Consider the following 144179-nt stretch of genomic DNA (forward strand, 5'->3'; position numbering starts at 1 on the left):
CACCATCCGCGCAAAAGCTTTGCATGGTACCAGTTTAAGGTTAGAGAATCCTCACAAAATATTAGCTATGGAATGTCATGCAGCGTGTTTTTTTAAAATAATGTTTTAAATATTTCCCCCCAAAATGTTTAGATAATCCACAGAGTTTATCAAACAACAGGTACGAACACTTATAATCTGCCTGGAAGCGAAATGTGCCTTTGTCACCTTAATAAATCTTCCTACTTTGCTTTGCAAGAAACCTCAATAGAATATAAAAGGCAATTAAAATTAATGGAACTGTTTAAATTTTTAAAAGGGGTTTGGATGTTGAGTCTCATTTTAAAGACTGATTTGGGAAAGGGGGTCTGCAAAGTGCTGGTTTTATCGAGTACGTGAGTGCACAGCGAGTACTGCCACTGAGTGCTTGTTAATCTCTGCTGTCCTCTGATCTCTTGAGTGCAGCAGAGTTTGCCTCCTTCTGTCATTTATTTTAAGTTGTAATCTTTCCTTCCATTTAAGTTAGCCTTGCGATGACGTAAATCAATTTTTTCCGAATAAGGGGGGTTTTCGATTTGAACTGGTATTCTCTATTTTCATTAATCATGTCAGGAATGAAGATCTGGTTTTAATTAGAAAAAAAACCCAAATGTACAGATATCTTAGAATGCTATTGAACTTCCATGACTCACAAGCTATTTTGTTGAAGGAAGAAGTTCTGATTTCCATGCTAATAAATTAATTAAAATAATTTAATTCCACTGTGACAAATTTTGGCACCAATTGTGATTCAAAGTGAAACTGCTTTGGTTTTGAAACCTCTTTGGCTTCTGGGAAAATATTCATTATTTTTCCTTCTTGAGGCGATCCACTCAGATCGTTCATGTTTGACACATAATAAAAAATGTAAATGTTGCCACAGTCCCAGAGGACCATTGGCTGCTCTCCCCTGTGAGAGAGAGGGAGGGAGAGAGAGAGCTGACTGGTGGTGGTTTAACCTGAGGGTCACCACACCTCAGGCGAGGGGCAAAGTTGAGAAGGAGGGGCCTTCATGAATTAACTTGGTTGGTACTGGAATTGAACCCGCACTGTTGCCGTCGCTCCGCATCATGAAACCGTCATCCAGCCAACTGAGCTAACTAACCCCCTTTGACGCATAATTTTGGGTGGCACGGTGGCACAGTGGTTAGCACTGCTGCCTCACAGCTCCAGGATCCCGGGTTCAATTCCAGCCTCGGGTGAGTGTGCGCAGTTTGCACTTTCTCCCCGTGTCTGCCTGGGTGTCCTCTGGGTGCTCCGCTTTCCTCCCGCAGTTCAAAGATGTGCGCATTAGGTGGATTGACTGTGCTAAATTGCCCCTTAAGTGTCCAAAATGTTAGGTGGGGTTACTGGGTTGCGGGGATAGGATGGAGGCATGGGCTTAGGTGCTCTTTCCAAGGACTGGTGCAGACCCGATGGGCTGAATGGCCTCCTTCTGCTCTGTAAATTCTATGAATTCCTCCAGCTGCATTGCCTGTTGGGTAAACTCACTTAATGCTGCAGTTACCCAAGTTTCACTTATCAAAATTACTTTTAATGATGCCTTACACGTTTCAAATATCTAAAAGTGCTCCACCGACTTTGAAATGCAATAACCACTGTTGCAAGTGTGAACGTGGCAGCCATTTCATGCACAGCGTGACTAGTAACCGATAGGCGGATGAATGAAGAAGCCTTTCTGCTGACGATCAACAGCGTTGTATTCTGATCCATTCTGTTTCTAGCTGATTTGATCATTGGCCAATATTTAAAAAAAGAAATTAAGGTCGTCACGATTTGCAAGTTCGACTTGGTGTAGTATTTGACTTTAAGCAAAATAGTGTGGATGCTGAAATGCAAACAGAAAATGTTGGAGCCAGGCGGCAGATTTGGCAGCGCCTGTGGCGAATGGTTATGGTTGTGACTTTTTATCTGCATCCACAGTATTTTGCTTTTAGTTCATGTATTTGATCTTGATCGCATGAAATATGCTCTTCATAATTTGAAACGCTTGACTGAAGATATTTAAAATAACCTGAAAACAAAATGTGTTAAAAATGGTGAGGACTTTGAGCCGCGTTGAAGTTGAAGACGCACGAGTAAGTTCTTTTAAATGCATCCAATTCATCCCTTGAGTCAAATGACAACAGAAAGTGACATGGGCAAATGGAAAAATTCCAACACTGGGTGAAAGAGAATGATCTTAAAAACAGTTTGAAATGTTTGATGTGGCGGATGCAGATTCAATTGTGGCTTTCAATTGGGAATTGAATAAACACTTGAAGAAAATAATTTGCAAAGGCTATGAGGTAGAGGGAGAGGAGGTGGGACTAACAGAGTTGCTTTTGAAGAAAGTCAGCATAGACATGATGGATTCAGTCTCTCTGTGCTGTACGCAGTCTTGGATTCTATAATTTCCTCCAGCAATATTCTGACCCATTGAGAGACTGAGGAGCTCACAGCGTAATTTCAGTGTGTACTTTCTGAATTCATTGATTTAGAGTTAGGTTGGATTTGTCGTGTACTTGAACAATTGTCCTTTGCAGAAGGCAAGCAACCAAAATCAAAAATGAATTCAAGCACAGCAAGTCATCATTTAATTGCGCTGTTGAAGATCTTGGAGGGAATTTAATAAAAACGCTCCAATAAAAAACAAGGTATAATATGGAAACAAAATAGATTTGTTAATGAGAAAACTGCAGCCTCACGGCTGCACCCAGCTCCCTACATGCCTCCTGCCGAAGAGAGGACTCCACCCCCTGGGGTGATTACACTCTGAGTCCCAATTGATCCCCAAGTCAGGTGACCCTTACTCTGCTGTGTTGCCCTTAAAGGGATGATCATTACATCCCTCCCTCTTTATGAGATCTTCAATAATTACGTTACGCACTCCTAAATTCTAATGAAACATTATGTATCTGAGTTGGACAATTATAAGTCAAGTATTTGAGGGGGTTTCTGTTTTTTAAGGAGCAACATCATTTTGTGGTCTGGGATGTTTCCAGCGGATCGACAGTAACAGGAACTGCAATGACGGGTGCCCATTCTGGCACAGGCAGTTCATCACTACTTGCTTCCACAGAGACATCAGTTATGTCTATAACAGGTCGATAAGATACTTCAGTGCTTGTTCAAAAACATTTCTTGATGGTAACATTGACTGCTGGAGCATCTCTCTACCCCTGAAGTGGTCCATGTGTTTGCAAATGATCCATCCCTCCATGTCTACTTGGTATGGCAGGGGTCTAGTCTGAGACCATAATTATAAGGATTTAACTAGCTCCGCCACCAAAGTTTCATGTTATCTACTTAATCTGTTTTTTTTATGTTGCAGTGGTAATGGCTCTTTGATCAGATCTTGAGGCTTGTGTGTTTAAATATAAACACTTCTATTGGTCTGCTTTAACAATGTACAGTTCCGAATATGATCTTGCATGGAACTGTTCCGTGTAGGCTTGCTGTTGACTTGAGTTCTGTCCTTGACTGTTCTCTGACCATGTGACTGTATCCATCACTTTGTGGGCAATGCCACTTTCCAAGCCCAGGTTGACTCTTGTTCTGCCAAGCCCCTTACATTAAAATGCATGGAGGCACATATCATCCTAATACAACACAGTCTGGACAGTACTTTCACAATCCTGGTCATGGCCGTGGTACTCTGTTCCTGGTACTTTGGCCGTGTGGCCAATTTCTTCTCTTTCCAGCATTTCAATCGAGCATCTTTTTCATCGAACATTTTATCATATTGGTTCTTGTGCTTTTCTATTAGTGACCATTTCAGCAATCTTGTTCGTGCTCGCAATCTACGTTTCTGTCTCTGTCTCAATTGCGGAGTCCGCTGTCAATTTCAGTGCTTTTACCTCTTCAGTTAATTTCTCATTGTCGAGCTTCTCGTCTTCAAGCTCTTACTCCTTTGGCTTAATTCTTCATTGGACTTGTTGTTTTCTAGTTGCTTTTGAAGTCTTCAATGTTTGTGTTTCTTATGAGGGGAATCCATCATGTTCTGTTGCTCGTTCTGGGTGAGTGTGCGTTACACTCAATTTGGCTCTATTTCGTTCCTTAGCTATGGAGTCGCCAGGTATCGTTAAGATACTGCCACAAGTTTCAAGTTCAAGTTCCAATCAATAACTCCACACACCAGTTAGTAAGTTCAAACAAGACATGTTTATTATAATGCTGTTATCTACTAATCATGCATATAAAACTACAAGACTAGGCTAATCCTACCACTAATAGGCCAAATACTTATCTGGATAAGGGGACTGCCAGATCAGGGAACAACGGCCTCTAGCTTTGTCCTGGGTCTACAGGCTTCCAGTAGTTATGGACTAAAGGGGGTCAGGAGTGTCTACTCTCGTAGCGTGCGTTGTATGACACTTACGTGATGGCGGCTGCTGTCCAGGCCTCTCCTTCTCAAGGTTCTTCTGCTGCAATGGTGTTCTGCTGGGAGGGCTGGCTGGTCAAGGAGAGGCTGGCAGAGAGAGAGAGCTGGGGTAGCGGTCTCTGTCTTATACCTCTCCCAGGGTCTCGTGCCCACCTGGGCGGACCCTCTATACACTCACAGTCGATTGGGTCTCTTCCCAATCGGTTGATTTGAATTCCCCAATAACGGGGCAGTCCCTCGATCACTGTGCGGTTCTTGGGGCTTATTGTTTTGGACTTCTCTTGGCGCCGAGAAGTCTGGCCTTCTATTCACTGTAGCGATTTGCGTTAACTTGTTTCCATTGTACCTGGGAATCACCCGGTATCGCCTCATTAGTATGCTAACCTGTTTTCTTTCACAGTGCTGTCTGGTTTCTGCAGCAGTCAGAATACACAAGTGCTTTTGCAAGCTGCTTGCTTTTGCAACATGTCCATTTTCCCTGCATTCCTTGTAATCTTCCATTTTGTGTTGGGCAGTGGCCACCCCAGGTGGCTACAGTTCTTATTGGACATATAGCACTGGGGTGGGTGGGGGGTGGGAGTTGGTAATGCAGTGGGCTGCCTCCGCGACAGGACAGATCCAGCAGAGGTGGCGGCATTGTGGTATACAGCCAGGATGGAGTTCCCCTTGGTGTTCTCAGCATCGGCTCTGGACCCCATGGAGTCTCATGGCACCAGGTTAAACATGCACAAGGAAACATCCTGCTGATTGGCACGTACCATCCCCCCTCTGCTAATGATCAGTACCCCTCCATGTTGAACACCACTTGAAAAAAAGCACTGAAGGTGGCAAGGACGCAAAATATACTCTGGGTCAGGGACCTCTATGTCCATCACTCGTTAAAGTAAAGTAAAGTAATCTTTATTGTCACAAGTAGGCTTATATTGACACTGCAAAAAAGTTACTGTGAAAATCCCTGAGTCGCCACACTCTGGCCCCTGTCCGGGTACACAGAGGGAGAATTCAGAATGTCCAATTCACCTAACAAGCACGTCTTTCGGGACTTGTGGGAGGAAACCAGAGCACCCGGAGGAAACCCACACAGGCATGGGGAGAACGTGCAGACTCGGCACAGATGGTGACCCAAGCTGTGAATCGAATCAGGGGCCCTGGAGCTGTGAAGCAATAGTGCCCCACTGTGCCACATAGACTGAGCTACCAGGGTCCTAAGGACTTAGCTGCTACACTGGGACTGTGGTGGCGAGGGAACCAACAAGAGGGAAAACCATACTTGACCACATCCACAGCAACCTGGCACAGATGCATCTGCCCATGACAGTATCGGTCGGAGTGAGCACCGCTCTGTCCTTGTGGAGTTGAATTCCCATCTTCACATTGAAGGTACACTTCATCGTGTTGTGTGGCACTGTCCACCATCTACAGGGCACAAGTCAGAGTGTAATGCAATATTGTCCACTAGCCAGCCATCCTGAGAGTCAGCAGAGAATGCACCCTGTTGACTCTGACAGGCTTCTTGCCATTTTAGATTCAATTGAGCGTTGATTTGCAGCAGGAGGGATTTCTGTCCACCCTTAGATTGAAGCTCCACCTTGGAGAGCTGTCGGACAATCAGATTGGATGACAGCTGTCCAGTACCTCCAAGCACAGTGCTGCAGTGGCTGGAAGAGGTACTGCAGTGCTGAGCCTGAACCTAATTCCGGACTGCCCTTCCGGTAAGTACCAGGGCCCTGGCGATTTGAGGGTAGGGGATAACCTGGGCATCAGTAAGGAAGGCAATCTCGTCTTTGGGGAGGTGGGGGATTGCCTGGGGTGTGAGGACTGGCACTCTCAGTTTTCCGAGAGGACCGTGCCCCAAATCTAATGGTGCTTTTAGACTGAGATGGCCCCTCCCCAGCACCACCCTTCCTACCAGAGATTGAGAATGAAGACTTTTTATGTTTGGCACCCTGATCCAACTGGTGCCCGCCAAGCTAAATGTTCACACAGGACAGAAAAAGGCCCTTAATTAGGGCCTTAATAGGGACATGGATGGGCTTCCTGTCTGAGAAATTCTGTAATTATTGAGGGATTAACTCTGCTTTCAAAGAGTCAACATTGGCTGATGCATGGCCTCCTTCTGTGTTCTTTGATTTTATGATTGTGGAACGAGGAAGGTTGAGGGATATGAACTTGAAATGCCTGTCAGTGAAATTGTTGGGGCTGGTTTAGCTCAGTTGGCTGGACCACCGGTTCATGATGCAGAGTGAGGTCAATAGCATGCGTTCGATTACTGTACCAGCTGCGGTTATTCATGGTGGCCCCAACTTCTCAACCATGCCCCTCGTTTGAGATTTGGTGATCCTTGGGTTACATCACCACCAGTCAGCTCCCCCCCCCACCCCCCTGCCATGGGGAAAGTAGCCTATGGCCATCTGGGACTGTGGGGACTTTCCTTGTTAGTGAAAGCTAAGTAAGAGATCAATGTTCACGCCTGCCTAGAATGTTCTTCTGTGACCCTCGACACCCTTCTTCTTTTCATGTGGTCTGCTTTAAGAATATTAAGAAGGGGGAAGTTGAACCCCCATGAGGCCAGATGGAATCTTAGCAAGAAGTCCAACCGGCACCCGGCTTTCCTGGGTCCTACCATCGGAATGAATATTAGGGAATTTCCCAGGGGGAACCTGAGGAATTCGACTGGGACCAACAACAGAATGTGCCGCGAGAGCAGAAACTTTGTACGCCAGCATTGATGAGAATCAGAGGTCTCTGAGGATTTTTCAGTCTCCCTAGTAAACACACAGCTTAGATTTTCCGAGCACATTGGTTTAAAATGAATGGGTTAAGTCATACTGATTGAAACATTTAGAAGATTTGGGCGACCTTTGTTGGCACATTGACAAGGTAGGAAAGTGTGTGTGTGCTTATTGACCAGTACGTGTCATCAAATAACACTTCCACTTTATAGAATGTGCTTGTATCAAAGCCTGAGAGGATCCAATTAGTTAGCAGAGGATGGCTATGTGAACAAGTACCATTATTGCTGGACACTTATCCTGTGTGCTCTTTCATGGATTTCAAGTTACTCTGTGCTGGTTGCATGATTTTTTTCCCCCCTCAAATGTATCTTCATTTACAGGTTCCCTCCTGGAGTTACTTGGGCATTCCCTCCTGGAGTTACTTGATTAACGCCAAAGGCATTTAGCAGACCATAGGATGTCACAGCGCTTTTGTTCAAACCCCTGCAGAGGTCTGAAGGCAAATGATAAAACTGGTGTAAACTACATTCTATGATGCCTGCTAATGGAGCTTCATAGGATCAGTGAATCATCGAACACAAGAGGGGGCCATTCAGCCCATCATGTCTTTGAATCAAAGCCCTACCCAGTTAAGGACCAACATCTGCAATTTAGTTTCCTTTTTCAATATTAACCATTCAGTGACGACTGAATCTGCTTTCACTCTCCTTCCCAGTTCATTGTTTTAAAATTTCATTCCTGGAATTATGACGTTATGTAGAATGTCTAGATTATATTATGGCTGATGGAACATCATAATTGACCACTAGATGGAGCTAGATGCAGGACTATATAAAGCACTGACTTAGGCTTCTGGGAGGGGGCTGGAGAGAGTGCAGAGGAGAGGTCTAGAGAAGAGCGCAGGGTACAGTTATAGATAGAGTGTAGAGACTAGTGTTAGTAGAGTGTAGATTGTAGATCACTAGATTATTGCTTGCTGTAGAAGTAGGTGGTCGAGCTTCAATATGTAGTGTAATAAATGTTAGCTTTGTTATTGAATTTAGCTTCTGTGGTCTTTGTGAACACTACACCATCCATCCTGATAATGAAAATCACAAAGAACACCACAGGAATGTGGGGCTTGACTGGAGAGGCCAACATTTATTGCCCATCCCTAATTGTCCTTGAGGAGGAGGTGCTGAGCTGCCATCTTGAACCACTGCAGTCCATGTGGTGTAAGTACACCCACCGTGCTGTTAGGGACAGCATTCCAATGATTGTGAAGGAATGGTGTATTGTTACAGGTCTGGACATTGTGTAACTCGTGGGAGAACTTGCAGGTGGTAGTGTTCCCATGCTTGTTCTCCGAGATAGTAAAGGTCATGGATATGAGAAATACTGTCGAAAGAGGTTTGACAAGTTGCTACAATGCATCTTCTATTGGTAAACTCTGCTGCCACTGTGTGCCGGTGTTGGAGGGAGTGAATGTTTAAGGTGGTGGATGGGATGCCGATCATGTTCTTGAGTGTTGCTGGCATACACATCCAGATAAGGAGAGTCCATCCTATCACACACCTGACTCGTGCCTTGCAGAAGGTGGGCAGGCTTTGGGGAGTCAGGAGGTTACTTCCTTGCCGCAGAATTCCCAGCCTCTAACATGCTCTTGTTGCCACAGTATTTATACGGCGAGTCCAACTCTGGTCAATGGTAACCCCCAGGACGTCAATGATGGGGGATTAAGTGATGATGATGCTGCTGATCGTGCAAGATTGATGCTCACTATTGGAAATGGACATTACCTGGGTTAGTGATCTATGTTATGACAGTGCTAAAGAAAGGGCAGAGATAACTAATTGTTTGGATCTGGGGACAGATTCATTGAAGCCAATGAGTAGGTTGTGTTGCACAGGAACTTGAACTTCCCTTCACAAAAAAAATCTGAATCCAAATAGTGTACGATAAGGTACCACACAAAGGGCTACTCAATAAGGTAAGAGCCCATGGTGTTGGGAGTGGTATATTAGCATGGATAGAAGATTGGCTAACTGATAGAAGACAGAGAGTTGGGATGAAAGGGTGGCACTGCCAGGGTGCCTGGGTGGCAGTACCAAGGTGCCTGGCTGCCAGCGGGAGTACTTCTCTGCCCTGTCTCTGACCACCCAGCTGTCTCTAATGGCTAGGGAGACCCCCCCCTGGTCCACATTTGTGGACACCAGTGCTAAACGGCACCCTGGCAGGGTCTGCCAGGCACGGCCGTTATATCCCGGGCACCAGGTGAATCCGGCTAACACATATTTAAATGAACCTAATGGATCATTTAAATACGATGATCTGGATCCCGGCCACTAAGGGCGAGACCTTGGTCGCAAATCTTGCGAGAGGCCTCTCGCTAGGTTCAATGGCCTCATCGCGACAGCAAGTCAGATGCGTGGAGGCCAGTAAATCGCGACCCTCATCTTTGGTGTGATTTGTTTTTCTTTTGTTTATGAGGACAGAGTTTCTGCTTTGAGTGCAATAACAGCCTGGGTGTAATTTACACCAAAAATACTGTTTGTTTTCCAAATGGATTTTACGGCTCTGTGTTCCAATCAAACCTATTTGCAGAATTTAAAAAACTGATTATCTGACCATCTTTGTGGGATCTTCCTGTGTACAAATTGGCTATCTCATTTTCTGCATTACAAGTGTCCAGAAGTAGTGCATTGGCTGTGAAGCACTTTTGGACTTTCTGAAGTCTTGAAAGGCGCGATAGATTTTCTTTTGGACATTTTGCTCGAGCGTTTTGGTACTAGTCTGATCAGGTTTTGCTCGTGAATTTTAATGATTATTTTTGGTTCATGATGAGGTTCACTCCTTTACCCCAAAATGGTCCTCCCATAAAGCTGTTAGTATGGGATTAAATGGATCACAGTAAGACCAATGAAATAACAACTGTATCACTCAGGATGATCATAGATGCCCTAAAGGCCATAAGATAGAGAAGCAGAATTCGGTCATTCGGCCCATCAATCATGGCTGATATGTTCCTCATTCCCATTCTCCTACCTTCTCCCCATAACCCTTGATCCCTTTATTAATCAAAAAATCCCTTATTAATCAAAGCATCAGATTCGTGCTCGAGGTGCTGTTACCGACAGGGCTAGAGACCAAGAGCTGGAAGGTGGAATAAGACAGAATATTTATTTCTTCGAACATAAGAACTAGGAGCAGGAGTGGACAATTCAGCCTCTTGAGCCTGTTCCACAGTTCAATACGATTGATCTCATCATGGCCTCAACTGCACCGTCCTGCCTGTTCTCTGTAATCCTTCAACGCATTACTAATTAAAAATATGTCCAAATCCTCCTTAAATTTACCGTACTCTGGGGTAGCAAATTCCACAGATTCACAACCCTTTGGGAGAAGTAGTTTCTCCTCATCTCTGTTTTAAATTTGCTCCCTCTTATCCTGAGACTGTGTCCCACAAGAGGAAACATCCACTCCACGTCTACTTTATCAATACTTCTTCGCATCTTATATACCCCAATTTGATCTCCCCTCATTCTTATGAACTCTGAAGAGTATTGACCGAAACTGCTCAATCTCTCTTCATAACACAAGCCCCTCCTCTCTGGAATCAATCTAGTGAACCTCCCCTGAACTGCCTCCAATGCCACTACATCACTCCTCAAATAAGGGGACAAAAACTGTGCGCAATACTCCAGGTGCGGTCTTACCAACACCTTGTACAATTGAAAGAACACTTTCTTACCTTTATACTCTATTCTTTTAACAAAAATGCCAACATTTCAATCACTTTCTTTATTACCTGCTGTAACTGCATGCTCTTTTACTGCGACTCATGCATAAAGACATCCAGATCCCTCTGCACTGGAGCACCCCAAAGTCTCCCCCCATTTACATAATAAGTTGCCTCTCCATTTTTCTGACCAAAATAAATGACCACATTTATCCACATTAAACTCCCTGTGCCACATTTTGGCCCACTCTCCTATCTATATCCAGTTATACGGTTCTTATTTCATCATTGCAACTTACTGTCCCACCTATTTTAGTGTTGTCTGCAAATTTGACTGTAGAACCTTCTATCCCTGTATCCAAGTAGCTATTGCTTAACATGGACAGCGCGGTAGCATTGTGGGTAGCACAATGGCTTCACAGCTCCCAGGTTCGATTCCGGCTTGGGTCACTGTCTGTGCGGAGTCTGCACATCCTCCCCGTGTGTGCGTGGGTTTCCTCCGGGTGCTCCGGTTTCCTCCCACAGTCCAAAGATGTGCAGGTTAGATGGATTGGCCATGCTAAATTTCCCTTAGTGTCCAAAATTGCCCTTAGTGTTGGGTGGGGTTACTGGGTTATTGGGATAGTGTGGAGATGTTGACCTTGGATAGGGTGCTCTTTCCAAGAGCCGGTGCAGACTCGATGGGCCAAATGGCCTCCTTCTGCACTGTAAATTCTATGATAAACATAATAAAACATAATAACATAATAACATTGATATAAAACAGAATAAAATAACAAAAAGTTGTAGTTCAGCAGCATCTGTTAAACACAAGACATGCTCCAATTAGAAGCCTTAATTATTGTCCTTGTGATTGAATAAATGAATATAATGATAATCAATGAAACTCTAAATGGTATTGATAATTGAAGGCTGAATGAAAAGAGGAAATGACAAAGAGCAATTTGGAGTTGCATTCTCTTTAAAAAGAAGTTACGTTCCATGACTCGCCAATCAATGTTTTCATTTATTTTTTGTGCTCACTCCCAATCATCCCGCCCTTGCTGAAACCCTCGTCCGTGTTTTCCTCGATTCAGACCCAACCTTTGCGAAACCATGCTTATTAGCTTCTTCAACTTGACCCATCATGAACTGCAACTGATCCAGAATTCTGCAGCACATGTCCTATCCTGCACAAGGTCCTGTGAATCCATTAAAACTCTTAATGTTGACCTGCACTGTCTCCCATATACACTTATGAACAAAGGTATGGATAAAGAACATGGATAGACCACTTGGCCCCTCAACTTTGCTCCGCCATCCAACAAGGTCATGGCTAATGTGATGGTGGCCTCTACTTTCCTGCCTAACCTCTTAGTCTTAACCTCTCTTGATAGTCAGAGAGGTAAAACTAAGACCCCGAGATTATCCTGAAAAAGTTTGAGAACATTTGTCTCCCAGTAAAAGAAACAAATCCTTGATAGACATGCGTTCAATTCAATGAGCCAAAGAACAGATGAGTCAATACAATCATACATGGCCATCCTAAAAATATTGGCAAAGATATGTGGATTTGGAACTCTCACTGAAGACTTAATCAGGGTTCGAGTAGTTTGTGGAATATATAGTGACTTAATTTGCAAGCAGCTATACAAAAGGCGTAACGTTACAAGCAGCCATTAATATCAGTTATGCGAAATAGGTTCTGGGAAATAGACCCATATGCAGCACCCAGGCAGCTGTATATGATAGATGGCCATTCCCATGGGCAAGCACAGTTTACAGCACTTTCTTGGTATGACAAATTATCTCTCTCGTTCATTCCATGTATAGTGAGGTCACTGGACCTCTTGGTCAAAGTGTCCACTGGGATGTTGAATGGTGTTGGCAAGAGCACCACACAATGATCTTCAACACACTCAAACACTCGCAAGCCCACCGGTGCTACGGTACTGTGACGTTCAAGCACCTGTACTCATAACAGCAGGCACCTCCCAGCTCTGACTTTGCACAGTCTGCGACCAGAATGGCATCCAGACCCCTCACTGACGGTGAATCTCGTTACCCGCAAGTTGAAAAGGAACTCCCTGGCCGGGATTCTCCCCTACCTGGCGGGGCGGGGGGTCCCGGCCTGTCGGAGTGGCGTGAATCACTCTGGCGTCGGGCCCCCTCAAAGGTGCAGAATTCTCCGCACCTTTAGGGGCTAGGCCCGCGTCGGAGTGGTTTCCACTCCGCCGGCTGGCGTGAACGGCCTTTGGCGCCATGCCAGCCTGGGCCGAAAGGTATTGCCGGGCAGTGTAAGTCCAGGCCATGGCGGGGGCGGAAGAAAAAGAGTGTCCCCACGGCACAGGCCCGCCGGCCGATCGGTGGGACGCGATCACGGGCCAGGCCACCCTGGGGGCATCCCCCAGGGTCAGATCGCCCCTCCCCCAGGACACGGGAGCCCGCCCGCGCTGCCATTCTCGCTGGTACCAGACGTGGTTTAAACCACGCCGGCGGGAAAGGCATGTCAGCGGCGGGACTTCGGCACATCGCGGGCCGGAGAATCGCCGCGGGGGGCCCACCAAGCAGCGCGACGTGATTCCCTCCCCCACTGAATCTTGGGGGGCGGAGAATTCAGGACATGGCGGGGGCGGGATTGACGCCGGCCCCGGGCGATTCTCCGATGCCCCTGTTTTAGCTTTGCCTGTCAGTATTTTCATGACTTCTAAAATCATCCTGCGACTGGTGAAACAGATCATCAGCCCCTCATAAAAAAGAAGCCTGTCCACACTGTGTCTGCACAGCTGTAATGCATGATGCTAAAGCTGCAATCTCAGCATCGTCTACAAACGTGGCACCGAGCTGTAGTTAGCTGATGTGCGGTCCAGAGACTTCTTAACCATCATAGACCTGGCAGATTGTAAGAAAGACACAGAAATTATGGCAATAAAGATTCTGTCCTCACATCAAATTCAGGAACTCAAACAGGCCTTACAGGCAGACGTCACGTGCAGGCGACTGCACAACATCATCATGAGGGGCTGGCCTGAATCCTCAAGGGGGTTTCCCCACGACCTTGCACATTCTTCACCATTAGAGATGAACTGATCGTACAAGGTGGACAATTTATCACCTGCCCTGCCCGCCAGAGGTACTACACACAATAACTTCACCAGGGGTTAGAAGCAACCAGATACAGGGCCAAGGAAGCACTGCATTGGCGCCCCATGAGCGCAGACATGGAAGAGGAAACCTCCAGATGAGCACCATGCAATGCACTCAAGTCGCATCAAACAGAAGAACCCTCTGCATTTACATACGTTTCCGGACTTCCCATGGACATTCACAGCAGCTGCTGGCGTCTTTGAATGGAATGGTCAACAACATTTGCCCTCAGCTAATTTGTATCCTGGATGGTTTGACAAACATGACGAGTAAAACAGTCACCATGAAGCTTAAAAGACACTTCACCACACATGGGGCTGGATTCTCCGTCCCGCCAGCCGGCCAATGGGGTTTCCCATTGTGGGTAGCCCCACGCCGTCGGGAATTCCCCGGGCTGCGGGCGAAACGGAGAATCCTGACATCGGAGAATCCAGCCCATGGTAGCTCTCAGACGCTCAAGATAGACAACGCTCTCATAACTTTCAATACACGTTGGACTTTGGGCATATCGCGAGAAGCACCTAAATCATCTTGGCGGAATGGGCGGTTTGCTCAGCCAAGCATCTTCTACAGCAGTGTTTTTCAAACCTTTTTTTCCCCGGGACCCACTTTTACCAACCCGCCAATCTTCAGGCCCCATGCCAGCCGACCTTCACAACCCACCATTTTCACTTACCTTCCATGCAACAGGTGAGCCTGCTTGGTCCTCATGATCTCACTTGCTTTTTCATTTTTTTGAATAGTTAGAGTACCCAATTACTTTTTTCCCCCCAATTAAGGGGCAATTTACCGTGGCCAATCCACATACCCTGCACACCTTTGGGTTGTGGGGGTGAAATTCCCGCAGACATGAGGTGGTGTGTGCAAAATCCACACCGACAATGATCCTGGGCCGGGATCGAACCTGGATCCTCAGCACCGTAGGCAGCAGTGCTAACCGCCATGCCGCCCGCTTGCTTTGTCATTCAATGTTACATTTCTGCAAAGGACTACAGCTGGTGATTTAAGTTCTCACTGCATCCTTTGAAATAAAAGAGGTTTGTTCTCAAACTTGCCATGCCTAGTCTTTCATAGAATTTCAGTGCAGAAGGAGGCCATTTGGCCCATCAAGTCTGCACCGGACCTTGGAAAGAGAACACTACCAAAACCCACACCTCCACCTTATTCCTGTAACCCAGTGACCCCACCCCACCTTTTGGACAGTAAGGGCAATTTAGCATGGCCAATCTTTGGACTGTGGGAGGAAACTGGAGTACCCGGAGGAAACCCACGCAGATACGGGGAGAACGTGCGGACTCCACACAGACAGTAACCCAAGACGGGGATCGAACCTGGGACCGTGGAGTTGTGAAGGATCTGTGCTAACCACTGCACTACCGTGCTGCCGTCTTCAAATGCCGTTGAAGTTTTGAGGGTTTTAAACTTCCGTTTTCCACTATTTCCCTGCATATAACACACATGTTCGCCTGGCAACTGGAGAATTCTCCCCATGGACTTTGCATCCTGATTTGCATTGGCACAATTAACAAAGCCATACCTCAAGAAATCACCTTTACATTGTCTTGTTCTCGATTTCAGTTTTTTTTGGCTCCATCTTCAATTCTTCACAGTCCTGTTGCCTTGCTTGTTCACAGCTATAAAATGAAGGAATCCCTACGCCAAAAGCACGATCTACAGGGCGCGTGACCTGCTCTCTGCCGCCACCTCTGGTTGGAAGACTGCATCGTTCTATTTAAAAGCTGGTTTCGACTGGCATTCTTAATTTAAAATCCTGTCGCGGCCATTGGCCGCGTCTCCCTTGATCAGGAACACCATGGCCGATTGCTCCTCGACCCTCCAGACACCCGCCTGCGACCCATCCACAGGTCGCGACCCACAGCTTGAAAAACCCTCTTCCAGGGAAATATGCATGGGATCACACATTCAGTAGTGGGTACGGCTGGAACGGCAACCAGACCCATGGAGAATACAGATAAGTCAGCTCTTTCCTGGCAGAGAGAGGGGAATCATGTGTCCTAGTCCTAGGTGAAGGGGCTGGAGCTGTGTGTTTTGGAGTCCAGGTGGGGAGGCACAAACTGGGGGAGTGCCCTTTCATCAATTTTGGGGAAAATATGACTTTCCCACTCTTGCTTGCCTTCCACTGAATGGTATATCATGGCAGTGGAGGCACATAGAGGTCCTTAAGTGGTTATTAATTTGCCACTTAAGGGCCACAATAGCCTGAGGGTGGGCAAGCTAGTGGGCGCTTTACTCACCCCCTGTAAAATAGAGGCTGGGTCACGGGTGGGCTCCACATTATGTGCCTATCTGCTGAAAACGTGCCCAGGGTGGGCGCCATAAAGTCTAGTGAGTGGGATTTGAGCATAAAAATCTGTCCTGACCTTCCAGAGCAGTACTCAGGCAGCACTGCAGAGTTAGAGATGTTGTATTCGAGAGGAAGCGTTAAGTTAATATCTGTCCAGCAGCATGGTGGTGCAGTGGTTATCATTGCTGCCTCATGGCTCCGAGGTCCCAGGTTCGATCCCAGCTCTGGGTCACTGTCCGTGTGGAGTTTGCACATTCTCCCCGTGTTTATGTGGGTTTCGCCCCCACAAACCAAAACTGTGCAGGGTAGGTGGATTGGCCACACTAAATTGCCCCTTAATTGGAAAAAATGAATTGGGTACTCTAAATTTATAATAAGTAAATAAATACAAAAGTTAATGTCTGTCCTCTCAGGTGAGCCTGCAAGTTTCCATGGTAATATTTAAATAATAATATCAATCTTCATTGTCACAAGTAGGCTTACATTAATACTGCAGTGAAGTTACTGTGAAAAGCCCCTAGTCGCCACATTCCGGCGCCTGTTCTGGTACACAGAGGGAGAATTCAGAATGTCCAATTCACCTAACAAGCCGTCTTTCGGGACTTGTGGGAGGAGACTGGAGCACCCGGAGGAAACCCACAAAGACACGGGGAGAACGTGCAGACTCCGCCAGACAGTGACCCGGCCGGGAATCAAACCTGGGACCCTGGAGCTGTGATGCCATAGTGCTAACCACTGTGCTGCAGTGCTGCCCAAGAAGAAGAACAGGGGAACGTCCCTCAGTCCTGGCCAATATTTATCCTTTGACCAACATCATTAAAACAGGCTATCAGGTCGTAACACATTGGCGTCTGTGCGCGATCTTGCTGTGGGCAGATTGGTTCTCGCATTTCCTGTTATAATAGCGGCAATTCTTCAGAAGCACTTGGCTGTAAAGCACTTTTGGCTGTTGCGAGATGGTGAAGGGTGCTATGAAAATGCAGGGTTTTTTTCCCTCTTAGTTGCCGCACAGTGCCTACTGACCGCTTGCATTCTGATTTTCCAACAGCTGTGTGAGTGTATGCTGGTAGGTTATGCTACTCAAATATGGATTTAATATGCTAAATTGTCCCTGTGGATTTGCAGAAGTTTTGTGTGCACTTCTGTCGCCTGCTGCTTATTCATGATAAATTATCCTATAGGAAATATAAATGGAACTGGAGATGAAAGATGATCTTAAAATGGAATTTAATCTTCTCAATGTTGATTTTCTACTGTATATTGTTCTGTATTGAATACACTTCACTCAAATCTATTTGCAATTTAAAATAAGTAAACTCTGTGCTTATGATTCATTCTGCAGAGAGTATAGAGTGGAGTGCTGAAGTATAATTTTGATTTTGTTCATCAAACCTACTTTATTGAGAGAGTTGAGTGTTTTTGTTTATCAGGTTTCAAAAATTAATATGTAACGCCAATTAAAAAGAAGACCCTCAAAGAGGCGTAATAAAATACTAAATGTAATTGAGGTAAGCTCAGAATATTGTTTCAAATTAAATCAGGCAAAGAATAGGCAGGCAGTGAACATTTCAGTTCATGGAAACAACTTTCAAAATATATTGGAGGAACTTCTTTATTCAATTATAAAAACCCGGAATAATCTGCTGTGTCAGGTAACAATGGGACTGATATTCAAAATGACAGTGGAACTACGAGGAAAGTTTTTGCGTACGACAAATAAATAATGCTGAGTGGTTGAATGGTCCTTTTTCATCGTTGATTTACTTTTCAAATCATGAGCCTTGTTCCTCTATAGAATTGGTAATGAAGAGACTATTGCTCTCCCTCCGTCACCATATTCTGTGATTGGGTCCACCTTTAGCTCCAGGCATGGCCCGTGGCTCCTTAATCTAACACTTATTTATTAGAACTACTCCTGAACAGGTTACAGAGTTGGCATGTGGCACTTCGGCATAATTCCAACCTCTCTCTCTCTCTCCGTTTCTCAAGGGTCGAACACATGGCTGACTCGTGTGAGTGGTTTGCCATCATCTACATCATGCATTTAGCATATCCCATTGGTTAACCCATTATCCTACACCCTCACAATGGGGAGGGTTACCGCCCCACCAGAGCCCACTTGGCAGTGCTCATGTCAGTGCCCCCTGGCAGTAAACAGTTTCCCCTGGCAGTGCCTACTCCAGTGCCAAGATGGCACTGGCCCCTGGCAGGCTGCCAGCGCCAGGGAGTAATTTGAGGGCATTGAGGTTAAGGCGTGAGCAGAGTTTATGGTGTCAAGCTCGGTAAGTATAAGTTAAATATTATAATGAATGGAAATCAGGTTCACATCCTTTTTGAGATCTCACTCCCGCAAATCCTGCTGTGGCTTCCTCGCGAGACTTTGTGGTCATAATGGTCATATACGCCTGTGGTCAAAGGGCCAGCTAATTCTTGCCCTTTGTAATTTTTTCAGGTATTTCTGCTCTGGTTGTCAGACTTGGTCCTGTGACTGACTGTCGACAGACTCTGCTTAACACCGATTCATTAGTACTAGGATCTAAACAGGTTACAGAGTAGGCATGTCGCTCTTGGGCAAGATTCCAACCTTCTCTTGAGAGTCTAACACATGACTGACTATTGTCAGTGGTAGATCATTATCTACGTCACACATTCACATATCCCATCTGGTCACCCCTTAAACTATATACTGGGGACATCTATAAGTTTTCTCCTGCTTCTCAGCCATGAGCAGCACCCCTCTTGATACTTTAAGTGGACAGCGTGGTGGGAAAGGCGGCCATGTTTTGCAGCCCCATGGCTGCTACGTAGAGGCGGTAAGGTTGACAAGGGTCAGGCACCTGAGGGTGATTTAGAGATGTGGATCAGAAATTGGCTAGTTGAAAGAAGACAGAGAGTGGTGGTTGATGGGAAATGTTCAGAATGGAGTTCAGTTACGAGTGGCGTACCACAAGGATCTGTTCTGGGGCCGTTGCTGTTTGTCATTTTTATAAATGACCTAGAGGAGGGCGCAGAAGGATGGGTTAGTAAATTTGCAGACGACACTAAAGTCGGTGGAGTTGTAGACAGTGCGGAAGGATGTTGCAGGTTACAGAGGGACATAGATAAGCTGCAGAGCTGGGCTGAGAGGTGGCAAATGGAGTTTAATGTGGAGAAGTGTGAGGTGATTCACTTTGGAAAGAATAACAGAAATGCAGAATATTTGGCTAATGGTAAAATTCTTGGTAGTGTGGATGAGCAGAGGGATCTCGGTGTCCATGTACATAGATCCCTGAAAGTTGCCACCCAGGTTGATAGGGTTGTGAAGAAGGCCTATGGTGTGTTGGCCTTTATTGGTAGAGGGATTGAGTTCCGGAGCCATGAGGTCATGTTGCAGTTGTACAAAACTCTAGTACGGCCGCATTTGGAGTATTGCGTACAGTTCTGGTCGCCTCATTATAGGAAGGACATGGAAGCTTTGGAACGGGTGCAGAGGAGATTTACCAGGATGTTGCCTGGTATGGAGGGAAAATCTTATGAGGAAAGGCTGATGGACTTGAGGTTGTTTTCGTTAGAGAGAAGAAGGTTAAGAGGTGACTTAATAGAGGCATACAAATGATCAGAGGGTTAGATAGGGTGGACAGCGAGAGCCTTCTCCCGCGGATGGAGGTGGCTAGCATGAGGGGACATAGCCTTAAATTGAGGGGTAATAGATATAGGACAGAGGTCAGAGGTGGGTTTTTTACGCAAAGAGTGGTGAGGCCGTGGAATGCCCTACCTGCAACAGTAGTGAACACGCCAACATTGAGGGCATTAAAAAATTTATTGGATAAGCATATGGATGATAAGGGCATAGTGTAGGTTAGATGGCCTTTAGATTTTTTCCATGTCGGTGCAACATCGAGGGCCGAAGGGCCTGTACTGCGCTGTATCGTTCTATGTTCTATGTTCAATGATAGGAGGAGAAAGGAAGGAGCACACTTTGACAGCAGGTTCATATGTGACAGCAGCTCCCCCCCCCCCCCCAACCACCCCCTCCTCATTCTCCCCATTTCGCTGACATTAAAAGGAGCAGGTTCTGGGTTGGGAGCCCGGTTGGGAGAATTTCTACATCCCAATCCTACATGGCACTGGTTTGGTGGGCACAGGGCAGTTCATTTGAATGAAAGGACGGTTAATGGCCAGAAGTTCCAGAAGTTTCCCGAAGCTGGCAGGGTGCTCTTTGTCACTGAAAAGTTGGTAACCCGCTGAAGCAGGGAGGGAAGCGGGACTCTGCTGCAAGATGGCCGCAGTTGCTGGTCCGTAATGGTGGAGAGGCCTGAGGCCCATTGATTGGCTGAATTGGCTCCCCATGGCTTTTGGGTGTCTACGACCTGGCCTCTATCAAAATGGCATAGAAGATGCCAGTAAATCCACAAGCCATCCTCCCACGACGATTTTTCTGTTCACTGCTCCAGAGACACCCCCGTAGGGGTTTGAAAATCCAGCCCAATACCTCAGATGTCAACATCTCAGCAAGGAATGAGGCCTTCAGGGCGTCAAAGTGCTTTGAATAACCAGTTAATTGCTTGTTTTGAAGTGAATAGTAACTCTTGTTTTGCAGGTAAATGTAACAACACACAACAAGGTCCCACACAGCGTGATAATCACCTGATAATTTGTTTTGGAGATATTGATTGAGGGATAAATATTGGCCAGGACACAGAGACTTCTCTGCTCTTCTGTGAATTAGTGTTGAGGGAGATCTTTTTATATCCAGCTGAGTGGGAAGACTTTTAATGCCACAGCTAAAAGCTACACCACTGATTGTACAGCACTCCCTCAGTACTGCGCTGGAGTGTCAGTTGACTATTGTGCTTTTGTCCATTTTTATTTCTTCATTTACAGGATGTGGGCATCTCTGGTTAAGCCTGCAATTACTGCCCATCCCTCGTTCCCCTTCAACAGGTGGTGAAGGATAGGTGGATTGGCCATGATAAATTGGCCTTAGTGACCAAAAAGGTTAGGAGGGGTTATTGGGTTACGGGGATAGGGGGGAACTGAGGGCTTAAGTGGGTCGGTGCAGACTCGATGGGCCGAATGGCCTCCTTCTGCACTGTATGTTCCATGTTCTATGTTCTAGGGTGGTGATCTGCCTTCTTTAACAGCTGCAGTCCCTGAGGCTGTAGGTACACCCACAGCGCTGTTAGGGAGGGAGTTCCAGGACCTTTGACCCAGTGACAGTGAAGGACATGGCGATATATTTCCAAGTCAGGATGGTGAGTGGCTTGCAGGGGAACTTGTGATGTTACCAAGTATCTGCTCTTGCCCTTTCTAGATGGTAGCAGTCATGGGTTTGGGAGGTGCTGCCTTAGGAACTTTGGTGGGTTGCAGCAGTGCATCTTGTAGATGGTACACACGGCTGCCACTGTTTGTCAGTGGTGGAGGGATTGAATGTTTGTGGAAGGGGAAGCAATCAAGTGGACTGCTTTGTCCTGGATGGTATTGAGATTCTTGAGTGTTGCTGGAGACGCATTCACCCAGGCAAGTGGAGAATATTCCATCATACCCCTGACTTGCATCTTATAGATGGTAGACAACTCGCCACAGGATTCCTAGCCGCTGACTTGCTCTTGTAGTCACATTACCCTTATGGCAAGTCCCGCTCAGTTTCTGATCAATGGGAGCCCGAGGGATGTTGATAGTGGGGATTTATAGGATCACAGAATTTACAGTGCAGAAAGAGGCCATTTGGCCCATCGAGCCTACACCAGCTCTTGGAAAGAGCACCCGACTTAAGCCACACCTCCACCCCTATCCCCGTAACCCAGTAACCCCACAAAACCCTTTGGACACTAAGGGCAACACAGCATGGCCAATCCACCTAACCTGCACATCTTTCACTGTGGGAGCACCCGGAGGAAACCCACGCAGACACAGGGAGAGCGTGCAGACTCACCACAGACAGTGACCCAAGCCGGGAATCGAACTGGGACCATGGCGCTGTGAAGCAACTGTGTTAACCACTGTGGTACCGTGCCGCCCTATGATCCTATGATTCTCTGAACCCCAACCTTCCTTTGTGCCAAGTATGACGAATACCGGAGGGTGATGGGGCCTCACGGTAGCATGGTTGTTTAGCATCAATGCTTCACAGCTCCAGGGTCCCAGGTTCGATTCCCGGCTGGGTCCACTGTCTGTGTGGATGTCTGCACGTCCTCCCCGTGTGTGCGTGGGTTTCCTCCGGGTGCTCCGGTTTCCTCCACAGTCCAAAGATGTGCGGGTTAGGTGGATTGGCCATGCTAAATTGCCCGTAGTGTAAGGTTAATGGGGCTATTGTTGGGTTACGGGTATACGGGTTACGTGGGTTTACGTAGGGTGATCATTGCTCGGCACAACATCGAGGGCGAAGGGCCTGTTCTGTGCTGTACTGTTCTATGTTCTATGGTTTCCACCTGATTAACATTTGTGGGGTTCCTTGATGCTGTACTCGGTCAAATGCTGTCTTGAGGTCAAGGGCTGTCACTCTCCCCTCACGTCTGGAGTTTAGCTCTTTTTTTCCATGTTTGAACCAAGGCTGTAATGAGGTCTGCAACTGTGACCCTGGCAGAGCCCATGTAGAGTGTTGGAGCAGGTTATTGCTGAGAAAGGCTGCTTTTTAAAAAATTTAGTGAAAACCAATTAATTTTTTCCAATTAAGGGGCAATTTAGCGTGGCCAATCCACCTACCCTGCCACATCTTTGGGCTGTGGGGGCGAAACCCACGCAAACACGGGGAGAATGTGCAAACACCACACGGTCAGTGACCCCGAGCTGGAATTGAACCTGGGGCCTATGAGCCATGAGGACAGCGATGCTAACCACCTGTGCCACCGTGCTGCCCAACAAGTGCTGCTTGATAGTATTGTAGATGATCCTGTTCATAACAATACTGATGATTGAGAGGAAACCGATGAAGCGGTAATTGGCTGGGTTTGGATAGTCCTGTTTCTTGTGTACAGGGCATACCTGGATAACCTTCCACATTGCCAGGGTCGATGCCAGTGTTTGCAGCGTACCGGAATAGCTTGGCTAGGAATGCGGCAAGTTCTGGAATATTGTCAGGGTCCATAAACCTTTCTCTATCCAGTGTCTCCAGCCATTTCTTGACACCAAATTGGATGAAGGACTGACTTTTGTGATGCTGGGGACCTCCGGAGGAGGACAAGGTGCATCATTCACTCAGCACTTTAGGCTGAAGATTGTTGCGAATGCTTCAGCCTTGTCGTTTGCACAGATGTACTGGGCTTCTCCATCACTGTGGATGGGCATATTTGTGGAACCTCCTTCTCCAGTAAGTTGTTCAATTGTCCGTCACCAGTCACAGCTGGATGTGGCAGGACTGCAGAGCTCAGATCTGGTCCGTTTGTTGTTGAATCGCTGAGCTCTGTCTATTGCTTGCTGCTTATGCTGTATGGCACGCATACTGTGTTGAACTGGGTTGACACCTCATTGTTCGGTATGCCTGATGTTGCTCCTGGCATGCATTCCTGCATTCTTCATTGAACCAAGGTTGATCCCCTGGCTTGGTGATAATGGTAGAGTGGGGGATATGCCCAGGCCATGAGGTTACAGACTGTTGTTAAGTAAAATTCAGCTGCTGCTGATGATCCACAGCACATCATCGATGATAAAACTTGAGTTGCTAGATCTGTTTGAAGTCTATCCCATTTAGCACGGTGATTGTGCCACACAACACGATGGAGGGTATCCTCAGTGTGAAGACAGGACTTTGTTTCTGGAATGACAGTGTCATAGCCACTGCTACCAATACTGTCATGGACAGATGCATCTGCGACAGACAGGCTGATGAGGATGAGGGCAAGTATGTTTTTTCCCTCTGGTTGGTCCCCTCACCATCTGACTGCAGTCCCAGTTTAGCAGCTATGTCCTTTAGGGCCGGCCAGCTTGCTCTGTGGTTGTACCACCGAGCCATCTTGGTGAGGACATTGAAGTCACCCAGAGTACACTCTGTGCCCTCACCACCCTCAGTGTTTCCCTCCAAGTGGTGTTCAACATTGAGGAGTGCTGATCATCAGCTGAGGGGGCAACGGTACGTGATAATCAGCAGGGGGGTTTCCTCGCCATATTTGACCTGATGCCATGAGACTTCATGGGGGTCCAGATTTGGTGTTTGAAGGACTCCCAGTGTAACTCCCTCGTGACTGCCAGTGGGACAGGACATACCCCGGGATGGTGCTGGGCTGGTTTAGCACAGCTGGGCTAAACAGCTGTCTTGTAATGCAGAACAATGCCAGCAGCGCAGGTTCAATTCCGTACCGGCCTCCCCGAACAGGCACCGGAATGTGGTGACTAGGGGCTTTTCACAGTAACTTCATTGAAGCCTAATTGTGACAATAAGCGGATTATTATATTATTATGGTAGTGTGTGGGAGATATCTCTAATGTATGATTCACTGTTTGTGACTATAATCAGGAAGTTGTTGGCCAGTCTGTCAAACAATTCCCTGCAATTTTGTCACAAGGTCGCAGATGTCAGTAAGGAGGACTTTGCAGTGGTCGAAGGCCAAAAAACCCTAACTAGCTGATCCAGATGTAGGGGTGGGAGCTTCTGACCCATGGCCGCGTCCCCAATACATTGTTAGCTTTCTCCTTGCTGGACCTTCATTCCATCCCTTACATGGTACCCTGGAAACTGGTCGACACTGAGAAGGTATGAACCCAGACTTCCTTCATTTCTTTGGGTCACCCCTCACCTGCAATTGTTATCTGTGGAAAGCAGTAAAATACTGTGAAGTTTGGTAGCCGAGGTGCCCAGAGGAGCTGTTTGCAGACAACTAAGTGATGGTGACTCTAAACCTGGAGCCCAGGTCCTGAGCGAACTGTGATATCTTACACCAGGTGAGTGACAATGTAGCACATGTGCATGCCTTAACTACGGGTACAAGGATTATGGTCCATTGAATACTGCAATGTGTTGCATGAGGATGGTGGAGGCATGTTCAATTGTGGCTTTCAAACGTTTGGGATAATTACCTGAAGGCAAAGAAATGCAGGACTATTGGGAAGAGGCAGGAGAGTGGGATTAGCCAAGTTGGTTTTGCAGAGAACCAGCGCAGTTAGAGTGGGCCGAATGGCCTTCGTCTATCCTGTAACCAATCTGGCGCCTTTGATTCTCTGATAATAGAATTACACAGCACTTATAATTACAAACTGTAATGCAATAAATTGAAATGCAGCTATGCAGAACTAAGTTACCCACGCATCCAGTAAATTAATTTAAAACAAAAATGACCTCACATTACAACATAAATATTGTACACTAAATTATCCTATAACTGCACACTAAATTGCAATGGAAGTACAATACATAAAATTTCAGCACTGAGACGATTCAAACAAATATAAAGTACATTGAATTAATTTAAAATAAATTATTTGCATTAGAAGTACAGCACTATGAATTATTATTGTATTTCAGAAATAATACAAATAAGGCACCGTAAATTATAACACATAGATACTGTACATTATGTGAAACTGCCAATATAGCACAATAAAGTGGAATACAAAATATAGAACATTTAATTATAATTCAAGTGTAAATTAAAATGCAAATACAGCATAATGAATTACAATACAAGTATGATTCAATTATAAATCACAATTCAGTAAAGTTAATGCCGCATAATGGAATTAGACACAAACACAAATATTAACATGTAATACAATATATATATTACAAATACAATAAATTAAATAGCGACGATTATAAGTTGTTATTTAGCCAGAGGTTTGCTATGTGAGCTCTAAGTCCACATTACCACTTGTCATATTTCCTGCTTGTTTTGGGCCTCAGCCTTTTAACCTTCTCACAACCTCTTACAACTGGCTATGGTCCTGTGAACTGTAGCTGGTGAGGACGTGGGGAGGGGAGAGCGAGGTACGCTGAAGAATTGGAAGATGAATAGCAAGCCCGAGGGCGGGATATTCTGCCCCTCCCTCTGCGATGTGTTGGCCGGCATCAGAGGCGAGTCATCATTGGCGTCCTGCATCGGGCAACCCACCGTGGGGGGGGGGGGGGGGGGGGGGGGGTGGGGGGGGGGGGGGGGGGGCTGTGGCAGTGCGGTGGGGGGGGGGGTGCAGGGACGTGGAGGGGGGGGGAGAAAAGATTACCTTGATCACACTTGCAGGAAGGGCTGGAAATGCCGACCTGAGAATAGAAAGCCAGAAGGAGTGCCTGAGATGATAAGGTGGAGGTTTACTTCTATCCATCAGTAATAGGTGCATTGGCCATGATAAATTGCCCTTAGTGGTTAGGAGGGGTTATTGCGTTATGGGGATAGGGTGGAAGTGAGGGCTTAAGTGGGCCGGTACAAACTCGATGGGCCAAATGGCCTCCTTCTGCATTGTATGTTCTATGATCTATGATAATACCATGGGAAGTTAACTGGTAAAAATATACAGGGCCGAACCCCATTGACCAACTGGCGAAACGGAGAATCCCAACCATAGTTCCTACTAGTTGCATCGAATTTAAGACCGTCTGTTTCCACCACCGTAACATTGCCCAACTTTCTTTGTCTCAATCCATCTGCTGCTGAAACCCTCATTCCTACTTTTGATGCCTGTAGACTTGACTGTGCCCCCTGCTCTGCTGTGCGGCTCTCACATTCAACACTCCATTTACCTGAGTTCATCGAAAATTCTGCTGCCCACATCGGTTCCTGTTCACCCATCACCCATATCCTTGCTGACCGATATCAGCTCCCTGTCAAACAGCATCTTGATTTTAAAATTCACATCCTCATTTGCAAATCCCTCCATAGCCTTGACCCTCCCTATCTCTGTAAACGTCCCCAGTCCCCGCACCCTCTGAGCTATCTGCGCCCCCCTAATCAGGCCTCTTGTGGATCTCCGATTTTAATCGCTCCATCTTCGGTGGCTGTTCCCTCCCTCCACCTCTCGTTTCTATATCACTTCCTCCTCTTTTAAGACACTTATAAAAACCTACCTCGTTGACAAGCTTTAGGTCATCTGATCTAATATGTATCTTAGTGTTTCGGTGTCATATTTTGTTTTACGATGCTTCCCGAGGCATCTTGTCACGGTTTATTATCTTAAAAGTGCCACAGAAATAAAATTGCCGTTATTATTCTGGTTGTGAAACAGATCTCTCCTTGGTTAATAAATGGGAATTCAATTTTAAACTTAAATTTTCCCAAGCACTAATTGCTGGTGACATATTTTAAACTATTTTATACTTTGCTGTGAGAAGGTCATTTCAATGTTTTCTGTGAGGTCATTGTGTGTCATTCAGTAGTCCAGGAATGTGCACTGGGAGGCAGTAATCAGATGCTATCACAGACAAAGATAAATTACATTTCTGCCATCTTCTTCTCGAAATCAATCGCTGCTCAAAACACCTGTCATCCTCAAAAGTGGCGCTTGCGAAATAACCATGAAGTGTAAGATCATTGCCCTGGGCGTCACGGTGGCGCAGCGGTTAGCACTGCTGCCTCATGGCGCCGATGACCCGGGTTCGATCCCGGCCTCGGTCACTGTCTGTGTGGGGTTTGCACATTCTCCCCGTGTCTGCCTGGGCCTCACCCCCATAACCCAGATATGTGCTTGGTGGGCGGATTGGCCACGCTAAATTGCCCCTTAATTGAAATTATTTTTTAAAAGTGTAAGATCATTGGTAAGCAATTAAGATTGGTTACAGAAGGAATGCAAGTATCATCAAATTGCCTCTTTACAAAGATGCTGTGAATTTTAAAAAATCAACCTAGATTAACCTGGGAAAATGAACAGGGATCTATCATTGTGGCATCATCTAAACCAGTGACACCACAATAACCTTGTGAGGTCACCAGATAATGGCACCTTGTTGACATCATTAAACTACAACAGGGGAGGCCAGTTAGCTCCATTGGCTGGACGGCTGGTTCGTGATGCAGAGTGATGGCAACAGTATGGTTCAGTTCCCGCACCAGCTGAAGTTACCCTGAAGGGCCCACCTTCTCAACCTTGCCCCTCACCTGAGGTGTGGTGACCCTCAAGTTAAACCACCAGCAGTCAGCTCTCCCTCAAAAGGGAGGGAGGCCTCTGGGACAATGCGACTTCCATTTCAGTGACCGATTAAACCAACGTCAATCAAGCAAGTAAAAAATAATTGTGGTATATTGTAAATTCGACATTTTTTAATCTTAAAAGATTCCTTGTTTCAGTTTTCTCCATTATTGTTCTGAAGATGGTGACAGATTAATTTTTGCACCAAACAATGGCTGCCTTCACGTACTTCACTTAAGCAGACATTCTTTGTGATGGCCTGAACATATGAGGGCGATTCTCCGAGCCCCGCGCCAGGCCGGAGAATCCCGGCAACCGCGCCACAACGCCCCTATGCCGGCACGTGATTCTCCGAGGTGCGGAGAAGCAGCGCCATTTGCACCGGCGCGTTTGGCACGGCGCCGGCCGCGGGCCGTTAGAATTGGCAGGGCCGCCGATTCTCCGGCCCGGATGGGCCCGAGCGGCCGCCACGGATACGACAGAGTCCCGCCGGCGGCGTTCACCCCTGGTTGCTTCCGGCCTGTGGGAGGGGGAGGGGGGCTCCGATGGGGTCTGGACCGCAGATCGAGGTCCACCGATCGGCGGGCTGGCCTCTCCGCTTCCCCCAGGCCTACTTTCCAGAAGGCCGGCCCCTGAACACCGACGCCATGTTGGTCGGGGCCGGCGCGCTAAAGAAGTCCCCGGTGCTGGTTTGGCGCGGCCCAACTGCGCATGCGCGGGTTGGCGCGGCGCCCATTTGGCACCGGGAAGGGAGGCTGGAGCGGTGTGAACCACTCCAGCACCGCGCTGGCCCCCTGTGGGGGCCGGAATCAGTCATCCCTGTGCCTGTTTCGCACCATCGTGAAACGCGACGGCATTCACGACGGCTGTGAACACTTGGGCTCGATATTATAGAATCGCCCCCTCATGAATAGCCAGGAAACCAAAAACCATACGATAATGGGAGACAACAAAGAACTAACAGATCCTTGTCCATCGAAACAAATCAATGTCCTAGAGGATTTCACTTTTCTGGGCAGTTCCATTAATATTCAGAGAACCATGGACATAGAGATCCGTGTGAGAATAGGTGAAGGATCATCAACCTCAGTGGCAAGGATGAGTAAGTTATTTGAGGGGGTGGGGGATAGGTGTGGGCGGTGCGCGGGTGGACCCTCGAACCATGTCCTCATGTTTTGGGCCTGTCCGGAACGCTTTGTTTGCCTCATGCGTCTCTAGACACAGGAGTTACTTATCCTAAGCAAAGTGAATACTCAGTAAATTTTTTCCCTTGCCATTCCATCCAATTTTACAAGACTCTTGGGTTGAGAAGAAGTAAATCAGGGAGGGAGCAATTGAACTCCCCAAACCACAACTGTGATTTTACGCCGGTAACAATGTATGTTCTATGGGTGGTTATGTTAAAATTCCGAGGGCATATTCTGAGGTGCTAAAGACAGTAAATGTGTATATTGTTAACAAGGTTACTTGAAATTGAACTATCACCGCCAGGCACAGTGATAGGGGTGGAAATGAAATGAATTGAAAATCGCTTATTGTCACAAGTAGGCTTCAAATGAAGTTACTGTGAAAAGCCCCTAGTCGCCACATTCCGGCGCCTGTTCGGGGAGGCTGATACGGGAATTGAACCGTGCTGCTGGCCTGCCTCGGCCTGCTTTAAAGCCAGCGATTTAGCCCAGTGTGCTAAACCAGCCCCTGATTTAAACCTAAACCAGGTTATATGAGCGGAAGGTAAAATTGTGACTAATGTAAGGAAGTTCTTCCTCACACGAGGAGTGATCAACACGTGGCACGAACTTGGTGGCTGAGACTAAAGTCCCAGGAAAAATTGAAGGAAGTTTGATTTTGTAATGGATACCAATCTGCTGAGATGGACTTTATTCGTAAGATTGAGGCACTGTGTTTCCAAGGGCGCAGTGCCATATTTTTAGCATGGAGCATATTAAAAATCTGCTTTTTTGCAAAGAAATTGTTATCACTTCACAGCAGTGGTGAGAAAAGCCTGTTATATAACTGCTGTAGCAGAGAGGGGTGGGAGGGGCAATAGGCAGGCAGTTTAGAACATAAGGCGTAAGAGATAGGAGCTGGTGTGGACCATGGGCCCTTTGAACCCGTTCTTCCATTCAACAAGTTTTTTGGCTTATTTTTCTACCTCCACTTCACCTCCCCACCCATTCCCCATATCCCATATTCCTTTTGGACCTAAAGGTCTACTGGCCTCAGTCTTGAGTATTCTCAACGACTGGGCATCCATCACTCTCTGAGATAGAAAATTCCAAAGATTCCACAGCCCCTGGAAAGAAGAAATTTCTCACCATCTCAGTCCCAAATAAGCCCAGTCCTTATTCTGAGAGTGTGCCCTGTGTTCTAGATTCCTCAACCAGGGGCACAATTTCTCAGTATCTACCATGTCAAGCCCTTAAGAATTCAAGTAGACTCTGGGTGCAGGCCGATCCTCATCAACCTGTCCCATAGGAGAGATCCCGCCATCTCATTTGAACCAGGAGGTAGATGGTATCAGATACAGATTGGTATGGTCTAATTGAATGATGGAATAGACTCAAAGCGCTGATATTGTCATTCCTGTTCTATGTTCTTTCATTTCTGTACCGGTTAAGTGTTTTGCGATTGAGAAGAGGCAAAGGATCATTATTTCAATGCATCCTGATTGGTGACTTTATTTTTGCTGCTGGTAGGGCAGCACAGTGGCCTAGTGGTTAGCACTGCAGCCTCATCGCGCCGAGGTCCTAGGTTCGATTCCGGCTCTGGGTCACTGTCCGTGTGGAGTTTGCACATTCTCCCCATGTTTGCATGGGTTTCGCCCCCACAACCCAAAGATGTGCAGGCTGGGTGGATTGGCTGCACTAAATTGCCCCATAATTGTAAAGAACGAATTGGGTACTTTAAATTTTTTAAAAAAGTGTTTTGCTGTTGGTGTGCTAACTTCTGCAGTTTTATCGATGGACAATCCAATCCAATTATACCCAGTTCAGCTTCAGCCACTGCATTGCTTAGCAGCATGATACAAACACGCACCACATATACAAACTCACACTCATATACAAACTCACACTCATATACAAACACACACTCATATACAAACAAACACTCATATACAAACACACACATACATATACAAACTCCACTATACAAACTCACACTCATACACAACTCACACTCATATACAAAACACACACTCATATACAAACAAACACTCATATACAAACACACACCCATACACACACTCACACTCCATACACACACTCACACTCCATACACACACTCACTCATATACAAAACACATTCATATACAAACGCAACCACAAATACACACACATGTACAAACACACACACAAATATACAACACACTCACAAATATACAAACACAAACACATATACAAATACACACACATGCAAATACCACACACAAATACAAACACACACATAAACAAATACACACACAAACACACACGCACATACAGATACAAACACACACATATACAAACATGCACAAATATACAAACACACATATACAACACGCACATCATATACAAACACACACACATATACAAACACCCATTTACAAACACACAACTCATATACAAACACATATAACACGCGCACACACAAATACACAGATACAAACTTATGCACACATGTACAAAACACATGCAAACTCACACAAACATATACAAACACTTCTGGATACAAACACACACATCAAACTCACGTAGATATATACAAACACACCAGATACCAACACATACATACACAAATATACATATACTAACCCATGCACACATATGTAAATGCATAAATATGAACACACGAGCACACATACAAACACAAACATATATAAACACACAGGCTGGGATTTCTAGCCCCGCCCGCTGGTGGGACCTCCTGGCCCTGCCCAGGTCAATGGGCTTTTGGCTGGTTTGCGCCATCCGCCCTTGAGAACTCACTGTGGCAGAGCTGGAAAATCCCTGCCACACAGGTACAAACTCTTACACATGTACAAACCACGCACATACACCGGGCAGCATTTGATGCCTTCCCTGGTGGTGCATTTGGAGGTGGACAGGTCTGCTAATCAGACAGTGGGGACCCCATTACCTTCCCACCTCTTCCTCGATTACGTCCATAGCGGGGAGGCCTCTGGACCGCACTCCTGCCCCACTGTCATCTGGGGCCCCCAAGTGGCCAATTACTGACAATATACAACACAACCCATTCGAACCGTAAAAACGCAGCATTCTCTAAATTATTTCAAATTGAACACCAAGAGAGGTGAGTTATCTTGGGATAAATGGTTTCACCATCGGCTGCTGTACAGAGACAATGCTACTTGTACTTTGGTCTGATCTGAACTTGATACACCCATTGCAAAGTGAACTCTTCAGCCCAGTGATCACCCATGCCACTATCAATCTAATAACTTTCTCAATTCAATACACATCCACTTTACATAAATAAGACATGGATCATGTTTGCTTGTACTCGGTAATCAATACACGGAAAGCTGAAGTTGGAAACACACAATACCAATTTTTCATCTCTCGTAACAGTTTTCCTTTTAGCCTTTTGAAAATTAACATTCAAGAAAGAATCCATTCTCGGAAATCAAATAGCAATGAGTTGCATTGCAGTTGCTAGGTAACCTGCCTTAAGGCCTTCCCCGTATCTCTAGCAAGGACATCTTGCCATTCATATTACATTTCCCTTTTATATTTCTATTGATTACTCTGGACAAATACTTTTTCTACCGTTGTAATAATGTTTATTTTATTGAGTTGTTCTTGCCTCAGCTCAGAGTCTTGCCGTTTTATGTAAGGAGTTCCTCCCTAAACTAACAAACTATCCAACCGGCGCATTATGCATTTTCACAGAATCACAGGCTTGCTGCAACACAGCCTGGCAGTGCCAAGGTGCCTGGGTGCCATGTTGGCATTGCCAAGAATTGGCCCCCAAGAAGGAGAATGAGAAGCAGGGTGGGGGGGGGGGGGGGGGAGGTTGGTGAAGTTCTGAAAGCTGGGGGGGGGGGGAGGATGGGGAGGGGGGGGGGATGTGAATGGGGGGGGGGAATCTAGAGATTGGGGTAGCCTTCCAATGTGGCTCCCTACCTGCGAGGAGATTGTGCTGCTGGTGTGATCAGCTCCCCAGTGCTGGACGGCTGCTGAAGTGTGACCTTGATGGTGAGAAGCTTCCAAGGCCAAAAAGAGAATGGAAAATGCCGTTCAATAGTGGGGTCATTCTTGACGCTGCAGGCACTGAGAAACACTCCATCAAACGCACCCGACAGTGGGCTTTAACTTTGTTCCACTGAATCGCGCCCCTTGGGCTGGATTCTCTATTTCAGCGGCTAAGCATCAGCTCGAGAATCCGCAGGAGGATTAGGTGAAAAAAAATCTCCGCCTGCCCCTCATCAATTGCCGGACCGGTGAGGGGCTAGCGAGCGATGGTGCCTGTCAAAACTCCCGCTCCCGCGCCAAAAAAGGCCAGAGAACGGCTGGGTCCTGGGACGCGCATGCGCACGGCTGACGACTTGCAGCGGTCATGCCGTACAAATGATGTGGCCGTGCGCCGACCTGACCCGTCATTCGCAATACCACAGCCCACGCCCTGTTCCACCCTATAAGCCAGCCCCCACCAGCTCCCCAGCCCTTGCGGACGCCCCCCCCCCTCCCCCCATTTTAAACAAAAATGTTTATTTGAACATTCAAAGTATTTTATTTAACTATCGCCTGAACTTTTAGGTGACAACCAATTGTTAGAACTGAGCTTGTACTATTGCTGATGCAAGAGTCAGTATATTGTGCACATGTTTCTTTCCTTTTCCTTTACTTTGGCTGAATACTGTTTCAGGAACATTCAGTGAACCGTTGATTTTTGTTTTGGATACCCGTATCTACTGCAGTCCATCGGTTACATCTTTTAAATTAATCACCCTTGTTTGACACAGGTCAAAAACTAGACTGAATAGCGTCTCTGTGCCTCTCGGACTCTGGTAGTTTTGGTACAGTGCTAATACTTTTTCCCTTGTCAGTCTCCCCGACAGAAAATCTTTGTCTGTAGATGCTATCAAGCTTTTCCAAACAAGAGTCTTCGAAAAGAGCAGTGTCTCATATCGAGTTGTTCTTAATGGTCAATGAAGCTGTTGGGTTTGCTTCATTGTCAGGTGTGAAAAGGGTTTGTCCGCGTTAAATTTAATGACAGCAGACATTTAACTTGTGTCTCACTGCGGTGTTCACATCCCTAACTACATTCACGGAAATTCTCTGAACAATAAAAGCTAATGGGCAAGATTTTACACCCAGCACCCCCCCCACCCCCACCGCGGTGTGTTTTGTGGAGTTGACCAGCCATTGGCCAGTGCAGGATCTATCATTCCCACCACAGCCAATGGGGTTTCACATTGTTCACATCCTCCGACACCAGGGAACCTGAGGCGGAGTGAGTCGCTGTCGGCAGGACTGGAACATTGCACCACGGGAACAACCGGCCAATATAACGGCTGTAGCCACGTTTTGTCCACATTATTAACTATCTGTTATCTGCTCTTCCAAAGCCTTCCATCCGGGATTTAAATTAACCTTTATAATTAATCTGGAACTGAGGGGCATGTATCGTTTTTCTGTCAGAAGTAAAGCAAACTGAACATGTAGCAAAAACAAGAATAAAGAAAGGAAATAGCAATTCCATTGGCCATTGTCATGCCCAGGGCAGGCATGAAGACATTACAAACTTTAAAGCTTTATTTAAAAATTGGACTCCAAACAAACTGTTTAAAAATGGCTATCGCATGTCATGTGACTTGGCAATATGCAGCTCAAACACATACTAATTACCTAATGGATAATCCACAGCCATTTATGAAATTCATACATCCCTGTGTTAAGGATGCATTGTTAACAGAAAGAGGCATGGACAATAGCAACAGGGTGCTCGGCAATATGAAAATGGACTCCATTGACCTTTCATTGGAATGTGATGGTTCCTCACCCCAAACACAAACACCTTGGCTGCCTGAGGGTCTATGGTGTGAAAATCACAACATTGGATGCTTAATGGTCTTATCTTGGAAACGGACTTGTCACCACGTTCACAGTGGGTAAGGCAGCCATGCATGCTACTTTGCAATGTTCTCTGCAGGCACGGATGGTGAAGGTCTTTGTGGTTGAAGTGCTCAGAGAACATAGGGCTTTGTAAATCAACAAAACTTTCTATGAATTGTGTCTAATCACTGAAGGGTTTCTATGATGTAAGATTGCAGTTGAATATTATAGCAAAATACAAATAACTATGGTTAACTCTTATTAATATCTATGGTCTCAGGAGCTGCTCAATATGCGTCTGTGCTTGTTCAGATTCTTTGGGCGCGATTCTCCGCCCCCCATGCCGGGTGGGAGAATAGCGGGAGGGCCTCCCGACATTTTTCACGCCCTCCCGCTATTCTCCCCCCCACGCCTGACCCACGCCACGAATCTCCGCTCGCCATTTTTTACGGCGAGCAGCAATTCTCCGAGGCCGATGGGCCGACCGGCCAGGCCGAGCGCCGTTTCAACACGGCAGCAAACACACCTGCTTGCTGCCGTCGTGAAACGGGTGCCAGATGCCCGTTTGGGGCATCTGGGGGCCCGATTGGCATGGCAGTACCACAGCCGTGCCAAGGAGGGCATAGGCCCATGATCGGTGCCCACCAATCGCGGGCCGTGCGTCCGTAACGGACGCACTCTTTTCCCTCCGCCGCTCCGCAAGATCAAGCTGCCATGTCTTGCGGGGCGGCTGAGGGAAAAGACGGCAACTGCGCATGCACGGGTTGGCGTTGTCCAACCTGCGCATGCGTGGTTGACGTCATCGGCCGCGTCAGCTGGCGTGACGCTTGCCGTGCGGCCTTGATGACCGTCATCAAGGCCGTGCCGCCGTGACGCACGGGGCCGCGCTCCTAGCCCCCCGGGGGGAGAATCGGCCCCGGAAGTGGGCGTGAAGTCTGCCGTGGGTCACGGCCTGTCCCACGGCAGCCTTTACGATTCTCCACATTTGCGGAGAATCTCGCCCTTTGTCTCTGTGCTGTGCAGGAGATTACCCCATATCTCCATGAGGCCTGTCTTCTAGTGACCTCCTCCTGTCACCACGTCACCTGTAGTCGGATGTTAGAATCTCAGGCTGTGCATACGGCACCTATCCCAACTTACAGTTTGGTTATTAAATTATAAATAAATGGTATTCTGCATATCATTGCACTATCTATTTTTAAAAATATAACAGCAGTGACTGATTTGTAGCAGATATAATCAGATACACCATCTAAGCCACCAAAACAAGCTGGCAAGACAATTCAGCAGCCAAGGTAATATACAGATATACCTTGAAAGTGGACAACGACTCTCAAACCAACTTTTTTAAAAAAATAAATAAATTTAGAGTACCCAATTCATTTTTTTCCAATTAAGGGGCAATTTAGCGCGGCCAATCCACCTAGCCTGCACATCTTTTGGGTTGTGGGGTGAAACCCACGCAGACACGGGGAGAATGTGCAAACTCCACACGGACAGTGACCCAGAGCCGGGATCGAACCTGGGACCTCGGCGCCGTGAGGCAGCAGGGCTAACCCACTGCTCCACCGTGCTGCCCTCGACTCTCAAACCAACTTGTTCCACCTTCAACTTCCCCCGCGAGCCAACCACATCAGCGATGGCTTCCTTTATCTGGCCTGAGTAATGGTCATCAGGACCTATTTGCGTCCATTAGCATCCCTCCCACTGGCGCGGGGTGTGATCCCCGATCACGCTAACCAGTGGGGCGGGCGGGGAATCCGGAGGTAGGGTTCACTTTGTCGCCCTGGCTGCGACTCTTGATTTGGCCGGATGTCCGAATCTCCGCTGACCGGGATCCGCACTGCCGGCGTCACGGGGCTGAGAAACCAGGCCGGGAAGGATTACATTTGTTACTTTCCACCGGCAGGACTGACACCGACCCTTTCATTGCGATGGAGGAAAATATATTTGACAAAATATCTCTGGATTCTTTGTTGATCTTGCAAAAGAAAGCAGTACTTGCATTTATTACATGTTTATCAATGACAAATAATTACTTTAGAATGCAATGTTCGTATTTAGGACAGCACAATAGACAATTTGCATAATTGGTATCTCTAAGCTGAATGACACAGATAACCATAGAGATAGAAGCAAACCATAGGGAGAGACATTTCGCTCATTATGTCGATGCAAACACATTACTCCAACAAGCTAATGTTAAAGCACTGCTTTCTCCCCATTTTCTTGCATAATAATAATAATTTTTATTATTGTCACAAGTAGGCTTACCTTAACACTGCAATAAAGTTACTGTGAAAAGCCCCTAGTCACCACACTCCGGCGCCTGTTCGGGTACACAGAGGGAGAATTCAGAACGTCCAATTCACCTAACAGCACTTTCGGGACTGTGGGAGGAAACCGGAGCACCCGGAGGAAACCCACGCAGACACGGGGAGAATGTGCAGACTCCGCGCAGACAGTGATCCAAGTTGGGAATTGAACCTGGGACCCTGGCACTATGAGGCAACAGTGCAAACCACCGTGCTACTGTGCACCCATTATCCCGTGGTATAAATGTTTACCTATTCCACCCCATCCATAGCTATATTCCTCCATTACATTTGCCAATGTCTCCGTCATATTTATAATCCTCGGTTTTTTTTTTCTTCATACCTCATCTAATCTCTTCAATCTTTTTGAAGATTTGCTTTATCCACAAGCTGTTTGGTTCCAAGCCTTTTTTTTAACCTTAACCATTTTTCTTCCCGTTTCAGGATTTCACAGCTTATTGAGCCAGTTGAAAGTTCAGACATCAAAGATTGACCTGACCAAGTCGTACATTCTATCACATCAATCATTGATGTGTTTCCATTGTGCTAAAAGCAAGAGACTCTGCCAACAAAGTGCTTGTCCGCGGCTCCGAGAGTTTTATGGTGTCTGCATGAGTAAACTTGTCTGTCGTGGAGAGTTGAACTTTGACTGTACCCTAGATCCTGGACAACACCAGGGGCTGGATTTTTAAAGTGGGGTCAGGAGCCCAGGACCCCGGACCAGGGCCAGGACCCCGATCCGGTGCTTCATCAGAACCACTCTCATGGTTCCGGATGACCTAATTGGCCAGGAGGCCAGGCTCCGAGAAAGGGTTTTATTCAACTCCAAACCTTGGGCGGGTTTCTCCGTCCCGCCGCACCAGATTCGCCGTTTCGCCGGCTGGTCAATGGGGGGCAGCCCCACGCAATCGGGAAACCCCCCAGGCTGCCGGCAAAAGGGAGAATTCGGACGGCGGAGAATCCAGCCCAAGTCTCTGCTTCTCTTTCCACAGGTGTGGCCAGACCTGCTGGCTGGCGGGCGCCACCTTTCCTGCTGGCAGAGAATCCCCGGCCACGGGTTTCCAGGCGGCGCGGGGGTGGCTTCAACGGGAAATACCATTGACAAGCGACGAGAATAGAGAATCGCGCCGCCAGCAAACGCTGCTCGGGCGTGAAGCACGCAGCTGGGTATCGGAAATCCAGCCCGCTGAGTTCCTCCAGCATTTCTGATTTTCATTTCAGACGTGCTGCAGCATCGGCCGGATTTTACTTTTATTTCACTGGCCAGCTGGTGAGCCTTGTGGCCTATTGGAGTCGCTGAGTGCCTCCTGGAGGCAGGAGCTGCATCAGGGGCAAATGCAGGTGACAGCCATGTGGTTGAGGAGAGGAAGCAGCTCCTTAGAGGTCCAGCAGCATTGTTGGGGATAGAAGGGACCAGACAGGAAACAAATGAGGGTCCAGTGCTTGCACCAGTGCATGGCTGTCAAAAATGTAGGAAAAATCACAAAAGACAAATAAACTTGAATTGGCCCCATGTTGAACCCAACAGTTGCTCACTAATGTGGAAAAATATATGGGCGATGCTGGCGTATTAGCAAGATCATTGGACCAGTAATCCTGAGACCCAGGCTAAAGACCCTCCTCCCCTTTCATTCTCCCTCCCCTTCTCACCTCCTCCCCTCCTACTCTCCTTCCCTTATCTCCCCCCTCCTCTTTACCCTTCTTACCCCCTTGTCCTCTCCCCTTCCCTTCTACCCTCCTCCTCTCACCCTTATCCCAGTCCCCCCCTCCTCTTCCCTTCCTTTCTCCTCCCCCTTCCCTTCTCTCCTCCTCTCCCCTCCCCTTCCCCCACTCTACCCGCCCCGTCCTCCTCCCCCTCTGCCTCTCCCCCTCCTCTTGACCTTCTCCCCCTTCATCTCCTCCTTCCGTCCCCTCTCCCTCTTCTCCCATCCCCTTCCGCCTCCCCTCCTCTTCCTCCCTCCTCTTCCCTTCTCTCTTCCTCTCCCCCTTCATTCCCCTTCTCTACCCCCCTCCTCTCTCTTTTCTTCTTCTCTTCCCTTCCCCTTCACCTCTATCTCCACTCCTCTTCCCCTCCTCTTCCCTTTCCCTCGCTCCTTCTCCTCCCCTTTCCCTCCTCTCTTCCCCTTCTCTTTCCATCACTCCACTCCTCCCCTTTCCCCTACCTAATTTGGACATTCAGAATTATCCCTCAGTCTACCTGAACAGGCGCCGGAATGTGGCGACTAGGGGCTTTTCAGAGTAACTTCATTGCAGTGTTAATGTAAGCCTACTTGTGACAATAAAGATTATTATTATTATTATTATTCGCTGATGACATAAGCCCAAATCCCACAATAGCAGCTGGTGGAATTTTAATTTGTTTAATAAATCTGGAATTGAAAGCAAGATTCAGTAACGGTCACCATGGCAGCCATCATCAATTGTTGCAAAATCCGATCCGGTTCACTAAGGTCCCATTGGGGAAAGAAGGAAATCTGCCATCCTTACTCCGCCTGGCCGACATGCCACTTCATACCCACCGCAATGTGGTTCACTCTCTACTGCCTTTTGATCAGGCCACTCGATTGAAGGGCAGTTAGGGTTGGGCAACATATAGAACATAGAACATAGAACAGTACAGCACAGAACAGGCCCTTCGGCCCTCGATGTTGTGCCGAGCAATGATCACCCTACTCAAACCCACGTATCCACCCTATACCCGTAACCCAACAACCCCCCCCATTAACCTTACTTTTTAGGACACTACGGGCAATTTAGCATGGCCAATCCACCTAACCCGCACATCTTTGGACTGTGGGAGGAAACCGGAGCACCCGGAGGAAACCCACGCACACACGGGGAGGACGTGCAGACTCCACACAGACAGTGACCCAGCCGGGAATCGAACCTGGGACCCTGGAGCTGTGAAGCATTTATGCTAACCACCATGCTACCGTGCTGCCCTCAACAAATGCTGACCATTGCCCTCGGTGACCACATCCCAAGAAAGAATGAAAAAAGCGCTGGTTTTTCTTTGGCAAAATGAAGTTTAAAAGTTTTATTCTGCAGTAGACAAGGCCCCAAACCCCCCCTCCCCCTGCCCAACCAATCTCATTCAGGAAGACATTCATTGGCAATGAGGAAATTTTTTGTTCCTGTTTGTTCCTGGGTCATAAATATCACTGTGCAGCTGTGGGACATTGTTGCGGGGGAGGGTGAACAGCCAGAGTTCATGGTTCAGGTGGGTACCAAGAACAAAGATCAAAGAAAAAAGAACAGTACAGCACAGGAACAGGCCCTTCGGCCCTCCAGGCCTGCGCCAACCATGGTACCTGCCTAAACTAAAACTGTCTGCACTTACGATGGCCGTATCCTTCCATTCCCACCATATTCATATCTTTGTCTAGATGCCCTTTAAATGCCGCTATCGTAGCTGCTCCCACCACCTCCCCAGGCAGCACGTTCCACATATTTACCACCCTCTGTGTAAGAAAGAAGATAGAGGTCCTGAAAGCAGCTTTTGGGGACCGAGGAAAAAGATTAAAAGCAGGTCTTCGAAGGGAACAATATCAAGATTACTCTCAGTGCCACATGCTAGTGAGTACAGGAAGAGGAAGATTGAGCAATGGCTGGAGAGGTTGTGCAGGGGGGGAAGCTTTTAGGTTTCTGAGGCAATGGGAGCAGTTGTGGGGCAGCTCGGACCTGTACAGGGAGAATGGGTTATATCCTAGCAGCACTGCGACCAATACCCTTGCAGGGAGGTTTGCTGATGCTGCTGGGAAGGGTTTAATCTTGACAGGGGGTTTGTGGACCAGGCAGAGAATTCAGTTAGGAGAAAAACAAAGCTGGTAATGACAGGAAGAAAGGGAGTAAACTAAATTAGGAGGCAATGGAAACAAAGTTTGTTGTCAAATGGGATCAAAATATGAAAAATGTTGAAGAAGCAAAATTATAGGCTCTATCTGAAAACTCTGTCTGAAAGAACAGTACGGTACATGACTTGATGGCACACACAGAAATAAAGGGGTATGATGTAATTACTATCATGAAGATGTGTCCGCAGGGTGACCAGAGTTGCAAACTGAATATTCAAGTCTATTCAACATTTTGTCACGGGAGTGTCGCTTTAAGAAAGGATTTTGTCTGATCACAGGGCTTCAGTGATGTCATTCGTGTGGGCGGAGCTGGGCTGTGGCTCTGTGAGTTCTTACTTTCGCTTTGAGTTTGGACTGGTTTTGAACTGCACAGATTGAAAGAGGTGTCTCTCTGTCTTCATTTTAAAAGCTGTTTCCAGACTGCTTGGTGACTTAAAAGAGACAATTGCTTTCTGAACGGAATTCAATTCTGCTGTTTGAAAAGGGGAACAGAGTATCAATAACAAGTCTTATACCAATCAGAGTGCCGTGTGCTGGGCCATGCCTTTGAATAGGGGCTTGTGGTTAAACTTGGATTTTATTATTGATTCGGAACAGTTAAAGGGGAATTCATTAAGGGTTATACATAGATTACTTTAGCTGTGTGGGGTCTTTATGTTTGTAATTGATAAAAAATTCTTGCTGTGTTTGTTTATACAAATGCTAACTAAATTCTTAGAATTAAGCTTGTTATTTTTTATTAAAAGCTCCTAAGAAGTCCGTTGACTAACACTTGAATGGCAGGCTCTTGTGCTCATCCCAGCCAAATACAACAAACAGTTATAGGTCAGGTGAACTCCATAATATACTTTGGAGTTTTCTGACCCCTGGCCCATATCAGAATTGGGGGCTCGTCTGGGATAAGAGTCTATCTTTTGTGATTGGGTTGGCTTAGTGAACTTATAGACAGTGAGGGGTGAGCATATTTGTGTTTGCTGTTCAGGCGTTGTATTCAAGTTTAAAGAGGGAGTGGGTTGTAGACACTGACTCTTTCAGAGGCTCAGAAGTTTTTGGGGGTGGAGAAGATCACGCGCAGTACCTTACAGACAGAGACTAAAAAAAGGAACAAAGCTGAGATTTGGGAACATTTTAGAATTCAGCAAAGGAGGACCAATAAACTGTTAAAGAGAGGGGAAGTAGAATAAGAAAGTACACTAGTGAGAAGCATAAATATGGATTGAAGTTTGTAGTTAATGTAAAAAGGAAAAGATTAGTAAAGACAAACGCTGCCCATTACAGGCAGAGAGCACAGAATAAGGAAATGGCAGAGAAACTAAACAAATACTTTACTTTGCGTATCTTTATGGAGGAAGATTCAAACACCTCCCAGAAACACTAGGAGCCAAGGGAATAGTGGGAACGAGCAACTAAAAGAAAATAGTATGTGTAAAACTATAGTACTGGAGAAATAATGGGACTGAAAGTTGATAAGTCCCCTGGGCTTTGATGACCTGATTCCCAGAGTGTTGAATGAGCGGGCTGTAGAGAAAGCGGATGCATTGGTGGTCATCTTCCATAATTTTAGAGATTCTGGAATGGGTCCTGCAGTTTGGAGGGTAGCAAATGTAACTCCAATGTTTAAGAAAGGAGAGTAAGAAGTCTTACAACACCGGGTTAAAGTGCAACAGGTTTGTTTCGAATCACTAGCTTTCGGAGCACTGCTCCTTCCTCAGGTGAATCAAAGAAAGGAGAGAAAGAGAAAACACAGGGAACCATGAAAGCCTAACATCAGCAATAGAGAAAATGATAGAATCTATTATAAAGGATACCATAGATTATTGAATTTACAGTGCAGAAGGAGGCCATCCAGCCCATCAAGTCTGCACCGGCCATTGGAAAGAGAACCCTACTCAAGCCCACACCGCCACCCGTAACCAAGTAACCCCACTTAGTCTTTTTTTTGGACACTAAGGGCAATTTAGCATGGCCAATCCACCTAAGCTGCAGATGTTTGGACTGTGGGAGGAAACCAGAGCACCCGGAGGAAACCCACACAGACACAGGGAGAACATGCAGACTCCGCACAGGCAGGACCCAAGCTGGGAATTGAACCCGGGACCCTGGAGTTGTGAAGCAACTGTGATAACCACTGTGCTACCATGCTGCCCAGATTTGATAAATACACACTTAGAAATTGATGGTAGGATTGTGTGTTTGAGTGTATTTGTGTGTATTTGTGTTGTGTGTACGCATATTTGCACGTGTCAGTGTGTGCGTGAATGTGAGTTTATTTGCATGTGTGCGTTGTATGTGCCTATATTTGCGTATGCCTGAATGTGAGTGTGTGCATGAGTGTGAGTATATCTGCATGTGTGTGCTTGTGTGAGTGTATGTATGGCTTTATTTGTGTGAGAGTATGTATGGCTTTATTTGTGTGAGAGTGTGTATGTGTGCGAAAGTATAAACATGATGTTGGACTCAGTTGTAGGTCCTTGCCACTGGTTGAAAAAAAGCCTCTCGAAATATTTAAAAACCTTTGTTTTGGCTCCGATGTCTACATTAATCTTTCCTTCAAGGTCAAAACAGAACCATGGAGGGCAAATGCATGCATGAAGAATAAAAACGCCTCGGTTCGATGCCCTCCAGGACAGTGACTGCTCTCCATTGCTCTGTGATATGGTAACGTGCAGAGGTCTGCCTTCGTCAGGAAGCAGCTCCTTCCTGAATTCATTCCAAATGTTTGCAGAGTAATCACTTTTTTTTTTAAATACTCTGCACAAATTGCCATCCTTTCCACTGATGAAGTCTCAGACATAGTTTTTATTGCTGATTGTGAAGTAATTAAAATGATGTAACATTCAATCCAGCTCCTTTGGCAACGGTCCAGTTTCATTGGCTCACTCCCTCATCACACCCCGCGTTTAATGACTGTCAACAAAGAACAGCCGCAAGAGGGGAAATAATGCCACTCACAGTCAATCCCTGACGATGGCACATTAAAAAAATCCCAGGCCCAGATCTCCGCACCTGGATCATGTGCACGGAGATGGGAGAATTTGCGGCTTCATGAACATTTGCAAAAGACATCCTGAACATCAGGGGTGGGATTCTCCTTTCCGGGGACTAAGTCCCCACACCGGCGCAAAAACCGGCGCCAACCACTCCGGCGTCAACAGTCCCCGAAAGTGAGGAATTCTCTGTACACCCGGGGGCTAGGTGGACGCCGGAGCGGTTGGCGCCGCGCCTGTTGGCATCGAAGAGACTGCGCGAGTTTACACATGCGCCAGAGGGCCAGAGCGATCTTGCGCATGCGCGGAACCACTGCCATGTTTTGGCGCATGCGCGGGCGTCCTCTTCTCCGCGCCGGCCATGGCGGAGCCCGACAGGGGCCGGCGCACAAGGAAGGAGTGCCCCCACGGCACAGTCCCGCCCGCAGATTGGTGGACCCCGATCGCGGGCCAGGCCACCCTGGGGGCTCTCCCCATGATCAGATACCCCCGCGCCCCCCCAAAGGACCACCCCCGTCGACTTACCTGCCAGGTCCCACCATGTGGGACCATGCCTAAACCACGCTGGCGTGACTGGCCAAACGGTGATGACATGTGACTTTGTGGCCTGACGCTCACCCCCAAAGGCCACATTAAATATTGCAAGGAGAACGGAGTACAAAATTCGGGAAGTCTTGCTGCATCTGTACAGGCATTGACCGCACCTGGAATACTGTACTGTGTACAGTTTTGATCTCCTTAATTAAGGAAGGATGCACTTGCATTGGCGGCAGCTCAATGAAGGTTGACAAAGGGAAGTGGTGGCACAGTGGGCTGGACTAGTAATCCAGAGACCCAAGGGTTCGAATTCCATGGCAGACGGTGAAATTTGAATTAATTAAAAATCTTGAATTAAAAGTTAATGATGGTTATGAAACAATTGACGTAAAACTCATCTGGTTCACTGATGCTCTTTAGGGAAGGAAATCTGCCCTCCGTACCTGGCCTGGCCTGCATGTGACTCCAGACCCACACAGCGATGTGGTTGACTTTTAATTACCCACCTCACTGAAGTGGCCTAGCAAGCCACTGAACTCGAGGGCAATTAGGGATGGGCAACAACTGCTGGCCCAGTCCATCGACGGCAACGTGCCAAGAACACATTTTTTAAAACTACACTGATTCTGGGGTGAAATGATTGTCTTCTGAGGAAAGTTGGAGCTGGTTCGGCCTGTACTCATTGGAATTTAGAAGAGTGAGAGATAATCTGTTGAAACATATAAGATCCTGAGGGGACTTGGCAAGATCGATGGTTGAGAGGATGTTTCCCCTTGTGAGGGATCTAATATTAGCGGGGCACAATTTCAAAATGAAGGGTAAGATGTGTAGTGATCTCTGTATATGTAAATACATGAATGGTTAATGTGCAGTCAGTACAGTCTGATGGTCACTAGAGGGCAACACTATTAGGGCGTATAAAGCAAGCTTGACCTGTTTTCCCGCTCTCTTCGGGTGTGTTGTGGCTAGAGAACATAAGTATAGTAAGCTCAGAGTGTAAAGTATAATAATCATAGCTAATCTAATTGTAACTGTTTAATTTGACTGCTAGTAAAAGTATTGAAGAATCAAACTCACAAGTAAATTGATTAGTTACTCAATAAATTATTTGTTATCACTGGACGCCTTTGAGTATTCACCATCATCAAAGTTAAGTTCAACTCGGCATAAATAAATGAGTAACATAGAACATAACAGTGCAGAAGGAGGCCATTCAGCTCATCGAGTCTGCACTAACCCACTTAAGCCCTCACTTCCACCCTATCCCAATAACCCCTCCTAACCTTTTTGGTCACTAAGGGCAATTTTTCATGGCCAATCTACATAACCTGCACGTCGTTGGACTGTGGGAGGAAACCGGAGCACCCGGAGGAAACCCACACAGACACGGGGAGAACGTGCAGACTCCGCAGACAGTGACCCAGTGGGGAATCGAACCTGGACCTTGGCGCTGTGATGCCACAGTGCTGTCCACTTGTGCTACCGTGCTGCCGTATATTACTCCAAGTTATAACACAAGACGGAGATGAGGAGGAATTTTCTCTCTCACAGAGCTGTTCGTCTTTGGCATTGTCTTCCACAGGAAGCAGTGGAGACTCAGCAAATGAATATGTTCAAGTCTGAGATGGACAGTACTTTGTAGGAAGGTGGAGTTGAAGCCACAATTAGATTAACCATGATCTTATTTAATGTTGGAACAAACACAATGGGCTAAATGGCCTTTCCTTGCTCCTATTTCAAATGATTGTAATATCTTACAAATCTAAAACACTATGGCCCCAAAACCTTTCCACCAGAGGCCTAACTGACTAACCAATACTTACTCCATCCCCACCATTCATGTTGAAATGTTTTTCTGTCCCTTATTGTTATGTTACCTTCGCAGTCTCTCTGAAAAATCTATATGGGGAGCGATTAAAAGTAGCATGTTTCTAAGCATGTCATTTATCTCTGGCCACGTTTATGGTCGTACAGTACAACCGTGGCCACATTTCAAAAGTACATTGTTCACTCAAATGCTTTTTGTGATGTTTGGTGGTGACGAAATGGGTTTTAATTGCAAGCCGAGACATTGTCAGAAGGGTACTGGGCCTTGGGTGTCACTACAACTGGTCTGAGTTGCTTCCTCTCTCTCTCTCTCTCTCTCTATCTATCTTTCTATCTATTTATTTTCTCTCCTTCTCTCTCTTTCTTGAAGCAAAGACTGGTGGCAAAAGCTGGCGAGCTCTCTGCTCTGAGTTCCGCTTTGTGCAATGTACTGACCAACTGAGCTGATTTATTCACTGACCGTATAAATGATATTCGCCAATCAGCAGGATGGTAAATTGTCCTGGACAATAGAGAACAGTACACGGGGAAAAGACGATTGTGCACAAGATGAACCCAGTACAAAACAGGCAACAGAAGGTGCAAAGCACATCAATAAGTATAGATTTGAACCGTATTGCATTTGATCATTAGATCCTGCAGACCTCAATGCTTAATATAAACATTAGAAAGTAACCCAGGATAAAGAATAAAATCTGATCAATTTTTTTAATAGTTGGATTGGTTTCAAATCACATGTTTTGGGGGAAATTCACCTTCACACTGGTCAGCCATTACAGGAATATGTGGGGCGTGATTGTCTCAGGCCATGCCGGGCCAGAGAATCGGCGGTCCGGGCGCGAATCGCGCGATGCCGCCCCAACGCCGGTCCGCCGATTCAGTGGTGAGTGGATTATCGTCGCCATTGGTGCCGGTGCGATCGGCATGGCACCAGCCGGGGGCCGCTGTACGTGGCACCCACCCCCGGCGATTCTCCGCCCGGGATGGGCCAAGCAGCCGCAAAAAAAATCAGAGTCCTGCCGGCGCCGGCCATGTGCGGTCTTACCTGGCGCGACCTCACCGTGCATCCTTTTGGGGGTGGCTTGGAGTGGGGGGGGGAGCGGGGTCCGACTCTGGGGGGGCCTCCGCTGAGGCCTGGCCCGCGATCGGGCCTTACCGATCAGCGGGCCGGTCTCTCGGGCTGGGGGCGTCTTTTGCTCTGCACTGGACCCTGTATCCCTACGCCATGTTGCGTCGGAGCCGGCGCATACAAGGAAGCCACCATGCATGCGTGCAAACGCGCCGGTCGCAGCGCGCATGCGCAGACCGGGGCGTCCATTTGAGGCTGGTGTCGGCAGCTGGAGTGGCGTGGGTCGCTCCAGTGCCGTGCTGGCCTCCTGTAGGGCTCGGAATAGCTGCACCTGGGGGCCTGTTGACGCCGTCGTAAATAACCGTGCCCCCTGAAGCTTTTAAAAACTAGTTTATTGATCGGTTTCTTTTTCAAAGTGTTTTTATTGAAGATTTTCATTTATATTTGTGACAGAAAAGAGGAAAGAAGAGAATAAATAAGCATTATTGGCAGTATAATCCAAATACACCCTTGTGATAAGCTTATCATAAAATATAAACAAACTACACCAGAAGTATGATCAAAGTACCTGAAACATAACACAGAAATAGCCATGGTAACATAAATAGATATTTTTCTTCCTCCGACTCCCTCTAACGACTGTGCAGTTAAGCTGTAGCTGTGCTGTATATTTTACCGGTGTAGTCTATGTTGGTGGATTGTGCCCGGCCTGTAGCTCTATGTTCTGGGGTCACAGTGTAGAGATGCCACTCTGTTGTCCCCTGTGGGGGGGGACGGGGGACGGAGAGTCCCAGCACACTTGGGCGAGGCCCACCGAGGCTGGTGAGGCCTTGTCCGGGGAACTTGCCCTTCTTTTGGTGGGGCATGCATCTGTAACACTGCTTGTGGGCTCCCGCACCCCCCGCTGTGGTGTAGATTTCCCCTATATTGTGGATGCTGCCTTCTCTCCGCCTGTTACCACCCCCCCACCCCCCCACCCCCCCCCCCCCCCCCCCCCCCCCCCCCTGCCCCCACCCACCCTAGCTGCTGGTCCCAAGCAGGTCACTGAAGAGGCTGGTGAATTGCCTCCATGTGCTGTGGAAGACATTTTCTGATCCTCTGATGGCGAATTTCATTTCTTCCAACTTGAGGAGACCTGCTAAGTCGGACAGCCAGTCCGCGGACTTGGGTGGAGCTGTTCATCTCCAGCTGAGCAGCGGATAATCAGGGAGGCAAAGGGTAGGGCGTCTGCCCCTCGCCCCACCAAGAGTTCTGGCTGTTCCGTCACCCTGAAGAGCTCCATTAAAGGGCATGGCTCTACTCTCACACCCCACAACCCTGGACATGGCCTCGGAAAAGATCAAATACCCGACAAGTCTGGGTAGGACGGACCATGTGGGTGTGGTTGGCCGGATCTCCCTGGCACCGTTCGCATTTGTCCTCCACCTCAGGGAAGAACCAACTTATGGCCAGGTGCGTCCTATGCAACACCTTTAGCTGTGTTAGGCTTAACCCTGCCCATGAGGGGGTGGAGGTCACCCAGTGCAGTGTTTCGATCCAGAGTCCTCCCCCTATCTCTATACCCAGCTCTCCCTCCCACCTTTTCCATCTCTCGTTTAACATTCGTCAGTACATGGAGGTGCTTCTACTGTCCCCTAGTTCGTCAGCCTCTAGCAGTCTGTCCGATAGGGTGTGTCTGGATGAACGTTGCGATCTCCATGAGGAGGAAGTCCCATAGTTGTAGGTATCGGACCTCATTCCCTTTCGGAACCTGGAGTTTCTCTGTTAGTTTCCCTCAGGTCGCTACTCTACCATCTATGTACAGGTCCCTTACTGTCAGTACCCCTTCGTCCTGTCTCCATGGTTTGAAGGTGGCGTCTATTTTTGCTGGGATGAATTTATGGTTTTTGCTGATGGGGACAACAGCAGGCATTTCCCCAAGTCTGAAATGGTGCCTGAGCTGGTTCCTGGCCACTACCACTGGGCACCTCGGCTGGGGGGAATGGGAGTGGGGCCGTGTCAGTGCTCGGAGGGATGGAGGTCTCCTCCATCTGCACCCATTCCGCCTCCGGCTCTCCCAGACACCCCTTCACCCTTTCTTTATTTGCTGCCCGGCGATAGAGTAGGAGGTTCGACAGCGCCAGGCCTCCCATGCTCCGCCTTCTCTTCAGATGATTTTGGGTTTCTGGGTTTTATTCCCGCCCACACAAACGCCATGATTAACTTATCGACGCTGGTGATGAAGGTTTTCGGGATGAAGATCGGAGGGATCTGAATAGAAACAGGAACCTTGGCAGCACGTTCATTTTTATTATCTGCACTCTCCTCGCCAGGGAGTGTGGGAGTGAGTCCCACCTCTGTAGGTCTCTCTTTACCTCCTCCATCATGCTGGACAGGTTCTACTTTCGGAGCTGTGTCCAGTCATGGGCTATCTGGATCCCCAGCTATCGGAACTTGGTTTGAACAGCGGCGCCCACAGCTCTAGTTCCACCCTGGGGGTTCACAGTGACGATTTTGCTCTTGCTCAGGTTTAGTTTGTACTCCGAGCAGGCTGCAAACTCACTTGGGAGTTCCATCACCTTTCTCATGCTGGCTGGGGTGGGGGTTTGAGACGTAGAGGAGCAGGTCATCCACATAGAGTGAGTTTCTGTGCTCTCTATCTCCCCTCTGGATGCCTCTTCACCCTTTTTCAGATCTGAGAGCGACAGCCAGTGGCCTGATTGCCAGGGCAAACAGCAGTGGGGACAATGGGCATCCCTGCTTGTGCCTCTAGAAATATTCAGAGCTGGTGGCATTTGTCCGCCTGCTCACCATGAGAGCGCTGTTAGCAGTTTACCCCCACGAGATGAACCCTGGCCCAAACCCAAACCCCTCCAGTACCCCCATTTGACTTTGTTGTAGGCCTTCTCAGCGTCCAGGGAGATGAGTGCTTCCTCTGTCTCCTCCCCGAGTGGGATCATAATCATGTTCAGCAGGAGTCTGATGTTTGCCGTTAGCTGTCTGCCCTTGACAGACCCGATCTGAACTTCCGCAATGACCTCTGGTAAGCAGATGTCCAGTCGCTTCGCCAGAGTATTCGCCACAACATTGGCGTCAGTGTCCAGGAGGAGATGGGTCTGCACGGCCCGCACTCCATCGGGTCCTTGTCTTTCCTCAGGATGAGTGATATAAAGGCCTGTGCCAGGATGGGGGGGCAGGACCCCCTTTGACAGTGAATCATTGAACACCTCCCGCGGGCACGGGGCCGGTGCTGCCGCGTATTTCTAATAAATATTCACGGGGAACCTGTCCGGTCCCGGTGCCTTCCCAGGCTGTATGGCGTTAATGCACTCCATGACTGTCCCCAGTCTCGGCGGTGCTTCCAGTCCCTGTTTCTTTCCCTCTCCCATCGCTTGTATGTTCATCCCATCGAGGAACAGCTTCATCTTCGCGGCCCCCTCCCGGGGCTCAAAGGTGTACAGTCCCCGGTAGAAAGTTGCAGAAAGTTGATCTTATTTGGCGCTCTGACAAGCCAGCCGTTCTCATTCCCATCTCTCTTGTGGCAGCCTGCTTTCTCAACTAGTGTGCCAGCTCTTCAGGTGTTGGAGGAACGAACCCTGGGATATGAGGTTAAATAGAATAGGAACTAAGTTAAGGTGAATTAACATCAGGGGGCATTGGGCTTGGATTTATGGAGATTGTAGAGAGGGGTGACAATTTGCTGGAGCTAAGGGGTGGAAAAATATGGGTCGTAAGAAGTTCCAAATCTTCCAGGCATGGCACATTGTCATTGTCCACTAGTCATCTCATCCTGGGCAAGATTCTGATTTCTCTCTTGACTTTTATGGTAACGGAAGTTAATAAATGACCCAATGTCATTTGAAGTACTTTTTTGTTGACTAAATGGATGTTCTTGATAGATATGCTTCAACATGGCAATGTAAAAGTAACTGGAGAATACACTGTTCTAGATTAATGGAACATAAAGTACAAAATGCAATAAATGTCTTAAACACAGCAGAGCCTGTATTGTGCGCCTTGATAAATCCTCACTTCATTTCAAATCCTATTGATCTGCAAAAGTGTGTCACCATCATTTATTATTTCAATCATTGCTTTGAGAAAATAACAAAGAATATTTGAGAATATTTAAGGACATTAGCAGTTGACTGGTGAATCATTAATTTGATGAACTCTACTGACTAACAACAAGAAAATGATATGTTAGGAACAACAGTTCGGGTTCAGAAGTAGGGACTTCTAAAAGTACCGGGCTGGTTCTGTAAACGTTGTTGAATTGGATTTCAACATTTGGCCAAATTTTAGCATTTTGTTATCTGCTGAACATTGTGAGAACAAAAATTAATTTTTGGTCTTTCTGCCTCCACGATATTATAATATCTTCAGGAGTCCCGAGAGGGTTTAACAACGAAGGTTTATTTAGGCAAACAGAAGTAAAGGCTGCAACGTGGCATCTAGCACATAAGTCGCAGCTGGGACTACCGATCCTGCCGGTCCTACTCGTGGCCGGTTTTTAAGGACCTAATTCACAAGCCCCAGCTGCTAGCCCTCCACCCCTTAGCGGGGGAGCTCGTCTTCCATAAACCTCATGGGGCGATCAATTGGGTCACCTCCCTGGGTCTCGTGACGGTTACAGATATCATTGGGAAATATCACAGTTCATGGCTGGGAAATCAATTCTCAGACATCCATTCTGACCTGAGCCACGAATAGTGATCCTACTGAATTTGGGAAAACATGTTCAAGGGCAGAAGTTTTGCACCTGCACTGTCACATTTGCTGAATAATTATTATCTAAGCTAGCAGCCTTCCATCATGCAAGGTGATGGTTTGTGTCGTGGAGGTCAGCTCCGTAGTGATATTATGTTTTGTTGTAATTCACCGACTGACCACTAGGAGTTCCATTAGTATATAAGAGAATGTTAAGAGTCAGGTGAGCTCAGACTGGCTAGGGAGCTGGGAGAGAGGTTGCTTGTGCTTGTTCATACTGTTATTCATCTGTTGCTTTGTATATAGTTGACCCACAGTTAATGTTAATAACCTGTTTATAGTTTTAGCTATAAGTGTTCTTGTAATATAAATCAGGCCATCCGACAAGAACATTACAAGCTCCATGTTAAGCATCACCTGGTGTGGCTCAGGTGCCCAACTCTGGCATGGAAATCTCTGCCACACTTGCTGCAGACGAAGAGTGTGGGCTGGGTATTGGCTGTTCCGATTCTCTGGTCTCCGTTTACTCTGAGCCCTCTTCTTGTCCAGCTGATCTTTTCCCTTCTTCTCACCTCTCCACAATGGCAGATGGGGGCGATGTGGAGGAAATGGTGGTGTAGTGGTAATGTCATGCGACTTGTAATCTGGAGGCCCAGGCTACTGGGGGGGGGGGGGGGGGGGGGGGGGAAGGAGGGGATAGGACATGAGTTCAAATCCCACCATGGAAGCTGATGGAATTTAAATACATCTCAATAAATCCGGCATTGAAAGCTTGTCTCAGTAATGGTGACCAAGAAACTATCATTCATTGTTATAAAAATTAATCTGGTTCACGAATGCCGTTTAGGAAGAAAATTTGCCATTTGGTCTACATGCTGCTCTAGACCCAGAGCAATGTGGTTGACTCTTAACCCTCAGAAGTCATGGGAAATTTGGGATGAGCAGAACAATGCTGGCCTTGCCAGCAATGCTCACACCCCATGAAAGAAATACAGAAAGAAGTTAGTTGCTGGAGGTCATGACTGTTAGTGATTGTCCCCTGGTTGTCCGTGCCAATGTCTGCTATCTTCATATCTGGCTTGACCTTGTAGTGGAAGTATGAACACCCAGCAGGCCCTGATCCAATGGCCAATTCACCGTAGATTGCTGACCTCCATCTGACGACTGTGGTTGAGCCAACGCAAACATCATTGGTTTAGCAATGAGTGCATGTTGATGGAATTATCACACACGGGGCTATCTGAATTCTTGACCTTGTGTGATGAATTTCAGAAATTGGTATATATATTATACTATATGTATCTGGTACAGTACTGGTTTAAAGGCCTGGGTTATGAGGCATATATATATATATATATATATATATATATGCTGTGCGATATTTTTTTAAAATCCTGGTTTAAAAGAAAAACAGGCTGTTTGGCCTCACAAGGCGCAATTAAGATGTCGTAAAAATGAGTTCATAATTATTTCAAACCATGCTAATGTTTACAAGGAGAGGCTTAATAGGTTTTTCTTATGATTTCTGCGGAACTTTATTAGAGACTTTGTATTTAAACTTAAGCAAGCAGTTAATGGAATGGAGATGATGTAATTGATGGGACACGCCAGGTCTGTACCAGGTATCTAGCAGGCAGGTTTGTTTCGTGTTGCTGGAAGCTGTGAGCTGAACAATAGTTTCTGCACATGGCTGTCATAAATTCAGCATTAGACAAAAAAGAGCTTCTCTCAGGGAGGACAAGATTGGGACCATCAAGGACACACCAACTTCAAGAAACACCATGGATTTGAAATCCTTCCTGGGTTAATCAATTATTGTGGGAATTTTCTCCCGAATTTAGCTGCCTAGCTGTCTCTGCCACACAAACTGCTGCGTAAGTACCAGAACTGATCTTGGGAGGCTCCACAGGTGGAGGCCTTCGCCAAAGTAATATGTCAGCTCTGTCGTCCAATTTATTGGCACATTGTGACCCCAAAAATGAAGTCATCCTAAAGTATGATGCTTCTCCATATGGGGTTGGGGCGGTACTCTCACACCCCTGTAAAGATGGGACAGAAAGATCCATCGTCTCTGCATCCATGAGTCTCTTGGACACTGAGCGGAGGCACCCTCAAATTGGGAAGGAGGGCTTGGCAGTTGTGTCTGGTGTAAAACTAATTTCACAAGTACGTCTATGACAGACGTTTTGTGATAGAGGCTGACGCACAAGCCTTTATCAGGACCTTTTAAGGATAAATCAATCCCCTTATTGCCACTGCCCAAATACAGTGGTGGACCCTGTTACTTGCAACTTATGAATATTTTCTAGAGCACCGCCCCAGAATGGGAATGGTTAACGCTGATGTCTTAAGTCACCTCCCGCTGCCCACCAGCCCGGCTGCCTTGCTGGCGTTAGCCGAGGTGACAATGACCCTGAATTTGTCAGAGAAATTACCAGTGTCGACAAAGCAAAACAGGCCTGGACACAAATGGATCCACCACTGTTAATATTGAAACATATGATGCTGAACAGTGTGCCCGAGGACAACGTCCAACAACATGAAACTACTTGACCAAGAAAGACGAGCTTAGTGGTGAGGATGGTACCATTCTCTGGGGGTCCCGGGTAGCCGTTCGCAGCCCTGGGCGATGCCCAAACCTACTGGAGCTACATACTGGCCACCCTGGGGTCTCTAAAATGGAAATGCTCACCAAGAGCTACGTCTGGTGACCCAGTCCCGACTCAGACACCATGGACTTGTTGGAGCAGTGCAATTCATGCTGGGAAAATCTCTTCCTTCGGCCTCACTACACCTATGGGAGTGGCCAGACAGGCCATGGGTGCAAGTCCACATGGACTTTGCCGGGCCTTTTCTGGGCTGAACATTTTTGATCCTGGTGGATATGGACTCCGAATGGTTGGAGCAACACCGGATGACCTCTCAAACTGCGATCGAGAAGCTACGGTAGAGTTTTGGCTGTACGGCATACCAGAAGTCCCGGTTTCTGACAATGGCACGCCGTTACCAGTTGGAAGTTCCAGACCTTCATGAAAGCAACGGAATGTGCAGACTTGTAAAATCGGCATGAAAAATTAACCGGCAGCATCCACAGAGACCAAATTGGCACGGACTTTATTCAATTATAGGACCATTCCTCACACTACGACAGGAGTCACCCCTGGCGGAACTGTTCACTGGACGGCGGTTTTCGCATGAGATTAAGCCGACGATTCCCAATCCTGGAGGGAAGAGTGGAGTCCCAATAAGAGATTCAGAAAATAAATTATGATGCTGTGAGGTCTGAAAGAATATTCAAGACAGGTGATCTAGTCTACTTGAGGAACTTCGGAGATAACTCCAGTTGGGTCCCTGGTGACATATTGGACAAAACGGGGCCTGTACCCTACAAGGTGAAGGTCCTGGGTAAGGTCTAGAGGAAACACCTGGACCACCCTTACCACTGGCCACAGAAGTAGTTGCCGCCAGTACCGGGCAACCGCCCGTAGAGAACCCTGTGCCCATCTCCCTTGATGATGAGGACTCAGATTCTGGGATGGAAGCAGAGGAATCAGGCATTCCACCGTTAGCAGACCCCAAGGAGGAATCGGCATCCGGTTCACACCTCCCGACCCCGTTCCATCCTCATTGGACCTCGGCCCGATTGTAAAGAGTTGGAAGAGACCTCCTCACTGCGGGAGCACTGATGGGAAAATGGACTTAAGGGGGGAGGGGGGGGATGTGGCGATGACCACGAAGGACATGGTAGATCAGCAATAGATCTCCTGTGGGCTTCGTGGAATGCAAATTCCCCGATTGAATGGGTGGAGGCTCGCCCAATAAGAGGTGCATGGTGGGAGTTTACAACCCACAGTTACAACCTGGATGGCCATCACCGTGGGTCCCCGGACTGGGACACAAGTGTTGTACGCAGTGGTAGCGGCCCTTTTTGTTACTTTAATAAAATAAGTTATTGATAGAATATGACCGTGGCGAAGTTATTACATTTGTAAAACATTTTTTAATGCAGTGAGTAACCACCAACCACTAGGCAGCACGGTAGCATTATGGCTAACACAATTGCTTCACAGCTCCAGGGTCCCAGGTTCGATTCCGGCTTGGGTCACTGTCTGTGCGGAGTCTGCACATCCTCCCTATGTGTGCATGGGTTTCCTCCGGGTGCTCCGGTTTCCTCCCACAGTCCAAATGTGTGCAGGTTAGGTGGATTGGCCAACATAAATTGCCCTTAGTGTCCAAAAATTGCCCTTAGTGTTGGGTGGGGTTACTGGGTTATGGGGATAAGGTGGAGGTGTTAACCTTGGGTAGGGTGCTCTTTCCAAGAGCCGGTGCAGACTCGATGGGCCGAATGGCCTCCTTCTGCACTGTAAGTTCTATGAAAATAAGGGATGGGGTAAGCATGGTCTGGGTTCATTTATTTAAACTAGTCACCTGGGAATATTTACACTAGGTAGAAAGCTTGAAGATCAATCAACTTGATCTTCAGGGCTGTGTGTCTGTGCTCTGCTCAAAGCCAGAAGTGAAACAAAGACTGGATTGCATGACACAATTCCCTTCTCATGACATCATGCTGTTATCCCTTAAAGGCATATTACATCACTGAACTCAATGCTGTATCGCAATGTTACATATAAGAATGTATCTATGATTGAGCGCAGAACATGGAGCCCAGACCTTTTTACTCCGCTCCATTCAGCATCTATGACTTTTCCAGACAGTCTGGAAGTGTGAGTACTACAGTTTATTCGCTGACAATAAACTTGCTTAAGGAGATAAGATTTCACCATGCGGCTTTTCAGAAGACGCAACAACTTTTTCCTCTCAAACAGCCATTCATTATACGTTACTCTGCTAGATTACTTACATAATGCCAACCTGATCTGAGAATTGTACCTGGAAAAGGGGCGACCTAAGTCTGAATTTAAAGCTGACTGTTCTTTAATTAATATAACTGAAAACAGAACTATTTCTAGTGGCTGAAAGTTTAAAGTGATTCACGAAGGGAAGCACAGGCAACATGAGTAAAACCTACCGTAGAACAGACACTTTGGAAATGTATTGTCTAACAGTGCGGTGAATACAGATTTAATAGTAGCTCTCAGCAGGGAATTGGATAACTACTTGAAGGAGAAAACCTTGCAGGAATATGCAGAAAGAGAGGGGGAGTTGGACTTACGGATTGCTCTCTGGTGGAGCCTTAATGGGTTTGGTTTTGCTGACTAACTAATGAAAATATTGTGGCATGTTTATAATCCTGTTACAGTTGACAGTTAATCCTATTAGCCATTTCTGAAGGTACAAAGTGAGGTTTCAAAAAAGTCTTAATTGGTTGTAAAGCGCCGTGAGAGGTCCTGCGATCACTGAAATTGCTATATAAATGCAAGTGTTCCATTTTTGTTAAGGAAGAAAAGAGGATGGGTTATTTATCCAACCTTCAAAATAAATCGAAAGGACATCTAATTGCCCCTAACCAACCCCAGTTGGTTTCTCATTTCTCGCTGCCCTTCAGTATTGGCGCTGGCAACATGTTGAAGAGAGTCAGCAGAGGTCCACGAGCTCGTGCTTTTACTCACGGTCGCATGATTCCTCCACGGTGCCAGGCACTTCCGATGACGCGTCTGGAAAACGTTGACCGCACACGAGGGTCAGGGTGCTCCGGCCCCTGCGTGGCTGTTTCCGCCCGTGGGAGATTCGGCTGCCGGAGACAATTCTGGTGGAGGGACGAGTGGTGGGATGGGTGGGGGGAGGGGGGGGGGGGGGGGGTAGGTCGCAGAATCTTGCCCCCCAGGTGTTTGGCAAAAGCCACTTCTTTTGGCTCCTTGAGTAAAATCTGACCATCTTGTGAATCCTGGTCCAAAAACTAAATCAAACGGTGAAAATACTCAACAGATCAGGCAGCATCTGCGGAGAGAAACGGAATGAACGTTTTGGGTCAATGACCTTTCATCGTTCCTTTTAATAATAATAATTATTATTATTATCGCTTATTGTCACAAGTAGGCTTCAATGCAAAGCTAAATCGCTGGCTTTGAAAGCAGACCAAGGCAGGCCAGCAGAACGGTTCGATTCCCGTAACAGCCTCCCCGAACAGGCGCCGGAATGTGGCGACTAGGGGCTTTTCACAGTAACTTCATTTGAAGCCTACTCGTGACAATAAGCGATTTTCATTTCATTTCATTTCATTTTCATTTCATTTCATTCATGACATGAAGTGACTGTGAAAAGCCCCCAGTCGCCACATTCCAGCACCTGTTCGGGGAGGCCGGTACGGGATATGTTTCTTTATAATGTTTCTTTATTCTTTCACGGGATATGTGCATTGCCCACACCTCATTGCCTTCAAACTGAATGGCCTGCTCAGCCATTTCAGAGGGCAGTTAAGAATCAACCATATTGGGTCTTGTTTCACATGTAGGACAGATTTGGTTTTCTTCCCTAAACGACATTAGTAAGCCAAGTGGATTTTTTCCAATCATCAATGATCATTTCATGGTCACCACTGGACTAGCTTTCAGTTCCACATTTCATTAGATGAATTTTGAATCCCATCAGATGCCATGGTGGCATTTGAGCCCATGTCGCCAGCCTGGGCCTCTTGTCTGCTGACATTACCATTACCCACCATCTGCCCCTATAATAAACCACCAAGTACCTTTAATTCAGATTCGACTATGATTCCGAGAATTTACAGGTTAATAATAGAGATTCATCTTATCACTGCTGCTTTCATGTGTGGGAAAGGTTTACATTGGATATCTCATTTGGAAATTCACTCAATGGCCTCCTGAGATGCCAAGTGAAGAAATGCGGTGTCTCCCACAACACGTCTGTCACGACCCCCTGGGCCAGTGCACGGTCATTTCCAGCCCCACTTGACCCAGAGTCACAACTGTCATGTGAGTGTCCCTGTAAGAAAGGTTTTTGTCTGATGACAGTGATGTCATTGTGTGGGTGGAGCTGGGCTGTGGCTCTGGGAGTTTTTTTGGGGGGTTTTACTTTCACATTGAGCTGCTGTGGACTCATACAGAGAACAGAAGTTGCATGCCTCTCTATCTTCATTTTAAAAGCTGTCCCAGAGTGCTTGGTAACTTAAAAGAAATAATTGTTTTCTGAAAGGAATTCAAATCTGCTGTTTGAAAAAGGGGAATAGAGTATCAGTAACCACAGTCTTATTCAAGTGAGAATGCCATGTCTTGGGCCACACCTTTGAAAAGGGGTTTCTGGCTTTACTTGGATTTTGTTATTGAATTGGAACAGTTAAGGGGGTAAATAGATTACAGTAGATGTGTGGGGTACTTATGTTTGTTATTGATAAAAGTTCTGTTGCTTCACAGCGCCAGGGTCCCAGGTTCGATTCCCGTCTTGGGTCACTGTCTGTGCGGAGTCTGCACGTTCTCCCCATGTCTGTGTGGGTTTCCTCCGGGTGCTCCGGTTTCCTCCCACAAGTCCTGAAAGATGTGCTTGTTGGGTGAATTGGACATTCTGAATTCTCCCTCTGTGTAGCCGAACAGGTGCCGGAGTGCGGCGACGAGGGGATTTTCACAGTAACTTCATTGCAGGGTTAATGTAAGCCCAAGTGTGACAATAAAGATTATAATATTATTATTATTATCTGTTCAGGAAGCTTAACTCTTGGCATTGCTGGATGTGTAGAGGGAACAGAAGAGGAGGTTTCTCGCATTGCATTTTGTGGAACCTTGCTGTGTTACTTAGGTTATTTGGACTGTTTATAGCGATTTCTTGGAGACATGACAAGATGGCATATAAATTCACGTCATGCTTAATATTAGAATGTAGGGACCCCTTTCCTGCAGAAAGTACAGGCTCCTTCAGAAGGTTGCAAGATCCCATGACATTCTTTTGAAGAGTAGCAGGAGAGTTATCCCCAATGTCCTGGAAATGAAATCACCCCCTAATCAACACAACGATCTCACTGTTGTTTGTGGGACCTTGCCGAACAGAAATAGGCGTCCAGTTTGCCCACGTTGCAACACTTCAAAAAATCCTACGTTTTTTGTGAGGAACTTTGCGCTATCCAGAGGCTTTGTTAAACATTATATAAATGTCAGGTTTTTTTTTCTCTTTCAGTGAAAGCTAATCTATGTTCAGGAACTATCATTCCTTTGCCCATGGATACTTGTAGTTATATTGTGGACAGCAGTGAGCGAAGCAACATGAATTGCCGCAGACCACATTGTTGATGTCCATTGCATTGGCCTTATTTTCCGCACCATGTTGCTTCTGGGTCAGCTCAAGGAAGCAACACTTATAGATACTAGTCCTGAAAAATAAATACATGCACAAATCTACCGCTTATGTATTTCTCAGTCTGCCGACCCGATTATTCTTCACCACAGTGGGTTACAACATATCAAAACATGACATGCTGTTGCAAAAGGTTCTATTCAACACAGTGAATAAAGAACATTAGCATGTTACTGAATAATGAAAAGAAAATCAATGCAAGACATTATAGAGCAAGACAAGCTCATCAATATGTATGACAAGGAATGAAGATCATTACTGCGTGCCACCCAGTGACATAATTCAAACCATCATATCAATATTGCCTAATGTGTGCTATTTATGCTGCTGATGTTTTAAACTTTTTAAGGTTCGATTGATAGATTTTTAATAGGATCTTGATACATATCCACGTTATTAACAATACATATCTCTGCCTTTATTGCCGGCTTTTCGAGAGGAGTGAACTGTCACTGAAAGGATTGTTTACCACAGGAAAATAATTTTTAACATGTATCCCAAACATTTAGGAATAAATGGGTGGCACAGTGGCACAATGGTTAGCACTGCTGCTTCACAGCGCCAGGGACCCGGGTTCGGTTCCCGGCTTGGGCCACTGTCTGTGTGGAGTCTGCACGTTCTCCCCGTGTCAGGCAGGACAGAGAAGGGGGGGGGGGGGGGGGGAGTGGGGAGCATTATTGTTAGGTGAACTGGATATTCTGAATTCTCCCTCCGTGTACCCGATCAGATTCCGGAGCGTGGCGACTAGGGGATTTTCACAATCACTTCTTTGCAGTGTTAATGTAAGCCTACTTGTGACACTAATAAAGATGATGGGTGGGATTCTCCGACCCCCCGCCCCCGCCGGCTGCCGAATTCTCCGGCGCAGGGGTTTTGGCGGGATCGGGAATCGCGCCGCGCCGGTTGGGGGTCCGTTGGCAGCGACCCCCCCCGGCGATTCTCCGGCCCGCGATGGGCCGAGTGGCCGCCCGTTTCCGGCCGGTCCCGCCGGCGTAAATCACAACAGGTCCTTACCGGTGGGACCTGGCTCCGGGGGGTGGGGGGTGCCCCCACGGTGGCCTGGCCCACGATCGGGGCCCACCGATCTGCGGGCGAGCCTGTGCCGTGGGGGCACTCTTTCCCTCCGCACCGGCCGCTGTCAACCTCCGCCATGGCCGGTGTGGAGAAGAAACCCCCCTGCGCAGGCGCTGGGATGATGCCAGCACACGCTAGCGCTCCCTCGCATGCGCCAACTCGTGCCGGCTGGATTCCTCCGCACCTTCGGGAGGGGTTTTACGCCGGAGAAGTTCACGCCTCTCCTCGGCGCTCGAGTGGCCCGCCCCGCCGGTTCACGGAGAATCCCGCACTATTATTATTACGTGTATGCAGCACAATGGTGAAATTATCTTATCAGAGTGACATTACCTTGTTGCAGCAAACAAATTGCAACTCTTCATGAGGATGGGCAGTGCCTCAAATGACCATAGAACAGGACTGGGACAAATGTCTTTCCAGGGAGATATGGTAGTGTTGTTCGGAGGGAGTTAGACTAGGTTGGCGGGGGTGGGGGGGGGGGGGGGGGGGGGGTGGGGTGGGGGGGGGGGGGGGGGGGGGTGGGGGGGGGGGTGGGTACCTGTGGGCAGATTCAGGAAGGACAAATTCAGAACAGGGAGTGGGAGACAGAAAATTAGCGAGTGACTCTGAAAATCAAGGACAGGTTGATACTGGAATTTGGCCATCTTAAAGGGTATTTATTAGCAACGAGCATCACAAACAAAGTCGCTGAGCTGAGGGCACAGATTGATACATGGCAGCTTGGTTTCATCGCTCTGACGAAAACAATTTTCTTACGAAAATTGATCTTACAGGGGCTGGTTTAGCACAGTGGGCTAAACAGCTGGGGTGTCGGAGAATCCCGCCCAGTGTTTTCAGGCAGGATAGAGGGGGGCTTAATGGTCGGGGTGTAGCATTATTGGTTAAAGAATCAATTACAGCAGTGAAGGAGGGATGATTTAATAAATGAGTTATCAAAAGAGGCTTTATGGCTTGAGCTCAGCATTAAAAATGGGGCAACCACACTTCTCGGAATGTAGGATAGACCCCCAAATAGTGAGGTACATACAGAAGAGCAAATATGTAAGCAGATTTCTGAGTGCAAAAACAAGAGGGCAGTAACAATTGGGGACTGCAACTACCCTCATATAATTTGGGAGACAATGGTATAAAGGACACAGCGGCACAAAAATCTTGAACTGTGTTCAAGAGAATCCTTTTAGCCATCACAAAACAAGCCCAACGCGAGGGGGGGGGGGGGGGGGGGGGCAATTCTAGATTTGTGTCTCAGGAACTGACCATTTTGGAGATAGCGACCGCCAGACAGATTTAGCAATATTATCGAAAACAATAAATATAGAATAGGAGTAAAAGTCCTAACTTGGGGAAATACAAATTGTACGGAGCTCAGAGGTGATCTAGCGAAGGTAGACTGGTTACAGCTAATTGAAGGGAAATCAGTGACAGACCAGTGGGAGGCTTTCAGAAGCAAGATTCTACAGGCACAGTGTCGACCTGTCCCCACTGACAAAAAGGGGCAGCGCAGCCAACACGAGAGCCCCCTGGTTATCCAGGAACACAGAGTATGATAAAGCAGAAAGATAAATCTTCTGACAGTCACAAAAAACTTAATGCTGTAGAAAGCCCAGAGGGATATAGAAAGTACAGGGGGGAGGTGTTAGAAAAGGAAATTAGGAAAGCAAAGAGATGATAGGAAAAAATATTGTCAGGTGTAATAAATGAAAACACAAGGACGGTTTTTTTCAATACGTTAAGAGCAAGAGGATAACTGAGGAAAGGACCTACCAGGGATACAAGTTAACTTCTGTGTGGAGCCAGAAGATGTGGACAGGGCTATTAATGAGTACTTTGTCTCTGTCTTTACAAAGGAGAGGGACAATGCAGACCCTCCAGTTAAAGAGCAGGATAGAAATTTGAAATATAAGAAGCATAGTGAGCGAGGCCGTACTGGAGGGACTGGCATCTTTGAACACACAAGAACCCAAGAGATATAAGCAGGAGTAGGCCACTAGGCCCTTCAAAACTTCCCCACCATTTTACACGATCCTGGCTGAGCTATGCGAACCTCAACTCCTTTCCTGTGCTATTTCCCTGCAGCTCTCTATTCCTCGATCTGTCCAATATTTCTCACCTCCACTTTAAAAAACTTTAATGATCCAGCTCCCACCCCACTCCGGGGAAGAGAATTCAAAAGATTCACACCCTTTGCGAGAAGATATTTCTACGCATCTCAGTTCAAATGACCGGCCCTTTATCTTGCAGCTAAGTCTCCTTTATTGAGACATTCCCACTGGTGGAAACATCTCACCATCTACTCTGTCAAGCCCCTCAGGGTCTTATATGTTTGACTAAGGTCACCCCTCACTCTTCCAAACTCCAAGGAATACAGACCCAGACTATTTAGTCTTTCTTAATGGGACAACCCTCTCATCCCAATAATTAGACTGGTCAATCTTGTAAGGGTCCTTCCTGTTGATTTCCTTAATCCCCATTTATTTTATTTTACTAATATCATTTTTGACCCATGCATGTTTAATGTGCATACACCTTTAAGTTGAGCAGAGGAAGCAAGGAACTCAAAGTTGTAAAATAGAATATTGTGCTAGCTTTTCAACAGCAGAACTCAGACTTTCTGGCACCCGAGAGAGATCGGAGGAATTTAGTTCGATTGGTTGGCTGGTGGCCAATGAATTGGCAAAAGGCCGTATTCTGCCTGGCAACAGGCGATGATGGGGTTCGACCCTGGTGGGATGGTTTTCTGCGAACCAAGGAAAGGACAATTGGATCCTGAACTCTCAGAGAAGACTCTGTGAGTGTCTCTCTCTCTTTCGCCAGAAAAGCTGCATAGCTGCTGTATTTCTGAACCTACAGAAAACCTGGATGAATCCACAGTGAAAACCATTACAGAGTGCAGGCAGATACCTGAAACTGAAATCCTAGACTAAAGGAAGGTGTGCTGGAAGACAACCATTGAAACAAAAACTCTTATCCTTTTATTTACATCATTATTTTTACACTCTTCCTTCCCCCTCTGTGTTTGTTTGTCTGTCGTGTGTGTGTGCATGTGTGTGTGTGTGCATGTGTGTGTGTATGTGTACATATGTGTGTGTGTAGAGAGTGGAGGTGAGTTAAAGGGGGGGGGGGGAGGAGGTTAGAAATTAGATAATAGATAGCCAGTTGTATATGCAGCACATTTAATTATAGTTCTTGCCATTAATAATCTTAGTTGAGTTTAAATTTACAAACCTGGTGACTGTAATTATTCAACAGCTAAGGGTCAAAGACTTTGGGTGTTCTCAGAATTATTTGGTAATTTCAATTATGTTGCGAATCAGTGTCAAGTGGGGCAGGAATTGACCATGCACTAGTCTGGGGGTCGTAACGATTTCCTTTGGACGGTCTCCAATGTTACTATATCCTTTTTTAGATAAAGGGATCAAAACTGTACGCAATATTCCAGGTGAGGCCTCACCGATGCCCTGTACATTTGCAACAAAACTTCCCTATTTTTAAAATTCAACCCGTTTGAAATAAAGACCAAAATGTTGTTTACCCTCTTAATTACTTGTTGGACCTGCTTGCTAGCTTTTTGTGATTTATGCATGAGAACACGTAAACCCCTCTGTACTTACTCACCTGCAGTATCGCTCCATTTAGAAAGTTACATTTTTGTACTCTGAGAAGGACCCATTTATTCCAACTCTCTTTTTTCCATGTGACAGCCAGTTTTCAATTCATGCTATGACATTTCGTTCAATTCCATGGGCTTTTACTTTACGCACCAGCCTCTTATGCAACACCTTGCCAAATGCCTTCTGGAAATCTAAATACATGACATCTACAGGTTACCCTCTATCCATTCTCCCTCTTACATCCTCAAAGAATTCAAGCAAATTTGTCAAACATGATTTATCATTCATAAAACCATGTTGACTAGATTTGATTGTATTCAGCTTTCCTAAATGGTTAGCTATTTCCTCTTTGATTATTGACTGCAGCAGAATGCCAATAATAGATGTTAAACTAACTGAGCTATAGTTTCCTGCCTGTATTTCTCCTGCTTTGAACAGGGGTGTCACATTAGCTGTTTTCAAATCTTCTGTTTCCCTGCTGGAATTCAGCAGGTTATGAAAAACTTCCAGCAATGGGTCCATTACCTCTGCAGCCATTTCCATTAGTTCATCGAGTCCTGTTGACTTGTCGACCTTTAGCCCCATGAGTTTCTCGAATACTCTATCCCTTGTGATTGGGATTTTTGAAAGTTCTGCCATGTTATTTGAAATCAGCCCATCTGATGTCTTCGGGATGTTTGCAATGTCTTCGACGTTGAAGACTGTCGCAAAAAATGTATTTAGCATATCTGCCATTTCTTTGTCAGAAATTCACCAGCCTCTTTCAGTAGACGACCCACATTTACCTTCGCTGGCCACTTCCTATTAATAAATCGATAGCAACTCTTACTGTTTGTTTTTACTGTTTGTTTTTGTGCAGGTTTTCTCTCAAAATTCATTTTCTCCCTTTTAGTCTTCTGCTGTTGGATAAACTTCCCAATCCTATTCATTTTTACTGGTTCCTTCAGGAAATTTTATATCCCATAGATTTACTCAGTCTTTGCAGCCTACCAACCTATCTACATTTCACTCATGTTACAGTGCTTCAGTTCCGCCATCTGTCATTGTTTAATATCCCTCCAACCACTCTTTGAATTGCCTCTAATGTCTTTGTGTTTTACCCACTCGATCCTGGATGTCAGATCAAGTCTGCATGTCCCAGGTACGGCTTGTTTGAGACCAAAATATTTCTTGCATGCCAACACTGTGATTTCACTTGCTCATAAAGACCATCTGTCAAGTGTTAATGTGCCACCAGTTTTTACTGCCACGGTATGTTTGGCCAGAACCTCAAAGTAGAGATGAATGATATAGAAATATAATCCGAAAAGCAACAGAGGCATATGGGAAAGAAATTTTTGAAAAAAAGTTACTGCAAAATTCTCACTGAATAAAAGCCAAACGAAAATGCTTGTTCTAGCTCTGACAGGAATGAATTAAAATCAGACAGCTCGATAGTTCCAGTAATAGATTCCTAAACAAAGGGCTCCAAGTTCAAAGACTTTCGGGCACAGTAGCATAGGGGCTATGTTAGTGACCTACTAATCCAAAGGTTCAAATCCCACCACCGTAACTGGTATACTTTAAATTTACTTAATGAAATACAACGTTTTGTTGCTAAAACCCATCTGGTTGACTAATGTCCTTTAGGGAAGAAAATTTGCCAACTTTACTCAGTCTGGCCTATGTGTAACTCCAAGCCCACAGCAATGAGGTTGACTCTTTGCTGAAATAGCCTGACAGGCCATTCAGTTGTACTCACAAAGGCAATTCACCACCTTCGCAAGGGTTATTAGCGATAAGCAGTAAACTAAAACAGAAAATGCTGGACAATCTCAGCTGGTCTGACAGCATTTGTGGAGAGAGAACGGAACTAATGCTTCAAGTCTGGATGGCTCTTTGTCAAAGCAATAAATGTTGGCCTTGTCAACAACATCCAGATCCTGTAAATTAAATAAAACAAGAATTCTTTTCTGATTCCCTGGTGGGGAGAGAGCAATGTCTGTCTTTTGGAGTAAAGCTCCTGCCAATTAATTGTCTCACTAGATTAGTTCCTAGTCCTGCTCTCTGAACTCCAAACTACTGCCTGGGTGCTGGCATTGAGTTCCATTCACCCACCACCCATCACGTGGGTGGCATGGTAGCACAATGGTTAGCACTGTTGTTTCACAGCTCCAGGGTCCCAGGTATGATTTCCGGCTTGGGTCACTGTCTGTGTAGAGTGTGCGCGTTCTCCCCATGTTTGTTCTCACTGGAACAACGGAGGTTGAGGGGTGATCTGATAGAGGTCTACAAAATTATGAGGGGCATAGACAGAGTGGATAGTCAGAGGCTTTTCCCCAGGGTAGAGGGGTCAATTACTAGGGGGCATAGGTTTCAGGTGCGAGGGGCAAGGTTTAGAGTAGATGTATGAGGCAAGTTTTTTTACACAGAGGGTAGTGGGTGCCTGGAACTCGCTGCTGGAGGATGTGGTGGAAGCAGGGACGATAGTGATGTTTAAGGGGCATCTTGACAAATACATGAATAGGATGGGAATAGAGGGATCCGGATCCCGGAAGTGCAGAAGATTTTAGATTAGACGGACAGCATTGGTCGGCGCAGGCTTGGAGGGCCGAAGGGCCTGTTCCTGGTGCTGTACCAGGAGGATTGCTTGAGATTGCGAAGAATGGAGGGATTAGAGGGAATCCCGAAAAGAGCCATGGGGAAAGAATTAAGTTAGCTGTCCGGTAGTATTTTATTTTACGGAGCACCATCGGCCCATGCCAGGAACTGCTGAGAACGTGGAGTTGCTGTGGTCTTTCACGAGGGAAAGTGCGAACCTTCTGAGAGAAAAGGACATGTCCAGTTGTGGCGAATGAGTTGCTGGTTGGCTGTGGCGATGATGGCAGGATTGAGATCTCACAGCTCGCGCTTCAGGGGCTGGTTTAGCACAGTGGGCTAAACAGCTGGCTTGTAATGCAGAACAAGGCCAGCAGCGCGGGTTCAATTCCTGTAGCGGAATCCCTGAACAGGCGCCGGAAGGTGGCGACTAGGGGCTTTTCACAGTAACTTCATTGAAGCCTACTCGTGACAATAAGCGATTATTATTATCATTGCCTGGAGTTAAAAGAAGCTATTTTTTTCCAGCTTTCCTGGAATTGGCTATTATTATATTTTCCCTCCTTTTGTGTGCCTTTCCCAGGAGACAGCAGTACTGGGGAGCATGGAAGGACATGTGAGATTGCCAGTGCTTATTAAGCATTTTCACCATTAACATGTGCATACAGTTTATAAACTTAGTGGCGATAACTTGCGTATTGATGTAACTGTTTCAACGGAACCAGGTATATTGAAATATCATGTTATTTATACAAATATTTTCACTTTCTACATCTTTGTAGGGGGAAAAAAAAACTTGCAGCAGGAATTACAGCTCCCCAGAACAGGTGGGTGTGAGAACAAAAGAACTGGGAGCAGGAGTTGGCCATCTGGCCCCTCGAGCCTGCTCCGCCATTCGATGAGATCATGGCTGATCTTTGTGGACTCAGCTCCACACTTACCCACCCACTCACCGTAACCCTTAATTCCTTGACAGTTCAAAAATCTATCTGTGTTTGCCTTAAAACATTCATTGAGGTAACCTCAACCGCTCACTGGGCAGGGAATTCCACAGATTCACAGCCCTTTGATTGGCCGAAATCTGCTCCACCTTATTTTGAGGCTATGTTGCCTAGTTCGAGTTTCACCCGCCAGTGGAAACAACCTCCCTGCTTCAATCTTATCTATTCCCTACAGAATTTTATGTTTCTATCAGAGCACCCCCCTGTCTTCTACAGGGGATGGAGAAATGTAAAAATGTTTGAGTTTTAGGATGGGAGTATAACCTGGTTCCAATGTGCCAATTTCTGGGTTTGCCAAAGTGTGTTTGGATACCACCCAGATGCTAAATTGCGAGACTCAGGGATTTCCTAATTGGGTGCGAGTGGATATTATTTGTGTAATTAATGTGCTTAGGAGACATTAATGAGATGTTTTTACATTGTTTTTTAGTCAGCTCCAGATTTTCCTTGAGTAAAATGGGTTTACTGGGGCTTGGGGAACTGACAAGGGAAATGGAGAGCAGTCTGGGAAACTGTTCAGGTGAGTATTTAAATGTGTCATTGTCCCATTGGAATCAAACATTACCCATTTCAGCTGTGGCCTCAGTTCCCCCTGGAAGATGTCTGGAAGAGGATGTCGCTTTCTTCAAACTTTGAGGGAGCCAAATTTGCAAGAACGGTATGGGGAGGCCCCTTGAAAGAGGTTGACAGAACATCAGAGGGGCAAGACATCTGCCACCCATAGAGGCGTCGGCTTGCGATGGTGTGATTTGCACATTCACAGGAGAGAGGGCCACGTGTGGAAGAAGACAAAGGGTGGTCGGATGCCAGCTAAGGAGGTTGGCAGTGTGGTAGGTGACAGCGTAGGTTGTGTGCCAATTGAGTAGGGTGGCGGGGAGAACCAGATGAGGAGAACATAGACAAGACAAGTGGAGGAGCAGGATGATGAAGATGGGGAACTCATTATCGGACCAGCCACTTACATTGTTGTCAGGCTTGGCCTTATAGTATGAAGGGACATCCACTATGATAAAAAAGACAATAAAAAGGATCTACTCCTGCCACCAATGCCAACATGGAGATCAGGCCACTTATCCAGCCCGGGTACAATGATTCCCTGGACAAATGTCAGAGAAGTTCCATGCCACATTGGCTGGTAATTCCTTATGTTGGGCTGCAGTTCCGTTTGCAAAAACACATGGCTTCATGTGCATGCTACATATGTGTGTCAATGACACACGCCTTTCTGTCATCAGCTCTTGCCTCTCCATCTCTGCCTGAGAGGAATGGCGGTCTGCCATCCTCTCCAGGGCATCTGTGTGAGCTGTACCATTGGTGCCAGCCCAACTCCAGTCCTCTGCCCCTCCATTGCATTAGCTTCACCTACAAGCAGTGGAAAAACAGACTTGCGCGTGGGTAATAGATGCTGTGTCTGCGATGTGGGCCACTATGAGACATATGTGTCGTGCTGCACCAGGATTGGGATGATTGATAATGGTGGATGAATAAATAGCGCAAAGGCCATGAAGGCTGGACGTTGGTGAATGCTGAATTGGTGCGCGGAGTTACAATGGTTCAGACTGCGGGTTGGTGGGGTGATGCTTAAAGCTCAGGATGCAATTAGATCCCCCATGGAATTTCACCCCCATCCTTGCATGGAAGCCGCCTTCAGCATCACTATCAGCCCGGTCATTTCTGTTTGCAAATGAAATAGATAAACTGCAGGGTGTGAGCCTGGCTGGTAAACTGCATCCAAATCTGTCATTTAATTCCACCACCAACCCTACTGACATTCAGTTGGGAGTTTTGGGCTGCTTGGGGTGGTTAGGCAAGAAGTACGACTGCCATGATCTCCTTCCAAGGTGGCTACGTCACAACATGAAACTAAAACATGGATTTTGGGGTTACTGGTGTGCACCCAGGTGGTCTCCACGGTACACAGGGAACGCCGACCCAACGGCAGCCCCTTGTACCTGTGGGCTCTGATTTCCAGGGCTATCGCCCCAGCCTTGACCCTGAACCTATCCATGTCACAAAGCTTCTAAAGAGTGGATCAAGGTTCCACCCCCCACAAGCTGATCGAACGTCTTGCCCCACAGCCAGGATCTGGTGCGCTGAAGTCTCTCCTGGGTTTGTGGTCATTCCGTGGATTTGGGCTGAAGCAAAGGCAAGCATGGGCCGATTGATTTAACCCAGTTAATTAGTCGTCGCAAGCATAAAGCCTGGGATACAGGGTACTGTGGCATTGTGGTAACGTAACCAGACTGACAATACTGAGGGCTGAGCTCAAATCCCACCACAACAACTGAGGAATTTAAATTCAATTAATTAAATAAAATGCAGAATAAAGGTTGAATAATGGACTGCATTGTTGTATGCACCAATTTTATTCATTAATGTCCTACAGGGAAGGTAATTTACTGTCCTTATTAGTTCTGCCTATATGTGACTTGAGACCAACAGCAATGTGACTCTGAACTACCTTCTGAAAAGGTCGTATTCAAAAAAGAGGCTCGCCCTAACCTTCCCAAGTCCAATTAGAGACGGGCAATTGATGCTGGCCTTAGCCATTGCTGCCCACCTCCTATAAATGAGAAAAACAAATAGAATGAGGGACACGTCCGGGACGGTGGTTAGCTCTGCTGCCTCACGGCGCAAGGGACCCGGGTTTAATTCCGGCCTCGGGTGACTGTCTGTGTGGAGTTTTCACTTTCTCTCCGTGTGTGCGTGGGTTTCCTCTGGGTGCTCCAGTCCAAAGATGTGCAGATATGGTGGGGTTATAGGATTACGTGGATGGGATGGGGGAGTGGGCCAGGTGTGGTACTCTTTCAGAGGGTTGGTGCAGATGGGCCGAATGTCCTCCTTCTGCACTGCAGGGATTCTATGGCTCTATGTTTGCAGTTGCTTGCACTGGTTCAGAGGACTGTCATAGAATTGATGACTATAGGTGGGTTTGAGGGGCCTAATTGTAATTTGTCACCTTTATCTTCATGAATTCATAGAAAGTCAACTCAAGTCTCAGGCATGAAAGTTACAAACTTTAACCCACTGTGCCAGCAGTCATCTAGTGCTCAGAGTTACAGAACGTAAAGCACAAACCCAGGCCATTCAGTCCAGCTGGTCCATGCTGGCCCATGAGCCACATGAACCTCCATGTGTCTCTCTTCAGCTAACACCATGTTGTCCAATGTAAAGAAGCCATTAATAATGGCAGATAGTCGGAGCGTGGACGTACCCTGGAGGGTGCGCTATGGGGGTCCCTTGGACTCCACAACACAAATTGTGTTTCAAATTCCAATTGGCAATTCACCTGCTCCCCGGGATCCTCCAGAAAGTTTCCAATTCTGAGTTAGAGCCAGAGACCTTGGAGGGTTCTAATATACTTACCTAAATAGTTATCCAGGAAATATTAAATCGCTAGCAACCACGTGCAACTATACAACTGACCCCCAACCCATTCCCTGCTGACCCCCATGTCTCCATTCCCTGGCTTTTCTCCTCCCCAAACCTCTGATTCCTCCTCACCCTCCAACTCCCCGGACTCTCCGTCTCCCCTGAACCTCCAACTCCCCCAACCCTCCAACTCCCTCCTGATGCTCCAACTTTCCCGACCCTCTGACTGTCCCACTATCTCTCTGAGCCCCCTGACCCTCCGACTCTCCCACAACCGGCCTAGGCCCTACCTCACTACCATACCCGACCTGTCGCCCATTCGTCCACCATGCTGCCACCCCACCACCCTACTCAGCCCGCACACAACCTACGCTGTCATCCACCTCCTTAGCTGGCATCCCACCACACTGCTAATTACCACCCTACCACAGTACCCAACCTGCCACCCTACCCACTTACCCATCGACCTTGCTCACACCCATTCACCAACATGCTGAAAAATGACTTTAATGTACCAAAGCTTTTCATTGTGTAGACTTACCAAAATACGACGGCTTGTGCCATGATCGAAGGGCATGGCTTGGCATCCCCTGACAAACCTGTGCAGTGAGGAAGGATTTCCTGAACAGGAAGGCTTCCCATTTCGGAAGAGGCCCAGTTTGGAAGACTGGGTCAGAAATATGAGGCTCCACTTTAGTGCAAACTGAAAAGGAGCGGAATGACATCCCGACAGTGATCGCTACTCCTCGTCAGCCCGATATCATAGAAATAAAGTAATGGGAATGAGCTTGACCTTTAACATTTTAGATATTATGGAATCGTGGAAGATAATTGTGGGGGCGAAAGTATTGCTCGCATGGTAGCACAGTGGTTAACGCTGTTGCTTCACAGCTCCAGGGTCCCAGGTTCCCGACTTGGGTCACTGTCTGTGTAGAGTCTGCACATTCTCCCCGTGTCTGCATGGGTTTCCTCCGGGTGCTCCGGTTTCCTCCCACAGTCCAAAGATGTGCAGGTTAGGTGGATTGACCATGATAAATTGCCCCTTAGTGACCGAAAAAGGTTGGGTGGGGTTACTGGGTTACGGGGAGGTGTGGGCTTAGGTAGGGTGCTCTTTCCAAGGGCTCGTGCAGTCTCGATGGGCCGAATGGCCTCCTTCTGCACAGTAAATTCTATAATTCGATGATTCTAGCCTTTTGTATTTTCAAAGTAATTTGTTCATGTAAAATTGCTTTGATTCCTTCTTTGATTTGACATCCATCAGGAACGGTAAATCTTGGGAAATCTCCGCTGTACTGGAAACAGCCTGCTCATGTTTGTATTCATCTTTAAAAAAAAACATTGCACATTTCTTTCCCAACCACTCACCAAAAACCACTGAGTGAAATTTATTCCAAAGGCCAGGATGTGCAAACACGAGATATTGTAGATTTGATTTAGGATGTGTACCTTATAAAATTTAATCTAGGCATACTGACTCAAACTGATGCAATGTTCAAAAGGCATTTGACTTTGGGAACAATAATAAAATGACATTTCGCACAATACAGTAGATCTTTAAAACGTTTAAGTACGTCAGATGTAACCATTTCACCTGGACCTAAACATAGCTAGGCTGGTTGAGTTAATTAATCATTAAACTGATCAGAGTTTGTAATAGATGGAAAATTAAATAATCCGTTGTTACCTTTATTTAACTCCAGTAAAGATAAAGGTAAAGTCGCCATCGTCCCAGATGACCATAGGCTGCTTTTCCCTTTGAGGGGGGAGAGCTGACTGCTGGTGATTTAACCTGAGGGTCACCACACCTCAGGCAAGAGACAAGGGGCGCGATTCTCCGACCCCCACGCCGGATGGGAGAATCGCGGGAGTGCCGGGCGATTCACGCCACGCCGCCCTGGCACCAGTACGCGATTCTCCCACCCCCCCCCCCCCCCCCCCCAAAACGGCATGTCGTGTTTTGCGACAGGTCGCTCAGACAATCGCGGCTCCGGTCGAGCGGCGATTCTCTGGCCCGGATGGGCCGAGCGGCCTACCCAATACGACCGGTTCACCCCAGCGCCAACCACACCTGGTTTCTGCCGGCGTGAACAGCGCGCGACCGCTACGTGTGGGGGGAGTGAGGGAAGATCGAGCACCAGGGGGGTACTCAGGAGGGGTCTGGCCCACGATCGGTGCCCACCGATTGTCGGGCCGGCGTCTCTGAAAGACGCACTCTTTACCCTCTGCCGCCCCGCAAGATCACTCCTCCATGTCTTGCGGGCGGCGGAGGGGAGGACGGCAACCGTCCATGCGCGGGTTGGCGCCGGCCAACCTGCGCATGAGTGGGTGACGTCATTTAGGCGCCGCCGGCCGCGTCATTTACGTGGCGCCGCTTTGACGCGAGAGTCAAGGCCTGGCGCGCGTAATTGATGCAACGCCGCTCCTGGCCCCCTAGGGGTGGGAGAATAGGGGGCGAGGAGCGGCCTCCGATGCCGGAGTGAAACACTCCGATTTTCACTCCGGCGTCGGCACTTTGTCTCCCTTTGGGAGAATCCCGCCCAAGGTTGATGAATAACCTCAGCCAGTATGGGAATTGAACCTGCACTGCTGGTCTTGCTCTGCATCATGAACCAGCTGTCTAGCCAACTGAGCGAAACACAAGACAGGTGTGCTATGGAATTCTCCACTGGATGAGTGCAGCTCCAACAACACTCAAGATGCTTGGCATAATTTTGGACAAAATGAAATTGATCAGCACCCTATCCACCACAAAGGTAAGAGTCCATGGGATCCAAGGAAATTTGGAAAATTGGATCCAGAATTGGCTGAGTGGCAGGAAGCAGAGGGTGATGATCTAGGGGTTTTTCTGACTGGAAGCCTGTGTCCAGTGGGGTCCTGTGGGGATCAGTGTTGGGGCCCTAACTGTTTGATGTTTATATAAATGATTTAGACATGAATGTAGGAGGGTTGATCAGTAAGTTTTAAAATAATATGGTAATTGGTGGGGTAGTAGATATGAAGGAAGATAACCTTAGATTGCAGGAGGATATGAACATAGAACATACAGTGCAGAAAGGGGCTATTCGGCCCATTGAGTCTGCACCGACCCACTTAAGCCCTCACTTCCACCCCATCCCCGTAACCCAATAACCCTCCTAACCTTTTTTGGTCACTAAGGGCAATTTAGCATGGCCACTCACCTAACCTGCACGTCTTTGGACTGTCGGAAGAAACCGGAGCATCCGGAAGAAACCCATGGTCAATGGAAGGGTCCTGGGGGAAATTGATGTACAGAGAGATCTGGGAGTTCAGGTCCATTGTACCCTGAAGGTGGCAACGCAGGTTGATAGAGTGGTCAAGAAGGCATGCAGCATGCTTGCCTTCATCGGACGGGGTATTGAGTACAAGAGTAGGCAGGTCATGTTGCAGTTATATAGGACTTTGGTTAGGCCACATTTGGAATACTGCGTGCAGTTCTGGTCGCCACATTACCAGGAGGATGTGGATGCTTTGGAGAGGGTGCAGAGGAGGTTCACCAGGATGTTGCCTGGTATGGAGGGTGCTCTAGCTATGAAGAAAGGTTGAGTAGATTAGGATTGTTTTCGTTGGAAAGACGGAGGTTGAGGGGGGACCTGATTAAGGTATACAAAATTATGAGAGGTATGGACAGGATGGATAGCAACAAGCATTTTCCAAGAGTGGGGGTGTCAGTTACAAGGGGTCACGATTTCAAGGTGAGAGGGGGAAAGTTTAAGGGAGATGTGCGTGGAAAGTTTTTTACGCAGAGGGTGGTGGGTGCCTGGAACGCTTTACCAGCGGAGGTGTTAGAGGCGGGCACGATAGCATCATTTAAGAGGCATCTAGACAGGTATATAAATGGGCAGCAACAGAGGGAAGTAGACCTTGGAAAATAGGAGACAGGTTTAGATAAAGGATCTGGATCGGCGCAGGCTGGGAGGGCCGAAGGGCCTGTTCCTGTGCTGTAATTTTCTTTGTTATTTGTTCTTTGTTCATGCAGACATGGGGAGAACGTGCAGACTCCGCACAGACAGTGACCCAGCGGGGAATTGAACCTGGGACCCTGGCGCTGTGAAGCCACAGTGCTAACCACTGTACTACCGTGCTGCCAGAATATAGGCGGTCAGATGGTCTGATCAGGTGGCAAATCTAATTCAATCTGGATAAGTGTGAGATGATGCATTTGAGCAGGACAAACACGGCAAGGGAATACATGATAAACGGCAGGACCCTGGGAAGCACCGAGGATCAGAGGGACCTTGCTGTGCATGTATACCGGTGATATAAGGTAGAAGGGCAGGTAGATACAGTGGTGAAGAAGTCAAACGGTATACTTGCCTTTATTGGCCAAGGCATAGAGTTTAAGAGCAGGGAGGTTATGCTGGAACTGTGCAAAACGGTGGTTATGCGATAGCTAGAGTATTGTGTGCATTTCTGGAATCCACATTATAGGAGGGATGTGATAGCACTGGAAAGGGTGGAGAGGAGATTTACCAGGATGTTGCCTAGAATGGAGAGTTTTAGTTATGGAGAGAGATTGGATAGAATGGGGTTGATTTCCTTGGAACAGAGGGACTGAGTGGTCATGATTAAGACATATGAAATTATGAGGGGCATAGATAGAGTAGACAGAAGGAAACTTTTCTTCTTGGTGGAGGGATCAATGACCAGGGGGAAAGGGTTTAAGGTAAGGGGGAGGACGTTTAGAGGGGATGCGAGGAAAAACATTTTCATTCAGAGTGTGGTGGGAGTCTGGAACTCACTGCCTGAAAGGGTGGTGGAGGCAGAGACCCTCATAACATTGAAGCAGCATTTTGATGTGTACTTGTGATACTGGGACAGACAAAGCTACGGGTCAATTGACGGAAAGTGGGATTAGAATAGTCCAGTGTTTCAATTCATCAAGCGATGACATAATTAGCAAAGGCTTTGTGAAGAACCGAAACGAGTTGTGAAGATCAGGAAGATTTGAGTGTGGCTGTTTTAATTGGTTACAACCAGGAAAACGGTGCAGGTGGGGGGGAGGTGGGGAGGGGGGGGGGGGGGGGGGGGGGGTACATTTGACATTGTGTCTCGGACCAATAGGAAATACATCGGATTTGTCATGCATCCAGTTACTATTTAATGACCCCTGGAGCCAGTGTCTGTGTAGCAAAATCAAACACGGTCTGTTGGAGAGATATTGGCAGCAGCCACTGAACCACAAGGCAACACAAACGCGAGGAGGGGAAGGGGGAAAAAAGGATCAATTTTCTGAAAGTATTTGAACAGTAATGGGCAAAATAAATTCCAGTGCGTGTTTACAGTTTGCACCACAACTGAAACAATGTGCAATTGTTAGAAACAAATAAACGAGTATTCACATTGATCCAAATTGACTGCAGTGGTTTAAAGCAGGGTGGAGGAATCAGGATATAAAGCTTTCGGCGCTGATGAGAAATTGAGTCAATAGAGGGTTCGTTACTAGGAAATATCCCATTGATCTGCCAGGCCTGGTTCCCTCTGCCTAGTTTGCTAACCAGTGGCTAATCTTTATCATTCAAAGTGCCAATTCCTGGACTTTAGTTGCGCATACAGCACTGATTACAAAGTGCATATAGAGGGGATCATTATAATGGATGTCCCTAGGGAAACAGTTAAACATTCACTCAAAATGCCACCTCCTACACAAGATAGTTTCAAAAGTACATTTAATTGTGCGGTGTTCAATTTTTCAGGGGCTTCTGCAAATTTCTACCGACCTTTTTTGCACATATCGAGGTAGAAGAACTCTGTGAATAGATCACAGATTCTGAAATGGAAGCTGTCGCTTGAGCAACCGTCGTATTAGACATGGAATAATCTTTCGTTTTCTCTTTTCAACCCAACTGCTTTTCCGCAAGTTGGAATTAACAGGGCTGGTGACAAACTAAATTTGACAATGCAAAAGAAGGTTGCAGGGTATTTTTCAATTACATTCTGCACTTTTATCAGGTTTGTTTGGCTAGTACTTTGTGAGACAGTTGAGGAAGAAAATTTAAAGATACATGCAGAACAAGGCCAATTCATCAGAGGCCCTGCTGTTGCTAAGCAACCCCTTTTTAAGCCCTCATTTTGCATAATTGTGTAATGGCTGTATCTAAATAAGTTGACTTCAGGAAGATAAGGAGCATGTAATGCTTTTTTTATAATGAATCCCATTTACATTGCATAAAAGGGAAACATAATTTCACGAAAACATTGATTTCCAGTTACAAAGAAAATGGATGTTAGTAATTATTTATTTATTAATGTTTTTACAGGATCCATATCGCTGGTACTAAATGGTGTAAATCCCTGCTGGGCCTCAAAAGGGCAAAAGTTAACTTAACCAAAGGTCGGATAGTAGCAGATCTTTGTAATAAGGTGCTTATGCAAAATAAAAGTTGAAGAAGAAAAATATTCAGACATGAATCGAAGGTTTAGATCACTGTAAGATCTTCTTATTTTTCTTCCAAAAATAAGGCACTCAGTCCAGTTGAAGAGGTGTCCAAAACACTCTTTATTTTTCAAGAACGTACTTAATACATGATATGGAGATGCCGGCGTTGGACTGGGATGAGCACAATAAGAAATCTTACGACACCAGGTTAAAGTCCAAAAGGTTTGTTTGGAATCACTAGCTTTCGGAGCACTGCTCCTTCCTCAGGTGACTCAGTATTTTTTTAAGAATAATTTTATTCTCCAATAGAGGTTTAGTTGATTTCCTAAGGACCCCTTAAATAATTAGTAAATTCAATAAGTGGCGCAATGGATAACGTGTCTGACTATGAATCAGGAGATTCCAGGTTCGACTCCTGGTTCCTAGATTCGACATCCTCTTTAGTTTAAGGGGCTGGTTTAGCTCACCAGGCTAAATCGCTGGCTTTTAAAGCAGACCAAGCAGGCCAGCAGCACGGTTCGATTCCCGTACCAGCCTCCCCGGACAGGCGCCGGAATGTGGCGACTAGGGGCTTTTCACAGTAACTTCATTGAAGCCTACTCGTGACAATAAGCGATTTTCATTTTCATAAGCACTAAATGTTGGATTTTGGTCTAATAATTGAGGAGAAGGGCCGGATGGGGACAAGATGAACATTGTACTGAGTACCTGTACAACAGGATGAATCGTGAGCTGAAACAACTGTATTTTCACCATAGAAGAAGGTCCTTCAACTCATTGCATTGACTGAATGCGAATTATCTTTCCTCACCCTCAGAGGTATATTTTTCTGAATGAAAAGACAGTTCTTGCCATTATAAATTAATGACTGTTCAGTGAAATAAGTTCTCTTTGACTTAACAGTGACTAACTTGGATCCATCTATCATTTGAGAATGATACAATCACGGCCATCCTATAGTGAAGCTAGAGCAGCAGAAAGAATGGACAATTTGCCCCGTCAATTCCGTCACTTGCACTATCACCAATTCTACCCAGACCGTTAGATTTCCGATAGAAAATTTCTTCCCCCTTTGCGATTCACAGGCAAATCAGTTAAAAGTCATAGACTCTATGTGTAGTCATAGAGTCATCCAGTTCAAGATGGAGTTGATAGAGGCACGGTCTATTGATATTGACTGAAACATGATTTCAGATGACTACACATGATTAAAAAAATCACAAGTGGATGAATTGGGAGCATCAGTAGATTGATTCAGTATGCCTGCCTCTGAGCAAGGAGGTTGTGAGTTCAGGTTCCATTCCAAGGGTTGAGCACCAAACTCGATGCTGACACTCCAGTGCACTGCTGAGAGTGTCCACCACTGTCAAGGGTGCTGCCTTTTGGATAGGTTGTTAAACTGAGGCCTCTCAGATGGATGTAAAAGATCTCGTGGAACCGTTTCGAAGATGTTATCCCTGGTGTCTGTGGTGATATGCCTGCGGATAATATTACATGTACTCAGCAGGGCAACCTCCCACCAGCAGGTGGCGTCAGACATCGGTCAGGTGACATCCGGCTGAAAGGCGTACACGAGGACCGTCGCACATAAGGGTAATTCCAGGAGAGTCTAATGTAACTCTATAACTTGGTCTGTATAGCAATTCTGATTGTTACTTTACCACGAGTACTTCAATAAAAACATCATTCTGGTTAAGTCACCAGCACTTCTGTAAAGTACTTGCAAAGACAAGATCATGAGCACAACAGTGTCCTGGCTAATATTTATCTTTCAATCATCATTTCAAAAGCAGCTTATCTGGCATTATCACATGGTTGTGGGAGCTTGCTGTGCACAGATCAACTGCTGTGTTTCCTACACTTAAGCAAGTAATTTATTGGGTTTAAAGTGCTTTGAAATATCCAGTGGTCGCGAAAGATGCTTTATAAATAAAACATTAAAACCTTTCCCATGTTCTCTCGTCAGAACTGTTCTTTTTTGTAATTTTATGGTTTAGGGAGGTGAACTTGGTTGATTTGTGCGCCTGTTGGAGAGGGAGAGGGCTGACTTCACCAGGATCTCTAATGTTTACCTCACTGAGCAGGAAAATTGTTGGCTCTTCATATAAGTTACATCTGTCAACCAGCAACTTGCTGTTTGAGGCAGGCAGCTTAAAGGGCTGGTCAATTTAACCACAGAATCTCTACAGTGCAGAAGGAGGCCATTCAGCCCATCGTGTCTGCACGGGCCCTCTGAAAGAGCACCCAACCTCGGCCCACTCCCCCGTAACCCCCATCTCACCTTTCGGACACACAGGGCCAATTTGGCGTGGCCAATCCACCTAAGCTGCACATCTTTGGACTGTTGGGGGGGGGGGGTAACGGGAGCACCCGGAGGAAACCCACGCAGACACGGGGCGAATGTGAAAACTCCACACGGACAGTCACCCGAGGCCGGTATCAATCCCGGGTCCCTGTCTCCGTGAGGCAGTAGTGCTAACCACCGTGCCACCCCAAATGGAGCTGCTACCGAGCACCCCCAGAAAATCGAGGCCGGAGTGATTTAGACCGTTATGTACACCATGCAACCCACAGAGAAAGTTGCCAAAAAAAGATGAACAGTGAAGGCTGATAGCTTCAGCCCCCATTAAAATCAGTGATGAGAACAAGTTTGCTGAATTAATACCACTGTCGTTAGCACATTAGGCCATTGCAGCGAAATGTTGGGAAGCTCAGATTTAGTTAAGTATTCAATTACTCTGCGGATTGCCTGAGGGAACAAACGTTACTGAATTATCTCAAAAAACTTCACTGAAATCTTAAACCTCAATTGAGAACTAAAACGAAACTGCTGATTATCGGGCGTGTGCTGATTTTATCCCAACAGATGGTATTTTTACATTGAGCTTGGGTGTTAAGTATGTGTGAAGTGGGGGCCAGATTGTTTTGACAGGTTTTCTCACTCTGCGTGTTCATGGGCAGCTCATGCCCATTGATGCTGGCTGCCCTACTGCCAATGACCATTCTGCAGTGCCAGCCCCACCCATCCCATCGTTAAATTACAAACAAATAAGGTGGGTGGCAGGGCAGTGCAAATGCCCATAAACCCACCGGCAATTCTGCCTATGGAAAGGGATTGTAAACAGTCTGGGAGAATATATGTGGATAAGTGATGATTTTTACAATATTTTCACTCTGTCGGCGTTATCTCAATTTAAACCTGACTTGCTCGTCCTGTCCAGATGGAGTGTGACAAATTCCACATATCGCTGTTCCTAAAAGTAGTTACCGACTTACATTTAGATAATAAGATGACCTTAAGACGGAAAGAGCATTATCAATAAAAAAAAGTTACAGCATCAGGCCGCAGGAGGGATTATCAGGACAAATGACCAAACCATTAATGTAAGAGGTAAGGTTCAAAGAGCATCTTAAAGGAGTGGAGAGATACAGGGCTGGATTCTCCCAGTTGCAGACTAAGTGCTGACGCCGGCGTGGGAACAGTGGCTATTTACACCAGAAAGAAATGGTGCGAAAGCTGCACCGATCCTCTGTCCGGTGGGGGGGGGGGGGGGGGGGGGGGAGCAGCCGCACAGCGTAAAGCCCGCGGCTTTACCTGCGGACACGGCTGGAGAACTGCCGGGTCCTTGGCGGAGGCCGCGCCGTGCCACATGGCGCTAGCAACGCGTGGACACGGCTTGCCAAAAACTGCCCCACTCTACCCAGTCTTGCCACCCCCGGACCACCCCCCACCAGTCCCCCAGCCCCCGACGAAGCCCCGCTGCCAGAAGAACGCCCCCCCCCCCCCCCCCCCCCCCCCCCCCGACTGTGTGACTCAGTCCCCAGCCGCCACACGGGCTCCACAAAAGAAAACCCAGAAATGTTCCACGCTGTGCGGAACTTGACCCATGATATCAAGAGACAACTGAAGGTACTGAATACTGCAAAAGCTTTGGACCCTGACAGTATTCCGACAGCAGTACTGAGGACATGTGCTCCAGAACGTACCGCACCCCTAGCCAAGCTGTTCCAGTACAGCTCCAACACTGGCATCTACCTGGCAATGTGGAAAATTTCCCAGGTGTGTCCTGTACACAAAAAACAGGGAAAATCCAACCCGGACAATTACTACACTATCAGTCTACTCTCCATCATCAGAAAAGTGATGGAAGGAGTCATCAACAGTGCTATTGAGTGACATTCAGCAATAACCTGCTCACGGACACTCAGTCTGGGTTCTGCCACAGTCAGTCTGGGTTCTGCCACAGTCACTCAGCTCCTGTCCTCATTTTAGCCTTTGTTCAAACATGGACAAAAGGGTTGACATCAGAGGTGAGACAAGGGTGATTGCCCTTGACATCAAGGCAGCATTTGGCCGAGTGTGGCATTGAGGAACCCGAGCAAAACTGAAGTCAACGGGAATCAGAGGGAAAACTCTCCGCTGGTTGGAGTCATACCCGGCACAAAGGGAGATGGTTGTGGTGGTTGGAGGTCAATCATCTCAGCTCCAGGACATCACTGCAGGTGTTTCTCAGGGTAGGGTCCCAGGCCCAACCATCTGCGGCTGCTTCATCAATAACCTTTGTTCCATCATAAGGTTAGAAGTGGGGATGTTCGCAATTGAATGTTCAGCACCATTCGCAACTCCTCAGATAATAAAACAGTCCATGTTCAAATGCAGAAAGACCTGGACAGGCTTGGGCTGACAAGTGGCAAGTAACATTTGTACCACACGTGCCAGGTAATAACCATCTCCAACAAGAGAAAATCTGACCATCTCCCCTTGACATTCAGTAGCATTACCATTACTGAGTCCCCACTATCAACATCCTGGGGGTTACCATTGATCACAAACTGAACTGGACTAGCCATATAAATAATGCGGCTACAAAAGCAAGTCAGCGGCTCGGAGTCCTGTGGTGAGTAACTCACCTCCTGGCTCCCCAAAACCTGTCCTCCATCTACAAGTCAGGAGTCATGGAATACTCTCCACTTGCCCGGATGACTGCAACTTCAGCAACACTCAAAAAATTTGATACCATCCAGGAAAGCAGTCCACTTGATTGACACCCATCCACGAGAATTCAATCCCTCCTCCACCAGCGAACCGCAGCAGCTGTGTGCACCATCTACGAGATGCACTGCAGTAACCCACCAAGGCAGCACCGTCCAAAGCCACGACTACTACCATCTAGAAGGACAAGGGCAGCAGACACGTGGGAACCCCACCACCTGCAAGTTCCCTCCAAGTCACTCACCATCCTGACTTGGAAATATAGCGCCGTTCCTTCACTGTCACTGAGTCAAAATCATGGAACTCTCTCCCTAACAGCACTATGGGTGTACCTACAGTGCCTGGGCTGCAGCGGTTCAAGAAGGCAGTTCACCACCACCTTCTCAAGGGCATCTAGGGAGGAGCCTGCATCTTGTAAGTACATTTAAAAAATACTCTCCAAAGCCCAAACTGTAATGCAGGTTCTGGTGCAGCTTCTGCCCCATAGGGGAAGATGACATCCTTCGGTATCGGAAAGGCACCATTTCCACAAGTAAGCAGCACAGAGTGCTTGTGTGGAGATGGTCATAAATGTGCATTCAGCGGCAGCACAGTGGTGCAGTGGTTAGCATTGCTGCCTACGGCACTGAGGACCTGGGTTCGAATCCCGGCCCTGGGTCACTGTCTGTGAGGAGTTTGCACATTCTCCCCGTGTCTGCGTGGGTTTCGCCCCCACAACCCAAAGATGTGCAGGTTAGGTGGATTGGCCACGTTAAATTGCCCCTTAATTGGAAAAAATAATTGGGTACTCTAAATTTTTTTTTTAAATAAAAAAAATAAATGTGCATTCAGATTACTACAGGAGGAGAAGTTGGTTACAATTAGAGGAGGGTTCCAGACATCGCAAGCCAATCCAAGACTGGATCAGCCACCACTACTTTGTTCTCCAAAGTTCCTGTGGTATATCATGGATATTACTCTGACATTGCAATTCGGGCAGGAACTTTGACACTGGGAGGGCTTATCTGAACCCGTATGACCGACCATTAAAGTTGGAAAATTACCCCGATGATGCTGCTTCTCCCTCACACTATTTTACAATAATTTAATGATTACCATATGTAGCTATTATAGAATGAGAAGCATTTTGCACTGCCATTTTTCAATTATGAATATTCTTTCAGTTACACCTTTAAAGGTATTCATTCTAAACCAATCCCTTCATTGAATTCATCACATGTAATCTTAGATGATATTTGGGTGTCAGTAAAATTCCTCTTGCCAATTAAAATTTCCCCTCTCCCGTTTTTATTGAAGGAGAAGACTACATATTGTGGTAGAGAGGAAACCAATGTGGCAGGTAGGCCCTCTAGTCAATAGGCATGTGAGTGCGTTTGAGAAGGGCACCTTCCTAGTCATTGGCTAAGTGGGCATAGAAGCACTAGATAATGGTGAAATCGTAGAATTTCCCCTCCAGCTTCGGGAACTTTTCCAAGGTCATCACGATGATGTCTTTATCATGTTTGCTATTCGCCTCTTTTTCGAAATGTGCCCCAGGGACAAAGAGCAGGGTCAAGTAACCCACACCTGCCCAGAGATCTGAATCCCGCAAACTTCAGTCAAAGGAACTGCAGGAGGCCACTCTTAAAATGGCCATAAAACCTTTCCTGAGTTACATATTTCTGGAGAAACAAGGAACAGGAATGTGGGCTGCTGCCAATTCAGGCCTCTCCCCTAATTAAGCATGGCTTCCCTTGACCCTTCCCCAGAATCTACCCACAGACTAACTTGTCATTAAAGCAGGCTGGAAGTCAAGACCTCCATATGATACTGGCCAGCGACGTTTCACTGTGGCTGAATTTTGGCGGACTTCACTGTTGGCGATGTGAGTGGAGTAATGACTCCACTGACTTTCAACCAGTTTTGGGCATGTGAGATTTCTCTCTTCGTCCCCCCACCTAAACTGCCCCCCCCCTTACCCTCGCCATACCTCAGAGATGTCTCCAAAATATCGTGTGCCCCATACTTAGAAAATGAATCAATTAATAGAGCACAGTCATTTATATTATTGGCACACTGCATTCCCATTGTAGACAATGCATTTGTTCCTGTCTAGTTAGACATTGCAACATGTTAGTTCATCTATTTGTGATGTGACATCTGGTGTGCATTAAGAATGTCTTGAACTTTCAATATCCTCTTCAAATTGATTTTCAATAGGAAATGAATGCTTTTAATTTGATGATGCCAGCTTTACTTAAATAATTCTGTCATTTAATGATTGCACATTTCATAAGTGAATAACTAAAAGTCCAGAATCTCTGACACAATGTGTAACCTCCCATGTTGGGGCTGAACCTGTTTCTGCTCGTTCCTACCCTTTACCCAGCCTCATTTTATGATGGATTTGAGTGGATGCTCCTTCTACTTGTACCTCGCTGGGGATTACGTAAAATCATGGAAGCATAGAAAGGTTACAGTACAGAAGGAGGCCATTCAGCCCATCTTGTCCATGTCAGCCCGAGGACACCCAAGTGCCCTTTCGAATCCCGCTTTTCTGCACCCGTCCCATAGCCCTATAGCTCAGAGCACTTAAGATACAGATTCAGGTACTTTTTAAAAGAGATTAGGGTCTCTGCCTCCACCACCAACTTGGGCAGCGAATTCCAGACTCCCGCTACCCTCTGCGTAGAAAGGGTCTTCCTCATGTCCCGCTACACCTTCTGCCTTTCGTCATGTGAAAAACCGGCTGTTCTGCCCAGCATTTGGCCAGTGCTGCGTGCGCCTGCCGGGACCAGAGAGTGCGACTGCCATTTTAGGAGGCTGGGGGACCAGTGGGGCAGCTAGAACTGGGTGTCAATTTGGCATTTCCACACTTGGACAAGACTGGCCCACACAGCCTGGGTGGATGTACCCTATCCCCACCGCACCCCAACGGAATACGGAATTAACCTTCTGAAACTTCCTGTGAGTGACTGTTGCCCCCAAGCGCAATGTGTTCCTATTGTCTTTCTCTTCCCCGATGTCGGAAATAAGAATACTTTAAGCTGAACTTTTATCTTAAACTTGCCATGCTGCCTTGTATACAAGAAGGACTGGTTTGAACTGGTTCTGTTGCATATCACATTAGTCTTTAGAGAAACCGTGGAAATGTGGGCTCCTGGAACACTAACAGATAACAGTTAGTTCCGAGTTAATTAGTTCCCAGCACATTACAGATACTTGCAGAGAATACAACAATATGTAACACTCAGTGAGTTACACTGTGAGATGACATAGGCTCCTGCCATTTTAAGCAAATGACGCTAGGATTTGGGATTGAACCCGGGCGAGTGAAGATAGGAGATGGAATCCCCATCCTGATGGATGTCTGGCATTGAGCGCGACATTGGAAATTTCTAAGCTTTAATCTTTCAAATAGGCAAAAGCATTAATCTGATAGTAGCTGGTTTGTATGTTCCACGGCAATGTATTTCATCCTTTGGTGTGTGACTGAACAACGTCTTTGATCTATAGCTTCATGCTTTACTTTGCCAATTTAATTCAATATTGCAGGGTGTGATACCGGAATGAAATGGCCTCCAGCTATTTGTCCTTTAACAGAAGATGCAGCCATTTAAAAGGAAGCACTGTACAACCTTGATAAACGAAGAGGTTGCAGGAAAACCTCAAGTTCAAAATGGATAAGCAAAAGGAGAAACAAAGACTTGAATCTATATAGCGCCTTTGACAGCACTGAATGTCACAAAGCACTTCACAGCCAATGAAGTATTTTGGAATTGTAGTTACTGCTGCAATGTGGGATGTGCAACGATCCAATTTGTGCACAGCAAGCTCCCACAACCAGCAATATCATAATTGTGATATCTTGTAGCACTGCTGACCAACAAGTAGATCAACAAATCTATTCAGGTACGTAATTATACACAGAGAGTGAGATAGATGAAGGCTCCAGCTCCTAGTTGGCAAAGAAAGCCCGCGCTCAGTGCCAGGAGTCACTGATGTACCATCAATTGTACGCAAGGCGAGTGATTTACCAAAGTCTGGCTTTAATTGACTAGAACACAGCTCTGCGATCATCTACAATGGAAAGGGACGATCGTCAGGCGTCTGACCATTTATACCTCGTTAATAGAGGCGTGTTAATAACATGACCGACCAGGGCCAATGGTAAGCCGACGTTCTGGCCCAATGGCAGACAGGTATGCAGATCAAATCACCATATTCACCCCTAGCAGAGAAGGAAGGCGGGGGGGGGGGGGGGGGGGGGGTGTGTGAACAAGACCCAGGGTGGGGTGGTGGGGGGGGGGGGAGAACTGGTGATATGAGTAGCCGTCGGGAGAATAAACTTTCTCTCCTTACCCTTATCGAAGCATGCTCAGACCCCACTGGTCAAACTCGCCCCTTAACAGGACACGCAGCAGCAATGACCAAATTATCTGTTTTCTTTGTCATCTTTGAGGAATAAATATCGGGCAGGACTTAATTAGGGATATGCCCTTCTGCGGAATAAAAACTCCATGGGGCCTTTTACATCTATCCAAGTGAGCAGTTAGAGATTTAGTTTAACATATCACAATTAAAACAAAATGGCACTGTCTCAGCAGGGTCAGCCTTGACCTGTGCACTCAAGTCCTGGAAGTAAGAACATTCCAAGTCAGGAAGATGGATTTTCCTGCCCCTTCATGACAGGGCCCGCCACTGACTGGATGATCCCGACAGCGAACGGGGCTGGAAAATATTGTCCAGAGGCAAGAGTGCGATTAATCGATGGCAACTTTTGTTCATGTTGTTTGATTGTTTTTAAGATCATGGCTCAACCTACAAAATAAAATAAAATCATGCAAAAGAGTAGGATACACAACAGGGTAAATTAATAAGCAATTATACATTCTAATTTAATGTTTTAAACTTTTTACGTGTCCAGAGGCCTTAACCTTTGCTTTTATTCAGGGTGGCGCAGTGGTTAGCACTGCTGCCTCACAGTACCGAGGACCCGGGTTCGATCCCAGCTCCTTGTCTCTGTCCGTGTGAAATTGCACATTCTCTCCGTGTCTGCGTGGGTCTCACCCCCACAAACCCAAAGATGTGCAGGGTAGGTGGATTGGTCACGCTAAATTGCCCCTTAATTGAAAAAAAAAGAATTGGGTACTCTAAATTTTTTTTAAAATTTATTATTATTCATAATTTTAAAGGCAATATTTGCCTATTTAAATGGGTCAATGTCTGTCACAACGTTTGATACAAACTTATTAAGTCAGACAAAGGAGCTTCCTGTGAACCTTTTAGCAATAGTTTCCCCATCAGGCAATCCAGTTCAATATTCAGAGAGTACAATTCCATAAGAGGTGCAATCCCTGCTGACAATTTGAGCTTGTTGTGTGTGCACCCACCCCACCAGAGGAATGGATTATAGAATTATTGCCAATAATTGTTAATGTGCTGATATTTCACACTGTAATATCAGGGTTACTGAATATAGTCAGTTTTATCTGGTCACACTATTTTTGAGCACTTTTGCAACAATTTTTTCATTTTCCCATCTGCTTTTTTTCTTCTTTGCCCTCAATTTGCCCGAATTAGGGAACAAGTGGGTAGATAACGTAATGCCCTGCCTTTACCAACCCTGCTGTGTAAGTACCTGGAGACGTATTGGGTCCCAATAACTGGCAACCGGCGACTAACAACAGGAGATGTTCGTTAACAGTAACTGAGCAGCACTTGTGTCATTGCCCGTGTCTGCGGGAGAAGTCCCGTGCTCCGGAGAAGTGGCCTCGGGCCATCCCAACATCCGCATGACCACCCGCGACCCGCCGTAACATGTGTCAGTTTGGGAAGATTGCTCAACTCTTTGACCCAAACCGTCTGACGGTTTGTGGGGAGCTCCCCAGATGGAGGGTTGAGGATGTGAAACTACACACTAAATCTTTGTGGTGTGCTTGAGCACCAAGACTTGTCAGGTGTCGAGCCAGAAATGTACCATCTTCATTGTTAAGTATCTTGCAACACTATTCTTCGACAAAAGATTTGTTTGCAGACAAACAGTTTAGGAAGGAAGGCAGACATGCTGTCGATGGCAACTTTGATGGCGACCTGATGTCCCAAAGCTCTTCACAGACGATGAAGTATTTTCAAAGTGCAAAAGTGTAGGGATTGCTTTTGCCATTTTGCGCATAGCAAGTTCCCCCAAACAACAACGCGATACTCAGCAGATATCTGCCATTGTGATGTTCGTTCAGAGATAAACATTGACCAAGTCATCAATTTATTACAGTAAATTCCGCTTATCAATTTAACACATGTTGGTATGCAATGCTATCTGATTTGAATGTAATGCCACTTTGATTGGTAATAGGCAGATTTTCCGACTCTCTGGCCTTCCCCTTTGGAGGTTGAAGGTGGGCCCATCACTTTTGCATCTTGGGAACATGATTTTATTATTTGTCAAATGAACATTTGCATTACATGTTTTAATCTTACTTTGTTAAATTAAAATCAACTCTGCAATCTTCCTTTCTGCAATTTAACTGATTGAAACTGAAGGGATTTTATGCAAAGCCAATGTGATATGTATTACTCATCTGCCTTTTGATGTGGAATCAAATAAGCAAATTGCATTTATTCTGATTACCTGTTAGTCACACACTTCTAACCCTCGCTGAAGGTTTTACCATGCCCATGGTCTTTCAGAGATTTGAATGCTCTTCTGCGTCCTTGCCATTAGCCTTAATCATGTCCTTATGTAAATAACACCGTGCTATTTTACATCCTGTCTACTGTCATTTCTGTTTCAGTTATTTGGTGATATTTTTCTGTAAAGGCGGTGGCAGTTAGTACAACAGAATAAATGGGGCAATGTGTTCAAGACTCTGTAGTGACCCCCGCAGTAAACATTCTCCACGTAACTCAGCAAAGGATTATGCCGTGATCAGCGTTCCAGGGCTCTTGCTCTGATGAGGGTTAAGAACCACTCCTCACATAGTCTGTTCATCTGACAAGCAGTTACGATCAAAGATGGGAAGGGGGGTGGTGACTGTTATAACCCCCACTGCTGTAACTCCAATGAAGGCCCTGGGATCAAGACAACATGATTTCCCATGACCTCCCCGGAATCTGAACTTTCCCTTTAAGGGGTGGTCAGACTGACCCTTTAATTGGGTGGGGCCTCCCCTCCACAAGAAGAGCCCCAGCTGTATAGAAACTCTGGCCTAGGTGCAGGTAGGGGAGAGGAGGAGTGTAAAATCTCAGGCAAGCGACCACTCAGGAAGTGAGTTTCGATTTATTCTCCTTACTATTTACGCCTCATACTCTCCGAAGAGTTCCTCGCGCCCTGCCCGCACTCGGGCCAGGGTATTTATGTCCCAGCAGTCCTGGAAAAAAAGGGGCGGGGAAGCCTCATCTGGGTAAATCATACTCAGGTCAGGCCACAGGGACTCTGAGGCTGCAGGTCCGTGGGCCTCCTGTAGGGTTATAACAAGGAGCAATGAAATTGTATTGAAATAAACCTTGTTCATAATTTCTACTATCATCGATGCGTTCTACTTATTGGCGGATTCAAGACTGGTGATGAGGATTCAGTGGAGCTGCTGTCGACACTGGTTGCTACGCGCCCGGTTCATCTTGTCTAGGCTGCGGAAGGCCCCACTACTAACCGCGAAAATGCTGCATATAGGAAACTTGAACCTTTTAATGCAGGTTGGGGGGAATAAGTGGGACAATTGAATGATTTATTTCGAACAAATGTGATTACCGCCGATGAGAGACAAATTGTGGAATTACTAATGGCTTGCGGAGGGCCCACCTACAGTGTGATAAAGAGCCTGACTCACCTGGGCACCCCAGATACATGGTGGTCCGCCGCCCTGGTGGCCCGAGTGGGGAGCATTTCGATCGGAAACCACCGCTCATCATGCTCAGACCCAGGCTGAGTCGGTGAGTGACTTCCTAGCCCACCTCTGAAGACTGGCAGAGACTTCCTGATCATGGACTCGTCTGAACAGGCTGAAGTAATGAACCTCGGCTACCGTGTGGACCGCCATGGCTTGCAGCTGGTGAAGAAAAGGTACAGGCAAATTCGGCAGGCTCCCGGACCAGGTGACCCAACGGAAATCTAATCAATCCTGGGCCTGGTGAATTACTATGGCAAGCTCCTCCCAAACCTGGCCACGACTTTAGCCCCCCTCCACTATCTGTTGAAGAAGGGGCAACACTGGGAGTGGGCCCGAGAGCACCAGACGGCGTTCGGCAAGCGGAATCAACAACTCTCCTCATCAAGACTGCTGACCCACTTCAACCCATTCCAGCCACTCCTGTTAACCTGCGCCACTTCTCCGTACGGTGTCAGCGTCGTACTGGTCCACACCATGGATAACGGATCCGAACGTCCCATCGCCTTCACCTTGAGAACGTTGGCCGATACAGAGAACCAACATGCTCAGGTCGAGAAGGAGGGTTTGGCTGTTGCATTCGGGGTCAAGAAATTTCATCAATGTGTCTGCCAGCACCGCTTCACCGTTCTCACAGACGACAAGCCACTCCTCGGGCTCTTCAAGGAAGATTGAGTGATTCTCCCATTGTTTCCTCCTGCATCCAGCGATGGGCACAGGGTATGACTATGTTTTGTAGCACCAGTCCGGGACTAAGATTCCCCATGCCGACGCGTTAAGCCGTCTGCTCCTGCCGACCAGGCCACCTGCACCAGCGACGGCTGGTGAGGCCATAGCTGCCCTCTATGTTATGGATGTTTTGCCAGTCACAGCATCCCCATCTGCAGGTGGACCCAGACTGAGCCTCATGTCAAGTATCCAAAAGGTTTTCAGGAGAGCTTGAATGAAATCAAAGGTGTCATAATCAAGATATAGGTAGGCCCTGAGGCCCAACAAAAGTCTTCCAGGGTCCGCTCAGTTCCCTGCGCATTGCTAACAAAGGCAGAGAATGAGCTCAACTGCTTGGAAAACCTAGGAATCATCCGGCTGGTACAATTTGCAGATTGGGCAATGCCTGTCGACCCAGTACTGAAACAGAACAAAATCATTCGCTTCTGCGGGGATTATAAACTAACCATAAACAAAGCCTTTCATTTGGACAGGTACCCGAGGCCATGAATAGAGGACCCCTATGCAAAGTTGGCTGGAGCACACCCTTTATTCTAAACTCGATAGGAGCCAGGCGCACCTCCAATTGGAGCTAGTTGCAGTTTCCAGAAAAATCGTGACCATTAATACCGACAGGGGCCTCTATGAATGCACAAGGTTGTCACTCAGAGTGTCATCGGTTTGCATTATGTTCCAGAGAGTCATGGAGAATATCATCCAAGGAATTACTATGAGTGGCGGCTGACTTGGATGGCGGCCTGGTCACTGGAGCCACTAAAAAGGTGCATCTGAGCAACCTCCACCCGATTTCCAAGACAGGCCTTCGCCTCAAGAGAGGTCAATTACTTAGAGTATCGTGTCGGTCGAGAGAGCCTGCACACAGTAAAGGAGAAGGTGCGAACAATCAAACAAGCCCCCACGCCGGAGAATGCAACCGAGTTGCGGTCATTCTTAGGCCTTGTGAATTATCGCAGGAAGTTTATCCCTAACCTGGCATCCGTCCTCACACCATTGCATGCACCACTGAAGAAGCATCAAGAATAGGTGTGGAGAGCGCCCCAAGAAGAAACCTTCCCTGGGGTAAAGTGATGGTTGTCATGTCAGGATTGTTGGCCCATTATCATCCCTCAAAGCCCCCTTTTGGTCACTTGCTATGCCTCACCATATGGAATCGGGGCAGTGTTATCCCACCGCATGGATAACTGACAGGAAAGATTAATAGACTATGCTTCACGGATTTGGCCACTGCGGAGCAAAACTATGCCCGGATTGAGGAAGAAGGGCTGGTCGTTATCTTTGCGGTGAAGATATTGCGACAGACCACAGACCAGTGCTCGTATTATTTAAGGAAGACAAGACGATTCCACCTTTAGCATCTACTCCGATACAGCGATGGGTCCCATTGCTAGCGATGTCCGAGTACGAGTTTGAGGATTGCCCGATTGCAGATTGCAAATGTTGACGCTCTTACCAGTTCCCATTGCTGACAAGCCCCCCCCCCCCCCCCCCCCCCCCCCCACCCAACCCCCCACCGTCACCACCGAGGACCCATGATGTCGCCGGTTCCCATTGCTGACAGGCATCCCTTCCCCCGCCCCGCCGACTCCACCAAGGACTGGTGAGGTCGCCGCTTCCCATGACTGACAAGTCGCAAGGTCGCATCGACCCTAATCTTTATGGATACCTTGCCGGTCACCGCCGCTCAAATACACAACTGGACACAGAAGGACCTACAATGGCAAAGTTATGTCATGTCATCTTACAAAGGCGGAGGGGAAGCAAGGGAAAGTGCCCAAGGAGCTCGGGGCTTTTGAGACCCAAGGGGCAAGAGCTCAGTGTGGAGGTCAGCTCCTCCTATGGGGAGCCCGTGTCATGATCCCTTGTCAGGGCAGGTAGGGCATACTCCAAGATCTACACAATGGACACCCGGGGGTGTCAAAGGTGAAAATGCTAGCCAAGAGCTATGTATGATGGCCAGGCCTGGATGACGAGATTGAGTGACTGGCCCAACGATGCACCACAGGCTAGGAGCATCAGAAACACTAGCCAGCCGCATCACTCCATCCATGGGCTGGCCTTTGGTGCGCCTATGTGCAAAATTTGCCAGACCTTTCCCAGGGCAATGTTCTTGCTGATGGTGGTCGCCCATTCCAAATGGCTAGACGTCCATTGAATGTCGTCTACCACTTCAAAGGCTACCGACAAGAAGCTACAACTCTCTTTGAGAACCCATGGCATCCGAGAGGCACTAATCATGGACAACGGTACTTGTTCACCAGAGAAGATATTGAATACTTCATGAAGACAAATGGGGAACACATCGCAATGGCTCCATACCACCTTTCCTCAAATAGTCTGGCTGAGTGAGCTGTGCAGACTTTCAGGAGGGTACTTTTTGTTCAGCTACCAGACCACACCACACCCCATGACCGGAGTGGCACCGGCTGAACTGTTGATGGGCCAGAGTCTCCAAACCTGCCTTAGCCTAAAGTTTCCCGATATTAGTGGGAACGTAGTACACAGTCATGACTTTCAGAAGCAGTACCGAGGCAGGCGAACTGCAGAAATTTCCAACCGGGGATGCAGTATACGGCCATAACTTCGGTGATGGTGTCTGTGGGATTCCAGGGGCCATGGTGAAACAGGCCGGACCAAATAAAGACTCAAGAGTGTGGAAGCACTACAATCACCTGTGGAGCAGGGAGCCAGAGTTAGGACATACCCCACCGGAGAGACCGCCTTCCAGCCCCACCAACCCAGCACAAGGGGGTCTGGGAACATTGCCCCCTGGGGGTGTCAACACTGAGATGTATGAAGTGGATGATTTGGAATCTGACATGGAGACTCAGATGTCCGAGTTTTCAGGGGATGGCTTTGCCAGGGAAGTGTCGCCGACAGCGCCCCCCCCCGACGGTCGATATGGAAACGACATTCCCCGACACGCTACACGCCCCTCCCCTCCTCACGACCCAGCTCCACAACAGTCTGAGGCACAACTGCGGGCAAACCGGAGAAGACAAACCCCTCCATTCCCTACAACAGAGGGTTTCGCGGACTTTGGGGGGGGGGGGGTTATAACCGCCATGAGACCCATGAGGACAACCCGATTGATCTCCCAGTGGGGCTCATGGAGTTCGAGCTCTCCTGCTGAGGGGTGGAGGCCCAACAGCCGGCTCTTTTACTGCCCGAGATAAAAGCGGGCCCAGGAGGGAGCCGGAATCTCAGGATGACCCCGGCTGGGACGTGCACTGTTGCTTGGTTGCTGTATTTCCCAGCGTGAGCAGGAAATAAACAATTTTTGACTTTCCTTTTCGGGATTCTCCATTGACTGCAAGAGTAAGTTTCTACTTTCTGAATGTTGGCTATCTCTCGCTCCTGAGGATGATTGTCTTCTGTGAGTCTGAAGATTGTTGTTGAGGTCAATTTGGGATCTGCAGATTCAATGGCACGTAGGGAATTTGCTACCATGTGGGACATCTGGTTTCGTCTTCTCAGTTCGGGTCATGGCATCTTCTTTTTACCGCTCTTGTTTTTCCTCTTCAACCTGACATCAATGGCTCTGAAAACACTGGGATCCTTCCCACAGACTTTGCCGCCATTTGGTTCTGACCTAGGCGATGGTCTCCCAGGAGTTGTTGTCCATTGTCATGTGAGGGTCCCTTTAAGAAAAGTGTGTTTTATCAAATGGCTGCAGTGATGTCATTGTGTGGGTGGAGCTGGAATGTGATTCTGGTTTTTACGTTTGTTTTGAGCTGGAAGCTCTTCGTGGCTCTGTGTTTTAGTTTCGCTTTCAGTTGGGGAGCTGCATTCAAACCAAGCAGATATATACCGGTGTCTCTCTGTATGGTAAACAAGGTGCTTAGATCACTTGATAATTTAAAAGTAATAACTGTTCTCTGTAGAGAATTCAAACCTACTGTCTTTATTAAAAAGTGTTTTGGCTTATGGATGTTGTTAGGAAAGTTACTAAGGGTTACCTACAGAGTACGTATCTTTTGGGGGGGGGTTATCAGTGCTGGTAGTTGGTAAGATGTTAACTGTGGGTTTATAAAATGTTAACTGGATTCATATAATAAACATTGTTTTGTTTTAAAAATACTTTAGATCTCTGTTGCATCACACCTGTAAAGTGGGCCCTTGTGCTCCCCATATTTAAAGTTGCGGGTCAGGTGAACTCCATGATATACTTTGGTGTTCCCCAAATCCTGGCCCATAACACAATGTTGTTGAAATTTACCCCATATGGCGCAGTGCATCATTCCCCTACACCCCCTCATCTCCAACACCCACCCCTCAGCATTTCGATGGGATGAAAATCAGGTAAGTTCTGCAGCGGGGAGGCAGTTGTGGTTAAAGTTACACCCCTCCATCTAATTGATGCAATTATTCCTTTGGTCACTATCAGTGGTGGATTCGTCAATTCCTCTGGCACTTCCAGCAAAAGCGTAAATGTATTATTTTGGAACAAGTTTATGCTTGCACTAGAAATAGCACTTTGACTGACATTTTCTAATGAGGCTACTCATCGACAGTTGAGGAATTCAGATTCTGACTTTCATCATCAATTGTTTGGCACCATAGCTGCTCACAGCAACTTTAATCACTGCACCTTGGCAAGCTTCACTCTTGTGTTGATGTATGCTATTTTGCAGTAATGTGATCTTAGTTTCTGATATTATCTAACCTCTGTGTTTGATAGGTTTGTGTCTCGACCCACTTACAATCGTTGGCATTTAAGAAACATTTTAATGATTTTCTTGTGCAACAATAACTTAAAAATGACATTTAAAAAAATATTTTCTTTCAAATCCAATCAGAATCTGAGATGTCCATCATTAAAGGTAAACAACAAGCATATGCTCTGTGCAGTGATATCAGTAACAAAATCAGTCCAGATCTAATACCCAGGCCCAAGAATTTTATCCGTGAGTCAATTTTGGCAGAATTATCGGCTCCAAGAACCCGACACTACCATAGAAGGCAGCACAGTAGCACAGTGGTTAGCACTATTTCTTCACAGCGCCAGGGTCCCAGGTTTGATTCCCGGCTTGGGTCACTGTCTGTGTGGAGTCTACATGTTCTCCCCGTGTCTGTGTGGGTTTCCTCCGGGTGCTCCGGTTTCCTCCCACAAGTCCCGAAAGACGTGCAAGTTCGGTGGATTGGACATTCTGAATTCTCCCTCTGTGTACCCGAACAGGTGCAGGAATGTGGCGACTAGGGGCTTTTCACAGTAACTCATTGCAGTGTTAAGGTAAGTCTATTTGTGACAATAAAGATTATTAAAAAATAGAGTACTAAAACACCGGCACCCCAATGTAAACATTGTTTGATTGACAGCTCAGGCTCCCTGATCTCTGCTGTCAACTTGTCAATGTCGGTCTACAAAACATTAAGTTGTTTCAAGTGTTAGTATTTTTGTTATTGATATTTTAAATGTTCTGGCTGACTGACACTTTTATTATCTTGTAACATAATGACCTTTTTCAATATAGGAGAAAGTTATGAATGTGTTACGTTCTTTTAAAGCTTTTTTCTTTGCATCTCCTACTGTCACTACAGGTTTCATTGGCCCACTATAGACTCTCTTCAACCAAATGACATGGACGTCCCATTGCTTGGCATTGGGGCCATGAGGGGCAGATGAAGTGACTAGAAGGGCCGTGCTTGGCATTTGGGAGTGAGGGGTCACAATGGGGGGGTGTGTGTGGAAGGACAGAGCTTGGCACTGGGGTCATGGGGGGGCCATGGGGGGCTGGGGGGGGGGGGGGGTGAAAAGGCAGAGCTGGCATAAGGATCATGGGATGGACCTTTTGAACTTACTGTTAAAAGGTCTCCTCATGCAGACTACGTTTCATAACTCCTCTGAAGGGGCCATGAACAACGGCTCTTTAAAAACCCAGCCCGATGCCATGAAAAGTGCAGTGAAGTAAGTTGACTAGATCAGGCCCAGCCTTTAAAGACATTCCCAAAAATCAGACAGCCCAGGAATGGGGCTGGGAATTCCAGCATTGGGACCCGCCCATTATGAGTCATCCCAAGGCCAACTTCACTATATTGATAAAAACAGTCAATCAAAGAAGCCCAATTACTACATTTACATTCCTTCAACTAAATATAGCCTTATAATAAGAAATATTTAATGCACAATCTATTGTAACAAGCATTAGAATTCATTGCTCATTTCAAAGATTCTATAACCACTTGTACCTGTGAATCAAACTGTGAAATGGCAGGCACCCTACTGTAATAATGAATGGTTGTGAAATTAATCATGCAGCACTAATCCAGTAAAAGATATCCTCAATTTTATGTTGACAGAGTGAAATAGCAAACAACATTTCTTGACACTTTTTTCCCGTAACAGCCTCCCCGAACAGGCGCCGGAATGTGGCGACTAGGGGCTTTTCACAGTAACTTCATTGAAGCCTACTCGTGACAATAAGCGATTTTCATTTCATTTTCATTTCAAATGCCTTGATAGGTTGACAGCTCCCCTTGACAGACCGTCGTGACAGTTCCCTTTGACGGGGTCTTTTGACAGGTTTGTTGACAGCCCCACTGACTGTCCAGTGGTCTCCATAAATTATACTTTCAGGGCAACGTTTTATAACTGGGCTACCATAATGATGCTCCAAAACTATACTGCTCATCCTTACCTTTCCATCATACCTACCCCTCTCTAACAATAAATATATCCTGAGTGTAATAAATCACACGTCATAAATACATTCCAGATAGGAAGCTACGCTCTCTTAGCTTTTCCCATGCTCTATTTTGCAATCTTAGTATCGCCCTGGCATATCACGCCTCAGATTAGAAAATGGACATACACCAATAATTGAGCACACTGGGGGTTGGCAATTGCAACAGAAATCAGCAGTGGAGAGATAAACTGCGTCTTTTCTGCTGAAGAGGAACAAAGTCTTATCTGGTTTCAGGATCAGACTGTGACAACTTGGTGTACATCTTAAAGGGGAAGTGTTGACCGGCACAAATCAAGAATTACACGCAAGTGGCGTTGCTGGGTTGCAGCCACCTTATGAAGCATCTCTCTGAAGCAAAGATGGGCTATTGCTGACAGATTTCATTGGTGTAGCAATTTGTCACTTTGCTTATAATCCTGGGCAGTTCCAAAAAAGAAAATAAGTATAGATTAGCTTTTATGGAGAATAACATTCCAAATAGAGATGGTATTATTTGTCAGCCTAATTGGGACCACTCAGAAACACGAACAAATAGTACAATATTGGGCAAATGCTCCAGTTAAATTTCTAACAAAGCTAATTTTAACTGACAGCCCCCTGTCCGAGGGAGAAAAATGCTCGTTCATTTCCCACAGGAATTTGTCTCCAAAACAATGAATTTCTCCATTGCGCATGCAAAGCATTTCACAATTCCATTATCTTCAATGTTATATTAAATAGCATTGTTTTAAGAAAGCACAGTTAAATTGCATAGTATTTTTTTTACAATTATTCTAATGAGTCAATGAATGCAGACCTGGCTATCAAGATTGACTGATTGTAACACAAAACCTATTACTGAAATTGCTATTGTTACTCTCAGCACGGCACATAGACATAATTGGGTTTGTACAACATGCTGGGCACAGTCATAGGTTTATTCATTTGTCTTAGAATTACAAAGTGTAGTTCTCTGTAAAAGATGATGCTATTTGTTCAGATTAGGAGCTTTGTACTTCAAAGGAATTCAGATGTCCTTTAATGGGGAATTAAACAATTAGAAGGAAGGTTGTGGGTTCAGTCCTGTGCCAGAGTTTGGGCACGTCAAGACTAACAATCCCGTGGAATACTGACGGGGTGCTGCGCATGTCAGAGGTGCCGTCTTTCAAACCAAAGCCTCTCAGGTGGACATGAAAGAAGATATTTGAAGAAGAGCCAGCAGATTTTCCCATGTGTCCCGCCCAATATTTACCCCTCAATCAGCATCATTAACCCAGATTATATGGCCATTATCTCTTCTTTGCTTATTTGTTCTTACTTCGTTAAGTGGGCTCACAATATTAAAATGACTTGTCTTTTGATTTAGGGGTAATTGTTGAGTCGTGTTTGGTGGTTTAACTTTTGCCTGGGTGAACCTGGGGGTGGCACGGGGGCACAGTGGTTAGCACTGCTGCCTCACAGCGCCAGGGACCCTGGTTCAATTCCGACCTCGGGTGACTGTCTGGGTGGAGTTTGCATGGGTTTCCTCCGGGTGCTTCGGTTTCCTCCCACAGTCCAAAGGTGTGCAGGTTAGGTGGATTGGCCATGCTGAATTGCCCCTTAGTGCAGACTGGATGGGCTAAATGGCTTCCTTCTGGGATTCTATGATTCTATGAACACTGATCTCCTCTATTTACAGGGACAAGGCTCTCATAAAAGGTGGGACGGCGGAGTATCTAAAATCAACAAAACATTAAATTTATACTTTCTTCAAACAGAGTAATACTAACTTCCTGTCTCATTTTAACAGCACATAGATATCCTGGATGTTTTTGAAGTCAGTGCGGCAATTGCTTGAAAAGTTGAAGGGAATTAAGGGTAATAGGTCTTCTGAGAGGGGTGACAAATGGGAGAAAGTTGGTGAAGGATAAAATGTTTGAGGTATTAGTTATTGCTGTGAAGTACTTATTTTGAAAGGAGCTAATAAATTTAACTCAGATTCAATAGCCTAATATCAATAACAGGTTTGAACAATGAAAACTGTTCTGAGGGTCAGTCAATAGGGAACCTTATATTAATAAGAAACAGCCAACGTAGGGTTAGAAAGGAAATTATACTGTCTGTCAATCTTTAACTGCTATCAGGATGTAACAGATAAAACATAAGTTAAATCGTTTCCCTTCCAAAGCATGAGAACGGTTAATTTTAATCGCTTCATCCTCCAGTCAAATCAATAACAATCACAAATTTGCTGAATCAACACAACTATCATCACCACTTACACTTAGACTGGGCAAAACTAGACGCCATCAGTATGTGAGGGCTGGTTTAGCACAGTGGGCTAAACAGCTGGCTTGTAATACAGAAAAAGGCAGCAGCGCGGGTTCAATTCCCGTACTGGCCTCCCAGAACAGGCACCAGAACGTGGCGACTCAGGGCTTTTCACATTAACTTCGTTGAAGCCTGCTTGTGACAGTAAGTGATTATTATTATAAAATAGTCACCATTTTAGTGAAAATGCGGAACTCACTTTCAAAGGGAATAGTTGAAGCGAATAGTACAGATGCATTTAGACATAGACATAGAATTTACAGTGCAGAGGGAGGCCATTCGGCCCATCGGGTCAGCACCTGCCCTTGGAAGGAGCACCCCACTTAAGCCCACACCTCCACCCGTAACCCAGAAACCCCTCCCAACCCCTTTGGACACGAAGGGCAATTTAGCATGGCAAATCCACCTAACCTGCACATCTTTGAACTGTGGGAGGAAACCGCAGCACCCGGAGGAAACCCACGCAGGCACTGGGAGAACGTGCAGACTCCGCACGGGCAGTGACCAAGCTGGGATCGAACCTGGGACCCTGGAGCTGTGAAGAGACAGTGCTAACCACAGTGCAACCGTGCCGGGCAGGTGCGCACATGAGGGAGAAGGGTGGCACGGTGGCACAGTGATCAACACAGCTGCCTCACAGCACCAGGGACCTGGATTCAATTACTGGCAAAACTACCGGGACAAAAGGACCTGATGACCAGCACCCTAGGGTGTGAAAGAAAATGGCTGCAGCGATCATAGATGTCATCATAGACTGTTGTGGGGGTGGGAGAGCGATGGAGGGCATAGAATCATAGAATTTACAGTGCAGAAGGAGGCCATTCAGCCCACCGAGTCTGCACCGGCCCTTGGAAAGAGCACCCTACCCAAGCTCACACCTCCACCCTGTCCCCACGACCGAGTAACCCCACCTAACCTTTTGGGTCTCTAAGGGCAATTTATCATGGCCAATCCACCTATCCTGCACATCTTTGGACTGTGGGAGGAAACCGGCGCACCCGGAGGAAACCCACGCAGACACGGGAAGAACGTGCAGACTCCGCACAGACAGTGACCCAAGCCAGGAATCGAACCCGGGACCCTGGAGCTGTGTAATCTTCCAGAATTCCCTAGATTCTGGAAAGGTTGCAGATTACAAAACCATAAATGTGACACCTCTGTTTAAGAAAGGAAGCAGGAAACTGTAGGCCAGCTAAACTAAAAGTTGTTCCAAAAAATATATTTTATTACACAAAAGGGTTTTTCAGCATTACAAAATAACACCACAATAGTCATCAAATATATACAGATACAGTACAAAAATACCTTATCTCAACCACTGGCAACCTTACTAACCCCCAACCCTTACCCCTATAACTCATAACAGAGAAAAACCCAACGAATAACCCCCCCCCCCAACAGATGATGGTGGCTAACTCTCTGAAAATGGAAATGAACGGTATCTCCAGTAGAATCCATCCACCGACCCCCGCACGATATACTTGACCTTTTCAAGATAGAGGAAATCCATTAGATTGGCCAGCAAATCGAGAAGTTGGGCAGAGTGGGAGAACTCCATCCCAGCAGAACTCGCCTCCGGGGAAGGGAGGAAATCCGCCTTCAACCCCATTTGCAGCACCGGCGAGTCCGAGACCCTGAAAATGACCACCAGCGGTCAAGGCTCCAGATCGGTACCAGGAATCCCTGACCTGGTGTTAAAGAAGGAGCCGACAAGTATCGGACAGGACCAGGACATATGGATATGATTTGCCAGACCTCGAGAACACTGAAAGTACCTGTTTTCCACCCCTGGGAAAAAACAACTCAACCCATACACCCTGTGAGGCTCTCTCAATTACGATGCGAGAGCGAGGTCGGTAATCAAAGGCTTTAATATACAGAGAACAGGACAGCATTCGAGAGAAGTGTGCTCGCCACATGGAGCCTTATCCTATATGCTGTTTCCTGGGGGCGTAGCCAGAGGCGGTCCCCCAGGGTTCCAAGCCTCTTAAAGGGGCAAGGTATTAAAGGTAAATACCGTTCATCACACCCTGACTCACTCTGTAGATGTTCATCAATGGAAAGAGGCGGAGTGTGAGTGCCTCATGCCTTTTATAGTGATGTACCACCCCTGAGTGTCCTGCCTGCTCATTGGTCATGTCCTGTTCTCTGTGTTCATTAGCTGCCTGTCTGTGCCTGTCTGTATATCATTATCTGCATGTCTGCATATCATGACAGAGCACTGGAGGAGGTTGCGTAGACCCTGTGTAGAGCCTCACTCCACATCCCTCCCGCAAAACCAGACCCAGCTCCCCCTCCCACACCCCCCTCAGTTCCTCCAGCAGAGCGTGCTCCACAGACAGGATCTGACCGTTGACATCTGAAATCTTACCCTCACTTCAGCCAAAGATAGAATCTATTCATGAGAGAGGGCAAAGGTGCTAAAGGAACAACGAGGTCTCCTTAGTAGGAAATCGCGCACCTGTTGATGCTTAAAAAAATTAGACCTGGGAATTTATCCACCAGCTCCTCGAATTCAACAAGCCTCCCCTCCACAAACATATCCCTAAACCTCTGCAGACCCACCCTCCCCCAGGACCCAAAGCTCGAGTCCAAGTCCGCTGATGCAAAGCAGTGATTCTCACAGAGAGGGGCCACCAACGACATGGAGCTGAGTACAAAATGCTGCCTGAACCATCTCCAAACCCTCAGCGATGCCACCACCATGCGGCCGAGGTAAATTTCGGAGGAGAAAACGGAAGCGAGGCAATTACCATGGCCCGTAAACTAGAACCAGGACAAGAGCCCGCTTTCATCTGCCCCATACGGAATTCGGAGCCTTAAACCACCCCGGCATGGACACTGAGCCCATCCACCCCTCTGTGCCCCCCCCCCCCAATCAAGACAGAACAAAAAACAAGCTGTGGTCACTATCAATAAACCTTCCCCATCCCCAACACCCCTCCCCCCACCTCCCCACCTTTCATTAACACCACACCCAAAACAAACCATCAAAAGGTGAACAACAACCCCAAACGCCTGCCTCGTCTATCCTAACCCCAAATAAAACCAAACCCCGAAGCTCATTGTCTAAAACCTATACTAAGATAATGAGCTGAAGTTTCCCCCACCGCTTCGCTCCCGTTGAGCTAACTTCTTTAGCTCGCAGGGCAACCTCCACCCAAAACATACAAAAATAAATAAAAATATCAACCAGACCCCACCCACATCCAACTGTGAAGAACAAGAAGCAACACCCATCCTATACAAGAACAATAAAGTGCAAACTGGTGTAAGACCCACAACATGTCCCCAAAACTGCATCCCCTTCCAATAGCAACAAGACATCATCCATCATATAAAACACAATTAACTCGTCCCCAGCCCATGCTTCCTCACAAGAGCATCAGCCTCCTCCGGCACCTCAAAATAATAGTCTTTCCAGTTATACGGCACTTGGAGGCGTGCAGGGTAAACCACCCAAACCGAACTCCACTTTTGAATAACGCTGCCTTGGTCTTGTTGAATGCCGATCTCCTTTTGGCCTGCTCTGCTCCCACACCCTGACAGAGCCCAATGTCTCTATTTGTATTTTGTGGAGATGCCGGCGTTGGATTGGGGTGAGCACAGTACGAAGTCTTACAACACCAGGTTAAAGTCCAGCAGGTTTGTTTCAAATGGTGAATGAAGACGTGGGTTCCTGGAACCTATCTCTCTTTTTGCAGTCACGGTTATCTTTCGCCCACCTCAGGACCCGCCCCTTCTCTTGGTAACTGTGGAACTTTACGATAATTGCCCATGGCGGCTCTCCTGGGCAAAGCTTCTGATGGAGCGACCAACGAGCCCGATCCAGCTTGGGAGGGGACGACTGTCCACACTCCCCCACCATCTTCCCAAACATCTTAGATATATTCAGTCGGGTTCTGGCCCTCCACTCCCTCCGGCAGCCCCACGACCCTTGGCATTCTGTCTCCTGGGACGATTCTCCAAGTCATCCACCTTGGCTCGCAGAGATTTGTTATTCTCTGCCAACATTGCCATCTCAGTTTCCAAAGAGACAATCCGATCGCTCTGCATCGAAGGAGTCGCCTGCACACCTTACAACACAGCGCCATGCACATTTGCCATTTTGTCTGGCTTTGCCAGCACTGATTTAAATAGGAGCTCGGCACTCCTCAATTGAATTATGGAAATCCACGGAGGCAGCCTGCCGCTGTTCCTTGAATTCCTCAGCAAAGACGCCCATAGGCATCTCGATCGTCAATGAGGTAACCTTAACTTCGGCAGCAGACACCGCACCCCCCCACCCCGTCTTTTTATCAACTGACCAGCTGCAAGAGGTTTCTGAATCAGACAACGATTCTTTGCTTGCTGTCTTCTTCGACCTTGATTTCCCCGTCATTTTCACAATAAGGGAGGCTTATTTCATCGAATTATTTAAATTATCACCCCCAACGCCCTTCAAAAACCGGGTGGAAAAGGTAAAGAACGAAGTGGGTGTTGCCTCGTGTGCGGGCACTTTCTGCATTCTGCCACTGGAAACCCAACCTGACGTTTGTTATTGACAAAATGGTAGAAAAGATTATTAAGGCGGTAGTAGCTGGATACTTAGAAAATTATAGTACAATCAGGCAGAGTCAACATGGTTGTGTTTGACAAATTTATTCGAGTTGTCTGATCAAAGTAACAGGCAGGGTGGATAAAGGAAAATGTGTAGATGTCAGCCGTATTTCTCTGGCTGTTTGGAGTCTCTCTTCCCGCTGGCAGTGCACCCCCCACCCATGGGTTTCCCAGCCGCCTGGGCTGGCTTCAATAGGAAATCCCATTGACAAGCAGCGGGAAGAGAGAATCCCGCCGCCAGTCAATGCCAAGAAACACGCACCGGGGGGACCAGAGAATTCCGCCTGTTGTATTTGTATTCCCGAAAGGCATTTGACAAGATGCCACATCAAAGGTTAATTCACACGATAAGAGTTCACGGTGTTGGTGGTAATACGGCAGCATGGACAGAGGACTGGCTGACTAACAGGAAACAGAGAGTTGGGATCAATGGGTAGGTCACTTTCACATTGGCAAACTGCAACTAGTGGAGGTGAGGAGGCAGAGGGTCGGTGGACTAAGGTCTATAGGTAGCAGTAGAAGTGGAGCCATTGAATATATTCAAGGCTGAGTTTTTGATCCAGAAGGGAGTCAGAGGTTATGAGGGCAGGCTGGAAAATGGAATTAAAGCCATAATCAAATCAGTTATGATCTAATTGAACGGTGGAGTGGGCCCAGTGTCCTATCCCTGCTCCATTTTCTTATGACCTCATGAAAGCTGCCATTGAATCTGCCCCCATCACTCTTTTGGACAATGCACTCCAAATCATAACAACTCACTGTATGAAAAATGCTTTCCTCATTTCCATCTCTGGTTCTTTTAGTTACTGGGGGAACAAATCGCCTAACGGTTTAACTAACGGTGCCCATTGCCAATGTTATCTTTGCAGGAGATTCCTAAACAATGACGCATTGTGTAATGCTGGGAGGGTGGTTGTCACCTTCTTTGTTCACCAGTTGCTGCTACATTCGAAGATGTCCAGATGGAACAACGTGAAACCAGTTTGGGCACCACGGTGGAGCTTTCTCTACAGGGGAATGTGCTTTGGTAAGCAGTGCTTTGTTGCATCAGTGAAGGAGACTTGAATAAGCCACAATTTCACCGCAAGAGTTGATGTGACTGTTGGTTCATCTGCTTCCTCTTCCTGTGGCTGATGTTCAGACCCTATGGTGTCACCCCTCCTCCTCCTCAAGCTGTGGGACGTTCCGAGTCACAAAACTGCACAAACACATAACCAGCTGTCACAATGTGTGATACCATATCAAAAGCATGCTTTTTAAAACTCACTTTGTGTATGTGGGCCTCGTTGGTAAGGCCAATGTTTACTGCCCCTCCCTTGTTATCCTGGGAAGGTGGGGTGATAAAACTGAGTGGCTTTTTGAGTCGCTTTAGGGAGTAGTCAAAAGGAAACCAAGTTGATGTAAGACTTCTGAATGTGAGATTGGAGCTAAGTATGTGCCAAGATAAGAGGTTTCCTTCCCTCACGTGCATAGCACACCAATTAGAGTTTTGTAACAACCCTGCAACTTCCTGGTCACTCTAAATTGTTGAGCAAGGGCGGCAAAGTGGCGCAGTGGTTAGCACTGCTGCTTCATGGAGCTAAGGATCCCAGCTCCAGGTCACTGTCCGTGTGGAGTTTGCACATTCTCCCCGTGTCTGCGTGGGTCTCACCCCCACAACCCAAAAAAGATGAATTGGCCACTCTTAATTGAACATTAATTGGAAAAAAACAGAATCGGGTACTCTAAATTTATTTTTAAAAATTAAATTGTTGAGCAAAATATTTGCTGCCAGCTATTTATTTTTATTTCCAGATTTCTTAAACTGAATTCAAGTTCTCAAACTGTCATGGTGGAATGAAGAACTTGTGTCCTCCAGATTACTTGTGTAATAATGTAACCACTTCGCCACTGAACCTTAATGATCGCCTGCCCCTCTTGGCTGAGCCAGACATTTGAATCATGTTATGAGCTTTCTTATGCTCACTCAAAGAGAATTCTTCTTCATTTGTGAGCTTCGTTGCCTCCTGCTTCTGCTGCTTAGATGGTCTTTGCGGTGACATCGTTAACGAGAGGACGGGATGGCCTTTGCCTTCAAGGAGTCAAATTGAAACTTCATTTTGGAAGCTCCCTGGAGTTCTGTATGGAATACGAATTCATCCAGCATTCATGGCATTTGCATGGGAGAGGGGTTATGGGGATAGGGTGGAGGTTTGGGCTTCAGTCGGGTGCTCTTTCCAGGCGCTGGTGCAGACCCTATGGGCCCAATGGCCTCCTTCTGCACTGTATATTCTATGCTTCTATGATTCTACGAAAACTCAAACAGGCTGAATGAGTCGGGACTGCAATTCTCCCTATCGCTGTAAATGTATGAGAGTTGACAGCCAGGGAACGTATTGTCAAAAGATTGTCGTCAACAGGGCAGCACGGTAGCATGGTGGTTAGCATAAATGCTTCACAGCTCCAGGGTCCCAGGTTCGATTCCCGGCTGGGTCACTGTCTGTGTGGAGTCTGCACGTCCTCCCCCTGTGTGCGTGGGTTTCCTCCGGGTGCTCCAGTTTCCTCCCACAGTCCAAAGATGTGCGGGTATAGGGTGGATTGGCCATGCTAAATTTGCCCGTAGTGTCCTAATAAAAGTAAGGTTAAGGGGGCGGGGGGGGGGTTGTTGGGTTGCGGGTATAGGGTGGATACGTGGGTTTGAGTGGGGTGATCATGGCTCGGCACAACATTGAGGGCCGAAGGGCCTGTTCTGTGCTGTAACTGTTCTATGTTCTATGTTCTAACAGCACCGGGAATCATGGGAAATCTCATCATTCTGTAGAAGATGTGCAAATGTTTATTCATTGGACTTTGTCTACTAGCAAACCTTCTAAAGTTTATCAGGCAACAATCCCATAAAAACTTGAGTTCAGCATGTGGGCAGCACAGTAGCATGGTGGTTAGCATAAATGCTTCACAGCTCCAGGGTCCCAGGTTCGATTCCCGGCTGGGTCACTGTCTGTGCGGAGTCTGCACGTCCTCCCCGTGTGTGCGTGGGTTTTCTCCGGGTGCTCCGGTTTCCTCCCACAGTCCAAAGATGTGCGGGTTAGGTGGATTGGCCATGCTAAATTGCCCGTAGTGTCCTAAAAAGTAAGGTTAAGGGGGGGGGGGGTTGTTGGGTTACGGGTATAGGGTGGATACGTGGGTTTGAGTAGGGTGATCATTGCTCGGCACAACATTGAGGGCCGAAGGGCCTGTTCTGTGCTGTACTGTTCTATGTTCTATCGTGTAATCTCTTCCTTTTCAGCAAAGACAGAAGCAGTAACAAAACACGAAGGTAACTTAATCATTAGAATACATTGCCATTTGTTTTTTAGTTAAACAGTGCGCCGCAGCCTTGCAATTACAATATTACATTGTTATAAGAGTCCTACTTTCCAAATAATGCCAAGACCGTGCCAAGGGTACAGCCAAAATTTGTTGATTTTTAAAATCAGGAACAGGAGAATTTCCTCAGATGAGAAAACAAGGAGAGTGGGTCTTTTTCTATAGTATGAGGTGAAAAATAAGAACAATCCTGCAATTCTATATCCTCAGAGTGTAGTGTTCAACTGTTTGAATTTTCCATGTTTGATTATGTGATTCTGTGTACTATTCATGCTTACTGTGCTTGATTAATTAAGTCTGGGTGTGGACTCAGAGACCAAAATGTAAAAATTGCTGGAAGCCAGGGCGGTCAGCATGCAGGAGACATTTTAAAACATTGTGAATGAAAGCTGTTACACACACAGTGTCATCTCTGCATAGCTCTGGTACGACATATAGAACAACGCGGCAAAGAGGATGATGAAGAAAAGCTCAAATTTGCTGACTTCAGCAGCATTTCTTCCTCCGCCAAGAGACCCGCCCATTTTGTGGGATCAATGGCTTTCAGAGTTGAAGACCAACTTGCTCACTTTGGGGATGGACAGTCAGGAGGGAACAGAAAATCACAAGAAGGTGATACTTGCGCATTGTGTCAGAGCAGAAGGCCAGAGGATTTTCGAACAGACTCTCATAATCTAGCACAGAGCAATCGAACACTACACAGAGGACAGCTGGCTCAAAAGAAATGCTAAATTCGATTCTCTGATTGTTCCCCGATGAAAATGTGGGATCACTCGATTATCCTTAATAAACCTTGGTTTGAACACGGTGAGAATGAAGCGTGTAGGAAGGAACAGAATTCCATGCTTGGATCTTCGAAGTAACCAGTTCAGAGAATCGCTGACTGTGCTCGTATTGGTATGGGCTGCACGGTGGCACAGCGATTAGCACTATTGCTTCCCAGCACCAGGGTCCCAGGTTCGATTCCCGCTTGGGTCACTGTCTATGCGGAGTCTGCACGTTCTCCCCGTGTCTGCGTGGGTTTCCTCCAGATTCGTCCCACAAGTCCCGAAAGACGTGCTTGTCAGGTGAAATGGACATTCTGAATTCTCCCTCAGTGTACCCAGTGTACTCAGGTGCCGGAATGTGGCGACGAGGGGACTTTAACAGTAACTTCTTGCAGTGTGTATGTAAGCCTACTCGTGACAATAATAAAGATTATTTATTATTTATTTATAGATGATCGGAAAAGAAAATGGTCACAATTCCAATTTGAGGAGTAATCATGAATGTGTCAAAAAATTCAAATAAGAGGAGAGAGAGGATCAGAGGGTGTGGCTGGAAGTTTCCCTGCTTTAAATACCTTTTTACATTGTATCTTCATCTTGTTCATGATGTGGGTGGAAGTAGAAAAGATCAGCAATGAGGAGCTGTCATTGCCGGAAAGCCAGAGGACGCTGCTTGCAACCCCAAAGAAATATGTCATGTGACGTATAATTGCCATCGATGGCATCCTCCATACCCCCATGGGGAAAGATAAAACATTTGCACAGTGCAGCAGGTGTCGTTATTTCCACCTCTTGATCGGGCAGCTTCCTAAAGCACCAATCATTCAGAGCCCTATCAATCAGGTGGCCACATTTCAGAGAGATGTTGGACCAGATGCCCTGCAACAATTGAGTCCTTTTAGCAATAGTGGCTAAAAATAGTGGCACAGAAGGTGAGAGAGTGAGGGAGGAAACAAAATACAAAACTGAGGTGAGTTGACTGGGGCAGGGTAGGAAGTGGGAGAAAGGTGAGGAGAGGAGAAGCCAGATATAATTATAATGATATGATTATCAGAATGGGAACAATATGTTCAACCCCAATGCTACATACTGTATGTACAACATTAATGCAATCGCAAGCATATCCAGCAGCTGCAGGCACATCATTATGAAGAATGCTTGATGATTACATACTGTTCCATCCTTTTGTTGAAATATATTTTTTAACTAATACAGTTTTTCCCATTTTCTCTTTTCATTAGAGCCCTGAAATTGTAACGAGCTCAGTACTTTCATTCCAAAAAAATGAATGGGGATAATTTTGTTTTCTGCATTGCCTGAAGTCAAGATGTCACACTTGATTATTTTATGCTCCCTAATCATTCGACTTTGTTGTTGAAGGCAGGTGAGTGATGAAAAGACAGATCAGTTCGTGTGTATGTATTTGAAGATCACGTCACACAGTCTGTACTTCTGAAGGTGACAGTGCAATCGCTTTGAATCTACTGCATGTAGTTCAATCTGCTTTCAAACCATATCCCTGGATGAATGCAAGTTAAAGAAGCAGAGTGAGATTGATTCTTTTTAAATTGCTCCAATATGGTGCAAGTTATGGATGATTAACTGAAATGCAACATAGTAATTGGTGGTTGCATAATGGTTGTGTTACTGGACCAATATTCCTGACATTTGGACTGAAATCAGGACTGTTGGAGAAGTTGATTTGAGTTTAATAATTAGGTCAAGGGAAAGGCCGATTCGGAGGAACCACGGGCGAAATTCTCCCAAAACGGGAAAAATCGTCAAACCGCCGTAAAACCCGGGCGGGTTTTACGGCATCGCGCCCCTTCCCGACGGGGGACCGATTCTGGTCCCCCGTCGGGGCTAGCAGCCCGACGTCGGAGGCTCCGACAAGTCGGGCTTAACGAAAATCGTTAAACCCGCTTGTCGGACTTAGCGCCGGCTGACGCGTCATATGACGTCAGCCGCGCATGCGCAGGTGGGAAGACGCCACCCGCGCATGCGCGGGTGACGTCATCGCGTTTTTGCGCGAAACCCGCGCATGCGCGGTCCGGGTTGCCCCTCAGCCGCCCCGCGTATTGATACTGCGGGGCGGCGGAAGGACAAATAGTGCGCGGGCATCGGGCCCGCTGCCCGCGATCGGTGGGCACCGATCGCGGGCCCATGGCACCCTTGGCACGGCCGTGGTACTGCCGTGCCAATCGGTGCCATGGTTATTTTTTTCCAGGTGGTCACGACGTTTTTACGAACGGCAGGACCAGGTGTGTTTGCCGTTCGTAAAAAGGTCGTAAAGGGCTGGGACTTCGGCCCTTCTAACAGCTGTGAATCGCTGCCGGCCGTAAAAAAACGGCGGCAGCGATTCGTGTCGGGATTTCGGCGGGGGGGTGGGAGAATAGCGGGAGGGCGTCAAAAAAGTCGGGAAGGCCCTCCCGCTATTCTCCCACCCGTCGTGGGGGGCGGAGAATTTCGCCCCACAGATTTGAGCCAGGGAGGTGGGGTGGAAATTTTCAGAAATGGAAGGAGAAGAGGATTAAGACACTGAAAGATTTGTTTCCTCGGGGTCGGTTTGCAGGATTGAATGAGCTGGAAGCGAAGTATGGGCTGGAACAGGGGGAAATGTTTAGATACATGCAGGTTCCAGATTTTGCCAGAAAGGAGATACAGAGCTTCCCGGAGGAGCCGGCCTCCGCATTGCTGGAGGAGGTGCTGACGACAGGGGGACTGGAGAAGGGGGTAGTGTCAGCGGTCTACAGAGCTATTTTGGAAGAGGAGAAGGCACCACTGGAAGGGATCAAAGCAAAGCGGGAGAAAGAGTTGGGAGAGGGTATGGAGGAGGGGTTCTGGTGTGAGGTGTTCTGGAGAGTGAATGCCTCCACCTTGTGTGCGAGGTTGGGGCTGACACAGCTGAAGGTGGTGTACAGAGCACACCTCACGAGGGTGAGAATGAGCTGATTCTTTGAAGGAGGAGAAGATGTGAGTGAACGTTGCGGGGCTGGGGGTTGCCCTAATCACGTTCATGTGTTTTGGTCCAAAGCTAGAGGATTACTGGTAGGAGGTTTTTAGGGTAATTTCTAAAGTGGTGCATGTGAAACTGGACCCGGGGCCCCGGGTGGCCATATTCGGGGTGTCGGACCAGCCAGGGTTGGAAACGGGTGCGGAGGCAGATATCGTAGCCTTCGCCTCGTTGATCGCCCGAAGGTGGATCCTGATGGGTCGGAGAGCAGCCTCTCCACCCTGTGCCCTGGCGTGGCGGGGGAACCTGTCGGAATACTTGTCTCTTGAGAAGGTTAAGTTTGAACTGAGGGGAAGGATGGAGGGGTTCTACAGTTCATGGGCATTATTCATTGTGCACTTTCAAGAACTGGATAACATTGAACATTAGTTTGGGGGGGGTGGGTGGGAGGGTTGGGGGGTGGAGGAGGGGGGCGATGGGTGTTAATGGTGGCTATGGGTGATGCCTGATTCCTTTTTGCCATTTGTTTATGTGAACATGTGGGCGAATGTTTTGGGTTTGGTGGGAGGATGGGATTGTTGTTATTGATATGGGGAATGACATATTTGTTACTGATTATTGTTTATTGTTGGTGGGTGTAAATTTGGGAGAAAATGGGAAAAAGGAGAAGAATAAAGAAATATTTAAAAAAAAATAATTAAAAAGCTTCTCTCAGTAAAAGTGTCCATGGAATTGTTGGATGGTTGGAAGATTTTATTCACTACTGCCCTTTAAGGAAGGAATCCTCTCTCCCTTACATTAATGGGTCTATACGTGACCCGCATCAACTTATATCTGTCTTCCAAAGTGGCCGAACAAACCATTCAGTTTTATCAAACTTCAGTGCTTCAGTAATGTGGCCCACCCATCACCTTCCAGGGTAACGAAGGATGGGCAATAAATGTTCATTTTGAAAGTCAGCAGGTCCTCAGAATTCGTTCCAGAGGAGGACATTTAACAAATTATGTTTCACCAATTTTCTTCCCTTTTACTCAATGGCTGTGGGTGCAGTCTTCATCCAGTTCTTACCAAAATGCCCAAGCCTCGCCAGACAACAAGTGCTTGATGCTTATTGTAGCGTGAGGGGAGTCATAGCCTCTCTATAGCATAGCCTTGCCTGATGTCCACAAAAATGATTGGGTCGCGAGATGGTGGGCGGAATTCTCCGGCCATTCGCTGGTGTGGGATTCTCTGATGCCGCCGGCAACGCACTCCTACCCAAGGGTGTCCTGGCTGGGGTGGGGTGGTTTCAATGGGAAATCCCATTGTCAAGAGGCAGGATTAGAGAATCCCGTCACCAGTGAACGGCATGGCCAAATTCTCCATCCTTGCTAGCAGCGGGAGTGGTGCAGACTCACAACGGAGAACCCCAGCCAGTGACTTCAATTGTCTAGGAAGGCTCAGGTCAGTTGCATGTAACAATTAATTCATCGGCATTAGCTAATTCACCACAGTCTAGGAATTAATGCTTTTGTGGCTGACATGGTCACAATAACTCCAGGAGCTTTAACTCAACATTGTAACATTCAAAATCAAAAGATATAATATGAAACAAAAATGAATGTGATAAAAATAGATTCCCTTAGATTCAGACAGATGATGTACAAAACTGATGCCTACAGATTAAGGTGATGTCAGTTCTGATTAAGGAGACAATCCATGTAGGGAGACCAAAGATACAACAAGGATGATGACAGGGGAACAGAATAACAAACATGATCTGGCATGGTCAGAAAAGAATGTCACGCAACAGGTTCTGTTCCTGATGGGTCAGTGTTGCTACACTCTTTGTTGTGGGCTGTTGCACCATAAGGTAGCACGAATATCATGAGCGTAAATTCAGAAATTCCACATGTGGAATTTATTGGCAATAATTTAAGTGAAAAATTAATTTGATGTCTGCTCTGATTTGCCTGCAGAATGACGATCCACCTTGGTATCCAATGCGATCATCTGGACATTGCGAGCCTGCTCACAGTGGTGCTAATTTTCGAATGAGACTACGACACAGGGGCCATATTGGTGGGCCAGGCACCCAGCGCCAATGTAGAAGCTGAAGCAATGATAGGTCCATTACCAGGAGCTGATTGAATAAACTGAAGTGTAATGTCTTGAAAAAAAAAACGCTAATCTTTTATTTATCCCTTCACGCGATGTGGGGATTGCTAGCAGGGTCAGCATTTAGTGTCCATTTCTAACTGCTTTGAGAAGGTGGGAGTGAGCTGCCTTCTCGAATCGCTGCAGTCCCTGTGGTGCAGGAGCACCTCAGTGCTGTTAGGAAGGGAACCCAGGATTCTGACCCGGCGGCTGTGAAGGAACTGTGATATATTTCCAAGTCAGGATGGTGTGTCGCTTAGAGTGGAACTCTCGGTGGATCATAGAATCATAGAATTTACTGGGCAGAAGGAGGTCATTCAGCACATCAAGACTGCACTGGCCCTTGGGAAGAGCACCCTACTTAAGCCAAGGCTTTCACCCGATCCCCAGTAACCCCACCTAACCTTTTGGACACAAAGGGGCAATTTATCATGGCCAGTCCACCTAACCTGCACATCTTTGGACCGTGGGAGGAAACCGGAGCACCCAGAGAAAACCCATGCCTGCACGGGGAGAACATGCAGACTCCACACAGACAGTCACTCGAGGCCGGAATGGAACCCGGGTTGTGGAGCTGTGAGCCAGTAGTGCTAACCACTGTGCCACCGTGCCGCCTGTAGTGGGGGTGTTCCCAGGCATCTGCTGCCCTTGTCCTTTTCGCCAGCAGAGGTTGCGGGTTTGGAGGGTGCTGTTGAAAGATCTTCGATTGAGTTTTGTATTAGACAGTGCTGTCTGGTTGAAATACTCACATGCCTATAAAGTTAAAAAAAGGAAGCAGTTCACCTCCATGAATGACTAAATAGACAAAGAAGTAAAAAGTGCCTTTGTTCCTTTGTGATTCAATAACCCTCCTGCAGGAATTTTGGAATGAAAGTGAACATCAGCAAAACCAAAGTGATGCATATATCAAAATCAGCAAGAAATATTCATGTATTTATAGAAGGAAAAGGATTTGAGCAGGTGCAAGAATTTAAGTCGCTAGGAAGCATTATATCTGCAGGTGCAACAAAGAAATAAGAGCAAGAAGCGCAATAGGAAAGGTCATATTTGGTAAGGGACGGTTGCGAACTGGGATGCTGAGTAGACAACTCAAGAAGCAAATTTTAAACAGCTCGATTTGAAGTGTTGTTGTGCACGGATGTGAAGTGTGGACCTTACAGAGGGAGGAGACCAACTTGCTAAATGGTTTTGAAATGTGGCTATGAAGGAGAAGAGAAAGAATCAGCTGGACAGAAAGAAACAAATGATGAGGCATTGAAGAAGGTGAATGAACAGAGAAATTATTTGAACATGATTAGGGAAAGGCAGAGAGATGGAAAAGAGTCTATCTTAAGAGGAAACAGGCCAGTAAGTGATGTTATGGAGGGAAGATTTCAAAGAAAAAAGGCAGAGGAAAAGCATCCTATCAATGTTGGTGGCTTAAATTTGAAGGAAATTACTGGGAAACAAAAAGACTGGCACAGGACCAACAGACACAGAAGGAATATCATGAGCCAAGGACCTGTCTTCAGTAAGAGCACATATGAAGATGATGATGAATGAGCGCGGTTACTACATTAAAGGCTCTATATAAATGCAAGTTGTTGTCACTGGTAAGCGGCTGAGAATTGCAAATGAGGATGGGATGTGTCATGGCACCAAAGAACAGGGTGGTGTCCCTTTGCTCCATGTCATGCAGACCTTAACCAATATTTTGCAATAGCTTCTTTAGAAGTGTGGGCTGAGTTTTAAAATTTACCCTTGGTTTAAATCATGGTGAAGTTTGATCATTCTGTACAAGAATCTGTATTCTCTATCGGCCTACTCCTTTTCTTATTTGTTATGGTCTTAACACATGTGTGAAACTGACTAGTTATTCCAATAATAGTATTGAAGTTTCAGGTGAAGTTATTGTTCGAGTGGCATCCTATTGCTAGCCATGGATAGTAGTCAGAGGGAACAGTTTCCCAGTTGGGGAGAAATTGGCTTAAATTGGCTTATGGTTGAACTTGGCCGAGTTATTTACAGTAGGGATATGTCAGAGGACGTCATTGAGGACGTACTAAGTGATCACAAAGTGGTCTTTGAGCTAGGAAGGCCAAATGATAAAATTAGCCATCAGCTGCAAACGGCTATTTTATATTTACAATTCTGCAACAGAGAGGGCAGCAGAGAGGACTCTAGAGATAGAGATAGATAGAAAAATACAGCATAGAACAGGCCCTTCGGCCCACGATGTTGTGCCGAACTTTTGTCCTAGGTTAATCATAGAATTTTGGACACTAAGGGCAATTTATCATGGCCAATCCACCCAACCTGCACATCTTTGGACTGTGGGAGGAAACCAGAGTACCCGGAGGAAACCCACGCACACGGGGAGGATGTGCAGACTCCACACCGACAGTGACCCAAGTCGAAATCGAACTTGGGACCCTGGAGCTGTGAAGCCATTGTGCTATCCACAATGATACCGTGCTGCCCTTAATAAGAAGTTAATCTACACTCCATTATTCTACCCTAATCCATGTACCTATCCAATAGCCGCTTGAAGGTCCCTAACATTTCCGACTCAACTACTTCCACAGGCAGTGCATTCCATGCCCCCACTACTCTACACGGCACTCTCTCCCCATTTAAGAAATGGCATATGCCCATAATTTCCCAGCATACAGAATGACTAAAACAATATCAACACTACCTGAAAATTAAACAGGTTCGATTACTCATTTTACTGTTGCTTCACAGCTCCAGGGTCCCAGGTTCGGTTCCCGGCTTGGGTCACTGTCTGTGCGGAGTCTGCACGTTCTCCCCGTGTCTGCGTGGGTTTTCTCCGGGTGCTCCGGTTTCTTCCCACAAGTCCCGAAAGACGTGCTCTTCAGTTGAATTGGACATTCTGAATCCTCCCTCTGAATCTAAATACTTATTCAATGTTATGAGGGTCTCTGCCTCCACCACCCTTTCAGGCAGTGTGTTCCAGACTCCCACTACCCTCTGGATAAAAACATTTTTTCCGCACATCCCCTCGAAGCCTCCTGTCCATGTTTCCTAACTCCTGCTCTATTGTTGATTTATAAATGCACCCGTCCATTTTTCATGCTGATCCTTGACATTGATTGTTTTAGCAGCCACCTTCGTTAAACAGCACTTCCTTAATTTTTCTGACCTGACAAGAAAATGGTCTTTTAATAATGCGTATGAGCTCAATTTTCCTGTGATGGTGAAAAGATTCTTGTCCCATCGTTTCGAATGGTTGAGGGCTCAGCAAGTATAAGACAAGGACCAGTTTACAGTTGAGGTTGGCGCCACCTCACGCGTGACATTAGGCCAAGTCTCGGTTTGTATGCCCGATTGCAAATAAATCAATATGTCCTGTGAAGCCAGTTTTGTAGGGATAGATGGAGGCATTGGCTTTGCACTTTGACCTTTGACCTGAAAGCCTCCTCAAGTGTCAAAATCGCTGAATGACAGAGGCTTCTCCATTTGGGAGTGTCCAAGGTTTTTCTTACCCATGGGTCAGGATCCGGTTGCAGATCGTCTTTATATCTAAATCTGGATTGTCAAGCGGAGCAGGTTCCTATGCTCAGTTGTCTGTTGAGTACTGCCTGTGATGCGTGGGAAACCTCCATGCCAACCACACAATCGACAGCAAAAGCTGAGCTCTGATGAGCACACTCTTGATGTCAGTTGTAACAATGTTTCAGGAGGCTCGCTAATGGGAACTATGTCCTGCCACCTGATGTGACAAATAGATCCTGGACGGTGAACCTGGAACGCTTCCAGTTGTTATGTGTGATGCCGGTAGGCTGCCCAAGTCTCACATCCATGAAGAAGTGATGCAAGAACCACTGTGTGGTTCCTGAAATCTGTTATTAGCGTAGCACTGCACTGCTGCTGGTCCTGTCTTGTTGACATTGTCACTCTTATGTAACATTACTTCCGATCCTCAAACAGAGTCAGAAGCGAGGCGTAAAATAAACTGAACAATTTTATGGATTTAATAACAGACGTCTTCAGATTGGAAGGAAAATATTCGTGCAACAGACACACTTCTAACGCACTGCCCTGGCTACATGTCCTCCTTTAAGAATCCTCGTTGTCGAAATGAAGGTTTTGACTGTCTCCTAGAAAGCTCTAAACGATGGGAAGTCTGTGCCTTCCTCCTACACTTTAAAGGTTTCAATACCCGGGTTTGACCGCCTCTTTGCACTGCTTTCTGATTCGCCTTTGACTTCTTTCCCACCCTTTTCAACCACGTTGTTATCCTCAACTTTGGAAACTCCGCCCTCAAGAAGAAATAACTTGGATTTAAACAGTTCCCATTCGCATCCAAATGCTTTACACATCGAATTACTTGTTGAACTGTTGCTAGGCACTGTTGCTCGGCAGGGAAATATAACCACCACTCTGGCACCTGTAGCACCTGAGAAACAAACCACACGTTAAATCGGAAATCAATCTGGGAGTTTTGTTTGATTTTCGGTTGAGAGTGAAATGTTGGCCAGGATATTGGGGGGGGGGGGGGGGGGGGGGGGGGGGGAGTGAGAGCTCTTGCTCTTCCTTGAACAGTGCCGCCGGTGTTTAGCAGACAGTTGAACGGGCAAATAGAACCTTTTATAAAGTCACCTGAGGTACCCACGATTCTGTTCTCCTTTGTGCATTCCCCCTAGATTGCCAGCCCAGGTTGTTCCTTTCACCTCTGGCATGGAGAATCAAACCACAACCTTCAGATCTAAACAGTCAATGGAATGAAGCCTGCTTGCAGGCTATATTGTCAATTTTAAAGGCTTGAAAAATGAATTTGAGGCAACAATCAATAGTTAGGATTGAGACCCACTGTTTAAGTTTCACATTTTTAATTTATGCTTTCATCCCAAACTATTTATTGCTATTCTTACGTAAATCAGTGATTATCCTCGGACTAACACTGTGACTCTTACTCCTTCATTATTCCAGGCTGTAAGTCAGCTGATAAAATTCTGCAGGGGCATCAATACACTTGCATCTTCCAATACTCAATCAACAAAATTCTAATTCTATTTATTGTCAATGCTGCTATTTACAGTTTATTAAAGCATCATTTTATATTATAAATGATAGCGGTGGCAAGGAATGAGTAATAGGCTCATTTAAACGGGGCGACGTCCATGTCTGTGGTTTATAATGTCATCCATAATCATTGGCTAAATTACAGTCTTGTTGTTCACTCCCAGCTATGTACAGTTGCGTAATGGCATGAGGTTGATAATTACTGGCAATGAGGTACTGTAATGAGTGTGTCAGAATGCAATCATATTCCAGATTCTGCAAACATCGCAGAAAAGTTTCAGAATGTAGTTGCCTGACCGTGTGAAACATGTCTTACTTCTTTCTTCAGGTTGGCAGCCAACGCTAGGGTCATCTTTGGCTAGGCCACAAAACCAGGGAAGTGTAGTCCTGTTTGTAGCACGTAAATCAGGTTGAGGTGATCCACATGGGTTTGTATATTGATTTGGCTAAAGGGTCTTTAAGTGGAGCCAAGGACAATCGTGTTGCGCTTCTGTTAGCACGTAGGGGAAAGCTGTACCTGTACTTTTACTTTGATATGATTTAATGGATGGAATTCCTCCATCCATGGTTTCCTCCGGGTGCTCCGGTTTCCTCCCACAATCAAAAGATGTGCAGGTTAGGTGAATTGACCGTGATAAATTGCCTCCTTAGTGTCCAAAAGGTTAGGTGGGGTTACTGGGTAATGGGGATAGGGTAAAAGGGGGGTGCTCTTTCCAAGGGCCAGTGCAGACTCGATGGGCCGAATGGTCACCTTCTGCACTGCAAATTCTGTGATCTATCTATGATACGAATTGCATATCTCAATTCTTTCAGGATTCAAACTTCACTAAACTTCTACAGGGATAGCGTGACTGCACAATCTAGGCTGACACACCACTGCAGTACTGAGGGAGCGCTGTACTGTCAAACATGCCATATTTCTGTTAAGATATTAGGGGTTTGTTTGATTTGTTAAGTGAATTGGACATTCTGAATCCTCCCTCTGTGTACCCGAACAGAGGCTGGAATGTGGCGACGAGGGGCTTTTCACAGTAACTTCATTGCAGTGTTAATGTAAGCCTACTTGTGACAATAAAGATTATCATTATAAATTATGTCTTCTCAAGATTGACGTCAAAGATCCCACAGCACCACCTTAATGGAGTGCGGAATTACCCTGACCAATATTCATCATCAGCCAACATTACCAAAAACATATTATCAGAGCGTTACCATGCTGTTCTTTATGGGATCTTGCTCTGGGCAGATTGGCAACTGCGAAGCCTTTAACAGTAACCATGGGAGGAAAGTAATTGGTCTGACGGGGGTTGCACCCACTGGCTGGAGGGCTGGTAGGTGTGACAGTATGTATATTGTATAGTAAATGAAGGGTTAACAATTTGATATGAATGCTTCCAACCACCAGATGGTGATCAAGAGCACACACGTGAATCACATGAAAACTAGATTCTAGGAGTAGGTGATTAGGCAGGATAGAGAGTAGTCATGTTTTCAGAAGCTCTGTAGATAGAATAATAGTCTTAGTATATTTTGTAAAATTTGTATCTTAGTAAATTGGTTCGAATCTAGTTTAGTTGTAGTGTTCATTAATAAGCTTTGTTTGAAACAGAGCTTGATGTTCTTTGTAAGTCTTAGACTTAGACTTAGAACATACTGTGCAGAAGGAGGCCTTTCGGCCCATCGAGTCTGCACCGACTCATTTAAGCCCTCACTTCCACCCTATCCCCATAACCCAATAACCCCTCCTACCCTTTTTGGTCACTAAAGGCAATTTATCATGGCCAATCCACCTAACCTGCATGTCTTTGAGCTGTGGGAAGAAACCGGAGGAAACCCACACAGACACGGGGAGAATGTGCAGACTCCGCACAGACAGTGACCCAGCAGGGAATTGAACTTGGGACCCTGGCGCTGTGAAGTCACAGTGCTATCCACTTGTGCTACACTTCACACTTGTCACTACACTTCAAAGCCATCATCATCCACAACGCTAAGAACATCACAGCACGGAAACCCTGTTGGTTCTGTGGGGTTCGCCCAATGGAATCAAGTGCCCTGCAGGCACTTAAATAGCCACTGTTGGACCTTCCCCACGATTGAGGTCCCCTGCAGTGGAAATCTCACCCAGGTAGGTGGGAAGCCATTGTTCTCTGCCAACAGCAACAGTGGGTGCCAGTGACAATGCACGCATCTGCTGGAGGTTGAGGAATGTTGTGGGACCCCAGACGAAAGTGGGATAAGGAGCATGGAGACATGGAGTGAGGGGGGGAGGGGGGGTTCTCTAGAGCAGGAGGGGGTTCGGAGGCAAGGGCAGAAGGCTGGCTTTTGGCAGTCTCCTACCTTCCCAGTGTTGGATTCCTTGAGACAGAGACAGAATGCCTGATCCCGAGGAACACCCTGCCCAGGAGGCCATTGATAAAACCCAACCAGCTTTGTTGAATGGCCTTCTGAGAATGCAGGAATGCCACCCATCCCCGATTAATCACTGAACCCTCATTGAAGTGAGGTGAGCCCATGGACAATGGCTGTCTAGTGTCTCATTAATGAGACTAATTGATATTCCGACCCTGGCAGATAGGTCACCTGCGTCAGCCCCTTTAACCCTCCCACGTAATCGAGGGAGGTTTTGCTGCTGGCGCTAGACTGATGCAGGGCCTTTCCCACAATTAAGTGGGTCCAGTTGCCATGGTTCCCTTTGCGATGGGCTGCATTAGACTCAGCCCTACACTTCAAAATTCTTCATTAGCTGTAAGGCATTTTGAGAGAACCTGTTGTCATGAAATGTGCGATGTAAATGTAAATCCCTACGATTCATTTTCTGTTCAAACCTGATAAGGAGGAAATTGAGACTTTTCAGATTTTATTTTGGTAAATTTTCTGGTCAGCTGTTTTCTCTTGCATCTCTGCTATTCTGTACCTGAGCTCACAATATTACAGAAGATATAGTATAATCAGCAACATCAACTGGCAATATGGTCGGACACCAGACGAGATTCCAACGTTTGTTAGGATGCCGGACTAGATTCCAATGTTTGTTAGGATGCCGGACTAGATTCCAATGTTTGTTAGGATGCCGGACTAGATTCCAACGTTTATTAGGATGCCGGACTAGACCCCAATGTTTGTTACGATATCGAACGACATCCCAACGTTTGTTAGGACACCAGACAAGATCCACAAACAATTTTTGAATTTATAAAACTATGATGAAAGGCATTGCCCACTCTGCACTTGCAGGAGGATGCAAACCATGCATTTAAATAAATGTTAATGTCATTAAGGGGCTTGAAGCCCGAGTCTCCATCCTTCCCACCCCCTGTTATACTGGGGTGGGTATTGATGCAAGATTGCCCGAGCATGCCCTGATGCAGTGGACCCTGAACTGGGACAAGGGTGTCAGAGCATGTCTGACGTGCCCCTCAAAATCCAAAAGGTGGTTCCCTCCCCCCCCCACAACACAAATCCTGCCCCGTGCTATCGAATAGGAGCCTCCTCCCCTGCTATGGGAATAATGGGTCAGCCCACACACAGCACTCACACAATAGGGTATCATTCCCTTCATGCTTGAATGCATCGTAATTACCCTCCATTTATGCTAACCACAATATTCATAAACACTTTTGCAGTGATTGGCAGCTCCTCGCCACGTGAAAAAGAACTTAGTCCTTTCTGCTGAGAAAAAGAGGAAGTGAAAGCACTTAGCTCTATTTGATGTGGTGAGAAGCTGTCAATCATAGCAAGAGTGGTTATAAACATTGTGGATCACATCAATGGAGGGGAGACCAGCAGTGATTCTCCACTGGTGGGCAGCATTAGGCTCCAGAACGAAGAATCATGACCACTGACTTCTCTATATTGGGGTGGATTCTCCGTAGCCCAATGCCGGTAGTGGGTTTCCCGATCGGATGGAGAATGGAGTTTCAGCTGAAAAACGGGATTGCGTCGGGTGTCAATCCAGTTCTGATGCTCTGTCCACGCCCCGCACTGACGGCACCATGCAAAACCTCGGGTTCTATGCATTTTAATGAGAGCAATGGGCTGGAAGACTGAATCGGCAACTCCTGTGATGCTCCAGCCTCTCAGCAAGTAGTCATGCGGATGTGATTTGGCGTTTGCAAGTGCTGCCCATGCGCCATGGCCATTGAGGGTTTTGTCCGGGTGTACATCTGGACTTCAGGGAGTAGCGGGGAATGACTTGGTGGCAGGTGCGTGGACTCGGGGTGTCCCTCACGTGTTCAGGGTGCCCTGGCTGAGAACCCAGCCAGAGAAATTCATTTGAACCCATCCCCTAGCTGCAGCCTATAGTCTCCTGGCTGCTGAGACTGCTGACTGCTGACAGTATCCTGGACATGCTCTGAGGGCTTCTGGACATGTGGAAAGGCCACCCAGCACATCCCTCTCGATACCCTCACACCCCAGCAGTATCACCAAGGGGATGGGTTTGCCCATGCCCCGATTTACCAACAAGGTGCAGCAAATCGGCACGAGTGGGGCCTTTCAGGGAACCCCGACTGTAGCAGCTGATGCCCCCCCCCCCCAATCGATGACTCACATCATTAAACACTGCCCCCCCCCACCCCAACAAAATTCAACAGAGAGCCCAGCATTTAGTCACTGCGGAAGTTATTGCCTAGATTGGTGATCGCTGCACACGCTTAAAACGATCTGATCATAAATCCTTAAAAACAATAAAACGCCAGCCAGAATTTTTTTTCCGGCTGTACAGATGGATTAGCTGTCCATTAGATATAGGGCCGCAATTCCAATCTAGTCTTTGAATTTATGTTACAATTGTTCTGTGTGTACAGAAGTTGCCTCAGAAATTTAGTGTTAATCGAGAGACAAGAAAATATTTTCCATTCTATCCATTGAGCTAATGTTGATGCAAGGCTGTGAGAATGATACTGTGGGCTGGATTCTCCCAAAATGGGGCTTTGCCCCTCACACCGGCAGAAAAACGCTGGCGTTGCATTCCCCAGTTTCCTGCAAAAAATAAAAGTTGATTCACTTACCTTCTGGAGGCTAGTGGGGACCCGGGGAGCTTCACGCAGCCTTGGCTGCCGATGCGGGCCCCTGCACCTCCGGTTCCGAGTCCGCGCATTGACATGGTGGCAGCCTCCAGTGGCCGTGCCGAGCGCCATGGTGGACTCATACCGCAGACCAACACCAACAAACTAGGCCCCGATCGGCCACGCGCCCGAGGATCCTTCCGGCCCGATCGCTGCCCCGGCTGCACATAAAGCCCCCTCCCGCCACGCGAGAGTCTCGTCGGGCATACTACATCGGTTCCACGCCATCGGGAACTCGGCTGGTTGGGACTGGAGTATCGCTGGGAGGGCCTCTGGCAATGTCTCCCTAGCTGCACGGCGTAACCTGCGGATATTTGGGGCCCGGAGAATCGCTGGATCGGCGCCAGCCCGATTCTATCGGGAACTTTGATTCTCCGTCGTTTAGCGCGGGGCTACAGAGAATCCAGCACTGTGTATTGCAAAAGTGCAATGTTTGAATGTGACTCTCTCTACAGATTGCCTTTAGTTATCAGAGTGACCTCTGCTGGTGATTTGTGGTTCAACAAATACTTTCCTCATCAAAAACCCTTAAACACTTGTGAATGAATACACTGCACCCATCAAACAATATTCCCAGTGCTGCATTTACTAAACAAAGTAAAAGTTTGACAAATGTAGCATAGGTATGTTCGTGGTCAAACTTGGAACTGGTGTCTCTCGGAGTCAAAGGTTTATATTTTTGTTTATCACCAGATACAAAATAATCCCAAATGAACATTTTTACCAAGCCTAAAATATTGATGTCACGGCATGTGAAAGGTTAATGATCAATTCTCAGAAGTAATAAGAAAGGGTAGCATGGTGGTTAGCATAAATGCTTCACAGCTCCAGGGTCCCAGGTTCGATTCCCGGCTGGGTCACTGTCTGTGTGGAGTCTGCACGTCCTCCCCCTGTGTGCGTGGGTTTCCTCCGGGTGCTCCGGTTTCCTCCCACAGTCCAAAGATGTGCGGGTTAGGTGGATTGGCCATGCTAAATTGCCCGTAGTGTCCTAATAAAAGTAAGGTTAAGGGGGGGGGTTGTTGGGTTACGGGTTTAGGGTGGATACGTGGGTTTGAGTAGGGTGATCATGGCTCGGCACAACATTGAGGGCCGAAGGGCCTGTTCTGTGCTGTACTGTTCTATGTTCTATGTTCTAAAATCTGTGTTTTAGCAGCAGGTTCTATTCTTTGCATGACGCACTTGGATTTTCGTAGTATGATATTACTGAGAATATTCTGCACAGATTCAAAAACAGCTTCTTTCCTGCTGTTAATGAACTCCTGAATGACCCTCTTATGGTCTGAAGTGATCTCGCCACGCTTTTTCTCCACTAAGTAGCATTATACTCTGTATGCTTCACCCACTGTCTATGTATTTACATTGTGTATCTATCTTATGTTTAACATGTATGGAATAATCTGTCTGGGCTGTACACGTGACAATAAACCAAAATCACAAAGACATTTTAGTTTGATTTGCCTCTGCATATTAAGCCTGATAATATTAAGGGAGATAATATTGAAATTTTAATTTATGTCAAAGATTTCAATGTTCAGCATTCAGGTTATTTGGAAAGCTAAATCTGAAATTGGCATTGTTGCTGTTCCCAGTAAAGATTGTTTGCCAAGTGCGAGAGTGGCAGCCTTCTGTATTATCGACACCAAAAAGTCTGTTTCTCCTTCTCACAAGGACTAACATGGTGAAGAATTTACATAGACACGAGCATTAAGACGATGTAATTTGTAAGAATTAAGGTTGCACCAACAGGAAGTGGAATTTTATAGCAGATCATCTCATTCTATTATCCGAGCAGTCATATTTAGGATGTGTGATTTGTGCCGTTGAGGTGGCCAAGATTTTTTTTTTTTTTTTAAATAAATTTAGAGTACCCAATTATTTTTTCCAATTAAGGGGCAATTTAGTGTGGCCAATCCACCTACCCTGCACATCTTTTGGGTTGTGGGGGCGAAACCCATGCAGACACGGGGAGAATATGCAAGCTCCACACGGACAGTGACCCAGGGCCAGGATTCGAACCCAGGTCCTCAGCGCCGTAGACAACAATGCTAACCATTGTGCCATCGTGCTGCCCCCAGAGATGGCCAAGATAAACTATACATAGGGCCCTACGCTAAGGCTCTTGTATCACGACTGTTTGGGCTGTGAACCGTGACCACAGAGCTTATTAATACCTTTGAGAGAGAAGGTGAGAAACCCTCTGTGTGCAGAGTGAGCATAATTGATGGAGAAGTGTAATATGCAATGTGATTCCGTCAGGCTTTAGATTGACAGCACTGCACTGACGTTCACTACATTGTTGCGAAACCTTGCTTTGTATCAAAAATTACGTCCTTAATTTACGGGCTGGAAACTCCCAACTTCGGGGCAGCACAGTAGCATTGTGGATAGCACAATTGCTTCACAGCTCCAGGGTCCCAGGTTCGATTCCGGCTTGGGTCACTGTCTGTGCGGAGTCTGCACATCCTCTCCGTGTCTGCGTGGGTTTCCTCCGGGTGCTCCGGTTTCCTCCCACAGTCCAAAGATGTGCAGGTTAGGTGGATTGGCCATGATAAATTGCCCTTAGTGTCCAAAATTGCCCTTAGTATTGGGTGGGGTTACTGGGTTATGGGGATAGGGTGGAGGTGTTGACCTTGGGTAGGGTGCTCTTTCCAAGAGCCGGTGCAGACTCGATGGGCCGAATGGCCTCCTTCTGCACTGTAAATTCTATGAATAATTCTATGAACTGCATTTCTTTCAAACTGAGGCCACATCCCAGTGATTTGACATTGCAGCCTGAAAGATGGCTGAACATTTGCATCGCTGCACCTTCTACATTCCACAGCCTTTGAACTGGGAAAGCCCATCTACAAAGCTTCACCAGGTATAATTACCATGAAGGGGTATAAATGGGGGGCTACCTCCTACCCCATTAGCAGAGGATTCTGACAGTCAACTGGATGGTGACAGACAATTAGACATAATCAGGTCTATGTGCCCTGATGTAATCTAATAATGCGCACCAGGAAACTGGAATCCACTAGCCATAACCAAATTTGGGTCACTGGGAGGTTCACGAGAGAGGATCGGCTGACGTCAACTAATAATTTTGTGTTTAGGGAACTGATTTTTTTCTGCAGATCTCAGTTGATAGGTGGAGAGTGTAAATAGAGAGAGAGGAAGGGGGAGTCGAGGAGAGTGGGAACATAGAGAGAAGAGACAGAGATAGAGAGGTGTGGGAATATCCAACTTGCAAGTTTTGAGTCTTATCTGCTGAGAATAAAGAATCAACCTATTGACTGCTGTCTCTGGAAGAAGAGATACATTGACCAGTGACATCTTCTTTGCCTTCACACTGAACCTGGAAGGATCACTGAATTCAGCCTAAAATCAACTATCAAGACCATATACCATTTAACTTTGCTAAGTTTTACTATCCTCTCACCCTGTAATATAGTGAGTGAGTGTGTGTGGGTGTAGACTGGGTTAGGTGCAATAAGTATTTGATTTTTTTTTGATTGATTGATATTTACTGTCACATGCACCGAAATACAGTGAAAAGTATTTTTCTGCTGCCAAGAGAATGTACACAGTACGTTCATAGTAGACAAAAGAATAATCGACAAAGTACATTACAGTGGTGCATCAACAAATAGTGATTGGTTACAGTGCAGAACAAGGCCAAACAAGATCAGGGGAGGGTGTCATGAATAATGTTCTTATAGGGAACAGATCAGTCCGAGGGGGAGTCGTTGAGGAGTCTAGTAGCTGTGGGGAAGAAGCTGTTCCTATGTCTCGATGTGCGGGTCTTCAAACTTCTGTACCTTCTGCCTGATGGAAGGATCTGGAAGAAGGCAATGCCTGGGTGGGAGGGGTCTCTGACAATGCTGTCTGCCTTCATAGAACATAGAACAGTACAGCACAGAACAGGCCCTTCAGCCCTCGATGTTGTGCCGAGCAATGATCACCCTACTCAAACCCACGTATCCACCCTATACCCTTAACCCATCAACCCCCCTCTCTAACCTTACTTTTTAGGACACTACGGGCAATTTAGCATGGCCAATCCACCTAACCCACACATCTTTGGACTGTGGGAGGAAACCGGAGCACCTGGAGAAAACCCACGCACACACGGGGCGGACATGCAGACTCCACACAGACAGTGACCCAGCCGGGAATCGAACCTGGGACCCTGGAGCTGTGAAGCATTTATGCTAAGCACCATGCTACCGTGCTGCCCAAGGCAGCGGGAGGTGTAGACAGAATCAATGTGGGGCTGGCAGGCTTGTGTGATGCGTTGGGCTGAGTTCACCACAGTCTGCAGTTTCTTGCGATCTTGGGCCAAGCAGTTGCCATATTATTTTCTTTTCTTTCTGAAAACTCAAGAAAACCTGTCTGTGTGTGGCTTTTACAGTCACATCACATAAGCAGTTAAACACTCATTGAATTAGAAATGCATCTTTTTGTTTAAACTGCGGTCAAACAAGGAGTGGGAAGAGAGGGGAGTTATTTGACTCCTCCTCCCTTGCCAGTAACAACATGGTTAAATGCAAAGCTCAGTACTGTATAGTGTTTCAGCAGAGCAGCGCACTATCAAACAGACCAGACTTGAGATACTGAGCCACGTCATTATAGTAATCAGCTGGATCATGATATTAATATTTGATCAAAATTAACTTCTGCCTCTTACTCATTTCTGGTGATTAGGGCAGGGGAGATGAGTGGTAGAAATTGGTGGATTACATCCATGCAGGATACGTTCACTTTCACAGAAAATTATTTAAACATGAATTTATTTAAATTAGACAAAAATATAAAAATATAAGTTAACATTCAACTTAAAAAAGAAAACATGTGCAGTGAGGATTGGATTGGATTTGTTTATTGTCATGTGTACCGAGGTACAGTGAAAAGTATTTTTCTGTAAGCAGCTCAACAGATCATTCAGTACATGGAAGAAAAGGGAATTAAACAATTCAAGAAAATACATGAGAATACATAATAGTGCAACACAAGATATACAATGTAACTACATAAGCATTGGCATCGGTTGAAGCATACAGGGTGTAGTGTTAATGAGGTCAGTCCATAAGAGGGTCATTTAGGAGTCTGGTGACAGTGGGGCAGAAGCTGTTTTTGAGTCTGTTCGTGCATGTTCTCAGACTTCTGAATCTCCTGCCCGATGGAAGAAGTTGGAAAAGTGAGTAAGCCGGGTGGGAGGGATCCTTGATTATGCTGCCCGCTTTCCCCCGGCAGCGGGAGGTGTAGATGGAGTCAATGGATGGGAGGCAGGTTCGTGTGATGGACTGGGCGGTATTCACGACTCTCTGAAGTTCCTTGCGGTCCTGGGCCGAGCAGTTGCCATACCAGGCTGTGATGCAGCCCGATAGGATGCTTTCTATAGTGCATCTGTAAAAGTTGGTAAGGGTTAATGTGGACATGCCAAATTTCCTTAGTTTCCTGAGGAAGTATAGGTGCTGTTGTGCTTTCTTGGTGATAGCATCGACGTGAGTGGACCAGGATAGATTTTTGGTGATGTGCACCCCTAGGAATTTGAAACTGCTCACCATCTCCACCTCGGCTCCGTTGATGCTGACAGGGGTGTGTACAGTACTTTGCTTCCTGAAGTCGATGACCAGCTCTTTAGTTTTGCTGGCATTGAGGGAGAGATTGTTGTCGTTACACCACTCCACTAGGTTCTCTATCTCCCTCCTGCATTCGGACTCGTCGTTATTCGAGATCCGGCCCACTATGGTCGTATCGTCAGCAAACTTGTAGATGGAGTTGGAACCAAGTTTTGCCACGCAGTCGTGTGTGTACAGGGAGTAGAGTAGGGGGCTAAGTACGCAGCCTTGTGGGGCACCGGTATTGAGGACTATTGTGGAGGAGGTGTTGGTGTTTATTCTTACTGACTGTGGTCTGTTGGTCAGAAAGTCAAGGATCCAGTTGCAGAGTGGAGAGCCAAGTCCTAGGTTTTGGAGCTTTGATATGAGCTTGGCTGGGATTATGGTGTTGAAGGCGGAGCTGTAGTCAATAAATAGGAGTCTGATTTAGGAGTCTTTGTTTTCGAGATGCTTTAGGGGTGAGTGTAGGGCCAGGGAAATGGCGTCTGATGTGTACCGGTTGTGACGGTATGCGAATTGAAGTGGGTCAAGGCGTTCCGGGAGTATGGAGGTGATGCGCTTCATGATCAGCCTCTCGAAGCACTTCATTACAACTGACGTCAGGGCCACCAGGTGGTAGCCATTGAGGCATGTTGCCTGGTTCTTCTTTGGTACCGGTATGATGGTGGTCTTCTTGAAGCAGGTGGGGACCTCGGAGTGGAGTAGGGATAGGTTAAAGATGTCTCTGAATACCTCTGCCAGCTGGTATGCGCAGGCTCTGAGTGCATGACCAGGGATCCCGTCCGGGCCCATCGCCTTCCATGGGTTCACTTTCAGGAAGGCCGATCTGACTGCGGAAACTGTGATGGTGGGTATGGGTGAATTATGGGTTGCTGGGGCACTCGACAGCGGATTGTTGGTTACCTGCTCAAACCGAGCATAGAATGCATTAAGTTCATCGGGGAGGGGTGCGCTGCTGCCAGAGATACTGCTCGGCTTCGCTTTGTTGAGATCTGAAAAAATATGCAGTAGAACATAGAACATAGAACATTACAGCGCAGTACAGGCCCTTCGGCCCACGATGTTGCACCGTCCTGTGAAACCCTTCTAAAGTCCCTCTACACTATTCCCTTATCGTCCATATGCCTATCCAATGACCATTTGAATGTGTTTAGTGTTGGCGAGTCCACTACTGTTGCAGGCAGGGCATTCCACGCCCTTACTACTCTCTGAGTAAAGAACCTACCTCTGACATCTGTCCTATATCTATCTCCCCTCAATTTAAAGCTATGTCCCCTCGTGCTGGACATCACCAGTTTTCATCTCCAGGCGATGCATCCTAAGCCTTGCCTCATCGCATCATAATTGCCTTTCCCCCAGCAATAACTCTTTCCCTGCGGTTTATACCTATCCCTTTCCATCGCTAAAGTAAACATAATCGAATTGTGGTCACTATCACCAAAATGCTCACCTACCTCCAAATCTAACACTTGTCCTGGTTCATTACCCAGTACCAAATCCAATACGGCCTTGCCTCTTGTTGGTCTATCTACATACTGCATCAGGAAACCCTCCTGCCCACGTTGGACAAAAACGGACCCATCTAAAGTACTCGAACTATAGTGTTTCCAGTCAATATTTGGAAAGTTAAAGTCCCCCATAACAACTACCCTGTTATTTTCGCTCCTATCCAGAATCATCTTTGCAATCCTTTCCTCTACATCTCTGGAACTTTTCGGAGGCCTATAGAAAACCCCTAACAGGGTTACCTCTCCTTTCCTGTTTCTTAACTCAGCCCATACTACCTCAGTATTCGAGTCCTCATCAAATGTCCTCTCAGCCACCGTAATACTGTCCTTGACTAACAATGCCACCTCTCCCCCTCTCTTACCACCTTCCCTGAGCTTACTGAAATATCTAAACCCCGGCACCTGCAACAACCATTCCTCGCCCTGCTCTATCCATGTCTCCGAAATGGCCACAATATTGAAGTCCCAGGTACTAACCCATGCCGCAAGCTCACCCACCTTATTCCGGATGCTCCTGGCATTGAAGTAGACGCACTTTAGACCACCTTCTTTCCTGCCGGTACACTCCTGCAACATTGAAACCTTACTCATGGCCTCACTATTCTCAGCTTCTTGTGTACTGGAGCTACAATTCAGGTTCCCAATCCCCTGCTGAACTAGTTTAAACCCTCCCGAAGAGCATTAGCAAACCTCCCCCCGAGGATATTAGTACCCCTCTGGTCCAGGTGTAGACCATCCCGTTTGTAGAGGTCCCACCTACCCCAGAATGAGCCCCAATTGTCCAGGAATCTGAAACCCTCCCTCCTGCACCATCCCTGCAGCCACGTGTTCAACTGCCCTCTCTCCCTTTTCCTCGACTCGCTAGCACGTGGCACGGGTAACAACCCAGAGATAATAACTCTGTTTGTTCTAGCTCTAAGTTTCCACCCTAGCTCCCTGAATTCCTGCCTTACATCCCTATCCCTTTTCCTACCTATGTCATTGGTACCTATGTGGACCACGACTTGGGGCTGCTCCCCCTCCCCCTTAAGGATCCCGAAAACACGATCTGAGACATCGCTGACCCTGGCACCTGGGAGGCAACACACCAACCGCGAGTCTCTCTCGTTCCCACAGAATCTCCTATCTATCCCCCTAACTATGGAGTCTCCAATGACTAATGTTCTACTCCTTTACCCACTTCCCTTCTGAGCAACAGGGACAGACTCTGTGCCAGAGACCTGCACCCCATGGCTGACCCCTGGTAAGTCGTCCCCCTCAACAGTATCCAAAACGGTATACCTGTTACTAAGGGAAACGACCACAGGGGATCCCTGTACTGACTGCTTACCCCCAGCCCCTCTCACCGTCACCCATCTATCTTTATTCTTTGGCGTAACTACCTCCCTGAAGCTTCTATCTATGACCCCTTCTGCCTCCCGAATGATCCGAAGTTCATCCAGCTCCAGCTCAAGTTCCCTAACACGGTTTTTGAGGAGCTGGAGTTGGGTGCACTTCCCACAGATTAAATCAGCAGGGTCACTGACGGCGTCCCTCACCTCAAACATTCTGCAGGAGGAGCATTGTACTGCCTTCCCTGACATCACCTCTAGATTTAAAAAAAACAAGAAAAAGAAAGGAAGAGCTTACCTGATATTCCCTCAAACCCTTAGGTTAGAGGAGATGGAAGGGTGGGGGACACTACAAGTGTAGTGTCTCGGGTTTAGCAACCACCCGACAAACATATTTACACAGCCTCAATCAAACCTTCTCCTTTTAATTTAATTTAGTAATAATCTGTATCAGTGTCATACTAAGTGAAGTTACAGTGAAAATCCCCTAGTCGCCACACTCCGGCGCCTGTTCGGGTACATAGAGGGAGAATTTTAGAATGTTCAATTCACCTACTGATAACCATCAATTCAGTCGAGTTGGTTCTTATCGGAGAACAGTGGTTTTAATTAATTAAAAATGTGCCAACCAGTAGCTCCTCCCACACTGAGAGCCTGTCCCAGATTGGCTGGTTATATACTTCCTCAGGGGCGGAGCCTCAGGTGGAGCCAACAGCAGCATTAATACAACAGCAGCAATAACTAGCAATGGAACAATGGTAACAGTGAGTATATACAATAATAGTGACAACAATAATAACAGCAATAGATCAACAGTCAATATATACAATAGCCATACGAGGCTCACCACACCTACCAAGCACGTCTTTCAGGATTTGTGGGAGGAAACCGGAGCACCCGGAGGAAACCCACGCAGACACGGGGAGAACGTGCAGACTCCGCACAGACAGTGACCCAAGCCGGGAATCGAACCCGAGTCCCTGCTGCTGTGAAGAAACAGTGCTAACCACTGTGCTACCATGTCGCCCTCCTCTGAACTTAGTCTAACTACTCTAACTCCCTCCTCCACTCGGGCAGTCCTGCCACCTTGACCAAACATTTGGTCACTTAGCCCAATATCTCCTTATGTAGCTCAGTGTCAACTTGTGGTCGATGACACTTCTGGGAAAGATCATTTGGTCATTATACAGTGTCAAATTCACTCTATAAATGCATAGTCCTGGTGATGATATAACCTGCAGCTCTCAGTCTGAAAGTAACATCAGAGTTTAGCTATAACCACCTTTACGAATCTATTGAGTTCCTACCTGCAGTGTGACGTGTTAACGTTAAATATGTAAATGGACAGTGTACATCAGTGATGTAAGATCACAGGACAGCAACGTACGCTGAGATATAGCTCAATGTGTAACCTTGTGTTCGTCAGTAGAAAGTTAAGGTTTACCTTGCCTCCAGCAGTCTCTATCGACCCTGAACATGAATGACCCAAACTGAAACCCACCACAATGATAACAGGCTATCCAATCCCATTTTCTCAATTACCCCATTTTCTCACATTTCTTCCGACCTCCCACTTTATTATCTATTTACGTCAATGTTGTTGAAAGTTTAAATGCTACAAATCCATTAATTGAATGAGGGGATCTGCTATAGAATTCCACTCACGTTTCCTTTCTGAGGTTTGTCTGTTCATGTGCATGTTCACCTCCTTGCTTTACATTTATTGATTGGATTAATATATCGTTTACACATTTTATGTTTCAGTTGTTAAGAGGTCATGATCCGAACTGCCAACTTTGTTTCTCCTTGCGGAGATGCTGCTACGGGTCTGCTGAACGTTTCCAGCATTTTCTGTTTTAACTTCTGATTTCCAGCATCCATGGATCTTGCTTCATTAGGGCCGTGAGCCTGGCCAAGAGTTTATTCAAACGGTTTTGTAAATAATGAGCATTTAGTCCCAGAGATTTAGCAATTATTTCAGCTAAACTGGAATTAGTGTCTATAAATGTGTAATTAAGGAAAGTGATCAGTATCCAGAGAGTTGAATTGTTTTAAGAATGGAAACACCAATTTTCATTGATCGATGAAATCAGCTCAACTGTATTATATTAGCTGAGCAATGAAATGTTAGTGTTTCTCTCTCAGTGTAAGTAGGTCATAATTTATTTATGGCATAAATGTTGTGTTATGCTGTTAATTTGCAAGGTAAGTGAATTGAGATACTGGAGTAATACCAAGATTTGCTGTGGCTTCCACTATATATATTACAAATATAATTGGTGTGTGTGGGGAAGAGAGATTCATAGATAAGACATATCTGTCTGTCTGCCTATTCTTTGATATAATTGTACCCTGATTGTGTTTTTATTAGCGAACTGAAATAGATTATTTATATTTACAGTAACTACACAGTCTAACACCAGAGAGGTTGTGCTCAATAATGAAATGAAAAAATGAAAATCGCTTATTGTCACAAGTAGGCTTCAATGAAGTTACTGTGAAAAGCCCCTAGTCGCCACATTCAGGCACCTGTCCAGGGAGGCTGGTACGGGAATCAAACAGTGCTGCTGGCCTGCTTGGTCTGCTTTAAAAGCCAGCAATTTAGCCCAGTGAGCTAATGCCTTTTACTATGCTTTTCTGTCATTGAAAAGAAAACCGGATTATCTCTTGAAGCTATTAAAGCAGAGTTGTTAATTTGGAGAGTTTCTAGAAGCAGGATTCATTATTGTGTTCTCCGTCTTTTGCAACTGACCAGACGATGAAGTTGAAAGCGAGAAACTTCGAACGAAAAAGACAAGTCAAAATAGGAACAATTCTAAAGGGGGGTGCAGAAGTTGAGGTATCTGGGTGCGTATGTGCATACAGTATCCTCGGTTTTATTAACAGGGGATTAGAGTACAGAGCGCAATGAAGTTATGTTAAACCCGCATTAAAAACTGGTTTGACCTCAACTCGAGTATTCCTTCCAGTTATGGGCATTGGAGAGCGTGCAGAAACAATTTCTGAGAATGGTTCCAGGGAGGAGGGACTTCAGTTACGTAAGTAGACTAAAGAATTTGGGACAAGCTTCCTTTGGGAAGAGAAGACTGAGAGGACATGTGGCAGAGGTGTTCAAAATCACGAGGGGGACCAGAGAGAGTAGAAGTGCAGGTTAGATGGAGCTCTGTGCTGCACTGGCTTCCTCTTGGTTCCTGGTTCTCTCCAAGGAAATGTAGCGAGGGAGTTACCAGCTGTTGAAGCAGGTGGGATACTTCAGTCCCACGACGGTGCATGGGTTTCCCGGTGAGGCAGCATGGTGGCGCAGTAGTTAGCACTGCTGCCTCACAGCGCTGAGGACCTGGGTGCGATCCCGGCCAACCGGGTCACTGTCCGTGTGGAGTTTGCACATTCTCCCCACGTCTCCAAGGTTTTCACCCCACAACCCAAAGATGTGCAGGTCAGGTGGATTGGCCACACTAATGTGGCCCTTAATTGTAAAAAAACTTATTGGGTACTCTAATTGTATTTATTTATTTATAAATTTAGTGTGCCCAATTATTTTTTTTTTCAATTAAGGGGCAATGTCGTGTGGCCAATCCATCTCACCTGCAAATCTTTGTGTTGTGGGGGTGAAACCCACGCAGACATGGGAAGAATGTGCAAACTCCACACAGACAGTGACTCAGGGCTGGGATTCGAACTCAGGTCCTCAGCGCCGTACGCATCAGTGCAGTCAATGGGAGGGGGAACCAGTAAATCCCGCTGGCGGGCTGCCTCTGCCGCCAAAAACATGTGGCGGGTCGGTCAGTAAATCCCGCCCGTATTATTGATACCTTGGGCTTGATTCTCCATTTCAGTGGCTAAGTGTCAGTTGAATTCGTGGGCATTTTATGATGCCAAAATCGGCGCCGAACCTTCATTCGGTGAAGAGTTAGCAGTAGCACTGGGTGAACATCCCGGCACCCGCACCAAAAACGGCTGGAGAATGGCTGGATCTCTGGCCGCAGATGCGCACGCCGACAACCTGCAGTGACCACGCCGTGCAACATGGTGCCGGCCGTTCACGGACACTACCCATCATTCGCGGCACCACAGGACATCCCCTGGCCACGCTCCACCAGTCATCGCAGCCCTCGCATAAGTCTCCCCGGCTAGCGGCACGGACCCCGGCTGAGTGTGGTGGCCCTGGATACAATCCGCAGCCATCACGCTGGGTTCCTGACCACTCAGACCACACGTCAACCACGCGGTTGGGAACTCGGCCCATCGGGCACGAACCATCGCTGGAGGGCCGGCCGGCGATGCGCCTTTGGAACGGCGTGTGGCACGCGACGCGATGATGCCATTTTGGAGGGGACAGCGACTCAGAAACCGGCGTCAAACCACCGGCCCCGATTTGGGCGTCAGAATGAATTGTCCGCCCAATATCCGATAACGATATCGGTGTCGGGCGACAGAGAATCCCGCCCCTTCTATTTACTGGAATTTGCCACTTCTCAAAGGTTTCTCTTTTCACTATTTCTGCACAGGTTTCTTGTTTGCACAAACAACCTAAAAGCGACCTTTCTTCTCGCAAAAATAGCATTTAGCCTCTTTGGCGGTACAATTTCTGAGCCTGTGTTTCCTCCCACCATACCAATTACAGTCAGTCGGGGTGGTTGATGGGTACTAGTCTTGCCTCCACTGCTTTTGTGAGGTCACCTCTCTACTTTTACGTTTAACGCACTCCACTGCGTCAGCTGCTTTTAGGACCTAGTTCTCCCTGTCACTCCGAATCCCCGGTTGATTTTTGCTTCCTAACCTCAGCTTGTCCGCTTTGTTGAGGTTGAACATATCTTCTCTTGGCTGCGAATAGTTAGGTCACGGACAGAGTTCTCCGATCGTTCCGATTCAATTTTCTCGCCGGCAGCGCACGCCCGCCAGCAGGTTTCCCGGCAGCATGGGGTGGTTACAATGCAAATTCACGTTGACAATCAGTGGGAAGGTAGAATCTTGCCACCAGCGAATGGTGCGCGGCCGAGGAACACTCCGCCTGAGAGACCAAAGAACCTTATCCAATGTCCATTCGAGATTGTGAAAGCATTCCTGATCCTGACTACCTCATCTTTTAAATTGCCATATTCATCGTTGTTTACAAGTTTCTACAGATCATTGATAAATGTATCAATACTTTCCCTTTGTTATTGAGTAGACTTGGTAAATTTAGCCCGCTTGATAATGGAACTCTTTGGCAGATTGAAGTAGACATCAGGAGCTTTTACTAGTTCTGAAGACAGTAACCTTTTCTTTGTCAGTCCCTTGCCTGACTAGGAGATCATCTGCTCAGCCAGCCATCGTGTATAGAAATGTGCAGACCTGCCACTGCAAGGTCCGATGTGGTGTGATATGTGGTACATCTTCCATGCCTATTCAACCACACTCCTGCTTGGTTGAGTCGTATGCCCTATTCAAAGCTTTCCAGTAAAAGCATACGTGTTCTCTCACTCGCTGCCACCATGTAGAATTTTTGGTCTCATTGTGCCAATACAGAATGTTTACGGAGTCTGCTGAGGTGAGGAACATGTTAACTTTATTGAGAAATATAGTGGTTTCATCTTCTCATGAGGTCGACATGAGAGAACAAGATCATGGCCGGGATTCTTCGACCCTGCGCCTGGTCGGAGAATCCCCGGGGGGGGGGGGGGGGGGGCACGAGAATCGGGCCACGCCGCCCCGACGCCGGGTCGGCGATTCTCTGCCGCCGATTCTCGGGCGCCCACCGCACCGGTTGGGGGCCGTTGATTGCGGCCCACCCTGGCGATTCTCCGGGCCTCGACAAGCCGAGTGCCCACCGAGTTCGGCTGAGCCCCGCCGGCGTGAGTTACGTATGGTCCCAGACGGCGGGACCTGGAAGTTCTGTCTGCAGGGCCTGTCCTGGTGGTGGGCCCGAGGGGGATCCGACCCCCGGGGGGGGGGGGGGGGGGGGGGCGGGCTCCACGGTGGCCTGGCCCACGATCAGGGCCTTCCAATCGGTGGGCAGACTATTTCCATGGGGGCCTATGTTCCTCCGTGCCGGTCCCCGGGCAATATGGCGGAGTCCTACAGGGGGCCGGCACGGAGACGGGAACTCATGCGCATGTGCGAGCACACGCCAGCCGTGGTGCGCATGCGCGAACTCAGACCAGCCGTGCCGCGCAGGCTTGAGCAGCGGAGCCACTCCGGCGCTGACCTAGTCCCCTGGGAACGGGTGAATATCTGACAATCGAGGACTGTTGACGCTGGAGTGGTTCGCGCTGCTTTTCACGCCGGCGTCAGAACTTGCTCGCGGATTGGAGAATCCCGGCCCATGGATCTGTGCATCACTTCCTGTGATTAATCCCTGATACCACTACTCTCCCAAACTCCTTGATTCTCTGCATGATACCACATCAATGGCGTTACGTCAGAACAGCCCTGGGCCTGAAATTCTTTGGAGGACTTTCCTTTGCAAGGGATGGAATTTCCTTTCTCCACGAACCGGGAAAATGCCAGCTGGAAGCTGCTGTTCTGGATAGGGGCCTCCCTACCCTAGGAGTTCCAAATCTCCAGGTACTGGAGGGACCCCATGTAACAGTGGAGATGGCCGAATGAGAAGAGGCAGGCTAGCCTTCAGGAATGCCACTGTGGACCCCAGCCAGGTGAGCAATTTGGACCCACCAAGATTAGTATCTAATTGCAGGTTGACTTCCTTTGTCAGGAATTAAGGAAATACCAGGCAGACGCAGAGGAGACAGGGAAACCCCATCCGCACCAACAATCTCTTGGTGCCAGAGGCATGTGGATATTGAAAATGAATCAAAAGTAGCCAATGTAAATGAGATATCCCCTTGCTCCACCAATTCCGGAAAAAGCTTCCAGAAATAAATCATCCCGCAGAATTCAGTGAGTTTCAAAGATTATTCCACAACTAATGTATAAAACTAACATGCAATGGATACATATGTATAGATTTTTCCCCATGGTGTACCACATGGTATTATATGGAACATTTCAGTTCAATATTCTATTAAAAATGAATGATTTAAGGAGATTAAAATATATGGGGATTATTTTTACAGCAAATCATAACTATACACACTGGCTACCTTCCAAAGCTGACTGCAATCAATGAACTTTAACTGTAAGGGTTTGAAGAAAGGACATTAATACCTAATCTACTTTCTCTTTCTAAAATTCAGTGCCTTAGAATTACACTCTACAAATATTAGCATTAATGTTTTCATATAAATATGTATCTACTATTCTAAAGCATGTCAATCCATTTAAAACAAATCTGTTTTTCAAGAGTTAATGCATCTATTGAAATAGAAAATAAAGGAATTTTATTTGATTGCATTAAGATTCTGTATATCAGTATATATGTTATTCAATTTAAAGTCCTTAGAACGACCATAGTTGAATACAACTGTAGTACTAACTCCTCCTCTCCATTTCATCCACGAGCTGCTGGTTTATAATTCATATTGTTCTGTATTTGCCTAACCATTAATTCTGAGTGTCATACTGCTATCTCCAATAACTAATATGCTTTGTGTTAATCATTTCCATTTACTCTCACACAATTGATTTTGCTGTCTCTGTCTGAAACCATATCTTCAGCCACTGTACGGATTTAGGTGATGATTTGTAACACATGTACAGCCCTCCCATTAATGGCATAAGAGGCAGAAAAGGCCATTAGTGCCTTTCCGGTAGATTTGGTGCCCTCTCTCTTCAAAAACCTCATCCCTTCTCTTTCTTGAGAATAATTGTTTCCTGGAATCATATCTGCACAATTTTACCAGGATGTCGCCTGGTATGGAGGGCATTAGCTATGAGAAGAGGTTGAATAAACTCGGTTTGTTCTCACAGGAATGAGGGAGCTTGAGGGGCGACCTGATAGATGTCTACAAAATTATGAGGGGCATAGACAGGGTGGATAGCCAGAGACTTTTTCCCAGGGTAGAGGGGTCAATTATGAGGGGGCATAGGTTTAAGGTGCGAGGGGCAAGGTTTAGAGGAGATGTACGAGGCAAGATTTTTACACAGAGGGTAGTGGGTGCCTGGAACTCGCTGCCGGAGGAGGTGGTGGAAGCAGGGACGATAGTGACGTTTAAGGGGCATCTTGACAAATACATGAATAGGGTGGGAATAGAGGGATACGGACCCCGGAAGTGTAGAAGATTTTAGTTTAGACGGGCCGAATGGTCGGCACAGCCTTGGAGGGCCGAAGGGCCTGTTCCTGTGCTGTACTTTTATTTGTTCTTTGTTCTTTGAATTTGCAATTTATGAATTTTCACAAATAATAATATTGAATCAACTTTGTCAGCTATCCTTGTTCGGTTTAAGAGGTATGAATCCATGAAAGCGGATTTCCTTTGGTCGCTGTGTGTTTGTGACAATGTAAACAATTGAAACACAAATATATTCTATAAGAGCATGGGGCCATTTCACTGAAAGTTAGAAATGGGAGGCATTTAGCTTTGCATAGCACATCACTAATGTGAAGTTGAATACATGCTAATGCAGACAATGATGTGATAGTATATACATGCCACTACAGACAATCTTCTTATAATGTATACATGCTAATGCAGGCACAGACAATGTTGTGAAATTATATACATGCCACTACAGAAGATGTGGTTGGAAACATGTTAATGCAGAAAATGTTGCTTTATTGTACACATGCTGATACAAAATAGGTGCTCATGCAGACATAATGCTGACAATGTTGTGATATTGTATACATGCCAACACAGATAATGTTGAGATGTTGCATCTGTACAAATGTGGACAATTTGTGATATCGTATTCATGCCACCACAGACCATGTTGTGATGCTGTATATACACTAATGTGGAAAATGTTGTGATATTGTATACCTGTCAATACAGACAACATTGTGATATTGTATACATGACAATGTGGGTGATGTTTTTTTGTATAAATGCCTATGTGGACAATGTTGTGATATTGTACACATGACAGTACAGGCAATGTTGTGATATGTGCACATGTCAATGTGGATAATGTTGTGATATAGTATACATGCCAAAGTGGACAATGTTGGTGACAATACCGATAATGTGTGATATAGTATGCATGCCAATGTGGACAATGTTATGATATTGTATACATGTTAATGTACACAATGTTATGATATTGTACACATGATAATACAGATAATGTTGTGATATTATATACATGTCAATGTGGACAATGTTGTTATATTGTGTACATGCCAATGTGGACAATTTTGTGATATTGTATACATGTCAATGTGGACAACGTTGTGATATTGTGTACATTTTTTTATTTGATTTTTGATTTGATTTATTATTGTCACATGTATGAGTAGACAGTGAAAAGTATTGTTTCTTGCATGCTGTACAAACAAGGCATTCCGTACATAGGGAAGGAAGGAGAGACTGCAGAATATAATGTTACAGTCATAGCAAGGTGTAGAGAAAAGATCAACTTAATACGAGGTAGGTCTATTCAAAAGTCTGATGGCAGTAGGGAAGAAGCTGTTCTTGAGTCGGTTGGTACGTGACCTCAAACTTTGGTATCTTTTTCCTGACGGAAGAAGGTGGAAGAGAGTATGTCTGGGGTGCGTGGGGTCCTTAATTTTGCTGGCTGCCTTTCTGAGGAGCGGGAATTATAGATAGAGTCAATGGATGGGAGGCTGGTTTGCGTGATGGACTGGACTACATTCACGACCTTTTGGAGTTTCCTGTGGTCTTGGGCAGAGCAGGCTCCATACCAAGCTGTGATACAACCAGAAAGAATGCTTTCTATGGGGCATCTGTAGAGGTTGGTGAGGGCCGTAGCTGACATGCCAAATTTCCTTAGTCTTCTGAGAAAGTGGAGTTGTTGGTGGGCTTTCTTAACTATAGTGTCCGCATGGGGGGGCCAGGGGAGGCTGTTGGTGATCTGTACACCTAAAAACTTGAAGCTCTTGACCCTTTCTACTTCGTTCCCATTGATGTAGACAGGGGCATGTTCTCCACTACGCTTCCTGAAGTCGATGACAATCTCCTTTGTTTTGTTGACATTGAGGGAGAGATTATTGTCGTCGCACCAGTTCACCAGATTCTCTATCTCATTCCTGTACTCTGTCTCGTCATTGTTTGAAATCCAACCCACTACGATGGTGTCTTCAGCAAATTTGAAAATAGAGTTGGAGGGGAATTTGGCCACAGTTATAGGTGTATAAGGTGTATAGTAGAGGGCTGAGGACACAGCCATGTGGGGCACCGGTGTTGAGGATGATCGTGGAGGAGATGTTGTTGCCTATCTTTACTGATTGTGGCCTGTGGGTTAGAAAGTTCAGGATCCAGTCGCAGAGAGAGGAGCCGAGGTCAAGGCCACGGAGTTTGGAGATGA

The 144179-nt window shown here is 46.7% G+C and overlaps 1 long non-coding RNA gene across 2 annotated transcripts; it reads left to right on the forward strand.

The window, feature by feature from the left end:
* Positions 1-1742: 1742 nt before the first annotated feature.
* Positions 1743-79918, forward strand: LOC119973683. Of its 2 annotated transcripts, none has more exons than XR_005462371.1 (3): positions 1743-2096; positions 78801-79141; positions 79823-79918. It is a non-coding gene; the product is annotated as an uncharacterized LOC119973683 (long non-coding RNA). The 2 variants fall into 2 exon arrangements; XR_005462372.1 differs by lacking the exon at positions 1743-2096 and adding an exon at positions 68930-68976.
* The last annotated feature ends 64261 nt before the right edge of the window (positions 79919-144179 follow it).

Source organism: Scyliorhinus canicula, chromosome 11, assembly GCF_902713615.1.
Source record: "Scyliorhinus canicula chromosome 11, sScyCan1.1, whole genome shotgun sequence".
In the NCBI taxonomy this organism is placed as follows: Eukaryota; Metazoa; Chordata; class Chondrichthyes; order Carcharhiniformes; family Scyliorhinidae; genus Scyliorhinus; species Scyliorhinus canicula.